This window comes from Amblyomma mixtum, chromosome 1 (genome assembly GCF_055824585.1).
Source record: "Amblyomma mixtum isolate Tamu chromosome 1, ASM5582458v1, whole genome shotgun sequence".
In the NCBI taxonomy this organism is placed as follows: Eukaryota; Metazoa; Arthropoda; class Arachnida; order Ixodida; family Ixodidae; genus Amblyomma; species Amblyomma mixtum.
Genome location: NC_143012.1, coordinates 303,239,612 through 303,370,260, shown reverse-complemented (window position 1 = coordinate 303,370,260; position 130,649 = coordinate 303,239,612). Strand labels below are relative to the sequence as shown.

The 130,649-nt window shown below is 46.4% G+C and overlaps 2 protein-coding genes across 4 annotated transcripts in view; one reads left to right on the top strand and one right to left on the bottom strand.

Annotated features, from left to right (window-relative positions):
* Nucleotides 1-28,209: 28,209 nt before the first annotated feature.
* On the bottom strand, nt 28,210-86,110 carry LOC149372238 (uncharacterized). Of its 2 annotated transcripts, XM_089566656.1 has the most exons (10): nt 85,460-86,110; nt 71,209-71,332; nt 61,017-61,099; nt 60,238-60,336; nt 58,789-58,893; nt 52,602-52,697; nt 51,568-51,770; nt 39,609-40,568; nt 35,394-35,749; nt 28,210-28,766 (listed from the first exon to the last, which is right to left on the bottom strand). In XM_089566656.1, the coding sequence occupies exons 1-10, from the start codon at nt 85,547-85,549 to the stop codon at nt 28,744-28,746; spliced, it is 2,139 nt and encodes a 712-aa protein (XP_089422782.1). In that variant the 5' UTR covers nt 85,550-86,110; the 3' UTR covers nt 28,210-28,743. The 2 variants fall into 2 exon arrangements, with proteins under 2 accessions (XP_089422782.1, XP_089422783.1); XM_089566657.1 differs by lacking the exon at nt 35,394-35,749 and having other exon boundaries at nt 85,460-86,108.
* Nucleotides 86,111-108,974: 22,864 nt separating this feature from the next.
* The window catches only part of LOC149372236 (uncharacterized), a 223,121-nt gene continuing 201,446 nt past the window's right edge, over nt 108,975-130,649 (top strand). For both annotated transcript variants that reach the window (XM_089586010.1, XM_089586007.1), the window contains exon 1: nt 108,975-109,265. In XM_089586010.1, coding sequence (XP_089442136.1) covers nt 109,191-109,265 — 75 coding nt within the window. In that variant the 5' untranslated portion in view covers nt 108,975-109,190. The remainder of the gene's footprint in view (nt 109,266-130,649) is intronic.

The following is a 130,649-nucleotide window of genomic DNA, read 5'->3' as shown; positions in this document are numbered from 1 at the left end:
AGTCAGCACACCTCCCCAGAATTTGCAGGGCTTTCTTGCTCGCGATCGTTCACATGCATTAAATGTCCTAAACTCCCTGCAATAGCTTTGTATCTCCCTGGGCATTTGTTGGTGGAAGACAGGCAGCCCAAACTACACAAGTCTCATCTGTTTGAACATAGGAATTCCGTTTTTAAGTTGCAGGCAACAGGGCAAATGCGAACGACAGAAACATGCCTTGGAGGTAACGCGCGCGACGGTTCCCGCAAAGTTTCGTTTTCGGGCGTTTGGTCCTTTGTGTTCGCATCGCAGCAGTAATGAAACGGCACCAATAGCCGCAGCAAGGTTCAAGTGTGCTAGGCATTGGCATGGCTGCAATACGCTGATAGTCCCGCTCGGCCAGTCTGCCACTGTCGTTTTGCGCACACTAAACATAGGCTTGCAAAATCCGACGTAGGTAAAGTACTACTGCAAAGTAACGTTCGCGATGCAGCATGTGGGAAAGCTGCCACAGTTGCGACGTATAACCACGAGTTTGTATTGTCTCATATTTTCCTTTAGCATGCATACTGTATCGATCATGGCTTATGTATCTTGACTCTGACGTCATTGCAAATTTTCAAAATAGCGTTGTGTGCGCTGCTACCTCTAACGCGAAGTCGATGTTCATAACTTCTTTGTCTCGAAATACTGGCGTTCTCACAGAACGAAGTGTACTGTTATCCTTCTGAATAATGCGTGCAAAATATATAAAATAATCAAGTACATTAAAAATCTGGTATATTTAACCAGCTTGATCTCGTTGTATCACCCAGCTCTCATTGCATTTAGGTTTCACTCTAGAAGACAATGCTGACGAATGATGGAAAAGTAGAAATTAGAGCATTATGTGTAAATATGGCCTTTTATCGAATAAGGATCTGTAACAGCGAAAGTTCTCAAAAGCAGCTGGGCGATGTGGGTGGCTTTTCTTCGTGTTCTGCTCTCACTTGCCTCCCATTTGTCTTCATTCTTGGCTGTCGTTCGCAATGACATAATGTCATGCTGTACTTTGAAGCATGAAAGTGCTGTCAAGACTGTGTTTGACCTTGTCAAGCGTAAATTATAATAAAAACAACGATGTGCTCTCAGTGCAGAACTTTAATGCCTTGCGCAAGTTTTTCGGCGATGGGACTCTTTGCCTATCTTATAGCAGCATTGTATCAGGTGAAGTTGGGATAAGAGAAACGAAAACATGCCATCTGACTGTCACCAGCACGACGACATGCATTGTCTTGCATGTTTCACGTGAGCTACTATCCGTATCAACGTTGCAGTATCACCTCCTTTCCTAGACATGTTCTGCTACTGTAGTTTTGCTATCTTTAATACAATAAATGTCTGCTACAAACATTCCTGTTCTCACATACCACGTCGCATTAACTGCCTGGAGGAATTAGGTTTACACGGTGGGATCGATCTGCTATCCGTGTAAGCAATGAAGGAGTAGAGGGGTCAAGTGCTAGTCGACGTGTTCTAGCTCTTTCTGGGCAACTGTGGGAGATTTTGCAGACGAGTTGATGATTCCATTGTAACGATTCCAGCTCGCTTTTTTTTGTTCTTGCAGCTAGTCGTTTATCGAAGTAAAGAATCACTCAATCGGAAGCGAAAAAATTTGCAGGGGCACCTAATTCCAATATGTACTGGCAATGTGCTAACATTAGCAGTTGTTGATGCCTTTACTGAAATTCACGTCAGTTCCCATCTAGTAACGTCATTTCTCTCAAGCCAGTGGTTTAATTTTATGACCGATGAGGCGACGTATTTGGCCCCATAGAGCTATTACTGCTATTGCATTAAAATGAGCCTAAACTATGCTGTGCGAATGAAGGCAGTACTTAACATGATGTAGTGGGGACGTCACAAATATTTTCAAAATGTGCGCCCGTTGATGGCTAAACTGGAGTATGATCCCTTGTCAGAAGCCAGCGAAAACTGGCCTGATAATTTTTTTTCGTTCAGCAAGTGCAGTTCCACTCTATGGGTGGAAGTGTGTTGTCACAAACACAGCGTTGCCAGCAGAAATCTTCTCAGCTAGTGTCAAGAAACAATTACTTTAAACGCGACTTGCATTTGGATTAAACAGCGCCCTACTGTGGACTTTGACGGAAGCGGGTAGTATTGGATGGGAACCTACTATGTAACCTTCATTAAAATGCATGAATTTGGAAAAGCTCTGGTAGTTGCCCTTAAGCTGAAGGGAACGCTAGCCCTTTCTAGATTCTAACCTATAGCTCTGGTGGAGTAAGCATGTTTCCAAGTTGAAAGGAAGTCTGTTTGTCCTAATTCTTATACGGCCATTTGCTTCTCAGTGTCTGCGCAGAAAATTGATTCATAGTAGTGGGAGACACGCACAGAAGCTATATCCTTATAAGCTGTTAAGCACGGTAATCAGTCGAGATTTTTGTTCATTTTAACACATGTAGTGACATATTTTGTTTTCCACTTCTCAGGACACTTACTGATACTGAAGCAAAATCCACTTCCGGTTCAGCATATTTCGATCGGCGCCTGGTTCAGCAAGACTAGCTAGGCTTGGCTCCACCGCTCATGTGCAGCATTTTAACTGTGATCTCGTCGCCCGTGTAATCAAGCTCTCTGTTGGGGACCATCTACAGTGAATGGCACCTGCTCAGTGAGTGTGCGAGCAGGTGAGCAAGAAAAAGATTGCTGCCTTTTCTAAGCTTTGCTTCAATCCATCCTCTCCACTCCCCTCCTCCGCCCCCATGCGACCTGCCATGGGGCGAAGGAGTAAATGCATTTGATTGGGAGCTTATTTATCTGAGCGCATACTCCAGGCAGAAAGAAAAAAAAAAACATTGGGTCCAGTTGGGCATTTCACTTGGAATCAAATGGGCTCAATAAGTCAACCAACTGGATTCAAGAATCCAATTGGCTAGCCCAACTGGTTTCCTTCATGTTGGGCAGTTCAGTTGGTCCTATGCTTCCAGTTGGAGAGCTTCTAAATGGCTCCAACTGGACATTCCAATCGGAGTTTCCAATTGGAAAGCCTAATTTTGATGACTATAGGATCTTCATATTGGTCTCCACAAACACAGAACAGCGAAATAATAAAGTTCTTGGAAAAATATTAGCAGCTTAATCTGCTAAATTGTTCTTATTAGTTCCGCCATCACTGAAGCTGTGATAAAATACAACTTCGCGCAACGGACCAGCGTCTATTGCTTCAGGAGGACGGTCCAATGAATGGGGCATATAAGCTCGAAGAAAAAAATTATTTCAGAGGACATACCCTGCTGAATTATTTGGTGTTGTGCCACCTTTTTGCTTCTGGTGCTCCTATGTGTTATGTGTTATGCATGCTTGCCTGTGGCCCACTTTGAGCCACCGCTTCTGTTGTGAGCAAGCAGTTAATCTTGTTGTAGACTCCTATTGGTTCCAGATACATTACTGGCACCAACTGGACATTTCAGTTGATTTCAGTTGGTTTCAATCGTATACTATTGAAACCAATTGTACACAACTAGAACCAATTGGAATAAGCAATTAGAGCATTCGATTGCAATGCTTCGGGCAGTTGGTTTCAGTTGGAGCTTTCAATTGGTTATAAATACGCCTGGAAATCTCTTAACTGGATCCAATGTTACTTTCTTGCCTGCGATGAGGGATTAACATGATGTACATTGGTACACGTGTCATGAAATCTCTCTCAGTAAAGTGAGAGAAACGTTTTCAGTGAGAGTAAGGAAGGCATATAATCCTCAATCTTCCAACTTCAAGCCCCATTCATAGGGGAAAAAAAATGGCAGAGGTTTAACTTACACCTAATGGTCGAGCTAAGCTATTTTTGCTTCTACTAAGATTTTGCCGTTTATTATCTCTTAACTTGTTGCTTGCGGCTGCTGTGTGTACTCGGATTAAATACTCAGTTTCTAAATTCTAACCATTTAGTTACGCTTGTTTACTCGCACCATTCTTGCAAACACCGTCTTTTGGTCCGTGAAGTAATTGGCTATGGTCTGCAGTTCGACTATGGGCATCTTTGCAGGGATCACTCGCAAGGCTACAATTGGATGTTAACATCCTGTCGAGTACATTCAAATAAACCTGAACATCGATTTTGGTTCGAAGCTAAGAACGTCAAATTTCATGGGTGTGATGGCCAAATTTCTCGGAGTGGTCTGAGTCAAATTTGGAGGTCACCATCGTGTTGGGTACATTCAAATTAGAATTAATATCGATTTTGGTCCAAATCGGAGAAGGGCAAATTTTGGAGGGAGAGCAAATTTAGAAATTACCCAGTCCAAATTTCGAGGTCATCACCGTATTAGGCACGCTCAAATTAGGTTGGATATCGAGTTTGGTCCAAATCCGAGGTCAGATTTTGGGGCTGGGCCAAATTTAGGGATGGGGTGGACCAATATTGTAGAGAGCATCGCAGTCAAAGTATGCTTCGGCATCTGACTTAAGGCTGTTGCTATGAAATCGCGAAGTCCGAAGGTCACTTCAATCTCAAACCTACATACCGACTGAAACTCGGAGTTTCTGCATTGAATAGAGTTATCGCTATAAAACCCCTACGTTGCAGTGCCACGGCCGGACTGGAACGGCTGCGGTGTGCGCTTAAAAAAGCGCGCCGCTTCAGAGCAGCCAGTGCTAATTATATCATCGAAACCTGGCTTTGTCGCACGTCATTAGCACCTATAATTTACTTCGATTAAATGCAAATCTTCCGGTCTGGTCTCGGAATAAACCCGCACTTTAGGTCTGACCGCCATGACGACTCAAATACGGACGAAGGTTTCACAATCTCACCAGAGATATGCGCACTGCGAAATAATGCATGTGCACCGTAGGAAATGGCACGTTTGGCTTTAGTCTCACTGTGACCAGACGACTCAACACGAACCCTTGCGGGTCTTCTCCAGTTACGGAAGATCCAGAACGAATATGTACTATTGAATAGGGCTGAATGATGATGAAGCTGAGAAATTCACATTTTACGGAGGACGCTATTGGTGAGCTGTTCATACGACGCCTCGGTATTAAAGACGGGTATCAAATAAATGTTCGGCGAACTGCGTTGACGACCTCTCCGGGAACCATCCCCCGGTTACGCATTCATACTCTCTTGCCATACCCTCCCCTTTCCTCGGTAGCCACCCTGCGAGTGGATGCCATGGCAATGCACCCACCGGTTACGCAGATACTACCACACCGATGTGATACTCAGAAACGGGGATTAACAGCTATCTTTCTAAAGCAAATGCTTGCGCCGAACAGTTATAACTTGGGATGATTCTAAGCAGATATGTCGATGTCATATACGTTACGTCAATGCTGGATGCCTGCAATTGACGTAACGAAACCAGTTCATGAAGTTTTCTTTAGTGACAACTTTCCTTGCGTTGCTCCTTGTGCATGCGAAATGAAAACTCTGAACAGCAAGCATGCATTTCTGCAGTGGTGTAATCCAGGCGTTGCACAGATTGAACATCTGGTAATGTTTTCCTGCGATGGCGCAGGAAATCAGCCATGAACTATTGCCCCTCAGCCAAATCGTGGAGGTAAGTGAAAGCCTGTTTTCAAAGTACATCTAGGAGGTACATTGAGTACATGCTTTTCTTTTGCTAATTTTCTCGCAGACTCCCGGCAGGGACAAGCACCTCTTTCTAGAGGTAAGCCACAAAACACTAAAGGCAAATGTTCTCAACTGGAAATTATGGCAGACAGAATTCACCTGCAACAGACATTGACGGCACTCTCTATGACACCTGATGTGTTTCTCTGTCTATGCTGGTTTGAATTTTACTTTTGTGAAGAACCTTTACTCTAGGCAGCTGCTTGAGTTTACGGTTAGCCAGTGCACTGTGCACAAATGTTTCTGACGATGACATTGTATGCATCCATGTTTTCAATTCGCTCATTTTAAGCATGAAATGCTTTTAGCTCCCGTTGTCGGCAGTGTGGTGACGTCACGCCGAGACCGGGAGCGATCACTACGTCCTCGCAGTAACCCTTAAACGGGGAGCCAAAGTAGGAAGCAGCAGAAAACCCAGTGTAACTCAATGGGATAAATTCAGACAACTCAGAGAAAGCTCCGACGTAGAGCAGAACATCCAGGATATCGACGAATGGGTGGAAGCCCTCATGCGCCAAGTTAAGGCCGCTACCACGACCCTACAGGAGGAAGACGCACCGACAAACCGCCGACAGCAAACTCTTGCACATGTGGGAAGCTAAACGAGGCATGGAAAAGCGTCTCCGCACACAGAGATGGAACAGAAATTTGAGGCGAAGAATAGCCAGGCATAATAAGGAAATTGAGGAATACGCAATTAAACTTTCTGAGCAAAACTGGTGTAGTAGATGTGATGAAATGGAAGGCAATATGAGCCTTTCCAAGACGTGGGGCCTGCTGCGACATCTCCTGGACCCTGATAACTCAAAAACACAATCGGGCACTAGATTCGCGAAGGCCAGGCACGCGTTCGAGGGGACGGACGCGGAGCTCGTGGCAAAATTAGTAAACACCTACATCGGCGACACAGAATCCCTCCCCCTCCCGCAGTACAAGGGCCCTCCTAACGAGACTCTCGATGCGCCCATAACAGAGGCGGAGGTTAGGGCCGAAATTTTGACTTTAAAGACGCGATCGGCCCCCGGCCCAGACGGGGTTACGAACAAATTATTAAGGAATCTGGACGACATGTCCATAACGGCGCTCACGAAATACATGCAGGAGGTATGGAGTAGCGGCCGTCTCCCTCAGCAATGGAAAATTGCAAACGTGGTGCTAATCCCTAAGCCGGGTAAACTGCCCGGATTAGAAAATCTCAGACCAATTTCCCTAACCTCGTGCGTAGGAAAGCTTACGAAACGCGTCATCCAGGCTAGACTGACACGCTTCATGGAGCAGAACGACCTGTGGCCGCACGAGATGGTCGGGTTCCGGCCGGGCTTGTGTACGCAGGACGTGATGCTTCGCTTGCAACATGACATTATAAATTCGAGATCCAAAGACGCGAAGGTGATTTTAGGTTTAGATCTAACCAAAGCCTTCGACAATGTTAAGCATGCGGCCGTCCTTGCGTGGCTTCAGGAAATAGGTGTCGGCGAAAGGACGTATAATTACATCAAGAATTTCCTGTCGCACAGGACGATGAAACTAAAATTTCAGGACTTAGAATTCCCCAAGGTTTACCTGGGAAGTAAGGGAACGCCACAGGGATCGGTGCTCTCCCCCTTCCTTTTTAACGTGGCAATGAGGGGCCTTCCCGCCGCACTATAGACGGCATAAAATTTAGCTTGTACGCGGATGACATCAACATATGGTTGAACAGTGGTAGTGACGGTAGCATAGAAGAGCGGCTGCAGGCAGCGGCAGACACTGTAGTGTCCTACGCGGCCGAAAGGGGCCTTGTGTGTTCGCCGCAGAAATCAGAACTTTTTGTTTACAATCCGAAAGCGCTCCGGTGCAAGCGCGACTGGAATTTTGAAATTAAGGTAGAGGGCAAAGCTGTACCGAAAGTTAATCACATCAGGATCCTCGGACTTTTTATCCAAGAGGACGGTTACAATGAAGGAATTAACGATCAAGAAGCTCAGCAACTACGCTGCGCAAGTAACAGGGATCTTCAGGAGGGTCGCGCTGAAGGACAGGGGCCTCAAAGAAAGCAGCCTCTTGAAACTGACGCAGGCCTATATTATTAGCCGAATATGCTATGCCACGCCATTCCTCGATATTAGGGTAAACGAGAGAGAGAAGATCGACGCAATTATTCGGCGTTGCGTCAAGGGCGCTGGGCCTACCTATGTCCACCTCTACAGACCGCCTGTTGGAAATGGGGGTGCATAATACTTGGACTGAACTCGCCGAGGCGGTGCGAATCGCCCAGCTCGAAAGACTGAGTACAACAAATACGGGCCGGACCATCTTAGAGTGGGTCGGCCGAAAAGTAGATAGGGGCATATGCGACAAGGTCGCCCTACCGCCACAATGTCGCGAGAATATCTTAGTTCCCCCCCTCCCCCGCAACATGCACCCAGAACATCACCGGGAAAGACGGGAGAAGAGGGCGGAGGCGCTGGTTAAAAGGGCCGGAAATTTTAGGGCAAATGAGGTTGCCTACGTGGACGCAGCGAGTGGCAGGTCGGGGGCGGCGGTCGCCTCAGTAGTCGACGGCCGAGGTGCACCAGTCGCTGCCGCCTCCATTAGGAGTAGAAACATAGATACGGCCGAGGAGGTCGCAATAGCGCTTGCTTGCGCCGGAATCAAGGCTAGTTTGATTCTTAGTGACAGCAAAACAGCAATCTGCAACATCGGAAAGGGCAGGGTCTCGCCAGAAACGGCTCGAATTCTGTCCGCAACCAAAATTGATCGCAAGATCACCTTAATTTGGGTCCCAGCACACACATCCGTCCCCGGTAACGAGGCGGCCCACATGTTAGCCCGAGATCTCTACTTCCGGGTAACTGTAGAGCTGCCCGACCCCCAGGGGATGGACGAACGTTTGCAAACGTACGCGGAAATCGCCGTGCACTACAGGTTAGGCAGGCGTCTAATGCCACCACCAGATCCAAACTTAACCAATACAGAGGCCATCGCCTGGCGACGATTACAGGCCGGAAATTTCGTTAACCCTGTCTGGTTATTTCAAACCACGTTAGACGATAAAAAAGGTGACAAATGTAAGACCTGCGGAGCGAGAGGGACCCTCGATCATATAATTTGGCAATGCCCTGGATCCCCGGGTGCTGAGGACAATATTAAGAGTAGAGAAGCCTGGGAGGCCCTTCTGCGAAGCGAGGTCCCCGCCGACCAGAAACGAGCTGTCCGCCTGGCGGCTGAAGCCGCGAAGAGACAATGTATCTTCGCCAGTCTTTATTCGCGGAGGTCCCGTCCCCCGTCCCCTAGGCCTGCGTGCCAGGGACAGGGAGTAGGGGGCCTCCTACATCGGTGGAAATAAAAGTTGTTATCAATCAATCAATCGAGAGCCATCATACGTAGCTGAAATGAGAGCATCCGGGCACCGTACGAGATTTAACGAGACTCTAAGCCCTCCTACAGGACCGGCATACAAGCGCCGGTAGCTTCGCGCCGAACGTGTGGTGGCGTTCCTCCCTTCCTTTACTGTGCGGTCCGGGTGTCCACCGAGATGACAGAGAATTACTGCTCCATTTCCTTTCCTCAAAATGCCTTGCGTTCAAAGGGCAAGGCATCGCGCCGAACGGATGGTGGCGTTCCGTGGACTGCCTGGCAGCGCTACAACGCGCTGTCGCGTTCCACTCCTAAAGGCGAAGCGTAAGCGTCATTAATTAGCAGTTAATTAGTATTTAGTCATTAATCAGTAATTAGTCACTACTTAGTAATTAGTCATTACTTCGTCATCAATTATGTGTGACGTAATCCAGTGGTGACGTCACCAGTGTCACATAGGCAAAGTGGTGCTGAAAACGCTTTCGCCTGTACGCACTTCAGACAGTTTCGAACGCGCTGCATATAGGCTCCCAAAGCATCGCCGGGTGGCGCTGCTGCGCCTGATGTGCAGCGCCATCTATGGGAGAAAAGTAAAAACTGGGGCGCTGCTCGCTGCTCGCGCTGCTTTCACCACGCTTCTTTGCACGCGCGCTTCCTTGCACGTGCGCGCGCCCGCGCTGTCGCGATGTGTCGCCTGCATGAGCCACAATAAGATCGTTCAGACTGACGCGCAGTACTGCAATGCAAACTTAATTAAAGGGGGGAAACTGATTAGTCGCGTCTACTGTGTGGAGCAGACGGTCGACGATGAGGAGGCCCATTTGACTGTAAAATGCGTTTCTCGAGTGAGTATTAACGTCGTACTGTATGACATGTAACTAGAGGTAAGTCCACGGTATAATTATATGCTCGAAATATGCGAAGTACTATCAGCTGTGAGAAATAAAGCGAGACACTTGTTGATCGTAGTTGTCAATTGTTGCATGCGATGCGCAGGGCGATCCACTTACGTGCGAGTCGAAAGGACATGCGACCAGGCAACAGTTCGTCAACATTCTACTCCACCTTGGGGGAAGCCCCTAAACATTTGACCACCATTGTTCACACTTGCAAGTGCGACCTGCGGGTCGCCTTCTTGCTTGAAACGAAAACTCTCCGGAATAACATTGCTTGCGCGCTTTCGAGAATTTCGTCTGCTTTGACTGCGTCTCCTGCACTCGCGCTCGGTGCGATTCTCAATGCACTACGGTGACCAGGAGGATGTCGTGACGGTATTGATGTGCACCGCAGTCGTATAAGCGTCATGATGACAGCCACAGCGGCGCGCTTTTTAGGGCCGGCCTGCCGACCTGTTTGCCTGCCGCCGCCGTCAGAAAAATACGCTAATATTGTTTGTTCGCGTTCATACCAAACCCTGGAGTAGAGCAACGTCAAAAATGAATCATTTTTGAGGATCGTTGGCCAATACCGAGCTGCTGGTAGAAGCGATAACTGCGATACAAGCATATTTCTTTTCCAAAGCCGCTTTGCTGATGCCCAGCGCTGCTCGCCTGTTGTCACCTGGCTCCGCAGTTAAAGGCATCACGGAAATCGGTCACGTCTTTGTTTTATTATGTGACGGTGAACATAGTAAAACGGTGACGCGAGTAGCACCTTTATTACAGCGCTGGCCAGTTCCGAAGTGCCCTCAGCTACAGCATCGGTGCGAAATGATTAGGCTTAGCGACGACTACGGCAGCGAGGGAGCAGCGCAGCTCGTCGCCCGGCGTGGCCGCGGGCGACGTCGTTGGCGAAAGCTCTACTGTCCGCGGACGGCGTCATTGCCAAAAGCTCCACTCCACTGTCTCGCCGATTAGTTCAGCGGCTTGCGACTCCCAGTCGCAAGGCTGGAAAATCGAGCAGCGAGCGACTTGCCTGCGCGTCGTCTGTCACTTTTTTCGTGCATGGTAGGGACAGACTGACTGGCTCTCCGAAGAGCGCGGCCGCATACTCGCGTGTTCGCGGTAAGAGTGGATCACCGTGTACATACGCTTTGGTTTTTACATTACGGCCTTCGTACTACCTCCTTTTTGCTTCGCCGAGACCGCGTCTGTCAGCGCGAAGATTGCGCCTCGCGCGACTCTCCCGTCGCACGTGCACAAAAAGCTAGCAGGGCGTCTGCTACGGCGCCGCCCCGAGTTTCCGCTGCTCGCCGCTGCGGCGCTGGCGTCGCGCTCCCAAACTTGAGCTTGGGTTCCCTATATACATTCTTGTCAGGCTTGCGTCTCGTCGTGTCCGCGTACGCTTCTGCATCGTCTTGCATTTCAATGCCGCTGGCCCGAGAACTCTCCTCCCGGACCCCGGATGATCATGCCATTGACCTTTAGCTTGACCTCCGCTATGACGTCATACCATCTGCCGCAAAAACCAGGGGCCCAACTTGAGCCGTCGCGAGGCGAGGCCGCGCTTGGTAGCTGCTGCCTAACTCCTGCGCCCGCCGCGCGCGGCGCGCCTAGCAGTGTGACGTCACAGCTGCAAGAGCAGGGCTCCAACTTGTGCCGTCGCGAGGTGAGGCCGCGCGTGGTGGCTGCTGCCTAACTCCTGCGCCCGCCGCGCGCGGCGCGCCTAGAGGTGTGATGTCACAGCTGCAAGAGCAGACGAGGAAGCGCAACGATTCCTTGTGCGCCGTGCCACGATGGCAGCAGTCAAGTGCGGCATCCTGGACCAAGGATCGACCACGGCGCCCAGTGACCCGTAAGGGTCAAGAGCACCAATTTATTAACAATAAAGTTTTTTTCATCCATCCATCCAGGGCTCCAACTTGTGCCGTCGCGAGGCGAGGCCGCGCTTGGTAGCTGCTGTGGATTGCATTGGATTGGATTTGATTGGATTGCATTGGATTGCACTGCATTAGATTGGATTGTATTGTATTGTATTGTATAACCGATTCATCACCACAAGCACCACCACCAGCTACACTACCAGCTGAATCATGGCGTAGCTACGGATATTGCTTTCGCAATTACCGGGCTTAACCAAGCCAAGCCACAGCCATATTTTCTTCCAATAATATGGCCATAACAGGCGCGGCACAAAATTTTGAGAGTAATTCAGTATATTCATGCCTTGAGCTGTTTCAATGGTATGCCTGAGGTAAACAACGTGGCGCAACAAGCTGAATGCAAAGCTATTTGATTCTCGAAATCAAATATTTTCAATGTACCTTGTAATAATTTTACGGGCTTTGCAAAACAACCAGTGTGCTGTAGCCCGTCCTCTAACAGAACTTGAAAGTTCTTCCGCAAAGGTCGTCCTGTATGGAAACCGAAGTAGGCGGCATTTTCATCTGTTGACGTAGTTATTGTGTAACCGCAGTAAATGTAAGGGCGCAGACCATCCTTTCTTATCATTATGCCACGCCTGGCCCGGCCATTTCCTCAGTTCGGAAAGAAAGAAAGAAAGAAAGAAAGAAAGAAAGAAAGAAAGAAAGAAAGAAGGTGCCGCAGAACGAAACAAGGAACATGGTTTAGTGCCTAAGCCTTTAATCTCCCATTGATGAACACCACAAATTAAAAAAAAAGATTGGCAGTGGCTTAGCTGTGGTTAAGCCTGAATATACAAGCGAAAAAGTTCAGTTACGCTTGGTTTTACGTCATGAGTGGGCTAGGCTGCAGCAGCACCGGCGTCCGCTGCTTGCTCTTCATGCAGTTCATCGCTTGCTTTGCTGACCACGGCCCTTGCGGAATCGTCTCGTCTGGCTTGGCTTCTTCGCTTTTGGATGGGCACGTGGATACCACCGTGTGCTTACCCTTAGACTTGCCAGCTGATACCCTGTGTGATGGCTTCGGGTTTCCCGCATTCTTCCAATATCTGCAAGCCAGTCATCTCGCCAACTTCTCGTTAGGTCAACCAATCTCGCTGCACTGCTGGTCTATGACGTCATCTGCCAAGGATATAAAGGCCATGTGCGCGGATCGGCTCTTCAGTGGGCTAGGCTGCAGCAGCACCGGCGTCATGTTAAATCGCTGCTTGCTCTTCATGCAGGTATGTTACTATTCTGACGCTGAGTGCGTCCGGTCTGATGATCGATTCTTGCTGCTGTACCCTTGCCCACGTACTCTTGTGTCCTGCTGCGTGCACGCGTTTTATTGCGCATGTCATCTCCTCCTGAGTGGTGACGTGGAACTCAATCCAGGCCCCCCATCAAAGTCAGCGAACTCCAGTAAAAGCAGTACATCTGGTACCAGACCTTTAACCCGGTCTGTGAGTGGTTCCAGTCTCACTCTCGGGGACGCTGACGATGCGAGTTCTTCCGCTGTAAATCTTGACAGTGAAATCTCTTCGAATCCTTCGGTGTCTGACATGTTTTCTAGAATACTAGCAGGGCAGAATCAGTTGGCCCGTGACATCGCGGACACTAAGCAGTCTTTTGCTTGCCGCTTTGATGCCTTGGAGTCACGTGTGGCTGCATTAGAGTCTTTACCCACGCCCGAAAATTCCAATCTAATTTCTGATTTACACGCTGAAATTAACTCTTTAAATTCCAGAGTAACACAGCTGGGGCAAAAGAATGATGACCTTGAAAACCGCTCTCGAAGAAATAACATTATAATACACGGCGTTTCAGAAGACCCGAGCGAAACCGCTGACACATTGTTGGCTAGCATCTCATCTGTATTTACTGATAAATTGAAGATTAGCTGTCCCAGTATTGAGCGCTTCCACAGGCTAGGTGCAGCTCGCAGAGGTTATACTCGTCCAGTTATCCTAAATCTTTCTAGCTTCAACGACAGAAGTGTGGTTTTTAAAAACGTCTCTAAACTCAAGGGCTCTGCCTTCTTCATTACAGAAGATTTTTCTGCAAGGGTTAGGTCCATTCGGAAAAAAATATGGAACGCATCAGTGTCTTTTCGTGACAACGGTTCTGTCGTGAGGTTAAGTTTCGATCATGCCTTCATTGACAAGGTTCGTTACAGTTGGGATGAAAGTTCTAACTCGTTGGTAAAAGCATACAATGATCCTGCTTGTTCTGCGCCTGTGTCCTTGACTGCCGCATCATCGATTCCGTGACTTAGCTCTGGCCGTCTTAAGCTAGCTGTTCTAAATATTAACGCTCGCAGCATTGTTAAAAAATTTCCAGATTTACTGTCCCTTATTTCTGTTCACTCCCCCCATATTATTGGCATAACGGAGACTTGGCTGCATAGTGGAATTTACGACTCCGAATTCACTCCACCAGGTTTTGTTACCGTGCGCTTAGACAGAAGTTGCAGTACCGGTGGTTGTGTGGCATTGCTTATCAGATCGGATTTACGATTCTCAGTTTTGCCTTCTCCCCCTGATACAGAATCCTTGTGGTGTAAAGTTTATCTAAACAATTATAGTATTCTAATCAGTGCTATTTATCGTCCACCTGGTTCTTCCGTTGATGTCCTTCACGCTGTCGCAAATTTCATGGCCAAGATCAACATTACTTCGAGCAACCTTCCTCATTTTAAATAAAAGTTTCCTCTCTCTCTCTCTCATCAAGATTTATCTGTTTGGGAGACTTCAACACTCCTGGCATCCACTGGCCATCGTTGTCTGCATTTGGTCGTGACATTACAATTTGTAAAGAACTAATAAACATTTCCTTATTGTTTGGACTAACTCAGGTTGTTTCTAGTGCTACTAGGCTGAATTTCATCCTCGACTTAGTTTTTCTAAGCTCTACTTTGGCCCAAAATGACTTCTCTTGTGAAGTAATTGATGGGCTCTCAGACCATAAAGGCGTGTTAGTTTCACTCTCTTGTCCAGTCTCCAAATCACCCTATTTGTTTACTACTTTTCCTGACCTCACTCGTGCTGACGACAATTCCATTATTGAGGTTTTAGGTGATCGTTTCGATACATTCTCTGCTTTCTCAGCAAGCCACGGCGTAAATTTTCTTACTAATTACTTTGAATGTCTTGTCAAGGATTGTGTCCAACGCTTTGTTCCTATTAAAACTAAGAAAAGAAATACTAATGTTCCTTGGATGACTCGAGACATTTTGCATTTATCTCGTAGCGTTCGTAGACTAAGGCGTTCTAGAAGAAGCAATGATCCCATAACCTCAGACAGATTTCACAAGGCAAAAAAAGAACTTAATCTTAAGTTGCGCATTACCAAGGATTTCTTTTTTCGTGTCCACCTGCGCGATCTGTTAAAACTAACCCCCGAAAATTTTGGTCATCCACCTTACCTCGTGATACTGCATCCACTTCGTTCAGATTCGATAATGACGTCATCAGTGAGCCGGCTGTAATATCGGATGCTTTCAACAAATATTTTAACTCGGTGTTCGTTCCGGATAACAACGTCATTCCGCCACTCACTAATATAATTTCTTCTCCAGCAATCAGTGATGTTGTCGTAAACACTGATGGCATCCTAAATCTTGTATTAAACCTCGACGTTAAGAAATGTTGAGGAAAAACACAGCGCACTCTTAAGACACGGACAAAGAAAGGCAAGACGATACAGCGCTGACTTCAACTGATTATTTTATTGTGGAGCAACATATATATATACGTTGGAAAAGTGGGCGGGAAGACATGAGTAACATCTGCTGTGTTTGCACGCGACCGAAAGATAACAAACTGCAATTGAAAATAACATGAGGGCAAGAGTGACCCTTGGAGGGAACAAAAAAAGAAAACTAGACAAGATAAAGAGACAAGTGGAGGGGCGATTAAACGGATCACGCTTAAAAGGATGACGCTTAGAAGGATGACGCTTAGAAGGATGACGCAAGCAGGCAGTACAAGAGACAAAAAACACTAGGAGATGATAAGGGAACAAAATGCACTAAAAGGCCAAAAAGACCATTAAAAAATTTTTAAAACCGATAAAAGAACCAAAAGGGACGTTAAAAGCAGAAGACAGATAACAACCTTGTCCAAAAGGTAAAAGAGGCTAAAAGACGAATTTCGGAATCCTACAGATTAAAATTGCTCTATGCCTGGCTCAAATAATCTAACTCACGTTTCGTTAGCGCTATCGAGGGTGTGCTAACACAATCTTCACCTAGCTTTAGAATGTGGGCGGCTTCTATAATTTCGCGTGTGGATTGATGCGCGTTTCTCGCGATGACCGAGCAGTCATGAAGGAAAGGCTCGCAGGAACCGGAGGGACACTTTAAACAGTGAACACCCAAGTTTTTCTTGACGGTGTTAGAGACAGTATTTGAGTGCTCCATAAGACGCTCATTGAGGCAACGTCCGGTTTGCCCCACGTAGGCCTTGCCGCAGCTCAAGGCTATCTTGTAAACTACACCAACCTCGCAAGGAACGAAGGGTGCACGGTGCCTAACAAGGCAGGCTGGCTCTCTCACAGCCGGGGCATTCACTCTGCGACAGAGCTTGGATAGCTTGTCGGGCGCCGAGAACACTACTCGGACACCTGACCTAAGAAATGTACCGGCCCAGATGGAATACGCAATGCGTTCCTGGTTCGTTACTCTATGTGGTCTTCGAAATATCTGACCATCATATTCAACAAATCCTTAGCATCTGCTACCGTTCCTTCTTCTTGGAAATTAGCCAAAGTGCTCCCTCTTTTCAAATCTGGTGATAGACAGTGCTTGTCGAAGTACAGACCGATTTCATTGACATCACAGTCATGCAAAATTTTGGAACACGTCATTCATAAACACATCATGCTTTTTCTTGAATCCAATAATTTGCTGTCTAACTTTCAGCATGGGTTTAGGCGCGGTTTTAGTACGGTAACACAATTAACAGAATTCGCTCATGATATATTACATAACCTCGATGTTGGTAACCAAGTTGATGCCATTTTTATAGACTTCTCGAAAGCATTCGATACTGTTCTACATTCCAAGCTTCTTGCTAAACTAAATGCTATACTAAACAATCCTCACTTGGTTGATTGGATTTCTAGCTTTCTCTCATCTCGTTCCCAGTTCGTATCCTATGATTCTTCTCATTCTGCTGCTGCTGATGTAACGTCAGGAGTGCCTCAAGGCTCCGTCCTTGGACCACTACTCTTTTTAATATATATAAATGACTTGCCCCATAACATTTCTTCTAACATTCGTCTTCACGCTGATGACTGCGTTTTATACGAAGTAATTAATGGCCCTAATGATCATCGTCACCTCCAAGAGTCATTTGCTATGTTTTGTAGTTGGTGTAGTACCTGGCAAATGAGAATTAATTTCGACAAAACCGTCCTCATGTCTTTTTGTAACAAATCTTCCGTTTCCCATTTTAGTTACTCTTTCAATGGCCGTGTGGTGGATAGGGTCTCTCAGTACAAATATCTTGGTGTCATATTCACGCATAACATGTCTTGGTCTAATCACATTGATTACGTATGTAATAAAGCACTAAAAAAAACTAGGTTATCTACGACGCACGCTACCCAATTCACCAAAAGACACAAAGCTACTGTTGTATAAATCTCTAATCAGCCCTGTTCTTGATTACGCAGCTGTAGTGTGGAACCCGTACAAGCAATTCGAAATTAACAGGTTAGAAGCAGTCCAGAAGAAAGCTGTGCGTTTTATGTCATCGTTATGATCGCGATTTCTCACCCTCTTCTATACTTCTGTCATTGAATTTGACCACGCTGTCTGCCCGTCGCCACATTGAATCATTAAAATTCTTACATTGTGTCGTCAATTCCTCAGTAAGGCTCTCAGCTAACCACTACATTAACTTTGCACCATCATCATCTACAAGAAGTCATCACGAGCTTAATTTGATACCGTATTTTGCGCATGCTAATTTGTTCAAATTCAGTTTTTTTCCCCGTTCAATAGAAGCCTGGAATTCTTTACCTGGGTCCATTCGTTCTTGTCCATTTCAAAACTTTGTAACTGCCGTTGAAGACGCATAATAGCTGTGTATTCTTACCCTGTTGTTAACAGTTCCTTTCTTTTTTGATATTTCATTTGTGATTTTAACTTTTTGTATTTCTCACTTTGTACATTTTGCTGCATTTTGTTTCCTTGCATTTTGTGTTTTTCCCACTCCTGCCATAGCGCATATAAATTGCGCTGCAGTATGTATAAATAAATAAATAAATAAATAAATAAATGGCTGTCTCAGTTCGCGCACAATGCACTGGGAGCACCACGATAACGGTGGAGGCGTTCGGCCGTCCACACACTGCCTGTACGGAGGCGGAGGACGAGATGCGCCTGTAGTGAATTCGGTGCTGTCTTAGAAGGTTGCTTTAGAGACATGTACTGCGGTGTCCATTCCTTTCGGGTGTACACCAAGATATGAGAGACAGGCATTTCCTTTCCTTAAAACCAATTTTCATTTCATTTCATTTTCCTTAAGGCCCTTGCGGTGCGGTTCGGGTATCCACCGAGATATAGACACAGGCGTCGTTTCCTTTCCTTAAAACCAATTTTCTTTTCATATTCCTTCCCGCGCGGTTCTGGTGCCCACCGAGATATGAGTTTTTCCTGGCGCACTGTTTGTCTTTTATTTATCTTTTATTTCTGATGCTTTATTTCTTTCATTTCTTTTTTATTTTCGTTTCTGTGCTTCTTTTTATTCTTTTTTTTGCCTGCGCTGGATGGAGAACTGTGTTTACATGCATACCACCCCATGAAGTGGCCTAGCTGGTCTTACTTCTTTCCGACTCCTGGTAAACGCTTCCAAGAGTACCTAACTGGACTTTTGGTTCGCTTAATGTTTTTCACTTACTTATACTGCCGAACAGAGCTCAATTTGACTTCCCCATGTTAGCTCATAGTTGGCACCTCCTTGCAGAAGTGATTTTGAGGGACACCTATCATTCTGTGATCTTTGTTATCTACTTCAGAGCAACTTGGTTTTCAAAGCATCCAAGTGCTTGCAATTGTAATGTCAACCAAAGTAATAAAGTTACCTCCTGAATAGCCCCTACAATTTCCTGGCTGGTTGCTTATTTTGTGTGTATGTGCATTGGATTCAGTAAACAATGCGCCTGAGAAGCATGTTTGCTTTTCACACTTAGCATATGAATTTGCGGCTCCTGACTACAGCCGTTCACCCTTCGTAATGTAGGCTCGTTTTTCAGATCAGCATTGAGCGCTGTTTTAAGCAGTCCTTTCAGAAAAATGAACTTGAACAATTCTTAGTCTTTAGAGGATTATGAAGCAGCACGAAAGCGAATCTTAAAATGCCTCAAATAATACTCCTATTTGTGAATAAAAATGGAACGTCTGAAAAAGTTCTTGAAAATTTCTACATAAGAAGTTTTCAAGTCATTTACTAGCGTAGCGTTAGCACAGCTAGGAGGGCTTGAAGTCGTTCATGCCTAAAAAACGGCGCAAGTGAAACTTCTATACACCAAGGTTTTTTTTTTTTTCCTGAGACGTGTTTCCGACCTCATTAGCTCTTTGTGTCGTGGGATGTTGGCAAGCATAACGGCCAGCCGGAGATCCCAGATGTGCGACCTGGTGGTGGTGAAAAACATTTATGGGCAATTAAATTTTTACAGAAAGGTGATTGGGGTAGGACCCTATTGGCCCTTTCCCCTCACAGTACTAGGTGGAGCCCCTATTCCGGGGCCCCATTGGCAAGCAACGCCGCCCGCGTCCGTTGAACCAAGGCCTTTTGGCTCTTTAGATCTTGACAGCCGAGCAGGGCCGCCTCCCAGTCCTCTCTGGTGGGGTTGGGGTTGGGGGGGATAGATGGGTTAGATTGACACGCCCAAACCATGTGGAAGGTGTCAGACACCTCCCCACAGAACTGGCACGTGCCATCAAATGATGTATTGAAATGTTTAAGCACCGCCGGGCACAGTACAGTGTTAGTGAGAATTTTGATGAGGAGGCGCTCGGCAGCGCGATCCAGACCCTTACAAGGGGCCGGGTAGCGCCGGTGCTCCTCCTTGTAGTAATCGGTGATTTGTTTGAATGTAATGGCCAGATTGTCTGATTGGGAGTACCCTTCCAAGGACAGGGAGATAGCCCGGTGAGAGAGTGCGCGGGCGGCCTGATCGGCCTGTTCGTTTCCCTGGAGTCCCTGGTGACCGGGGGCCCAAATCAGGTTGCGTGGAGTTGGATCTTCAGATCGACAGCTATATTCCAGTATGCGCCAGGCAAGCGGGGGAGCCCAGCCCAACTCGTAGTTCCGACAGGCCCCTCGCGAGTCGGTGATGATGTGTTTTGACTTGGGATTCGTGAGAGCCAGAGCAATGGCAATCTCCTCCGCGTGTGTTGCGCTGTAGGCTTTGAAAGTGAGCCCGTTAACTGTGTTTGTGTTGTTTACGACTGCGGCCGTGTACCACCCCCCGTGGTGTGGGCCGGCAACGTCTACGTAATACACATGTTCTTGGTTACCATAGTATCGCGCCAACGCTTCCGCGCGCGCCTGGCGACGACCGCTATGGTCTTCTCTGGACATGTTGCGGGGAAGGGGTCGGACCCGGAGGGCGCGTCTCCAGGGTTCTGGCACTCTCTCCCTTTCCTCAATGTGGCAGTCGTGTTTGATGTGTAGCCGGTCCAAGAGGCGGCGACCGGACGTGGTCTGTGCAAGACGCGTGTATTGGTTGACTAAGTGGGCTTCTCGAAGCTCCCGGAATGTGTTCACCACGCCCAAGGCCAGAAGTCTCTGGTTGGACGTGGTGACCGGGAGATCGAGAGCCCGCTTGATGACTTTCCGCAGGATGACCTCCAATTGGTCATCATCGTGTTTGCGCAGGTGCAAGTAGGGAGTTGAGTAGAGTATTCTACTCGTTACGAAAGCATGGGCAAGCCGCAGTGCATCCTTGCTTCGTAATCCGCCCCGCTTGTTGGAGACCCGGCGGACCATTCGGCCCACCTGGTCTCCCACCGTGCGAAGTTTGGCTAGGGTGGTGTCGACTCTGCGTTGGTGGTGTATGAAGAGGCCAAGGACGCGGATCTCCTTGGCCTCCCGGATCGGTCCCGAGGGGAGACTGATGCGAAGCGGTGTTGTGTCCCGAGGGGAGGGACGTAAGTGCACAAATTCTGATTTAGCTGAGGCGCACTGGAGTCCGCAGTAGGCCGCGTAGTCGTTGACTAGGGTCGCCGCTGCTTGCAGGCAGGACTCCATGTGGCCCAGGTTACCTTGCGTGGCCCAGATTGTAATGTCATCCGCATAAAGAGCGTGATGTATCCCGGGCAGAGAAGACAATTTGGAGGGAAGATGAAGCATTGCCAAATTGAAGAGGAGGGGAGACAGGACCGCGCCTTGAGGTGTTCCCCTCGAGCCGATGGTGTATGGCCCGTGTTCCGCATCTTGTATGCGTATGTAGGCTTGACGGTCTGTAAGAAATTGTTTTATGTAGTTGAATGTTTTGTGGCCACAGTTGGTGTTACTGAGGTGGTCCAGGATTACTTCGTGTTTCACATTGTCGAATGCGCCTTTAAGATCCAAGGCCAGGACCACCTTGTCGTTGTGGGGACATTCGACAGGATCTAAGATGTCGTGGTGAAGTTGCAGAAGTATATCCTGTGCTGACTTGTGAGGGCGAAAACCGAACATGGTGTCCGCGAAAGTGTGCTGTGTTTCGAGAAAATCGGAGAGTCTGTCGCGCACCATCGTCTCCATCAGCTTGCCGACACAAGACGTGAGGGAGATGGGGCGAAGGTTCTCCACATCAATAGGTTTTCCGGTCTTCGGAATAAAGGTCACGAGAGCCGATTTCCAATCGAGAGGGAGAGGAGTCTCTCCGTCCCAAATGCTATTGATGTATTTGAGGAGCGCGGCGTAGGCTGCGTCGGGAAGGTTGGCCAAGAGCTTGACCGTAACCTTGTCGCGCCCGGGTGCAGTGCCCCGCTTAATTTTGCTTAAGGCTGCCCGGAGGTCGTGGAGTTGGAAAGGCTTGTCCAGCTCCGTGTTCTCTTCCCCTGCATACGAGAACGCCGCCTGCCGGGGGTCCTTAGTGGTGCACAGGTATCGATCCCTGAGCGTGTGCGCTAGCTGTTTTGTCGTTCCTGTAAAGTTGTGCAAGGCCCTATGTAATTGGCGTTGGGTTTCCGTGCGTGTTTGTGTTGGATCGTTGAGAGCGCGGAACAGGCGCCACGTGTTGTTTCCAGACATCTGGCGAGCAGCCGCGTTGCACCGGTCCACCCAGTTAGTGTCGGCTAGCTGAGTAGCATATTCCGCTGCCTGTTGTGTGAGTTCGAGGATGCGTCTGTTATGTTTCTGTTTCTTCCATCGCTTCGTGAGGCTGCGACGGGCCTCCCAAAGGTGGAGAAGGTGGTTGTCCACGTCTGTTTGTGTTTCTGTGAGCTGTATCTGCTTATCGTGTTGTGTGAGTGTAGACGTGAGCGATCTGGACCAGGCGTCGTATCCCGACTGGAGGGGGTCTACGATAGGTAGAGAGGTGCGGAAAGTCGTCCAGTCAGGGATACGAGCTTGTTTTAGTGGGCGTTTCAGGGGACGCATGTAAATGGTTGTGTTGATTATACAGTGATCACTACCTAGAGTGTCCTCTGTATTCAGCCAGTCGGCATGGCGTATGTTGCGTGTAAATGTGAGGTCCGGGCAAGTATCTCGTTGAATGGAATTGCCGACACGTGTTGGGTATGCAGGGTCAGTGTGCAGGGTGAGTCCAAGTGTGGAAAGAAGTTCCGCAAGCTTCCTCCCACGCCTGTCCTCCCGGGGGTATCCCCATAGCCTGCTCGGGGCGTTGAAATCGCCGACGATTAGGAGGGGATCCGTACCCGCCACCTGCATAGCTTGAGTGAAAATTTCATTGAACTTGACGTTCTTAAGTTTCGGTGGGCAGTAAATATTTAGAATGTGTACAGGTGGATCAGACCGCTTTAGGGGCAGCACTGAAACCATCGTGTATGGGAAAGACGGTGTTGTGGGAAGTGTGACCTCATGCGCAGTGTATCGCTTGTGAACAAGTATACATGTCTGCGGGTTGTGTTGAAATGTAGTGTAGTTTGTGAGTTTGGTACCGGCGCCGGGTTCCTGAAGGGCAACCACGGCGACGAGGAACTCAAGGTTCTCAAGAAAGAGGCGGAGATGAGTCCGCTTCTTGTGGTTCTTGAGACCCCGGCAGTTCCACTGCGTTAGTGTAAGCGGCTGAGTTGTTCTTGCTCGCGACTTAGGGTTGGGGGCCATGGTCGGAGGCGGAGGGTGGGGTCACGTTGTTAAGACTCCCCAGTCCGCTAGTGCCCGGCGCAGACGTGCAGGAGTCTTCCGAAAAGTCAAAGTCATCGGGAATAGCTCTATTGAATTTTGAGGGGCGGTTAGCGTCCCTGATGGGTCCTACGCGTTTCAGGACGCGCGGATTGTCTTTTATCCATTTTTGGATAATGTGCGTTACGGCTTGTGTCACCTGTGCGATGACACTCTCCACCTGACGCGCGATGGTATCATGGATAATTTTGGGGAGGTCAACCAATTGTGTTTCAATTGCGGTCACCCGGGTCTCCATGGCCGCGGCGCGACTCTCCACAGGAGGAGGGATCTCCCTGTCTGTTATGTTTTCTGCCTCGTCGCTCGACGCGGGCGGAGTATGGAATTGGGATTTGAGCGAGTTAAGCTCGCTGGCTAGTTTTTCGTTTTGAGCTCGCAAGAGGGCGAGCTCGCGCTTGAGTTCCTGCGTCTCGGCGGTGCTGGTGGGGGAGGAGGGAGGAGGGGAAGGAGAGGAGGCGACCCTCGCCCAGCTGCCTACCTTGGGTTGGTTGCAGGCGGCGCCGCCAGATGAAGCGCTGAGAGCTGGGAACTCCGCTGCTCCGGGTGGTGGCGTTACCGTTGCTGTCTTGGCAGGGGGAGGCATCACGCCACGCCGTGGCGTCTTCTGGTTGTTTTGCTGCCGCCCTCCCCGTGTAGCGCCGGCATTGGCTCCCTTGGATGGCGTCCTGGGCCCTGGTTGCGGCAACTTAATGAATTTGGCGGTGCATTCGCGGGAGCTGGTGAGGTGCGGGCCCCCGCAGATTAAGCACATAGGATTGCAGACGTGGGGGGCCATCCCCTCAGTACCAAGCCCCACGTTTTGGCCACAAATGCCGCATCTTTCCTTGACCGGGGTGGGGCAGTTGTCCACCCGGTGCCCCAGTGTGCCGCAACGGTAGCACGCTGGCACTGTTTTTTTGTACTCCTTGACGGGAGTCAGTTCTGCGTTATAGTGGACGTAACGCGGAACGGTGCGTCCCTCAAAAGTCAGCACAGCTACGTTTGATTGTCCCAGCTTGCGCACATGAACTAGTTCACCACCGCGCCACTGCACATTATGTTTTAGTGACTCACTGGTTTCTAAGTTGTGAACAGATATCACACCGCGACACACATCACCGGTGAGCTTGAGGTGGCCGTGAAATGCGAGTGATCCTCTGCTGGTGTTGAGTTGAAGGTCCGTGAGCAGCTTTTTAACCACCTCTGGGTTCTGCGTGCCACAGACGATGATGTTCTGTTCCCAATTTGGTGAAATGGTGATGGTGTTCATGTGCTGCCTACCGATGAGTTGCGAGATGGCAGCGCCGAGCTCACCTTGCTGGAAGGCCGTCTTGAGGGAGACCGTACTGCGTGGCCGCAGCACGACCACGTAGTCGTCAGGGTTCATCCTGACCGTTGGCTTGGGAGTCCACTTCGAGACTGGTGGAGAAGTCTTCAGTGGTGGTGTAGAAGACGGAGCGCGAGCGTCTCCCGTTGTTGAATTGTTGAGAGGAGTCTTGGGCATTGCCGCTCCTCGTGCGTTCTGCCGGCGGCGGCGCCGGCTCTCAACGACTTGGAAAAGGGCAGCTTGCTGCGCCGAAATGGTGGATTGGCCGTCCTCTGGCTGGCTTGCAGGGACAGATGACCACGACAGAGTCGTGGGGTCGTATCCGCGTTGTTCAGGCAGAGCCATGTTGAGAGGTTGGCCGGCAGGCGTCTCCGCAGCCAGCGGCGGAGGAGCCGGAGCCGTTAGGCTTGGCTCGACCGCTACGTGGTGATGCGGAGGGTTGCTCGAAATGGCCAAAAATTCGGCGTACCTGGGTGTGATCGGGTTCTCCAGGATCCTGCTGACTTCACGGTTGCAGTCGCACAGGTTTGATAGGCGTTACATCAGGTTGCCGTGGTTCCAGCCGAGAAATCGACGGAGCCGGTGCACCACGCGTCCGATCGCTCCGCGCTCAACCGTGTCGCCTCCGCGAAAGTTGGGCGATATCGGAAGGAAGCTGCGACCTACATGATTGCCGAAACAATCATACCGGCAGATATAAGCACAGTCGCTTCCCGTAGGTGTGCCGGCCGCTGCGTTTCCTGTTGCTGGTTGGCATGTGAACATTCATAAGTTTACTTTATTTGGTCAAGCAAATATGCGGACTCAGGCAATGAACGAGCTGTAGGAATGGGGTGCGACTCTTTGATTTCGTGGTCAAAATTTCCGGAGCCCTTCACTACGGCGTCCCCCATACCGTGAGTCGCTTTGGGACGGTAAACACCCCTAAAACGATAAACCAACCAACTTTTGGATTTCTAGACGCAATGTTGGCTGTTTACATGCTCGTTGACCAAGAACTTGGTGACTGCTTTTTAGTGCTTGCGTCAAAATCATTAATTAGGGCTTAGAAACCTTTTATTGTAGCGAAGCTCTAAAGTCGGTCCATGATATCATGTTCTTTCTTTTCCTTAGTCTCGTTCGGATTATCTTGAGTGATCTGAGCGGACATCGCTAAGCGAAGTAACATCCAAAATAACTCCTAAAAGAAAAACTGGCAGTCATTAACTGCGAGGAATGTCTCTGGAGCGCTCATTAGTGTCGGCTTCGTTAGCTGATTCGTTTAACAAAGCCATGATCACAAGTCATAAAGATATAAATATTGCGAAAAAATTTCTAAATAGAAGCCGTTTTCAGAAGAAAAAAACGTGACAGCCGTGTAGCAATCTTGTTTGGAGCAGGACTGCCCGGTCAGCAAAAGCAGTAATTAATTTCATTTCGCGCGCTGATTACCTTGAAAATAGCGAGATTTCTGAAATAAGGTGGTGTCGCGCGGCTAAGTGCACCTTCGCCGACAGGACTGCGGCGTTCCCCGGAGAACAGCTAAAGAGCCGCTGGGGTGACTCCCGTCGTCTGCTGTGCAAAACGCTGACGCTGATATCGAAGTACATGGTCTCTTCTGAAAGTAGTAGGACTCAATTTTTTAAACAAAATTTATTCAAGAGAATAGTACAAACCATTACGATTTTTCAAGGTAGCACCCTTCCGCACCTACACGCTGCTGCCAATGAATTTTACAGTTTTCGTACGCCTCCAGGAATACCTGCACCGGAATGCTGTTTAGCTCCCTCGTCACGGCCTGTTGAACCACCTCTACCGATCCGTGATGTTCCCCCTTGAGCGTCGATGTTATTGTCGGGAATAGAAAAAAGTCTGGCGGGGCCAAGTCGAGGCTGTAGGGGGGCTGAGACAGCGTTGCCGCCTTGTGCTGGGCAAAAAATCAGGGTCCTCATTCACTTGATGAAGAAGATCCTACCGGTTGGCCTTTTCCTCTTCCGACAACACTCCCGGCACCAACTTCGCGCACGCTTTCCTCATGGATAAGTTTTCTGTCACAATCTCAAAAACTTGGGTTTGAGGAATGCTCAAGTCATCATAAATCATTCTGATACTCATTCTACGATCACTGTTAAGTAAATGTTTCACTCGCTACACATTTTCGTTGGTCTTGCTGGTCGAAGGGCGTCTGGAGCGGTCGTCTTTCTCCACTCTTTTCTTACCTTCTCGGAACAGCTTGCGCCACTCAAAAAACACCTGATCTACCAATGGAAGCGTCACCGTAGGCCTGTTTAACCATGTTGTGAGTCTCTTTGCCCGTTTTACCAAGATTTACTCAAAATTTGATCGCGTATCGCTGATCCAGTAAATGCTCGATGATTCTGCGTGACGAGACGTTTGGACAGGGGTTCACAGTACAAGCGACCTCCTCTCTTCAACGGACGAGAGCCGACTGCCGATTTTCCCCAGCATTCCCAATATCCCCCTTCAACGATCCTGTGCGCGCAGACCGCCTCTCGTCCGCCCGTTCGCCCAGGAAAAAACCAGTCCTACTACTTTCAGAACAGACCCTGTATGCTTTCGACTTTGATGGCGAGGCAGATCGTCGTTTTCATTTAATGCGACAACATTAAGCCTTATCGGGGAAAAAAATGTGTCGTAGGTCATGAAATTTTTCCGTTGGTTGGAGGGAAGTAACGTCGCCAGAGCGGATAATTCCCATTGGCTGGAGGAAAGTGACGTCACCATACCGGAAGTGGCGTCACTTTTGGTGACTGCATCAACAGCTGATATTGCTATTGCATTGCCAACACATAAGGTTATTGGGTGCCCCTGTTAATTTTTTTATTACTTCTGTCCGATCTATATGGTGGGCGGCCGCAGAAGACGGTTGAATAGCAAGGCGGCCCCAGTTGCGAAACAGCTTTGTCTTTAACCAATATATAAGTTCTAAATAAGGAACGTTGATATAGCGCGGAAAGATGCTAAATCCCATTTTACTATGCGAGTCCCTGCAGGAATCTGCTATCCTGTTCGTGGCAGCTCATGCTGGTATGCCAGAAAATTGTTACCAAAGAATGAGGCGCGATGAACCATGAACAAGAGATGATTTAATGGCCGCTGGCCTAGCGCGAGCGCTCCGTCCAGCGGCACTGCCAGCTTCGTCGTCTTCGTCACACTACCCGGGGCCACCGAGCGATCGTCCCGATCGATGGACGCGCAAAATGGTGATGGGCTTCAGAGGATGGTGGGACAGAAAGGAGAAAGTGGTGAGGTGCTGGCCACCACGATGAAGGAGAGGGCTGAATGATTCCTAGTCCGCGAAGCTTCCGGGCCGCAAGACACCAGGAGCCGACGGCCGAGGCCCCAGGACGCGCCGAACGGCATGGGCAGGGGAACGGTGTAGTCACGTGTGGGCAGCGTCTCGGGTCGGTGGGGTCTTCAGGCCGGGTCCGTGCGTCAGGTTCAGTTCGTCGTGTCGAGTGGTCTGTGCGGAGGACGGGGTGGGGGAGACACGGCTAGATTGGTTCGTGTCTGTGCGGCTGGGGAAGAACCGGGCGACGCAGGCCAAGAACTCACGGCCGACGACCACGGCTGACGCTTGCGCCGGAGCTCCAGGAACAGGATGGGGATGAACTCCGCACCTCACACCAAATGTTTGGTGTAAATATTTGGTTTAAGGTGCTGGGTACCTTCTTCATCCCGGTCCCGGAGCTTAGGAGCCTGCTGCCCACCGAGGTCTTCTGTAGAGTGCTCGCGGCTTCGTCACAATATATGTGGGCTATTGCGATCGTTCTTTTTATTTCAGAGAATAAAATGGAACATATTCTCTTTCTCTTTTTCGAACACCTTTTATTTGAGCAAAATTATATCTTATACATCAGATTACACCTTCGCTCTTGGATAGCTTTATCGACCACGGTTCATGAACTTCTAGTAGCACACCGGGTACAAGGCAGTGTTTCTTTCCTGCCTTAGTGCTTGCTCTCGAAGCTTTCCATACCATATCCGCATTGCATCTGCGTGACACCTCCGCGCCGCACAGGGTACTGTTTTCATGCATGCATGCCCGTGAGAATTCATGCGTAGAGCTGCATTAGCGCTCATGGAATTAGCGCTCCAATTTACGCCACTTAATTAACGGTTAGAGAGCATTCTTTGAATCCCTTAAAATTCCGTAGGCCCATTACTATCGCACCTCGATGACGCTCGCTGGAGTCTTTTCGGCTGAGGGTCATAGTCGCCTCGATGTCTTCCATTGGATGAAGTGGCCAAGAATTAGAAGTGCTGAGAAAAAGACAGGCGACCGTTATGCTGATGTTGGCAGGAAAGCCTCGTAGCGTCTTCGTCTAGGTGTATCTCAGTACCGGCCTTTCGGGACGCCTGCAACAGAACCAAAATGAAAATGCCTTTAGGATAGAGGGCACTGCGCACAGTTTATATACCCTGTCTCGAAAAAAAATAAATGCAGTATTGTTGAGGGTAGAAAGAGCATCAGCAAACTAGTTATTTCTAAGCGTAACTGCATTCGAATCTAACTCTCATGCTTTTCAGAAGTAAGGTCCAGACTTCTTCAAGACTAGAAGTTACGAAACTCCAAAACAAAACCATGCCTTCGCCAGGGCCGAATTTCGTAGGTCAGCAGATCCTGGCGCCGCCTGTGAGATCAGCAGGCAAATGTATTGGCCGCACCCTGATACTCGTCTTTCTTCACGTTTATGTTCAGTAACTCTGAACAATTAATCTGAATGCCGTAGGTAGCGCGGCAGTCAGCTAACCTCTGAGTCTTGGAACAATCTGAGTGCTGGATTTCTATACACATGGACCCTGCGTGGAGTTTAGAAACTTGTATGATGTGATCACAGAGTTCTGCCGAAAGCCCCAAACTTTGTCACGTCAGTGCAGTTCGTATTGGCCAGCCCCTTTACCGCTAAGAAAGGGTTGCACACTCTAAACAGGAGCAAAAAGAGAGTAATCACTCCTATGGCGCACTGCCTTTTATAAAATGAAGCGCGCTAGAAAGCAGCTTACTCCCTCCATATAACTCCCATATAAGCGTATTTGTGTTTAGAGTGTAGTCTCAATGGCTGATTATCGGCCGGCTAACGCTCCGATTAGGCACCACTTCCAGATGATAGAAATGCCTTGAAAATGACGCAGGAATAGGAACCAGCGACGCTACAGAGCACACTGTGAAACGAAACCGTTTTCTCAAGTTCTTCGAGGTACCAATACGCTTTGTGAGAGGTGTCGTAATTTGGCACTGCTCTGTGTTCGCACTTGCCTCTCAGCATGCTTCGCAGCTTCCAGAGCATGTGGTTGGCGTCATAATATACAGAGTGCAACATTTCTGTAAACCGGGTTCGGGCAGAGCCGCTGGTCTTATTATGGCTGTAAAATTCAGCTATCTGCCGACGACTCATTGCTCTTTTTTTACGATGTACAGATGTAATCTTCCCGATTATTGGTAGGAGGGTGGCAAGCTTGTTTCAACATCAAGAGCCACGCAAACGATTGAAGAATATAATAACTTTAACAGAGCCGTCGACCAAACTAGAAAAGTAGAAAGTTAAGCAAATATGTGCGAAATAGCAAATACATCCGCATTATTTAACCGGTGGTTAGGATGGTGCGAGTATATGGGAAGCCAACATGAGCGAAAAAGAAGCGTCGAAGCGGCTGTTTCCCGGCATAACCTGATGAAACAGAACTTCGATTTTCATACACACAGCCACGGGTAAAGGAAGAATGGTGAACCAGCAACAATTACTTTGGGTACCGAAGCACAGAGCCGTGTAACTTTTTCTACTTTTCTTGCGCCCTTTTCTTTTTTCCTGGTTCACTCATACATCCTACTTTTCTGTTCGCTCATAAATTGCTGTTCACAGCGTGTGAGTAAAAACATTCGAAAAAAAATGTTACCATTTGGTAGAAGAGCGTGAAGCCATGTACGATTCATAGCCTAAATTAAATGAATAATTTTGTGCGGCGGGCGCATCAGCCCTTAGAAACGAGCGTATATAACCATTACCACCAATTCGGGACAGCACGCAGTCGATGCCCCTAAGTGACATCACGGATGTTAACGCGATATCTTTTAATGCTCAGAGTCTCGTGCCTCCTGGCAGCCAAGGAAACACGGAGAGCTTGTCCCTAATCCCCGAAAATGATGAGGGATAAGGAGCAAAAGCGAAGATCAGCAACAAAAATAGCGATACACACTGTACAAAGCAAGCGACGGCGGGTAATTCCCATGGTAAATAATTCCATTTCGATAGAAGGCATACAAAATAAACACTCAAAGAAGATCAATTCGAGCATAATATCGGTTTCCTGGAGAACTGTATCTTTCCGACAGAACCTCAAGATTACGGGACAAGCTCAGTATTAGCTTGTTCTGCCCAGAAGCACCCGTTCCGACTATTCCTTGCGTGCCTTTCAATCCATATCCATCTTGTATGGCAGCTGTCACATTAGGCTTGGCTTTTTTTTTTTTTATCACCTTTTTCAATGTAGCCAACAGCTGCAGTTCCTTTTTACGAGAGCATTCACAAACACCCAGAAAGGGTGCATTAGCACTGCTCAGCCGATTATCGAATGCTTTCTGTTAATGGAGATGGTTGAATGGTTAATCTTTCAAGGAAACAAAACAACGCTAAGTATATGGGCGTTAATGCTTTTTATTTTGGTGCTTGGGGCTTCATGCAGTTGAGGTCTACATATATACATATATAGGCCCCTTCGTTTTTAGGTAAAAACCAATTTTACCCGATTCATGCACCCCGAGAAGATTTCTTAAAGTTCGGGTTAAACCCAATTTCTACCCGAAAATAGCCTCCTAAGAAACTTAGCTACCATGTGCACGAAGCTGAAGACACCGCAGGAAAATTAGCCGACATCTTGTGCGGACATCATAGGAGTGTTTTCAGTACTCTGATCATTTTAAACATGGCAGTGCTTATCTGAGGCCAAGTTCGAAAAGTACATTTCAAAAGCGAGAAGCAAAAGCACAGGCTCTGACAAGACGCCTTCACTGTATCAGGCGTTACCCACACTAACGGCATCTTACTGCACGGCTCTTCTGCGTCTAAAACGATCGAATTTACGTTGAATAGCCGCAGTGTGCAAACAAAAGCAGGTCGATGATTGTCGGATGCAGAAGTGCTGCGCAGCAGTTGATTGTGTACGCGGCAAAATATTTAAAATAAATTAGAACAAAAAATATATGATTTAATGGGAGATTTGCAGTGCACCCTGCCATTTCTGTATTGTTTACAAAAAATGAGCAAAAAACGGAGCATTTTATTCCCACACAAAAAGTGCGTTTACAGCAAATTGTCTTCTGCTAGAAAATATCACCTGATAAAACCGGAATTGTGGAATTTTTCTGCGGAATAACCCGATTTGTACCCAAATTTTGGCTAAAAAAATTACCCTGTTTTTTTCTCCCGAATTCTGAAAAAAAATAAAACCCGGAAATGAAGGGCCCTACATATATTGTCACGTTGTAGTGACGGCAATCCAGCTGTCAGGAAGACACCAACAAGACTTGGAAACGAAGCTCTTTATTTGGGCTGACTTGCGCCCGCAAAAGAACTGAATCACTCGGCGGCGGCGTAAGCAACAAACGTGCTAGTCAGTCGTCGAACTACGAATACCCGCTGCTCGCGGCATCGTTCAATTTAAAGCCGGCAAGGAAACTTCGAGATAACAGGTCGAGATCATCTAGAGTAATCTGGAAACACGTAGATGCAGCTGTTCATGGCTGTGATCAATCGAGATTAGTCCGGTCGCTTCTCGCGTCACGAACAAAAATGATAACACCTTTTTTCTGCGGCCTTGCGCGAACGAACGGACGCTACAATGATACGTGGCAATATATTCCCCGCTTCGGTGGCAGCAGCTCGATACCAACATAGTAAAGATCGATCATTTGCCGATACTCCTTGTGAAATAAGGAGAACCGCAGGTGTCCTGACTTGATCCCCAAGATCTCCGCTACGGTTTCCGATTTTTCACGTCCACTGCATCCTCCATCCAGTTCTTTCTTTTTTTTTTGAACGTTAGCGAGCTCGCACAAATAGCTGTGATATCGACAGTTAGCGGGCGCAAAGATATTAAATTATATTAAAATGCAGGAAGGAAGACAAGCGCCGAAAAATAACGAACAGGAGTTGTTTGCCGGCACCTGGTCTCTACGCAATTGTGGCAGTGATTGAAGAGCCCAAATGTCATTTTAGTTTTCTATCCACGCCGTTTTATTTCGGTACATTTTCTGCCATTTTGGCGTATCGAATATATGTGGAGGTAAGCCAGCAGCAAGTGAAGAAAAGGAACAACACTGTATGTGGGATTAAAAGGTTATAAGGCAAGGCAGTTAAAGAGAAGAGGAGGGCTGGAGCGAGAGAGTACGAAGATCCAGAAGACGAGGATTACAGCGAAGAGCATGGGCAGAGATAAGTTTAGACTAACGCCCCGCCTGAGCTATAGGGGGGAGGGGGTGGTACACTGAACAACGGCTTAGGCTAAGGTTTATTCTTCTCCGTCACGGAAGCCGTCGAGTCCAGACATCCATAACAACGGAATTGATTTTGCTAAGTTTGGCGGGAAGCGCAAACGGTGTTGGAGGCGGGGGTGGAGAAAGAATTTAAGCTAGGAAAGAGGATGAAGAAGAAGAAAGGGGCGTGTGAAGGTTAAGAGATCGTTTGGCGAAGATGACGACGCCCACGTTGCCGAATTTTCTACAATCCTATACCCCTACTCACTTCTCCTATATTCTCATCAGCTTTTTCTGTGAGCCACCCGCTAAGGTTAGGCAATACAGCGCCACACTTCTCTGACCATCATATCATCCTAACCGATGTTCGAGACGCGCTTCGTGCCTTCCTTGACCCCGCGGTTCCTTTCCACATCCTCCAACTCCTCAGTCCACTCATCTCTATGTCCCCACACTACACGATTGACTTCCAAGTTCCGGTAGAGCTCCAGGCAACAAGTTGCTGCCAACCCTTTCGTGCCGCAGTCCTTCCAGGACACTGCCGTATTAACAACGGCTTGTTAGGCAAAAGCTAGCCATCGCAAGACCCTTAAAATCTCCCACATAATTCCATTGTTCTTACATGCCATTCAAAACCCTGCCCCACGCCTGTCTTAGATACCTCCCACATTACCCAATCGCGTGTCCATCTCACCGAGCCATGTCTGCCCAGGATTTCGCCCATGTCATCAATAGCAGCTTTCCTCTCTCCCACTCGTTTCACAATCCCGATTTCTATCAGTGCGAGATCACTATTTCGTTGGGTAAACCCCGAGAAAGATCTTGCGATGTTTGTTGGTTTGTGCCATGTGAAAGAAGCGAATAAGAATAAACCAAATAAAATCCTTGTCTTCATAGTCGTCGTTATCGTTCATGCAGTTCTGCCTTCGCACGTTTACAGAATTTAGGCAAAAATTCTGTAATTTTTGGAGCGGTTCCTTCTCCCAGAGAGGTCCGAAGACGCAGTGGGTTGGTGGGCGTTCACGGAACATATCGACCAGGTTGTGCCGGGTGTCTACACCCCTTCCTCTTTTGTTTCCCCCTTCTGGCCATGGATCTGGGCCCTTTTTTATTTTTCGTAAATATATTTAGTGTTCTCTCTTTAATCAAAAAGGTGTTTTAATGAACAGAAAACTTTAAATGAACACGGTGGAGCAAATCATTGCCTCGAACACCGCGGCTTCCGAATGCGCTTTAGATAAGCTGTATTGAAGCATAGGTACTAAGTGTATGCGTCATGCTAAATCCCTTTGTTGATGAAAAAATTGAAACGTGAGAGGCGCGTGCTGAGAGTGCTAAAGGAACAGAAATATCTGCACTTCATAGAAGGAATAGTAAACGCTTCTTCAATGGTATCAGGTCAAGCGCCAGACTCACCAAAATCTTAGGACGTTATGGTAGCACTCAGAGCAATGCAAAAGAAATACATTCTTCGCACTCAAGAAAAAAAAAATACTCGTACGTGGGCGCATAACCTGAAAAGGCTATAAAGGGTCAAGTGCAGGCCTGCCACTCATGTTTTAGGAGTGCATGCAAATGAGTGCATGCAAATGAAATGTCCCTTTTCATATTGCTTTAGCTTTTACATGGCTAGCATGTACTATCACTCTGTGCTTGGCCCGTGCGCTGACTGCTCCAAGCATAGCTAAGGTAATACCAAAGGCTTCATAAAATTACATACCAAACTCGTGTACGAAGGCATAGAAACTGCTTTTTGAATCCGGCCTCAAAAGTTTCAGCCTTGCTAGAGGTCCCATGACACGGCAAGACAGCGCTGACGGACGGGACGGAAGAAGATGAGACAAACATATGCGCTGCATGTGTTTGTCTGCATGTGTTTGTCCAGCGCATGTGTTTGTCTCATCTTCTTCCGTCCCGTCCGTCAGCGCTGTTTTGCCGTACCATTCAACATGAACCAACCAGCCCGACTCAGCCCACTCCTTGAGTCCCATGACAGGCTTCACGCGAGCCATGTCTTGAGCTGCGAACCATTTATAGTGGCAATTCTTGATATTCTCGTGGCACAGGGCATAGGCTACCGCTATGTGGTGCAGAGTACAATGTTACTACTGTTGTCCTGGCAGAAGGAAACATAAAAGATTAAATGCAGTTTCTTCCACGTGGGCCTGTAAGAAGAGGAGGAAAAGGAGGGAGAAGGAAGAATTTACTGAGGTAAACAACAACAACAACAACAGACGGAAGAGAAGGTGGCGTCCAACCAACACACAAGTACGCTAGTGCTCTGACAGGAGCTCCCGTTCTAGTGCACATACACAACTCACACTTGCCTAGAATAATTCTCGGATATATGTCGGTGTCTCATACTGCATTTTTCTTTATAGATGCAGCTCACGGAGGCCCTACGGACGCCAGTCATTTAGAGCTCCTTTAGGACAACCCCCTCCCCCTTTTCCTTCTTTGTTTTTCTTTTCTTTGCAGCTGGCATCAGAAGGAGCGCGTAATGAGAGGCTGACCTCGACTCCGCAAACTGGCTGGTCCGACCGCGGGGACCCCGCCAACGGGCGCTGGTCCGGTGCGCAGGGCACCCCCTGTGCTGGACTCGTAACGGGGCTTGATCTTCTGCACGAAACTCTCCTCGCGCTTGAGGCCGCTCCCGCCGCCAGGGAGGGCGACCTCCTCCTCGTCGCCCATGAGAATCATGCTGCGGGGCCGCGAGTGTGGGGACGGCACGTTGTACCCTTGAGGGCCCGGCCCGTAGTCGAACTCGCGGCTGTAGTAGGCCGAGGAGGGCCGCTTCTTGCCGCTCCGCGCGTCCTCGTCGGCACGCAGGTAGCGGGACGCGTCCAGAGGCTGCGTCGGGGACGAGGACCTGCGGCCGTCGTCGACGGTGGTCATGATTGACGCCCGCTGCTGCTTTCCGCCGCATTGCAACATTATGGGCCTCTTCACAAAGAGGTCGAAGAGCGCCGCCATATTCAATACTGGGCTGTGGGAGACACCCGCCAACAGTTGCTCGCAGGACAGGGAAGGGTTGAGGTATGAAGCGGCCGCATGCTGTCCCCACAGCCTTAAAGTCAGCTGCTGCACCGAAGGTCGTCAAAAGGTTTACGCCCGCAGTGGTGGCTGAGTGGATAAGTATGGTGTTTGGCTACTGAGCCCAAGGTAGCGGGGTCGAATCCCAGCAGCATCGGCCGAATTTCGATGGGACACCAGTGTACTGTGCGCTGTCAACGCACGTAAAAAAATCCCAGCTGGTCGATATTTCGGATCCCTTCACTGTGGCCTGCCTCTTAGCCCAACTTGCAGCTTCGGGCCGTTAAACCTCACAGGCATGCATACGCAATGCAATATTAAGGCGAGTCTTTTTTGCGATATTTCTCGTATTTCGAATGAACTTTTGCATTCTCTTTTTTTTCAGACTTCGCTGTGTGCGTTAATAAATGTCAGTTACTTGGCGTTTGTGTCTTAGCAGAAAGGAGTCAAACGGGAGTAAAGTTGTCCTCTAGCGCACTCACTTTTATAAAAGGGAGTTCTCTTTTTACTCCCATATAGTCGTATTCGTGTTTAGAGTGTATCTACACCCTGTATCCGTACTGTTTTCTCGACGTGAGCCGCAGAAAGGTTGGCTACTGTTTTGTCTTTCGCGAACATGTGCTTACTTTTGAATAAAGAAAAAAAAGGAAAGAAAATATGGTCCCTTAGATGGCAGTTTTTTTTTGTTTCATTTATTTCGATATTTCACAGCACTTTCCCAGCAACCACTGCGAGGGAAAGGGAGCAGCCCGGCTTTTAGCTTCAGGCAGCTTCATTTTCTCATATTTTTTTTTACTCCTCCAAGTGAATGCGTCAACTTTGGAAGATTTTCGGATTCTCTTACACAAACAAAACACTTCCTGATATCTAATGCCGCCGTCAACAACCTTTTTCTCTTGAGTCACGAAGCAAATTACGAAGCGGCCGGACGTGCAAGTTTACGTCATTACTAGAGATGCATCCAGGCAATGGTACCGTGTTTTCAGGGCTTTAAGTGGCATATGGTGTGAAGAATGTCACATCACTCATAAACTGTCTTGGCTATTCTTCTTAAAGAACATTTTATGTTATAAGTCGCATGTTTCCATCAGTCGCACCCAGTACGACAAAACAGCATTTAGAAATTCACATATACATTGTCACCGACAAACGCAGCAGATAAGCGTGAAGCACAGCCGTTTTTTTAGGACGAGGCTCGCCGAACCGCCAAGCTCATTCAAGACAAAGAAGACGCTCGGCTACGCGCTGGGAGACAAGGTTCGGCTACCAGGTGGCGCCGGCAGAGTGTCAGCAGTATGGCAATATTTCCGGCCTTTTCTATGACGGCATCAACATAACTAACGCTTTTTTATTATTTTCCTTTTACCTAACCTTAAACAACGATGTATCGCAGGTTGCATCTTGCAGCCTGACTTCTACGCATCGTTAACCAGTATAATATAAAGGCAGGGAACACTGACGTAGCGTCTTCCACGCGGTCACCTTTATACTCCTCTGGATTTTTCACAAAAGCTCCGACCGCCAATGCATGGATGTTCAATACTGGATTGTGGGAAGACACGCTGGTAGAGATAACGCGAGCTAAAGTGCGAACTCCTGCATCACGTTGTCACATCTGGAATTAAGCCACGTGTCCAGAGAGTCGCCAATATGCTTTCGAAAAAAAAAAAGATTGTCCTGTAAAAAAAACAAAGGGGACACAGCGAAGTCGTTCTCCGCAATTTCCGCTTTTAGTTAAAAATAAAATCGACATGTAATCCACATCCTTGTGCAGGTTTCACAGGGAGAGGCTATATATGGAGCTCTGCTGCTGAAGCTAAGGCTGTGGGTACGACCTCGTCAATGGAAGCTACATATTAATAGAGGCTAATTGCGAAAAACCCACGTATTGCTCTTGCGATGCACGTTAAAAAAGCATGAGCGACCGCATGTAATCCTGAGCTTGACAAATACGTGTGTTTCACAGCGCCCACATTATTTCTTCGAAATGTGAATATACATAATTCAGAAGCCATGACAAAAAAAAAAAAACCTTAACGAAAAAGCCCCGAACTGTACACCGTAAAATGCGGTATACCTGCAAACGCGTGCTCGTGGCAGGAGGGACGTAACTCGATATAAGGCCAATCAAATGAAATTGCAGTAAAGGCTGCTGCCGCGACCAGCAAATTGCTTCGCGGAAAGACGTTACGTGAATGGCCTGCATTTTCTAGCTATATCGTTACGCTCGGTATCTTTGCTGTTCCCGACTGAAGGTATAAATTGAGGAATGTTGTTGTCTGTGAACAGTACTCCGGTAACCGAGAACGATTCGAGGTGCCCGGATACAGTACACTGACCGCGAGCGCAGGATTGGCGTTATGAGAGCAAAATTGGTGTGAATAGTGTGATGCGCATGCATGAGTTCGTGCACGTGGGTGTGTTTGTCAGTGTTAGAATAGTAGGGCTAATGATGGCGGAACACTGCTTTGGTTTTGGATATGTATTCCCCCTATAGATAGCAGACTTGATACACGTTGAAAGCATAGACCTTAGCAGTTTGCATCATTGAAGAACTTGTACATACAGGAAGCTTGCGTGATCAGCAAATCTGCACCACACTTTGCTTGCCCGGTGTTCGGAACAAAGCTAAATAACGCAAACTGTACCGCTCCTCACAGAAAAAGAGTAGAAGTGGCGACGTTTCGTGAAGACGAAAATTCGAAACGGTTGCTGTGTGGGCAACACTTTTTCGTCGGCTAGTTGGCACAGGACAAAGAAACAAACAAAAAAGATTTGCTCGCAAGAGCCGAGGACAGAGCAGAGAACAGAACCAAATAGACAGGGGCGCCGGAAGGAGTAGGCGCTTGTGGGCAGGCTTGCCTGATCAGCAGCGTGGGTTTTTTGTTCGCTAATTCGCCATTTTTACGACAAATGGCGTAGTGTTCTCAAGCGCGTAGCTTTCGTAAGGACACAGATAGGACTCAAAATTCGATCATCCATTTTTTTTTCTGAGAGGCCACTCTCCGCCTGATCAAAATAACACCTCAAAGAAGTTAGATTTCATCAGCAATAACGAATATTAATATGTATGTTAAACATAGAAGGAAAGCTATGCGGCAGCTGTAGAACGTCTGCGCACAGCTGCCGATTACTGCTGAACGCACCTCGGACGAAAGCAGATTTCTTTACGGTAGGGATCTCACTGCGAGCATTTGTGCTTATCGTAATGAAAAAAAAAAAGAAACGATGTACGCAGGGTTGTACCGATGGACGTAAGCCCTGCTCCTGCTGCGGGAGATCTGTCGCTGAGCCATTACGATTATCAAGGCGTTGATTAGCGCCTAGCCTGCTTCTATTTCGGGCAACAAATCTGCTCCGGTCAGTGCACTGCCTCTGTGAGCCGCACTCAGGCGAAGCGCGCCGCCGGCAGACATCGTAATCCTTCTGGAGAAAATGGTCATCAGTGCGCGCTCAGCCCTTTTGTTTTCTCATCCCAGATACGTTGTAAGAAAACACTTCGTCCGGAGAGAGATGAGAATAAGATATCTTTTTTTCTAGTCCCGACATAATTCCATTGCTGTCGTCCTGTCCCCGTTTTACGACGATCGATCGCCTTTATCTCAAACTAATCTTATGGGGCGTACAATGGCAATTTTAAAGAGAGAGCTAAGAAAAATTATTAAGAAAGTAAGTACGAAAGAGATTGCACTAACCGTTCACGGCCGTAGTCCGCAACCGGGCGTCTGGAGTCTCCTCTGTTCGGCTCGTAATCCTCGTACGAGGACCTGGCACTCTCCGCCGACGTCCTTTGCTGAGGACGCACGTCCCTGGTCGTATCGGCTCTTCGATCGTAATCGTCCTCGAGATCCCGTCTGGGCCGACGAGAGTCATTCGCTTGCAGCTGCTGTTGCTGCTGCTGCGGATGTCCTCCATGTGCGTCGTAATTGTCCCACCGACCACGTTCCGGAGGCACCGGTCTGTCGGCCCTGTACCGAACCTCGTCGTAGGCGTACTCTGGGGAACTACGACGGTCCGGTTGCTGCGCGGCCCCGACGCCACCGCCTCGCCTGGGCTCTTCAGCGTCACCCTGACGCCTGCCTCGTAGCTCGCCGTACACTCCTTTCCGAAGCGCATCTTCTTCCGGGTAGTACTCCTGCTGTCGCCTGTCGCCTCCGTACTGTCCACGGTGGGGGCTCTTAGACCTGCCGTCGTAACTTTTGCCGGGTTCTGATCTAGCTTTGTAGATGTCCTCAGAGGAAGCATATGGTTTGTAGTCCCTCCTGAGACCAGCTCCATGCTCCTGGTACCGGGACTCCCTCTGTCTGTAGTCTCCTCCGTCATCGAGTGCAGGCGTCTTAGGTCGGCCGGGAACGTTCTCGGAAGAGTACTCCTTGCGGGAGTACTCCTTCATGGGGTACTCTTGAGGCGGCCTACCGTCGCGGGAAACGCTCTCACCACGACGATCGTAGGCATGCAGGAACTCCTTGCCTGTGTCCGGGACTCGCGACTCTCTCCAGCCGTCCTCCCTGCGCTGGTCATCCTTAGTCCGCGGTTGCTGCTGCTGCTGTTGCACTCTCTGAGGCTCGCGACCGTCAGCTCTCGGTGCCGCAGATCGCGCGCGCTGTTCTTCCTCCCTCGGATACCTGGGCTCCCTCGCGTCTTGTCTCGGGGGCCTGTTCAAAGAAAGGGCATTGCGTAATAGCTGGTTAAGCAAACAGCGAAGAATCCGTATTACAGAGATTTCAATAGCCGAGTAATTGATGTTGAATAAAATATATTTACTCCCTCGGGCTAGCGAGCATCCAAACAAAAAGCTGTTATATAATTAAATGTTTCTCCGCGACTAAGGTATGGTATACGTCAACACAGCAGCCGAAAATAAGACAGCGGCAGATGGCTGGTGCTAATTGTGTTGTAGCTTTGACGTCACTACCTGGGGTTGTTCCTGATGTCTTTCTTGGTGTGGAAAGGTTTGTTACAGAGAGGAGGAAGGAACAGTGGCCGATGCCACAAAGCCACGGAAGCTGTGTGGAGGGATGCAATCGGAGAGAGGAACAGTGAATGCAAACAAGAAGGCGAAAGCAATTGCAACAAAGGACAAATGACAGCATCGCAAGGCAGCCGGAAAGAAAAAGAGAAAGATGGAGAGAAAAGAGGGTGACAAATAAGGCTCAAAACAGTCTGAAAGCTCTTAAAGCTTCTTTTTACGTGTCGAGGCGCATTAAAGCCTCTGGCAATGAGGCCGAAGCGCGCTGTCAAGTTAGATTGGGCAAGAAGAATCTTCGGTAAACAAAGTGTTCCTCACTTATCAAGCAAATAAAAATAAAGATAAGCACAGCTGCGTACTCAAGCTCCAATGCGCGACAAAAGGAATAAGGTGGCGTTAATTAAAACTTAACGCTCTCAAAACAACCTCTTAATGGCTCTTTCAGATGTACGGAATGAGGAGCCTCTGGAACTGTTAGCGTCAGCGCTGGAAGCAGGGCTTGAATCTTTCTAGTTAACGCAAAATAAAGAAAGATAACTTTTTTTAGCAACTGTTCACACACCCTCCTTATGCATTTGTATCAAATGAAGTACAATACATAACTTAAGAGAACGGGTGTAAGGTAGATATTTTATGTGTTAGCACTGCGGCCTGTTTTGGAGTTGATATATGTCAGGGTCGCTGCTTGTTCCACCCTGGTTTGCTCTTAAGTTGAATCAGTGCAAAGCAAGCGTCTTTTGTCCTGCCCATTTCAAACGAAAGCGCTAGGTTGAACAGTTGCAACAACGACCATGCGTCCTGTATAAAAATTGCCGCTTTTATTAAAAGCAAAGAAAAGAATGTTCCACGTGCTGGTCTCGTTTATCCCGCAGGAAAAATAGTATCGCATTTCACGCGCGCTATCCAATTTGTGTAGTCCTATCTGGTTTCCGATGTTTCGCATTAGTAATTGAAGAGTGCAACGTAGTGCAATTTTGTAACGCTCTCTCTTTCAACACACACGCACGCACGCACGCGCACACGCACACGCACACACACACACACACACACACACACACACACACACACACACACACACACACACACACACACACACACACACACACACACACACACACACACACACACACACACACACGCACGCACACACACACACACACACACACACACACACACACACACGCACACACACACACACGCGCGCGCCTTTTGACATCGCGTCTAGCTCTCTGACCATTACGGATGTATCGTGCGCGCGTGTGTGCGCCGTTCTGTGCCATTTTTAAATTTGGGATCCTTTATCTGACGACACACATAGGCCCCAATAAAATACTGTATACAGCTAAAGATCATACCAAAGCAAACATATTCTGTCCTGCGACAGCCACCTTGAACGAAAAACCATTTCTCTCGATAAAAGTCATGTAACTGCAATGTTTCCGAGGAGTAGTACGTGTGAGCAGCTTCCTACGCGGCATTTTTTCTTGTGCCGGACACACGGATCTGAGAGTTCTCATCGGGAGTTATCTGACAACCACCTGTCTCTAGATTCCTCTAAGAAAATAAAAAATAAACAAAAAAAACACGAGAAAAGCAGCACAGGAAAGTGTAAATGGCCCACGAACGCCCGCAAGGGGCGTCTCCTTCGAGCAAACAGCGGCAGTGTATCCCTCCCTTCGAGGCTGTGCACGCGGGAGCAGCCGCGATTACCCGAGTGTCCCGGCGTCTCGCGAGTCGGCAATGACGTTTACTGTCGCGGATTCTCGCTTGTGCGAAGAGCTTCCTGCTCGGCCTGCCCGCTCTCCTCCGGGGGAGCAGATCGCGCTCGGCCAGCGCGATTGTCCTCGGCGCCGCCGACGGCCCGAGGAACTCCCGGAATCCTCCCCACGGGACACATTCCTCGGGTGTGGGCGTCGTCGCTTATCGCTCGCGGCCACAGGTCGGACGGCGCGCACGCGACGACGACGCGAGATAACCTGGGCTCCCGGAGCCCACGACTCACCTCTGCCGAGAGAGCTGCGGCACAGCGCGATAGACAGCGAAGAAATGCACAAAGACTAACGGCGAGGCTTTTTTGACACCGCACCGTTGGCCCCATTACGCACCCGCGTTCCCATTTGGACCTCACAGCTTTCGCCACTTGACGTGAGACGAGTGAAATCGCCTACACGCAAATACCTAACACAGGCTAACAACGATGTTTTTTATGCGAAGCATATTACTAGAGCTATACACTACAGCCCGTCGAGCGCGGCGGTGGAGCTACCATTGACCTTTAGCGTGACCACGTGACACCACGTGACAACATGACGTCACAGCAGAGGAGAGATGGGCTGCCGGCTCGCGCGGTCGGCCGCGGCGGTGGAGGCTCCACATCAGAGGCGCGGCGGGTGACCACGTGACAACATGACGTCACAGCAGAGGAGAGAGGGGCTGCCGGCTCGCGCGGTCGGCTGCGGCGGTGGAGGCTCCACATCAGAGGCGCTGCAGCTGACCACGTGACGCTACAGCAGCGGTATAAAGCTGAGCTTGCCTCGCTAAGCCTCAGCCATTTTTTACCGATGATATACCCTGATGAGGTCACATAATGTTTCCTTTTCCTCGGCTATTCAGTATAAGTGTTGAGTATGCTTGTTTCCACATTTCAACCTTTCTTTATTCCCTTTTTCCTCTCTTTTTATCCCTCTCTGCTTCTTCTTTTATCCACCCTCACCTGGAGTCGCATGCTAGGCTAACAACCAGGCAGACCTCTGCTGTATTAATTAAAATCTCTCTTTCTATAACACCAATGAGTTTATTCTCGTGAACAAGGCAGATGGATGCAGTTTACGGACGTTATCTTCGGGGTGTCTGTTTATTTTCGGTGATTAGGTGAACTCTACAAGTTTGACATACAGTGTATAGACAATATGTATTTAGGACAGAAATAAATCTTAAACCTGCGTACTTCGCAATTTTTTTCGGTTGTGTTGGCTCACAGTGTTTGATTGTTGAACTCTTTAGGACTTAGCATATGATAGTTATTTATTATCAGCCTACAGTTACATGCTGCACTTTGTTCACTAACACTTGTAGTGCAGCATGAGGGAAACGCGAACAACGTCGCCAGTGTTGAGCAAGGTGTCAGATAACATCATCGTCAGCAAGAATGAGTGGATGAGAATTATCCCCTCATTGTTCCAGTTCTCCGCCTTATCAGACATTTCTTATAACTCGCAAAGACATGACCCTAATGGGTCTCGGGCGCGACCTTTAGTCATTGCATCTACGCAACCCAGCATTTTTGGGGGGGCCAAGCTAATCAATCAGGCGCTGTTATCTAGAGGCGTGCGCACTTGTCAGTCCTCAGAATGGGGTCTAAAGTGGATCTTTATCATGCGTGTGCTTTACGACCTAGCAGCGTTCTCGGTCTCCAAGTGCGAAGACGTCTGTGCGGAAGGCCGTCAGGCCAGAAATCATCAGGTTTCAGCCTCGTCCTAATCGGCCACACGTGTCAAGCGCAGTGAAATGTCAGCTATTCTTTTTTTTTCATGTATGACATAGGCGCATGCCGGAACGAGAACAACATTCGGGGATGTTGGCCAGAGCTGAATTTTGAAAAGGAGATCGGCGAACCAAACCAGCCGCGAACCATTCACTCCAAACATGAATACGCCTATTGGATTAAAGAGGGAGTAAACTGTGCTCTAAGGCAACCCCTTTCATAAAAGAGTATGCACTAAAGGAAAACTTAGTCCCTTTTTACACCTTTGAGTTTAGAGTGTTGGGCAACAACAAGCATTCTGTCGCAAGCTCGGGGGTTAATGAAAGGTGCCGGTTAATCTAAATTGCTCTCGAAGCCCACACACATGATTCACGCAGTTTGTACGGCGTCGTTTTACAATACAAAGACAGTCGCTCTAGGCTTCCCTCTAGGATTCTGAATTATAGGCTGACATTCAAATGGCGTTGTTGATGTGAGTTGTCAATTCAAGAAGGAATCTGTGCCAACTGCCTCGGTTCTCTAACGAGAGAAGAGTACACATATGCGGGTGGCACGAAAGTGAACGTGGACTTTTCATGGCGGCATGAAGATGCTTTTGTCGGACAATCCCCGCACCGACTTGAGTACGCTAATAGCAGAGGAATTTCCCCGAGTAAAAAAGAAATGGGCCTCGCCAAGGCCACTAAACTAGACTAGCTCCTCTACTAAAAGAAGCTTTCGTGGTTCCTCGATGAATAATTTGATTAATATTTATAATTACGCCTCTGACTGCAATACTCCCCTCGGCGGTGGCTGAGGGGCTTTGGGGTTCAGCCGCTAACACCAAGGTCGCGGAATCTGATCCCTGCTGCGGCGGCTGCATTTCGGTGCAGGCGAAATGTGAAAGACACACCCGTGTGTTGCGCGATGTCAGCGCCGGTTAAAAGAACCCAAGGTGGTCTAAATTATTCCGTCGCCGTCCTCTACGGCGCCTCTCATACAATACCACCTGACTGGAATATAATTTGGTTTAATCTTGTAGACTCAATCAAGCCATCATTGTGGCGGACTGTTTATGTCGTTTGGCTGTCGAACACGAGTTAGCGAGTTCGACCCTGGCATCAGGAGCCACGCTTTGATGCCAGCGAAATGCAAAACCACACAGATACTTATAGACTGCGGTGAAAATTAACCGGCAGCCGTGAACTACGGAGTGTCTCATAGCCCTAAGTGCTGCTGTAGTACGCAGAAGTTAATTAAGCACTCACTAAAAGCGACCAACTGGGACCTTTCTGCATCGTCGTTTATTTACACGGAGGGGAGCTGAATCTATCTGGCGGAACATCACAACAAAGCGCACAGTCACAAGAGCTGACAGTAATGCGTTGCCTCCCACGAATTAAACGACAGCTTTACAGAGACAGCGACGATGATCAAAAGCAGAAAGTCCAGAAGAAGGCAGAAAAAAAAGTTAAACAAGCAAAATTAACGGTTACATGCTGCAAAAGGGGACTGAAAGGCCGGAGAGGACGGAGAAATGGTGTGTGTGTGCTTGTGTGTTCTGCCTCCTTTCTACCGCTGCGACAAAGTGGTAAGCACTTTTCTCAGCTGTTCAGGAAATATAAGGTATGCACTGACTCGAGGCCGCTCATTTGTAGCTGTCTACTAGACTGATACAGATGTCGCTGTGAGCGCTCAAGCGCTGTTAGATGGCCACGCACGTCGCTATAGGCGCGGCAAATGCGGCAGATCGCGAACAGGCTAGGAGATGACCTGGGGCGTTCGACGCCTTCTTGCCTGACGTCGTTTCATGTCTTCCAACGCACTGCGGTACTCGCACGCGCGCGCGTCTGAGACGCCCATTTCCGCGCACACGCCAAAGCGTAAGGCGAAGATGCTGAGGCGAAAATTGTACCATTCTGCGGGGCCAGGAAGTCGGTCGCGTCTAGAATGCTGAGCACGTCGCGAAGGGTGACAGAAATACAAAAAGAAACAAAGAAAATGGCCCAGGCAAATTGGGCGGAAGTCGTGGGGATGCGTTTTGTTTCGAATACACGCTGAGAGAAAGCTTCGCAAAGCAGTCATACAAAGAAACACCTCGACACTCGAACCCGCCGAGCTTTCTTGCCGCCGCGGGAGTTCTTTTTTATTTATTTGTTTTTGCCCGCCCATTTCCGGCACGCCACGTCAGCGGTCGAGGTCGGCCCTTGCATGGGAGGTGCTTGGGCGCGACGTAAAGTGCCTTCCAGCTGTCGACGCCAGTCAGAGAAGAGCAGCCCGAGATACGGCTGGTCGTAAAGGGGAAAGCAAAAATACTATAGTGTGTTTTCGCTACCGACCACTAAACGGCGCGCATACGCGGAGAGACTGCAACAAACGACGGCATCAGCAGTAGCGCCGAGCCGCATAACATCGCCTGGAGCTCTAGTGAAAGGCGCCGGATTTGTTGCGTCCGGTTCGCTACGACGAGCCCTGATTTACGAGGTGGGGCCGACGTCCACTCGCGCATAGCTCGCGTGCGCGAAAGAAGAGAAGAGAAGGGTGGAAATAAAAAAAAAGAAAAAGGTCGCAGATATGTCTCGTGCAAATACGTCAGCTCTCCTGGAGTTCTCGCGGCACTCACAAGCTCTCCCAAGCTTGCCCGACTGTCGAGATCATGATATTTCCGTGTGAGATCATTTCTGATGTTGTCTCCCGTGAGGCCCTTTATGCTATTATGCTATTCGCGAATGCGGGCTGCGACGAAAGTGCAAATGACGTGCAACTGAGAATATAGGAGGCCGATTACATCTTTCGTGTGCGACGCCGTGCAATAGTCTGAAAATGGGACGCACGACTACGAATACAAGCATGAATAAAATTATAATTATTATTGTTTTTTTTTCCAATATTCCGGCAGAGTAGCTTTGTTTACGCAAGCTTTGTTTACCGAGTGATAATCGGCCCTTTTAAACTTTGTGCACCGCGCCACAGCACTGAAAGCAGTTGGATTCAAGCTCGGATGAATGGAAGCAACTTTATTGGGGCAAAAGAAAGGCCGCCTGGGTGGTTTCTTATTGATCCAGCAGTCCATGGGCGTGAGCTTCACGTAGGGCACGGTCAACTAGCCATTTCAGGCCGCTTCAGATGGCATTTTGTCTTGCTTCCAAAGCTTTCGATTGCCTTCGACCTGCCTGACACTCGCCTTCGTTGGGCGCCAGCTCCATTCCCGGAGGCGGCGGCGGCGCTGCACTACAACTCTCGTCTAGAAAGATGCCTATTTAACGCAAGCTATTGACGGCGCTATCTAATCAGTTTCAAAGCTCGCACTGCAGCGCACAGAGACTGCTTCGCTGCGCGGTGGATACCTTAACCGCGCACTGAGGGAAGTTGGTTTGGTTTATGGGGTTTATAACGTTCCAAAGCGATTCAGGCTATGAGGGACGCCGTAGTGAAGCGCTCCGGAAATTTAGACCACCTGGGGCTCTTTAACGTGCACTGACATCGCACAGTACACGGGCCTTTAGATAGGATAGGATAGGATAACTTTATTTGGCTCTAGCACAAGTGTTTTTTTTTTTTTTATGTGGTCAGATGAGTCCATCCGCAACGGTCGGTTGCCCCTATTCCAGGGCTCCGCTGGATGCTGCCGTCAGCTGAGCTCGCCGTATCAAACCGATCTGGTCATCGCGGCAGTCGCTGGAGAGCAGACCCTCCCATTGCTCCACACTTGGGTTTTGTATAACTGGGACGATGTCGACTTTTTGACATGCCCATGTGATGTGATACAGTGTAGGTTTTTCATGGCACCACGGACAATTGTGTGCGTAAAGTGTGGGGTGAATTTTACTTAGTGTGTTTAGATTTGGATATGACCCCGTTTGAAGTTGTCTCCATGTGACAGCCTCTTCTTTGTTTAAAGATTTGTGCGGTGGTGGGTACCGCATCCTGCTGCCTTTGTAGTTGTTGAGTATGGCCGAGTAGTCCTGAGGTACTGGCAGGGATTCCTCAAGGTCGTTGACGTTGGATGCTCGGTAGTTAGTATATCCTCGAGCTATCCTGTCTGCCTCTTGGTTTCCTGCCACCCCCGTGTGCCCCGGTACCCAGATGATCTTATGTTTGATCGCCTTGTGTGGTTTTGCATGTGTTTGTTGCGTCTTGCAGTCTACAGAGCGGAGTATGCGGAGCGCTCTGTGACCGACTCTGCCGCAAAGATAGTTGCGGCAGGCTGCTTGTGAATCAGTAAGAATTGTCAGTGACCGCCCAGTACGATAGCCCTCCGCTGCCGCTAGAGCGACGGCCGCTTCTTCAGCCTCAGCTATCGTGCAGTCTTGCAGTGAGGCGCTGGTAATCTCGTGTAATTCCGAGTTGACTACAGTTGCCACTGCGTTGTTGGTGCCTTGTCCCCTTGTCATGGCATATGTGGCAGCGTCGACATACACTGTTGTATCCTGGGATGCGTGTGTTTTCTGTAAGCGGTCGGCCCTTGCCTCTCTTCGATCTTTGTGGAGGTTCGGGTCCATGTTTCTTGGTATTGGTGCAACCCTGAGCGTGCTGCGGTACTCATCGGGGATCGTTTCAGTTCTCAATATTTCTCGAATTTGTTCGGTGTAGCCCAGTTTCTTTAAAAGAACTCTGCCTGTGGGGGTCTGCTGGGGGGGCCTTTAGAATTTCGCCTCCATCGAAATTCGACCGCCGCGGCCAGGATCACTTCATCACTTGCCCGTGAGGGAATTGATTAAATTAGTGGGTTTTGAAGAAAGAAAATGGCGGAGTAGCTCTCAAATTCTCGGTGGACGCCTTAACTACGCCGCGAGGGAAGGGAAGAAGGTGGAAGTGAAAGAAAAAAGACAGAAAGAGGGACCGTAGTGGAAGGCTCCGGAATAATTTCGACCCCTTGGGGATCTGGGGATCTGCTTCTGAGCCATGCAGTGCCGCTCCTGCTCCTCTTGCAAACTCAAGGACACTAATCTCACGAAGGCGGGAGGAACTTAAGTCCTTAACTCTCCCAAGCTTAGGACTGTCATATGCGCTTAAGAGCCAGGCAATACGGCTTGGAAGAAAACTCCTTGGCCTGTAAATTTTTGACAAAGATTGTACCTGCCACGCGCTGCCTACGGCGTGCCTGGGCTGGTTAAAGTGGGTAGCCCACTAACCCCACCTGTTGCTCGGGACTGCTGTGACGCAATCCAACGCACGCCTGTACACTGCAGACGTCCCTGCGGGATGGCAAGTCTTCGAGAAAGCCGCGCTCACAGGGCCTACCGTATTTTAGAGCAAGAAGCTTTCATACACTTTATCTAGACAATAAATACAAAATTTATAACTCCGAGACCGGGGATCACTGGAACAAGATTAACTGTGAACGCTTCTTCTGGTTTCCATTTTCTTTATCTCGCCAGCGAAGCGCTTTGTCTGGCTCATATTGTCCACGCATTTGTTTGCGAGTCCCGTTCCTCCTGCGCTGCACCATTTAACTAAGCGAATTATGACGTCACGGCGCGCTGTTTCTTTTCTCGCGTGGGCCTGCATCCCGCCGCGGCGTTAAGCGGAGTACAGCGGCATCCTGCGCATCCGGCCTGCACCGTTCACAGCCGACCTTGTTGGCCCAATTAGCGCTCGCACCGCTGTGTGGCTGCAGTCTTCCGCTCGGCGTCGAGTTTACAGACCCGGGCGGAATGCAGGCGGCCGTGTGGAAGCGTTTTTGCCCCGGGGGCTTGTGTATACGGAGGAAATGCAATAAGGCCCCTGCTTCGGGCGGCGGTTGGGCAAACGGGCCTCGGAAAAACGTGGGGAACTTGGCAGAGTATGAACGAGTTGTAATAACTCCGCACCAGAGCGGAAACTTCGTGAGTCCGCCGCTTTGTAAGCGAACCGGGGAACGTGGAAAACGTCGGTGCTCAAACATGGGTTAAACCGACTGCCAGTTTGGCTTGATTGCACAGGGCCAGAGATTATTCGTTGAACGGAAGTTTTATTCTTTTTTTTATTATTTCCTGAGCATGCGAGCTTCCGTCCGTCGGGAACAGTCAGTCGTAACTGGGCAAGCAAGACGATGAAAAGAATTCATTTATTTTACAAAACTATTACAGGCCTTAATTTTTCTCTGTCTAAACTTTTTTTTATTGAAAATATTTTTTTTCCATAATCGCTATGAGCACTCATTTTCTTAACGGACCTGAAAATACCTTGCTTTACTATGCTATGCAAGATTTTTTTTTTTAAACACAAAGTGGGCTTTTATACTTGTAATGAATCGATTCTTTCAAATAACTACACCGGATACTCAAGTGGATAAACCCTAGCTGCAGTTGCTTGATGGCACAGAATCGCCACAAGAGCTTTCGCAGCTCAATTGCAGTAGATAGTGCCACGAGGCGTTCTTGGAAGTTGGGAATACTTTTTTTCCCTCAGTCTGTTCGTTATATTGCTTTCTATATTCCTCATTTCTCACTTGTAGGGAAATTTCACTTCGCTTAGTGTGGTTATAGATACACTGGCATATATCTACAGACTTTTTGATTCATGCTTCTATATTTCACTTCATTATTTCACTCTGGTTGTATCGTTATACAAATGTTAACCGCGTCTGCCGACCGTTTACAATCGCTTCTTTTGTGTGAACCGGCAGGAGCAGATTGAGCCCAGGATGAGCAAGGTCACCCGATTTCAGTGCGATCGTAGCGTGCGAAGCCCGGTGAAAGCCACAGCGACTCCCAGCGTCGAGCAGAGCAACGGCAGCATGAAAAGGCGGCTTCCAAAATGGCGGCACTTTGCAGCTGTCTCGCAGCACGACAAAGGCATTAAGGGACAGGTTCGTATTTCTTCTTTCCCCTCTCCCTAACTCGTCTCCATGATTCGACTGCACTTCAAGCACGCTGACAAAAGGGTCACGTTAAATCAACATTTCCTCGGCAGTCGCGCTTACTCGACCCGACTCGACAGTTGTCCTGTCTTGCCGCGTTTACATGAATGCGACAGAATGCGTCTGGAGTCTACTTCTGGAGAGAAAGAGCAGGTTTTGAGAAGGAAATGCGTGACTCGTCTACTCTCTTCCTCGACGTTTTTGCACTTTCCTCAAAAAGGGGACTGTAGTCGACTTCTGTCGCATTTATGTAAATGATACTTCTGATCCAATTGCGTTTACACGGGCTCTAGAGTTGAATTTCAACTCGGCAGGCCGACTCAACCCGGCGTTGTCGTGCTGATGCAAACTCCCAGAATGTGAGCGCAACGAACGCACCTTTCTTCGCTGTCCCTCTCGTAGGCGCGGTTAACGTGGCCGTTGGCTGTCCGATTGTTCTGCGTTGGTTCGTCTGGTTGCTTCCGGGGGGGAGTGGCACCAGGGGCCACCGCTGTCACCCTCGGGATGCGCCCCATGCTCTCCGGGATGGCGTCCGGCCGAACGTGGGGCTCTTCCGGTTCCGGTTCCTGGTCGAACACGTTCTGTGCACGCCACGACAATTCCCGTAGTCTCTTTACAAAATGTACCTCTGCCTAATTCAGCGACATCTTGAATGTCTGGCTGTCATATTCTTCCACTGATTTTTTACTCGCTCCGTTGCGTTGACTAAGCATCTAATGCAGAGACTAAAGGAAATACCTAGTGTAAGGTGGGGTTTATTTGGAGAAGCTTCGCAACGGGAGCCGGGCCAGCAGCAGCCCAAGATCAGCTAGTCCAGCTAGGAGCGTGCACCAGGCGATGGCCGCGCGGCTCGCGCTTAGGCCCGTCGTCTTCCTTACACTAGCAACTGGTGGGACTTCATACGCTTTTGTAGGCGACATCAGTCGCCGTCGTGTACTTGTTTCATAGCTTGTTTGTAGCGAGCGACACTAGTCGCTGCCTTGTTGGTTTTGTCTTTGTGAGGGACTATGGTCCCTTTGTATGAATAATGAGTCCAATAAACTTCTCTTCAAAGCTTTTTTAGGACGTGTATTTCTCTATAATCACTTACAAAGTGCTGACCACCACAACAATTTTAGACAGATAATTTCGATGTCGCTGACTTTAAGCAGCAGTCCTATTACAGTGAAGTTGCACATCGGAAAATGGAGGATGTCTCATCTAAGCCAAGTGCTGCTACTGACAGGCATTTACCGAAATAACACCCATTGTTACCAGCTTTGGTCAAGAGACGAACTGCGAAGCACGCTCATATTCATACCGCAGATCTTCATTCGGCAGAGTAACTTTTTAAGGGACCATTTGACTTAGTCCTTACAAAAACCTAAGTTTTCACGCGAGGAGAAGGTCTGCATGCAAGAAAGTCATGTCACCTGGAAAGCCTTGTCCACTGCGGTCTGTATCTCGATGCTTTCCTTCTCGTTGTCGATCTCCTCTTTCCTCTTGTGGGCGACCATCGCGATGGCCAGCTGGAAATGAAAAATGGGTGAGGCAGCTGAGACTGGTGGCCGTCAAGCAAGGCGTCAGTCGTGAAACAGAAGGGTGCAAACGTTTTATTGCGAAAGCAATACTATGCCAGGTCTAACCACTCGTCGCGTGGCCCGTGGACACCCCTGCTCCTCGAGGAGCCGCCACCGCGCCTAACCGATGGTGTGACGTCAGCCTCTCCGTTTCTATGACGACGCGTGACGTCAGCTTGCTCTCTCCATCGCAGCCAGGAGGAGCCGGCCGTGCCGCGCTCCTCGAGGAGTCTCGCCATGGAAGTCACCGACGAAGAGTTTATATCTGAATCTAGTTGCTCTACTGCTTCTGCATTGTATTGCTTTCGCAACCAACCAGGTTTAACCAGAGCTAAACCACACCCATTTTTTTTCTTTATGAGAGGGTTAAGACTGATATTTGCAGCTTGTGCACATACGACATCAAGGTCACACAGCACAGCGCCAGACAGATCACCTCAGAAATAAACTTGCACGGCCTTAAACGCAACTGTCTCAGTGTTCTTTTTCTCAGCCGTTGAAACGCTTTAAATAATATGTACATATGACAATAAAGAATAACCACCCGGATTTATCGAGGAATAGCACCAGAGAGGTGGGCAAAATAACTTGAAAGGATGCAAATGGCAGCAGTTTGCTACAACTGTTCGAGTGCTTTTGAAGATTCAGACCAAATTTTTTTCGTTCCCGGTTTTTTCTGTTACTTCTTGAAAAACGTAAGTGCCTCTTTTTTATTCGTTTGCGCAAGCGTACCTGAGTAAGAAATCAAGCGTGCACAAGCTGAACATTGCCGTTGGCTTTTCAGAGGTGCTATGCTCTATTTTAGATCATGCGGCACTGGATACAGGTGGGCGGCCCTCACGCTGGGATGTCTTGAACAAAGTGACGGCTAGGAAATGAACAATGCAGCTGGTTTTCTATGCGTCCACCATGCATTTCCGCTAGTGGCAGAATTGTGCGTATTCTATGGGTAAAAAAATTATACTGGGAACAGTAACGAATTTTTGGTTGTTTTCACCAGGTATGGTCTCAGACCTGCGTTCTGGAGATCTAAGAAGTTCCCTGAAAGGAACGGGGTGCTCGAAATGGAAGTCATCACTGCAGCCGCTTTATACTCATCCCCGCAGCTTTACGCTTAATGTAACACTTCGCGGCCGCGGCGACGGCACCCCTGGTAACAACGTTACCGTGAACCTCGTTACCGCTGTGCTTTCCGAGCTCATAGCAACTGCCAACTCCCGCGACGGCTTGAAATCACTCCACGAGACGCTGTCTTGGCGTTTTTCTTTTTTCTTTTTTCACAATTTTGCCGTAAGTTATTTCTGCTCTTTTGTCTCGTTCCTCGCTCTTGCTTCTTGAGAACGCGCAGCGCCAGCTCGGTGAGCGTTCGAAACTCAATTTAACTGAAAAAAGGGGTTGATGAAAAGCGCCCCAGACAGCGAAAACTTTGTTTCGCTGAAGCCCGCCAGAGGGCGAATCGATCGACGTTGGCGCTGACAGAGCGTATCTTCCGCGCCAAGGCGCGTGAGTGGATGGTAGGCATTGGCGTGGATAAATTTTTTGCCTTTTTCTCAGTTCCAGTTCGTTCCAGTGGCGTGATCCTGCTTTTCAGCCGTGTGCGTTTTTCACTGAATCAGTGTTCGTCTATGAGGAGAGACGAGGTGAACTATCGAATAATCATGAAACACTTCTCAAGTGGTCCAGAATGCAGGGCTTGATGAGCACAACTAGGTAGGTACCAGCCTATCTAAACTTAGTTGTGCTAAACAGGCGCAACTACATGCACGCGGCCTAGATAAACAAGGACACTTATGTAGTATGCTGTCAAGAATCCATCACAGAGCCCTGATCCCAACGGTAACTACATTCTGGCTTACTGAAGAGTGGAAAAGTTTGTCACTCCACTGCTCCTCCATTGCCGCCAGCAGCGCATTCTTGACTTCATGCCCGTACATTCTTCGAGGTCGTCGCTAGAGTATGCATTACAGGCATTAATTTTTTTTGCTCTATAGTTCACCGGCTGAAGGCCTGTACTTTGGGAGCTGCTATGCTATACAATATTCAGCTTTCCTATGCTTCTAAACTGAACTTCGGAGATATAGACGTCGTGCTTGCGTAACTCGACTTTTAAACACTTGCCATCTGAAAGCGCTCAATTCAGATTTTTTTTTTTTGTGCTCAGTTCAGTTTCAAACTGCAGGGCTTCCGCCTGAATATACAGGGCGTTTCATCAGCGTACGTTTTGAAAAGCTGCTCAATATAGACTTTTCGAGAAAAAAGAACAAAATATCTTCAGGAGAAAGCTGTAAGATTCAGCAGACGTCAGTAATTGTTAGAAAAATACCAATTATCTAGCTAATTGACAAATATTTACAAATGAACTTTTTAATGAACGATTTTGAACGTTATTACCAAACGCGAATTTGTATCCACGGAGGAGGCGATGCCAGATCAGTTTTTCAAACGAAGAAAAAGTCGTGAAACGGATTAATTTCGATATCCTGGAATATGCCGTTGTATCTGTCCGAAAGCAAGCGTCAGGGAAATTGCCAGCGCAAATGTAGCCAGCCTGGCTTCATGTACTTTCGTCATAACGAGCCCTTCTATTCCTATCTAATCTTACGCGCGCGCGCGTAAGAGTAGACAGGGATAGAAGGGCTCGTTATGACGAAAGTACATGAAGCCAACAGTCCCCGAAACCAAGGCGCATAGGGGATGTTTTCTTTTTAATTTGTGATCCCGATGAAAGAGATAACAATAACGTAGTTGTTTTCTCGCTTAAAGGTAACTGATTAGAAAGCAATAAAAATACCGCCGACAGCTGAAATTGGACAGCCGTCGCTAAAGCACCGGAGTATTTTCTTTTTAATTTGTGATGCCGATGAAAGGGATACCGTGATATATATATATATATATATATATATATATATATATATATATATATATATATATATATATATATATATATATATATATATATATATATATATATATATACCGGGTGTCCTAGCTAAATATAACCAAACTTTTAAAAAAGGCGAAGTGTCGTAGTCCAGTGAAACCAACTGAGGGTTGTTCATGGTCGCGTGGCCTAGTCTTGAATATTTTTTCGCTCTTCAAAGTAAATTAATGAGTTACATTTAATTAGCTAACTTTTTAATTATTGACATCAGGAAGAAAGCGCCAATGGAAAAGTGTTAGATCGCCTCGAAAAACCGCTAGTAGTGCTGTTTCCGTCAAGTTACGATTTACGTAGCTTCATTTATTGGCCTTAAGAGAAAGTTGTCACGTGACCAGCTGCTCGCTCACTTCTCTGCCCCAATGGGCACCCAAAGTCTCATCGAAGAGAGGACTTCAGAAAAAACAGATTTTATTCTTTAAGGCGCGTCTTTGGACGTTGAAGTGGCACAGCTGTCATGTGGAAGCTTTTTCTTATTGTGCGAGTTGTGGTTAAAGGCCGGTAAAAAAACTGCTTTACGTAAATATTACTTTGCTGCAAATGTCTCAGTAAGCTGTTTCTGAAAGCGGCCTACAACTTTTCCATTGACACTTTGCTCCTCAAGTCAATAATTAAAAAGTTAGTTAATTAAGCTTAACTAATTATTCAACCTTGAGGAACGAAAAAAATACTGCAGACCAGGTCACGCGACTCTAAACAACCCTCATTTGGTTTCAGACGGCTAGGACACCCCGTGTTTTTTAAAAGCTTGGTTGCATTTAGCTGGGACACCTGGTATATATATCACGCTATCCGTGCACTAAAATCAACTGGTTCTGGTTCTGCATTTCAAGTAAGCAAACAAGCATACTAAAAAAGAAAGACAACAGCTGTTGCGAGCTTCATCCCCCTGAAGCGCGAGTTGCGCAAACGAGACAGACAGTGTACTAAGACGGGTGCGCTCTCGCGTCTCCTCTCCCGGAATCTCTAGCCCCGACTTCCACGCAGAGAGGCGCGCGAGGTTTTCGAGAACTGAAATTCGCCTAACTCCACGCAGCACTCACTGAGCCTGAGAGAGTTAACAGCGTTTTCAGCTGCTACGGGTGACAAAAAAGGAGCTATTAGTTGCATATATTGTGCCCGCTCTCTACTTTGGGTGTTTTTAATGAAGAAAAGCTAATGAGAACTGGTTCCAGGAATGAGTTGACGAAAATTCCTGTTAAAGAAGAGGCACATATTGTTCAACACTGGGTAGAAAAATGCTAGAACAAATGGAACGTGCGCTTCGCTTACCAGATTTAGGCTTGGCTTAACAGAGTCTAACCACATCACTGGCGCGCAAGCGGATTGCACGTGCTAGGGTATCGAGCTGGCAGTGCTGTTTTCTTGTGCTCTCTCTCTCTCTCCCTGATTCCTAATTAGGCCAGCCGCAAAGACAGCCTCAGCAGCGATGCAGAGAATGGACCCCGGGGTCGACTGGTGATGCAGTCACTCGCAGCTCGTCTTCCTCCGCCTTCATCATCCCCACCACCCCACCCTCGTCTACCTCCTCCCTTTCCCCTTACCAATGCCTGAACAAACTCAGCGCGCACCGACCTGACGTCGCCTGCTCGCGCCGGCGGCGATCCCGCGAGACAGGTCGTTACGACTGTCGGTGGCGCGTGAAATGTAATTTATCAAAACCGCCGGCTTAAATGCTGCTCACGTCGACCGACTCGCCAACTGACGGAGCTGCTGCTGTTCTGCGGTCGCGTTTAGCGGGTCCTCGGAGTCTCTAGGCGCGACGTGTCGACCTCGAGAGCAACTAGTTTTGGCAGAGCTCTGCGCCCAACACTCTGCAAAAAAGGTGCAGCTATGTGGACGCTATCGGGCAGGCGTCGCAATTGCTGAGGCAGCGAGTTCACAGAGCTTCCCCGCATGTCTATGGAAGTGTCCATGAATGGACAGAACTTTAGGGAGCGTGTTTTCTCACGGACTGCGGCCTGTTACAAACCATCCTCACTTAAGGACGAAGTTAATAATTTGGTCTGGGTTAGTTGGTCCATTGCTAATGGTTAGAAGCTGACCAATATCCCTCTAGTGGAAAGTATATAATCGTTGTATCTCGCAGTACTCACCTATAGGATAGAAACTTTAAGGGTAACAAAAAGGCGCGACATTAGACTGCGGATGAAACACCGAGCTATTGAAAGGAAAAGGATGGATGTAACGTTAAGGGACAGGGAGAGAGCAGAGTGGGCCGACAACAAATGGAAGTTGATGATATCCTAGCCGAAATCAAAAAGAACAGATGGGCATGGCAGGTCACGTAATGCGAAGGCAAGATAACCGATGGTCCCCTCTGGGGCAACGGAGTGCACTCCAAGAGAGGGCAATAGCGCAACAGGGCAGAGAATCAGATGAGATTTGGAAGCTTGCGGGGCTGGGATGGGCGCAGCTGGCGCGAGACGGAGATAATTGAAGAACAATGGGAAACGCCTTTGTCCTGCAATGGCCGTAGCTAGACTAGACTGATGGAGATGACGATGATTGGTACATTCTTGAATGCACGTATGCTGCGTGAAAGGGGCGTGTGCAAGAATGTTGTTACGAAATGCAGTACAGTGCTCTGGAATTTCTGTCCCGGCCTGCCAAATGAAAGCAAAAATATGAGGCAGCGGCTTCATGTGGCGGGGAGGTTTTCGCGTGGCTTCTGGGCGCTGAATGATTATTGTGGGTGCTTGCACGCGAATGTTAGGCGTTGTTCTGTATTGTGTGCCGTCTTATTCATATCGGCATTTATGCTGTACATACTACAAGCAGGAATCGCTTAGCAAACAAGGAACTACCGTCGCCGCCTTTGTAGTGTGCCTGTACATGAAGTTCCGCGTTGTTGAGCATGGGATGGGCTTGTAACGGCCACATAACTTCAATATCCTTAATTCGTCGCCTTTCTTATCCGCGAAAATCCTGCCGTATTTTCTCTGCAGAGCAGTCAATTCATTACATTGTTTTCGAGTTAGAATAATGTCAAATTCAATAGTGAACAATCAGTTACAGAAGGCATAAATGGAGCTTTATGGGAACATACATGTTCAAGCACGCTGCGTATTGTGCATTGCGTGGTGATGACGGAACGCTCACCTTTACGATCCATCCGATGAAGAAGTACCGTGAGAAATAGAGAAAGATGAGAAAAGAGACCAGCGCTGCGTCGTTGTCCGGCTCAAAGAAATAAGTAAACACCAGCTGGAAAAAAGAAGAAAAAATTACGCGTTCAGTCAGTGCACAGACAACTTACAAAAGTTGCATGTTCGTTATCCGTTCTACCTATCGTGTTAGTGAAAAGGAGAGAAAGAAATTGCTTAGAAGCGAACAAACAAAAAGACGGATGAACCTAAACGGCATGTTTATGTTACAGCATAGCGCCGTTCTGCACAGGGAGCTATAATTTATGCTTCAGTCCACAAACATAAAGACTTCCCACCTCTGCAGGTCATGCGCGTCACTGATCTGTTGCAAAAACAAGGAATGCAAAGAGAGCGGCCGTTGACTAGGCACGTAAACACAACAGCGGTCAATCGGTCATGCACCTCAGTGTTAGTATTCTCTTTTCTTGAGCTCGGTGGGCTTTTTTTGGCAATGTCAGGCTCTATGTTTTCTTCTATATTGTTGCAAGACCACAGGGCACGACTCAATATTACTTTATTTAGATTGAGCAAGCTGATGCTCTTACAGTTTAATCAGACAACACTCCTACCACGTTAATGTCATAACCCTGGAACTATAGAAAGTGGTAGTTATATTTGCATTTTTTCGGCAGCTCCGTGCTGGCGAAGCCCCACGATTTCCATGGCCAAAGGCCTTGAAATAACAAAAGGATGTGTATATAACGAGAAGAAAAAGAAAGAATCATAGCAGGACGTTCCCACTCGCAAAGAACAAAAAGAAGTCAAAACAATAATCCCTCACTCCCCACGCAAACATGGCTCACTGCGTCCCATGACGGGCCTCAGTGGAAGGCACGTGAGCGGACAAAACCGAGCCGTTCGTATCATTGCACTCATCTCGACGCCGTGACCCCGAACTAGTTGCTATAAGGTTTATCCCTCTTCTGCGATCACCAGCGCACATCAGCCTGTCCCATTCCATGGCTTCCCCTGCATTTTTGCGACTTCTTGCATTGGACCTTCGCAATGGCCATTCATAGAACACGATGCCCGGCTCGCATGGTTAGAGGGGAATCTAAGGACATACTTGGCTTGCGACCTGAAACGTCTAGATTGCGACAGGCTTGACCATTGAGTGGTCCGCACTAAGAGGCCCTTGAACACGTGGTACGCTTTGCAGCAATGCCTTTTATTGCGATGACAAAGCGAGTCAAGTTGCCTTGTGCCGTCATGAGAGGTCACTGAGGACGTCCAGCGCAAAGAAGTTCCGAAACAGCGGCTGGAACAAGTGCCGTCTAACCGCCGTTTGCGGACCTCTCCAGCCCAGAGACGCGTCCTCTTGACGACACAGAGCGTCGTTGAGTGCGTGTGGTTTGGCAGGCGCTATCACTAGCACTTCTCTTTGTGGTCAACAGTCACTCACCTCGTTTTTTATGAAGTAGTAGGCTGTCACCGCCACACTCAGCAGAAGGGTTAAAATGGAGGTGAAAACAAAGATGGGGAATGCCGTTGCTTTGTTGCCCTGAAATCCAAGAAGCATAATGTTGCGATTAAGCAACGTTATTAAAAAGTATTAAAAAAAACACTGGGGCATTTAAGTCACCTTAAGAGTGGAATACGACAGCATTTAAATTGTCTATCTAGATTGCTGTCTCGAAACTAAGATGCTGAGAAGCCGGCGGACGGGTTGTGATGACGTCATAAGGTCACGTAACCTCTCTCAACCAATCAGCTAATTTCGACTCAGAAAAAAAGGGGGGGGGGGGTTGGTGTGACAACTCTATTGCTATCGCATCGCATTAAAAATGTTGCTTAGAGGATCAACGACAAGGAAATGTCAGGGAGAGAGAGAGAAAGAATGAAAGAAAAGAAAGAAGAAAGTAAGAAAAGGGAAGGAACGGAATTAATGAAAGAAATGAAAAATAAGAACACACGTATAGCCCCACGAAAACTTGCTTCACTTGTGCATGCACATATACGTGCGGTATGCAGACTATGTATGACGCGCGAGGTATGTGAGAAGTGACGTTAATTTGTTCGTTTGTTCAACGGCTATAAAACTGCGTGTATACGAGTTTTGTCGACAACACTTTTCTTTGTATTTTCTTCGCGCTTATTCTTCATTAAAAAAATAAAGCGAATATTCTGACCTATGTTCGTGTTTTTCGCTTATAACAAACACTCTGTGGCGTGATAACTCACCCTGTTCGACCATAGTAGAGCGACTCCGCTGAATAAATACAGCAGGTGCAGAACCAAAAATGTGCTCACGCAGTAGGTATATTCTGAAAAGAAAAAGCAACAATACTAATAAGAAACAAGTGTATTTGAATCAATTTTATGAAACGCTGAACGCAGTCATGGTAGTTATTGCATTGCTGGCCTGTAACAGACAGCTACAATAGTTTTATAGTTTTACGGGCGCCCAAAGCTTTTACCACAGTTGCAAATCATTTGGGCTACGTATAGCAGGAACATATTTTATATTTCACGGTGTGAGCATACGGTCTGTCTTACCGCCGCAATCCACTCAGCGTGAACGTTCAGTGAATTACCGCGGGAATCGGTGTTCAGTGTGCTTGACTCTAGATGCCTTATTTTCATGATTGCCGCGTTTTTCCGAACACATTTCGAGCACTTTGTTAGTTCCGGGACAAAGACTACGCGTTTAATCATGCGCGCTATGGTACATGCTCAGTCCGTATAGAGCACAACCTTAAAATGAAAAGATCGAGCGTTCGACTTCCAGCTTTACTGTCACTACGCACTGCTTTATGACTTGTGACGAGCTCTTTGTCGCACGAGCGTTTTCGAGACTTCGCGGAAGGTTGGATGAATCTTGGGGTAACTCCGCCTCTGGTAGGCATTTTTCTTGTTGGAAACGGGCCAAGGCACGTATGCGATCATATATAGAGTCGGCAAAGTGATTGTGAACTATTAACAACAAATAAGCAGCACCAGCAGTAATAACATCAACAGGAGCTGCAGCGGTAACAACAGCAGCAGCAATTGCACCAGCACAAGCAAAAAAAGAAACAAAAGCAACAGAAGCAGCAAAAGCAACAACGGTAGCAACAGTAGCAACAGCAGCAAAAGCAATAACGGTGGCAAAAGCAGCAAAAGCAACAACGGTAGCAACAGCAGCAAAAGCAACAACGGTCGCAACAACAGCAAAAGAAACAACGGCAGCAACAACAGCAAATGCAGCAAAAGCAACAACGATATCAACAGCAAGAATAGCAGGAACGGCAGCGATGGCAACAATGGCAGCAACGGCAGCAGCATCTACCTCGGAAGCAACAGTAGCAGCTCTTGCAACGACAATTAGCAGCGACAGCAATATTCGTTAGGCAGCGGACAGTCCAAGAAAAAAATAAAATAAAAATTGCCCTACCAACACTGTCAATGATACAACGGTCTTAAGACACTGCAAAGTAAAAATGAGGTACGAGGCAACTGAATATTTTGCATAGCAGAAGAAAGAGGCAACAGTGAGAACAGCAGCAATGGAAGCAATGGAAGCAACGGCAGACACGGCAACTACGGCAGCAAAGCGTATTTTGTGGCTGCATTTCTTCTGAGGTTGAGCAGTTGCTATCGAAATCATCCGTAAACTCATTGGAGCTGTTTCGAAGCGGTGAGCGTAATGACCACTCCCTCTTTTTTTTCTTCAAAGTAATGAGACCGCCAGGTGCACCAGATGCGCATATTCTCGCTAATGAAGCCGCTCGCCGCATTCTTAAACTAGCCAGTATGAACCTCAGACCGGTACAGACCCTGAAACTGGAGCGGTTTCGTCAACACAGCTCCGACCAATATATATATATATATATATATATATATATATATATATATATATATATATATATATATATATATATATATATATATATATATATATATATATATATATATATATATATATATATATATATATATATATATATATATATATATATATATATATATATATATATATATATATATATATATATATATATATATATATATACACACACCGAGGCTCGATAGTAGGACGACTGTGAATTCTATCTACACTCAAGGGAAAACGATTATACCCCTGAACGAATCGTGCTGCCCATGAGTCATCTCGGGCTTTCATTGCCAAACCTCCCTGCCAAATGAAGCGCGTTTCCGCCGCTAACGGCACAGATTATTCTAAGCGCAAATTTTTAAAAATGGGATTCACGATCACTGCTTTGTCTGCGAATGAGATTCAATGTTGGTGGATGTGCTGAACAGCAAGGATGTAAATTTGTTGCATAAAAAGTGGTTCCCCGTCCTATTTCCCCGAAATTATGCCTTTGAATGCTGCAGGGGCTGAAATAAAAGAATAGCAATAAATAACGCTCTCTATATCTACTCGCAATTGGAATCTTCCTTTGACACCGAACAACGAACAATGATACCTCCCGTACGCCTGCTGATTTTGAAATAAAATTCTGTCTTTTTTTTTTAGAGAAAGTGACGCTAGACGGGAGGTATTGTTCGGAAACAGACAAAAGTTCACCTTCTCGCAAAAGGGGTTTGAATTTATTGTTCCTTGCTGGTCATGTTCGTTTCGGAAAGGCTGAACAGCACAATGACGGTTTAAGCGAGTCGCGCAGTTCTGTGAGAAGTGATTGGAAAGCAGTGCGATAGCATTATTTTCAACGGCACCCATGAATCCTCAGAGTTTGTGCTAATTATACTGCGTCAGTACCTAACGACAGATTCTACAAACAGTTCTATGCAAAGTTTTGATAATCGATGATGTGTTAAACAGTAGAGCGGAGAGAAATGTCTAGATGAAGCTTCAATTACTAGGGTCAAATTTTCGGAGAAAAATGCTTGCGAGAAGAAAAACGACCGAAATCAGCCTGCGTACTAACAATGCGCCAGTCGATGTTCCTTTCGCCCTTCGTTGTCTGGAGGCCTATCGACCTTGATAAAGTTTCAGTGTGAACCACTCTTAGCCAAAGTGTGTACAAATTACGCCCTAAATCTTTCACACAGTTCGTATAAGCCTGTCAATTAAAGTATCTCGCTAAAGAAGAAAAGATTTAAGTCTACCGACCTTGGTTAATGTAACCAGGGAGGATGGTTTGCTTCTCACTCGTACAGTAGAGCCCTTACTGCTTTCCTGAAGATCAAACAGTCTTGAAAGGTGGCGACATGGTTGTGTTTACTTTACAGAGATTTCCCAATCGAAAAACAGGGCAGAAAATTTCTGTCGTCACAACAGATTTTCTGTAACATTTTGTACCAGGATCTTGTAGTAGGAAAATAAATTTTTGTAACAACAGAATTTTGTGTAGTTATTATAGAAAAGGACTACAGGACTACAGAATACAGAAAAGTGCTACAGAAAAAGTACAGTACAATAGAAAAATTCTACAAAACTACAGAAAAATCTGTTGTTGCGAGAGAACTATAAAACATTCTGTCGTGCTTTTCACCGGTTCTGCCGTTTTTTTTTTCGACTGAGGTATAGCTTGAGGGGTAGGATAAAAGTTTAAAAATACGACGGAGACTTAAATCATGCTGTCTGGTTGCTTTTGGCAAAGACGATGCGCGTTTAAGACAGCAGCTACAATGCTATTGTTATAAGGCTGCGACTTGTTTCTCGAAAAAGAAGGTAGTGATGCTGGATGCTGCTATTACTAAACCTGTGCACAAGAACAAAAGGTTAGGCTGGTTGTACTTTTCTGCGATAATATGTCTCAGATTGAATTAACCCGCGCTTTGCAGAAGCTTTAATGAGGTTCTGTGAGTTTTGCCTCGGGACAGCACAAACAAACCGAAATTCAAAAGGAAAATACAGGCTCACTGGACGCCAAACCACTGGGTCATTGTTAATGAGTGAAGCGTTTTGGAACGAACAGGATTTGGTTACCAAATGTCGCGTGCAGAATGCAAAACAGCGAATGAGGGTCTTTCGCATCATGGTGCCTTCAGCGTATGCATGGTTTACGATTCACATTTTCTCTCCGGTCTTTCTTTCGCCTTTGTTCTTTGTCTACTTCATACAGCTTTAGCGCAACGCCCTTAAAATTTAATGGGTCCCGTTTCTTCAGTGCTGACCAAAATAAAGTGTGTGAACCCAAGCCCGATGAGTAAACCGCAATTACAGAATTATCAGTTAGTATCAACATTGCACGCATATGATTAGAAAACGCCCCTGGAACGTACTTGAAAATGAATCTGCAAGCGTTCGCTTGTCAGTGTCCAACAGATGGAAGGTTTTTTTAAAGGCATTACAAAATTTGAGACCTTCGACTACAGTTCGAGCTAAAAAGATACTATGAAGTCTACCGTACAACGCTTTTTGCCTAACGGCAGATTAAAACAAAGACGCCGTTTGAATAATACAATGCACAACACGCATAATGCGACTCGAATACAAGTAAACTGAATGAGAGGTAAACATATTACCCGCATTCTAGATTCGCACTGGACAGGTAAACATGCCTTCCTTGGTGTTGAGGTAGCGCCTGGCTACCAGAGAAACTTAAAAGCTGTAACCAAACTACTGTCCACTGTCGTGCGTGGACAGCGTGTAGACGCCTCTCTGCTAACGTAAGTCTAATGGTCCTAAAACATAAGTGCTTAGACTGTATAAAGACCACGACCTATAAAGACAGACTAACTTTTATAAGCTGTCGCTAGAAGGCCTGTGAACTAAAGCTATCCTTAGACAGCCCGTTAACTGTATTGCCTTGCTACAGCTGAGTTTTTGATACTACCAAAAGTGTTTTGAGGGCAGGATCAGTGTATGCTACGTTAAGAACATCTTCCTTTTTAATTGCACCACACCGAGTTTATAAGCGTTCAAATCACATGTGCGACGGGGCTGAGCACGGGCCCATATCGTCTAGGAACCTGCAGCATTTATTTATTTTAGTTTATTTACATTTATGACAAACACAGGATTTTAGCAGGGTGGGATACAATAAAAATAAGTAAACACAACATAATCGCACAGGTAAGGAACGCAAAAACAAATCAGATTAAGGCAGCTTGAACAATTTTGGAAATCAACACGGACAATACATTTTTATACACTACTATACACTAACAAATGTCGACAGTGATGATATTGAAAATTGGTCATTGGTTAGGAGATTTTACTCAAATGGTGTTCATGGAAAGGAAGAATATTGAAAACACCTATTACGCGTGCTAAATTGAGTTATTGTGCGAATATATCTCTGCCTAATGGCAAATCAGATGAAAAACAAGTGAATCCCTTGAGATCTGTCGGACAGTGACCGTTATTAAGCTGAAAGAGGAATTTCAGTCGTAATGAATGGTTTCTTTGCGCTAACTGTGACAAGTTCGCATTATTTAAAATTTCTCTCACTGAAGTGCGTAGAAATCTGTTATAAATGAAGCGAGCTGCTTTTCTTTGCAGCATTTCTATCTTGTTAAATCTTGTTTTAGTGAAAGGACTCCAAATAACACAGGATTAGTCTAGCATCGGCAGAATTAGTCTTATATGCGAGTAGGCGCACAGAAGGAGCAGAAGGTCTCAAAGCTCTCCTGAACAATTTACAAGCATAGTCAATGTGCTTATCCAAGTGAGGTGATTAGTGATCCAAAATCCGAGATACTCATAATGTGTTACTTCAGAAAGAAATCTGGGATTTGTAGTGCATGGAAACGTCAGCTTATGCATCTTGTGTCTAATAGATTAAACAAAAAAAAACAGTTTTGGTGAGTTAATCGACATTTTCCAAGGTTTGAGGTAAACAATAACTCGCCTCAAAGTATAAATGAGCAACATCTGATCAGTGGTGTTGTCAGTTTCATACACAATCATCTGCATAAAGCTTAACCATAACGGGAATACCATTCAACGCATCATTATTAAAAAAAATAACAAAAGAGGCCCAAGGACCGAGCCCTCGGGAATGCCAAAGTCTGCGGATTGTCGGTCTGAACGGTGATCACCAAAAGTAGCAGACCGTTCCCGGTTCTCAAAGTAGGCTATAAGCCAGCGGATTAGCAGGCAATTTTTTAGTATCTTGCTCAATTTATGAAGTAGTTTTCTTGTGAGCGACCTTTTCAAAACCCTTAAAGTAGTCCCTAGATATGCTTTCTATTCGTTTCCAATCGGTAATTGGTTTGGCAGTCATGTACTGTTAGAATGATTTGGGTACATGTAGAGTACGCTTTTCTTTCGAAAACCATGTTGAATATTTTTTATCGCGACAGGCGGGAGGCAGCGCACGCTTCGCAAGCACAATAACGATTTCTACGTTATTATGCTGTAATCCCGGGAGCAGATCTCAATGTTAACAATGAACGCAAATAGGAGGAGGTGAAGGAAGGAAAATAATCGTTTTTCGTTGGAATAGAAAATGGAATGGTCGCAGCATTGATAAGGAGATCGATTTTTCTCCGTTGATTTATAGCTGGAGGAAGCTTTTCTCCCATAATCTGGAAACTACAGGAGAAGTCGCTGTGCAGGCTGTAGGCAAAGAAAAGAAATTGCTATGAGTCTTTTGTTCACGTTCATTCGTTTCTTCCATTAAAGGCATGCTAAAGACGATTGCATAAATCGTTCATTTTCCCCCAAGAACCTTAGCTCACAGTCTGCAGACCGCGTTCGGCACTTTTTATATGTGCATGTCAAAGGTTGGACCAGCCTTTGTCCTGTGTTCTCTCCTTGTGTGTTCTTTTTTGGCTGGTTTTCCTTCTATGACATGATATACCAACAGGCCCACCATTCTGCTCTGCTCCAGTACTTTTTATATGTGCTCCCTATGTCTTAGCGCCAAGAGCGCCCTCAGTTGTAACGCTTGTGGTTTCCGCTCCCTAAGATAACTGTAACATCGCCAGGGACGTCTTCGTGCTGTCACTGGTAGGCGAGTTTCAGGCGGTGTCCATTATAGCCCCCCCCCCCCCTCCCCCCGTTTTTTTTCTGCTCGACATGGTGGTGTTGGCTTAGCTAATGGCGCGGAAAGCTGGATAAACAGCGTCACCAAAAATGGCATATTCCGGACGTTAATATCACGCGGCTAGTTAACGCGAGCGCATATACAGTTATCAACGGTTCTTAACATTTCAGCGCCTAATTAAGCCGTTAAAGCTCAGCAACACAGCGAAAAGATGCACTGCCACGTGTAGGTTATTATGCAACCTATGGATCTAAATTGATTTTAATGCCTATTTTAAGACCATGTCTCTCAAAGCACAAGCTTTAAGCGTACTCCATAAAACACGGACAAAACAAGCACTGTTGGAATTCTTGGTCGCATCGTGCGGCTTCACAGAGAGCCACGAACACAATCTTGTAGCATCATGGTGCAGTGAGGTTGTACTGAAGCCTAGCAACGGCCTGTTTTTTCATCCTCTCAGCTTTGCCCTTGACATTACTACAGTGACCTCTCGTCTGTTCCTGGTTCGCTTTGCTGCGCCAGTTGTTTGATTGGAAAACGTTTATTGTCAGCACTGAGCCCTAGCGGGCATTATACTAGGTGGCTTCGAGCCCATGGCTCTTGGCGACCTTGTGAGCCCACTCAGTGGCCCGGACTTGCGTCAACGGGTCTGAGCTGGCCAGTATAGCCTCCCACCGCTCTAGAGAAGGGACTGGTAGTAGGTCCGCCGGTGGCGGCGCCTTTTTGCAGCTCCATAAAATGTGGTCATAGCCGGCTATCTCGCCGCATTGTTTGCAAGTAGCGTTGTATTTTGTTGGATACATGTGTGCTAGTCTCGACGGGCTAAAGAAGGCTCGCGTCTGGAGCCGACGCCACGTTACCTCCTGGCTTTTGTCGAGCTTTTTGTCTGGTGGCGGATAGATCCTCCTTTCCAGTTTAAACTGATTGGTGTATTCGTGAAATGATATGAATGCATCTCTCGTGAAATTTGGGGACTCGACCCGGCTCACTGCTCGGCTGACATAACCTCGAGCTATATTGTGAGCCAACTCGTTTCCCCTGTTCCCCGAGTGTGCCGGCACCCATATTAGTTCCACCTCTCTTTGGTCCCAGTCTTTATGTCTTAATATTCGTTCTGCCTCCTGGGAGATCATACCCCGCGCAAAATTGTTGATAGCCACCTTGGAGTCGCTAATTATGGTGACTGCTTTGGTGCTGGCCATTGCCATGGCGATAGCCGCCTCCTCCGCTGTCCCTGAGTTTTTTGTTTTGACCGAACCGGCCGTTAATGTTTCACCCGAGTCGTTCACGGCCACGACCACAAAGGAGTCGCCTCCTTCGTATTCCGCCGCGTCTACATAGGTTGTGTGTTCCGAGCCTTCGAGCTTGGCTTCAAGGGCCTTTGCTCTGGCTCTCCTCCTGCCTTCGTGAAAAGCAGGGTGCATGTTTTTTGGAAGTGGTTTAATAGTGAGTAATTTTCTAACTTTGGTCTGTAATTTTGCCCGCGCGTTTCTTTCCGGAATTTTATCATGTAATCCTAGGTTGCTCAGGATCTTTCTCCCCGGGGGTGAGGTCGCAAGCCTCCTTAGTTGCGCAAATATATGTGCCTCGCATAGTTCCGTGGTGGTGTTGTAGATCCCCAGTTTAAGAAGTCTTTCCGTAGGAGTGCAGTGGGGCAGCCCCAATGCTGCTTTATATGCCTGCCTTATGATCCCATCTATTTTGTTCTGTTCCGCCAGCCCTAGCTTGAGGTAGGGAACGGCGTAAACTATTCTGCTTATCACGAAAGCCTGAACCATTCGGCAGAGATCTTTCTCTTTGACTCCCCGTCTTTTGTTAGCTATTCGCCTTATGAGCCTGGTTGTCATGTTAATTGTGGACTTAAGCCTGTTTATTGTCTCTGTGTTCTTTCTATTGTCCTGTATTATAAGTCCTAGGACCCTGATTTTGTCAACTCTGGCTACCGCAGTCTCATTTACCAGTACGTGAATGTCTCCTGCGTTGGTATCGCGTTTGATAGCCCCCCGGATCACCAGAAGTTCGGATTTGCTTGGCGAGCATTTTAGTCCTGCCCATTCCGCGTATTCCTGGACAATATCGATCGCGTGTTGGAGATTTTGTTCTATTTCCCCATCGTTTCCTGTATGCGTCCATATTGTTATGTCATCCGCATATAGCGTATGGTTTATACCTTCGACAGTCTTCAATAGCGGCGGTAGGTTCTTCAACGCCAGGTTGAATAAGAAAGGGGAGAGCACTGAGCCCTGCGGAGTTCCCTTGTCTTAATAGTTCCCAGCTTAATAGTTTCTGACTGGATGTCTCCTAGATTTATTTCTGCGGTTCTGCCGGTTAGAAAGTCCCTTACGTAATCGTAGGTCCGCTTTCCAGGGGCAATCTCCGCCAGATTAGTTAGTATGACCTCGTGTTTGACGTTATCGAAGGCTTTATGTAGGTCTAGGCCCAGTATAGTTTTGGCGCCCCCTTTGTTGGGCTGGTCTATGATGTCTGCTTTGAGCTGGAGCATGACGTCCTGCGTGGACAACTTGCTCCTGAAGCCTAGCATCGTTTCAGGAAATACCTCCCTTTCCTCTGCGTATTCCTGGAGTCTGTTTAATATGACATGTTCCATCAGCTTCCCCAGGCAGGACGTTAGCGATATCGGCCTGAGGTTGCCCACTTCAAGTTTCTTCCCGGGTTTTGGAATAAAGATTACTTTGCCATGTTTCCATTGTGAAGGTAGACTACCTCGTTTCCATATCTCATTTAGGTAATCTGTGACTGCCGTGACCGAGACTAGATCTAGGTTCCTTAGCATTTTGTTGGTTACCCCATCTGCCCCCGCTGCCGACGTGGTTCTTAGTTGACTCATTGCTCTCCATACCTCCGCTATCGAGATGTCCTCATCTAGCTGTGTGTTCTCTGCTCCTTGGTAAGCTGGAGATGAACCCCCTTTGTCTGTGTTAAGGTACCTGCTCTTCAGTTCCTTCAGTGCTCTTCAGTGCCAGTAACTTTTCACTTTGTCAAGACTTGTTCAGAAGTGTTTCTAGAAGATAGAGTGAGATAGCCACTCTGGAATTACTACAGACGGCGTATATTTCAGCGCGTTCGTAAACGTAGAGAGGCAACCACAAGGCCCTCGATTTGTATGTTTATTTTCTTCGTTCTTTCTTCAGCCTTCTACTATTGGTACAGGCCACCAGTGACGTCATGTCTGTTAACCAGAAGCCAGTGTGATTTTTCTATTCCGACATAAAAGGGGGCGCTGAAAATGGAGGCGCTGAAAAATAACTCAGAAAAATAATCGTTAGAAAACATGAACCCGGTTCTCTTCGATCATGGAGCTTGCAGAAAATTGCGTTGCCGTCTGGCGATGGAACAAGGCGACGCCACAAAACTTATGCAGCCTTTCTAGTTATACATGCTATAACCTAAATGAAGACTGTAGCTGCCGAAGGTTTTTTACATCGCTCATGAACAAGTGACAGGTTCTTCAGAGGGCCGGTTTCGCATACCTTCGCGCAGAGTGATTTCAAGAAAACCAGGAGACAGGGTAGCGTTTTCCGGTTTGTTAAATGACTCCGGTGTAAAAGATGTCAGAAGCGTCCACCCACAGGCCCAGACTTCAAGGCACTCGGCCTGGAAAAAAAAAAGGGAACAGAACCGCATGAGAACGCTCCGTTAGAAGAAAAGAGAGAAGGAAAAAGGAGATATGAAAAGAGAGGAAAGGATTTTACTGACATCGTGAGAACTGGCTGCTTTAAATCCTTACGAGCATACTGAGGGTTACGAGCATACTGATGGCTTAAATCCTTACGTAAAAAAAAGGAATCTCAAATTGAATTCTTAGGTAGTGGCCGAATTTCGGCTCAAAGGTAGTTCTATCGTCCTGCTTTTTGGCAGTGAACTTGGAATTGAAAGAACAATCGTGCACTTTGTCTGGGCACGTTGTAGGTGATAAAAGACAAAACAAAAAAGAAACCAAAACAAAAGAACAGGCTCTATAAGCAGAAAAAAATGGCGCGAAAGTAATTTACTTCATTTATTTTTCTACGATACCGGCTTACTATGTTTTGTTCAAAGCCGGCACCAGGTTAAATCGGCTATTTTTGGTAGATTGGAGGGAAAGGTCGCATTCAAGAAAAGAGAAAATTAGCCCCCTCCAGTTTGTATAAAATCATGCATCTATATTCATTTCAATTTCATTCTTAATTTACTTTAACTAACCCTACCTAAACGCTATAAATAGACGCTCGCTCGACTCGTTTTTGTTTTACGGAACTGTTTTTTCTTGTTCTGCAAATAATGGTTAATACAACATTATTCTGTCCTGTCGATATTCCCTTGCGAACCTTGTTAGTTCCGCCGGAAATATGTACCGTTATAAACTTAAACGAAGTCCTGTCAGGGAGCTATCAATAGAAATAGTAAAATAAAGTTCACGGCATGGGGCTGTCTTTTATAAAAATGCGGTACGCGTTGCGCGAACCACGAATGACAGGTCTTGCGTGCCTCAGAGCGGAAGCCCTTTTGCGGCGGCTAAAACTTTCCCTCTGCTGTACAAGCGAGACCCATACAAAAGGCGGGCCGGCTTCAAATAAAGAAAATGTCTGCGCGAGACGCATCAGACGCCTGCCAATGAAATGTGCAGCGAGCGAGGGGGGTTCGGTAAAGGCGTTTCGCAATCGAAGCGCAGACAGAGCACGCGTCAGATTTCAACCTTGAACGATGTGAAAAGCGAAAATTACAGCGGGGTGGCGGAGTTTGCCTCAATATTTCAGACGCTATAATCAGAGTAAACTTAGATTTAAAGGTCCCTTGACAGCCGGCGACGAAATGAAATACGCCCCTCCCCCCGTTCCTTTTATTTTCCTTGTTCGGAATCTCAGAAATGCCCTAAATTTGTAACGTCATTGTATATTTCTCAGTTCATCTTGGTTCTCGCTGATCTCTTGCATTTTTTTTTTTATTTCACATGCATCTCTTTCATAGTGCTTGGCACTTTTCGTATGAATGCTGGTTGTATTTACTGTGATGACAAAGATAATTTTTTCACTGTCCTTCTTTCCCGGTTCCTTGGAAAAGTAATCCCCCCTTCCGCTCTTCCCTGGAGAGTAAGAAAAATTATACCCAGATTTTAACTAAGAGGTGAAATACATTAGATAAAGATACCAAGTTTTTCACGAGTGCTGTAATTACCAAAAGCATTACTTCGCTTATACAAGGTGATTCAGGCAAGATTTAAGTAATTTTCAAAGTAGGCTTTTTAGGTTAAAAATATGGCTCTTGCGGCATGGTATTACCAGTGCTGGAGGACACCAGAAAACCGATTAATCATTTTAAGTGGTAAACTGGTTAACTACTCTCTAATAATTAACTTTTTAACTATTAGATTTAAGCGCCTATTTGCATTTCGAGATTTGAAGCCAGTCGTTAGTAATAGCCATATCAGTTTTTAAAATTCGAAAACACGATTATCCTCGGCGCTGTTCGTTGACAAAATTTGGCTAAATTATGCCAAAATAAATGCGCTTTCGAAAAGCATGCAGGCAAAGCAACCTTTCCAGTGCATGTAGCAGTCAAAAAAGCCAAAATTTGTGGAGGCGCCTAACTAAAATACTTAAAAAGTTAATGATTAAAGAATTAGTTAACCAGCCTACTACTTAAAAAGATTCGCCAGATTTTTGATGTTCACTAAAACTGGTAGTAATATGCTGAAAAGGCCATATTTTAACCTCAAAAACCTATTTTCCGGAATTACTTAAAGTCTTCCCTGAAACACCTGGTATATTACAATGAAGATGTATGACGCTTGCATGACCTTTCACAGCTACAAAAAACTGCGAGCAGCGTATCTTCAAGCCGAAACTATATACCTAAAGCACGAAGTTGCTGGAAATCGCTGCGGCGTTCCGCGCTCATTGTGTTCAGCCATTGCGTGCTGTGCACCATTGTGTTTCGTGCCTTTGCCTTTCCCACTACGAAATCCGAGTCCTTTCCTGGTTCAACACAGCGCCGCGTTCTACTTTAGCATCGCTAACCCCTTAGATCATGCGTTACCGCTGATGGTTTCAGGGCTGTGTGATCCCATTTTTACCTACAAAAACGTTTGTTGTCTTTATCTTGCGTTGTTTCGTGGTCCTCGACCTTTAAAGTACACAAAGTACACGGAAGACCACAATGGCAGCCCATCGTGCTAACGCAAACGAACACGCCATGCGAGAGAGCTGCATGTGTAGCATACATTCTGATATGAAAGAAGGCACCAGTCACTGAGCCGCAGGAAAGCACAAGGAAGTGTTTTGTAATGTGAAAGCGTTATATGTCCCATTAGCACCAAAGCCGCGGTCCGTCGGTGTCTATGGCATAAAATTCTTCGGTGACGTCACCGTGCTCTTGCATGACGTCAGTCAGCAGTATACCATAAGATAGTGACGTCTAGAGGTTGATTACCTCGCTTTTGCAGAGTTAGTTGTTATTTCTCAATAGTGGGAGGACTACACCTTGAACGCTGCTTAGAGAGGTGTCAGCCTGCCTTCCGGATCGAGACAATGAGTTGGCACCTGAGAGAGTATCTTATCAAGAGAACTCTTTCGTACCAAAATAATTTTGGTTTAATACGGGCTGTTTCGGACTTCTACCTATCTTCTTTTCTACATCGATTCATATTAAGGGAAGCGACCATTTTAGGTGGTAAGGATGATATAGCTATGAAGCAGATGTTATGTAAACCTTTCAGGAGCTTGGTCAGTAGAGGTGCAGAGGTCTCTGCTTGCAAGGTGAGGAAAGTGATCCCCCCCCCCCCCCCCCCAAAAAAAAAAATGCAAATCAACATAGCGTGAACGTTACAATTCAGGTGAAGTATGTATTAAACATATTGCGCTGGAAAAAGCTACAAAAATCTGAGCTAAATAGAGTTCAAAAAGCGATCACATAGTGCCCACTTCTTGATTTCTTTGAAAGTGCAAGTCCGCCGCCGCGGTGGCTCAGTGTTTATGGTGCTCGTCTGGTGGCCCGAAAGACGCGGGTTCGTGGAAGGTGCGGAGTACTGAACCAAGGACCTCATATTGCGAGTCCAGCACGCAACTCATAAGCCCCAAAACCGATTTTTTTTAAACGTGGCATTTATTACACTGAAATGGCCGCGTTACTTCTTGGAGAATAAAGGTGAACTCAGTGTATGCGTTTCCTAACGAATATTTTCTAATCAGTAGGTGGGTAATAAGAAAATTATATAATCTCTAATGAAACTCGCAAAACAGCTATCAATGCGATGGTGCTTTCGGATTAAAAGCACGTAAGCAGTCTCAAGTTTCCTCTTAATTGATTTTGTTTCTAATGGTGGTGTTGATTAAAATGTTTGATTAGCAGCGTAACCTGTTCGCAGATAAAAATGATAAAGCAGAAAGTACAACAAAAGAAACCCACATGTCACCGGTGTGATCCGAACCCACGATTCAATGCATTCATGTAGGGTGCATTCGTGTTATTTAAATGTAGCAGGGTGACGCACCTGAACGCAACTCGATTATACAGGGTGTTAGTGGAAGTTTTGGTGCAAGTGCCTGAGCCGAAATCTACCTGACATGTTTTACCAGAGCGTTTGTTTTTTTCCGTGCATGCGTCTGAGCAGGCAATAATAATAATAAAAAAAGATTTAGGGCCTTATTTTTAGAGTATCTCATTTGGAGCCATGAGACTTCAAGGCTGAATTTTCAGGTCGAACAGCAATGTCTGTTTTTTTTTTTTTTGCGTGTCGTTAACTGACGACCAATGGTGGATCGTTTTAGCGCTCAAGAGAATGGAGAGAATGGGTGCGGCCTGACTAGCGCCGGTCTTATCAGGATTTCGTGCCTCGAATATCAACGATGAGGATAATGGTTACCAAGAGACCGAGTGAGTGTCGCGCAAGACCTTGTTGAACAGGGTGGATACAAAGGAAAATGTGTCAGGCGGTCGAGATAGCTAAAACCTGGACACGAGGAACAGTCTATAGAAGCAGGGACACACTTTCGATGACGCAGGTGAGTAAACAGGGAGTGGGCGTTTGGACTGATATGGACCTATGGGTTGCGACACAGGTCACTAGGACGCAAGGCAAGCCGTTCTCTATATGAGACAGTAATTGCGCCAGTATGCCGTAGTTCCCGTCAAAATGGCAGGTGTACAAATAGAAGGCGGTTCTGTCTTTACTGTATGCCCACATGTGTAGGTTAGTGTAATCACAGATCGATAACAATTGCCATATGTATACGCTGAATCGCTCTTGGGATGGCGAATAACGTGCACGTCAAGCTTTTCGCAGTTTGTAGCAGCCTGCAGGATATGCTTCAACATTTCTTTTTTGTTTGGTTTGGTTTGGTTTATTGGGGTGTAACGTCCCAAAGCAACTTAGGCTATGAGAGATGCCGTAGTGAAGGTCTCCGGAAATTTCGACCACCTGGGGTTCTTTAACGCGCACTGACATCGCACAGTACACGGGCCTCTAGAATTTCGCCTCCATCGAAATTCGGCCGCCGCGGCCGGGATCGAACCCGCGTGTTTCGGGCCACCAGTCGAGCGCCGTAACCACTCAGCCCCCGCGGCGGGGCATTTTTTTGTTTTTTGTTTTGACCTGTTAAGGTGGTAATATATCCAGTCAAAAATTTCTCTGTCGCCACAGTAGATTTTCTGTAATGTTTTTGCCCGTGAACTTGTAGTAAGAACAGAAATTTTTGCAGTAACAACAAATATTTGTCTACCTAGCGGAGAAAAAAACTGTAGTACTACAGACAATTGCTACAAAAGAACAGAAATGTCTGTCGTTACGACAAAGAGACAAAACATTTTATAGTATTCTTGACATTTTTCTGTGGTTTTTTTTATAGACTGAGTGGGGAGAGAGAAAGAGAAGAAAAAGCTAGAGCAGTAGTTTAACCCTCCCGCGCACGGTCCTATGATTTTCTCTTTTTCTTCACTACCAGAAAAAAAAAAAAAAACACTCTTCTGTTCTTTCTCTTCAGAAAAAAAAACCCACGATTCAAGCGAGCTAAAAATGATTTCTTGTCTAAACGCCAGCCTTCCTCCAAAATGTTTCGCAAGAACGGAAGTTATTTCGGTAAGCTCCTAGAAGGCAGGAGCACAGCAGCAACTCGCTAAAAATGCCACAAATTCGCTATCACGCTCAGCGAAGCGAGAAAATCGAGCCTTCCCGCGCACCCCAGTTCTACTTCCCTAAAACCGCGCAGTTTCGCAAAAGGGGCTGAAAGAAGTTTCAAGCAGCCGTGAGGCGACGAATCCGGGGTGAAATTCGCACCAGAAATCTCTTTTTTAATTAGGTGGTTCTTGCGAACTGGCCCGTCAGGAGAGCCAGCAATATGCGGCAGCCAACGCATTTCTTTATTTCTTTCGTACGCAGTCAGCTCTTCATTAGTTGACATCAGCACCAGTTACCGCAGCGCTGCACATTTTAAGGTAGAAAAAGCGAGACTTTCACTGCCGGTAGGTGCTATTTCCAGATGGCCCTCGAGGCTGCCTCTTTAATACACCACACTTCGTAGAACTTACAGTCGCTCCGAATCAACTTCTTATTTCTCTTTTTACTCCAAAGCGCGCATTAATGCTCTCTCACATTGCAGAAACTTGTAACTTGCTTACATGATACTATGAACTGGCTGCAATGTCATTTCTCTGGCCCGAAACACTTCGCCAACTTCATAAGGACGAGAAATGAGTTATTTTTTTTTTTCCTGGAATAAGAAAACAGGATAAAAGAGGGGAAAGCGCGCGACAAGTTTGCTGGGAAAATGCGATTAACAAGAAACACTGTTACAGCTTTGCGATAAAACGAGAACATTAAACGCAAGGCCATGCGTGAAGTGATTCGATTAAATTATCCGGAATATAGGAGGCAGGGATGACAGTCGAGCGAGAGCTCCAATTATTTCTTTTGACAGTGGGCATGCATGGAAACTTGCTGGCTCTGGAGAATGCCCCGAAGGAATGGAGCCAGCGCGATGGCTTTTGACTGCTCCCGTTTGGGTAATGAATGGACACTGAGCATAATGAAGCGTGAGGGCAGTTAAGGAAACTCTCGATGTGAACCCAAACCCTGTCCTTTACAACACTGCCCAGGTTTCCCCTTGCACCCTTATGCTTACCAAGCACACGTATGGCAATATTTGAATAACGCCTAGGCTGGCACAGAAAAGATTTTGGGCCGTCCCCGTCCATGCCTTCACTTCAGGCGCACTGAGTGGCGAAAATGGCGGCGCTAAAATTTATTGCCATGAAACCTCATTTCAAAGCGATTACCTTAACGATTTTCTTTTGAGAACTACGTGTAATATTTCCTGTAAACAAACACTGTCTCTTGCCTGTTTAGCTTGAGCCACTTCGAGAGGTATTACGCCAGGCAGATTTAACTTACCATTTACCAGCGGTTCCTTGGAGGAAGGGTCAATGCAACCTGTGATCGCAACTAAAATTATTTTTAGTGTTTACGAATGAGCTCTCGAAATACGGCGACAAACAAAGTGTACGCCGCAGTGAGAATGCGTGTAATTCCTGAATAATCATGCGAAAATTCACTTGTGAACGGGGACCCTGTAGATGCGGAGTCAATTTACTTATTTTTAAAGAACACAAATGTATGCGAGAACCTGTCGAGCACTTTGGCACTTGACAATACATGAAATATTGTTTTAAGAGGGCACGAGAGCAAATGTGAGGTCAGTTGCAAGACACGAATAAGCGAGACAGCAACAGAATGGTAAGTACCCGTTGTAGGTGCCTCTTCAGGTGAGGTAATTATTCATTAGCGTCGATTGTTCGTGGAACTAAAAGAAAATGAAACGAATCAGTATGTGGTGGATGTTCTAACCGATATTTCGAGGTGTATGCGGCTCATGCACAACGAATATTTGTAATACTGACACTCATGGAAGCATACCTAACCTTATAAAGCCCGTAAGCGCAACTTTTTAGCTTATCTTCACTTACCCCATTCTGTCAAGTGCAGATGGTAATCTTTCTTGATCTTTATAGCTTGCTAATACAGCTTGCTTTCGGAATCGGAATATGAGACCTTTATTAAGGTAAACCTGCCGCAGACGGAGAAATTCTAACGGCAGGCGTTTGTACGCAACCATTTATATAAAAAAATTTCGCGCCTAGTCAGCTGTTTAACGCTACCGATGTTCTGCCGCGCGACAACATCCTTCTGTTTTGATTCTTCCAGTTTCTCCGTGTCCTTTCTTCATACGGGTCTTACATTTGTACATTTGTACGTTTGCACATTTGTGGAATTTTCACAGTGGCGTTGCAAGGAGAGAATTCCCAAATTATTCACAAGCGATAATAAATTTTTCGAGCTCTTGCTTTTTGCCCTGTTCGTTGAACGATAAAAAGAAAAAGACAACGGCAGGAAACAAGACGGGGCGTCTATATGTACTCGCTCCGCTTTCTTTATCTTTCTTCCTTTCCTATCTCACTCTTTCGTCTTTTTTCTCCCAGTGCAGTTCCTCCTTCTCCCTCGCCCTTCACAGGGACATAAACGCCCTGTCAACTGCGTCCTAACATAGAGCCGTGTGCAATGGACAAACGTTCGTCCAACTTGCTGGGCATCAGTCGAGGCATACGGCTAATATTCGCCGTATGGAGGGCTCTATTTTCGGTGTTGCGTCTTGAGTGTGTTACCTTATTTTTCGGACAACCTATAATTCTCCAGAATACCTCTAAACACGAACTCATAACCCTTAACAGCTTAAACCTTTAATTTTTTCTTGGGAGTGCTTTTGTTTTTCTTTGATGTCGACTAAACGTCTTTCCGCCGCCGTAGTCGTGTGCGTGTAACTCGCTTGTGCAACGATGCTGTTAATCTTCGGCTCCGTTCCGAGGATCTTCTCTTCTCCCGAAGCAATGTTCATAACCGCGTACGCAGAAAGATTCCATAAAGCAGTTTTCGCGATCATAGAAGATAAAAGAAAAAACGAAGCAAGCTATAGCCGTTAGTACCAGCCAGTCATCTCTGTAGAAAGGCCTCTCCCACGTAGCCTTTGTGCGTTTAGTAGCCGAATACGACAGGCAAAATATAGCAACATTTATCAGGAGATAGCTTTTCCGTGCTTTCCAATTAATCGCATGGAAACCAGAATTGTAGCTTGGTGGCTGATTGTAGGCTACATGAATGGTTTCATTAGAACGAGGACAAAGTTTGATTAACCTCACTGCGCTTAATAACGAATTTCCTGCATTAAGAAATGTCAGCTGATATATGCGACCGCTGCTGTCATGAGCTGGCCTTCAAAAGGGGTTACAGACGCTTGAGATCAGCCATAAACTGAGTTCTATGTTGCTTATACTTGCATAGGGCCTCGCTCATTGCCGTCGAAAAAAAATAACATATGAGACATTTGTCAATGCACGGCACACATGGCTGCGTGCTTGTAGCCGTAGTGTATATGTTGCTTGTCGGCAAAACCGGAAGATTCAGCATCATCGCCGTAAGCTCCCACCGCTGCGAGAGCAAGACTACGACTCTCACGGGCGTAGCTAGGGAGTGTACCTGAGAACATTTATGACGCGAAAGCTGACGAATATTGGCGCATATCACCCGTTGAGAGCTCCAGGCACTCAAAAGCCTTTCAAGCTCATACATCCAACCTCTCCAAACATACAATAACACTTATTCTGGCCGCTCAGGCTTCGGAGTCCGCTAAGATAAGCCCATGCCAAGTTGGGTCTTTCAAGATTTTCGCGTACGAGCCTCTCCTGCCTTTGTCGCCGGTGGAAGCAACGAATGCTAAACAATGAAGAAAAAAATTATAGGGACGCTTTGGTCATTTTAAGCTTGGAATGTGATAACATTATTTTTCACATTTATCGCAGCTACTGTTGCAACTTCTGTGTGCCTTTGTGTCAGTTGCTTTGCGATTGTCGCTCGATATGTCGTCGTGTTCGGATTGCTAGCTGCAGTAGCAGGTATCCGATGTGCAGTGACGGTACCGATATTTGCATATATCACACTTCTTCTTGGTTTTTAATTTTGATTCTCTTTCTAGGTTGATGTCTAGAAACTAGGTTGCTCACAATCCAGTGGACAGGTTGTGATGACGGCACAAGATCACGTAACCTCTCTTGACCAATCAAGATGACGGGCAGGTTGTGATGACGTCATAAGGTCAAGTGACCTCTCTTGACCAATCAGCGGATCTCGTCTCCGACATCGGCGGGCTTTTGGCATGAAGACAACTCTAATGCTTTCGCATTGATGTCCAAGAGCGGTAATTGCCGCCGTTCGTACTTCAGTAGACACAGGAGAAACAGTACAAGTGGGAGAAAAATGCTTGTGAAAACAGCTAGAAAGACATAATCTGAGTAAAGACAGAAAATAAGCACGGTGGTTTGCGATGGTTTGGTTAGAATAAATAGCGGTGATACGTGCTTACACATAACGCTTCCCGAGAAGAAAATTTAGCCCAGCGGATATGTATGTCCGAACAGTAAGTGGATTGAAAATAAAGTCAGCATTATTTACCTTGAGTTATCGCTGACAAGCTACTTGTGTATTATAGGGCATGTTGTCTATAGTCGATATACCCGTCCACTTGAAATCGCACAGACACTGCAAAATCAATTCTGCAGCTTTAATTCGCTTCATGCTTTGTCTTGTGTGCTCCAGTTCGCGAGATGACCAGATTGGACGATCGCAGATGAATTAAAGTTAATACCGTGAGAAGAACAATGACTTTGCAAAAATTGGAGACTTTGGAAAAGCTGCTTCCTTACGAAAGGTTGCTGAAATGTTCAGGTCGACTCCTTACGAAGTTCGGTCGAATATATAGCTCGTAACCGCCACTTACCTGCTGTTAATCAAAGCCACCTGTTTTTCATTTAGTCACTTCTGCGTGGTGGTGGAAAACATGGTCTCAAAAGACGCAGTCGCTCCCCTGATTTTAAGGCGGAAGCCTTTAATGCCTCATCGTTGTAAGCAGGTGTTGTCGACAGAAATGTCACGCTTTTCAATTGGTCGAAATGGTCGTGACGTCACAGTGGGCGAATTTCAAATGGGGCCAATTGTACTTTGGTTGGTAACCATGCAACAGAAAGGGATGTATAGTGATGCTCCAAGTAAGTGGGACTGAGTTTAGTTAATTAATCAGTTAGCCTGATTAACCTTTCTAGTCAGACCAGATAAATAAATAACAACGAGTAGAAAATTCGTCGAGTTGGGGAATCGAACCCCGGTCTCCGGAGTGCGAGACGATCACGCTACCACTCCGCCATGCCAGCTCTATGGTTTGGAATGAACAAAGGCGCGTCTAGTGAATACGGTGTTTTCGTTCACTCCCATCTTCCTCTCTTCCCGTTACGGCGAGGTTCAGGTGTCCACCGAGGTATGCGAGACAGATACATTTCCATTCCTCAAAAACCAAATTACCGACGAGCAAGGCGTAGAGCCGAACGGGTGGTGGCGTTCTGTGGACTCCGTGGCAGCGTTGCAAGACGCTGTCGCGTTCCCCTCTCAGAGGCGAAGCTTAACATCTTAACCACACACCAGTGACACAAGCAGCAAAACCGTGCCTGAGGCTTTCGCCTCACCGCACTTTGGGTCAACAAAGTGCCCCCCCCCCCCCCCCCCCCCCCTGAGTTTTTTGAGCTAGTGTCCCGCTATCATAGTCCTTTCCGTTTTGACCTGTCGTATTCTTGTGTCCGTGAAATTCAAAGGCGCACTTCAGACTGGATACTTCTGTGTGCTCAATAAACAGTTTGCAAAATAATTAGAATTCCAATATGGCGACTGGTCCTTTTGCTAAGGGGAACAACCCGCAATGTTGACTTAGTGGCACGGCGTTCGGCCGCTGACTTAATATCAGTGCCGAATATCAGCCGCTGTGATAGAATTTATATGGAGATAAAATGCGAAAACGCCCAGGTGCTGTGTGATGTGAGTGTAGTTTAAATAAACTCAGGTGGCCGAAACTAACTTGGAGCTCTCCGTGATGGCGTCTCTTATAACCCATATGTCATCCTGGGGACGTTAAACCTCCCGTAACGTCATACTACACTAAAGGTGACCGTTAGAATTTATTCAAGCGAAGCATTTTCGCAATGAAAAAAATAGATAACTCATCGGGCGACAAAAACGTTTCGAGGACAGCAGTGAAAAGGAAGGAAAACACGAGTCTGAAACAAAGAGAACATCTATCGAAAGAAAGGTCATTAAATCGCTAACCCACGTGCGTGGAGGGCTAAGGATTTTCTAGACTTATGCATCAGTGATGTGAGCCTGAATAATTTCACACCTCACTGTTTCCTTTCACACTCTGTTGCCTTCGTGTTCTTTCTACAGCATAACCATTTTTCAGCACTCCCGTCTTCGATGGTCCGTGTCTGCCCAAGCACACGAGTGATTTTCAGCCCAGCATTGTCTCACCTCGAAGCAGGGATACAAATATATAGAAATATAAGCGCGAAGAGCCTTGTAGGGGATCTTCGCAATCATCTCCGTGAATATGTCCAAGGCAGGAGAGCGATAAAGGACACATCGCTACATTGTGCCTCAGACTTACATCGCGAGACAAAGGAAAGCTCTCGAGGCCAGTCGTCCGACGGATACACCCCCTTACATGTGCCAAATGCTTTTATCTGCATTGGTTTTTGCGCATTTAGTCCTCCCAATGATTCTTTTTGCTGTGCTCTAAGAAATAGAGTAGAAAAGGCAGAATAACTTTGCTCAACCTGTCCCCGTGGAAGAATGGTGGTGCCATTTGAGACCAGTTGCTCAACCTGGTCCGCGGAACAATATAAGTGCCATTTGACACTACAGTTTTCAGCTGTACTCAGCGGACTTTTTTGTGAAGCGGGATCAAATGAAAAAAAAAAAAAATTCAAGCCGCTCTACATTTTTCGCGGCTCATGTTGCCTAGTTTGTCGACAGATTGATTAGGGTTTGTGCAACAGCATAAGAGTATTACGGTGTGTGCGAAGAGTTGTGCATAAATTCAAAAAGTATCAACGCTTCAGCTGAAACCAATTTTGTGCCCCTATAGGTACATAAAAGGCAGTAGGTAAAGAGAGAGTATGTAAAATTGTGCTCACCACGCACTTCCAGCCAGCGCTTTCATGCAGTCTGACAATTTTTCGTTAATCAATCTGTGATCACGGCATACCATCCAGCAAGACATCGAACTACGGAGAGGAAATGCTGCGGAGCTTACAGTTAGTTCAGCAAGACATAAAAAAGAAAACGTGCTCAAAATTACAAGGATAATTACAAGGAAAGAGGAGGACTGAGTTCTGAGGGTAGCAGTATATTCATGTAGAGCCTTGCAATACATGACAGGTGGTTGTCGTTAATCTTAATAGGGCACTCGAACCCACGAAGGAAATCTCGCGGGCTTTACTCATGTACCACCAAATTTCCACTCATTACAAAATCAACCGCTTTCACCTCCTACCGCCTCACTGTGCACTAGATTCAAAGTATAGTGTTGTCGGGAGGCAACTGCACACAAACTGCTACATCTCACATAATCTCGTTCATTGCTGCCAGGACACCTTTACCCTCCCCCTCTGCTCAACAAGTGGGGCGGCCAAGGCCACCCTCACACTCTACCCGTGAGAATATCCCCAATCTATGGCATTTACCCCATACCCAACCCATCACCCTCTTCACAGGAAGCCGCTCTTGGAGTTGCTCAACCAGCTGCCAAAACATGGATAATGGACAGTGCTCTGCGTGAAGCCCAAGACTGTGGACTCTAGAACAAGTAGGAGCCTACGCTTGAGAACCTATTTTTCGTGTGAAAATAAAATGCTAAGCCCCCCCTCCCCTCCCCTTTTAGTAGCACGAACGGAAATACAAGGGGTGTCCCGTTGCTGGGCTGCGAATGGACAACAGGCAACAGTATTGCGAACTAAAAAAATATAGTACTGTTAGGTTCCTTATTCTTTAGGTAAAAATGCTTGTATATAAAGCATTCGCCTTAATGGCCTGTCTCTGTAACTTCATAACGCATAGCAAAAAGGAATGAGTTTTCGCCTTTTTCGAATCCAGCATTTATAAAGCGTGCAAAACGGTATAAAAAGGTCACTCTATGAACTTATATCCATTGTTATGTAGGCACGGACGTCTAAAGACAGGTGGGTGTACCATCACGCCGCGATATTCATTTCAGAACAATGCGAATGGCATGTTTACCTCAGTGAATGTTCTAACGACGCCAGTATACAGCAATTCCGGGCAAAGTGGTTTAGGGCGTGCAATAGCTTTGCGATAACGCAAAGCTACTGGCAATGTCATGAGTGACCCGAACGAGCTAATTATGTGCTTGCCGTCATGAGGGCTGAATGAAACGAAACTTTTTTCTCCGCATCGGTAAAAAGAGAACAAAACAATAAAAAAACGCATCACTGTTAGAAAAGATCAAGGGAAACAAGTAACGACGTTAGCACAAAGATAAGTGAATAAATTGCGAAAGAAAGTGAAAGCCTGGAAAGGGATGATCGTAGTTATTTTAAAGTTTCATGCTGAATATAAGCATAACGGCCGCGAGCTTTAAATGCATGAACAGCTGTTGGAAGTAAATTCCGCCGTCCTTTTTTCAGACCAGATTTTCTTCATACCTGAGCGCTCACTACATTTTAGAAACATGTTTTTGTTTTTCATAGACAAACAAAATGTGATCGACAACATGCCATTCCGTAATAATTCGTACACAATCCATCGACATTAACTTCTCTGAATGCAGTACCGATCGGAAGAAACACGAGTCAGGTACTTACAATTGCCAGGATACCAGCAATGCAAGCAGCTGTCTTGTATGGAGTGCTATTCTTGCGCTTCTCCTCTTCAATTCGTGCCAGATTATCCATTTTCGGGCAGCTGCGCTCTAAGGTCAACGTCGAACAGTTCTATGACGTCACGCAGGTTTCTCCACTTGACGAGGATGATCTATGGTGCCCCCTACTCTTCTTCCAACCCACTGCAGATGCCTTCACAAAAGCCTGCTCCTTACTAGAGACGGTGTTCTCGGAGGCTATTCAACCACGAAAGCCGAAGAAAGGCAGCTTGCTGAACAGCGTCCTGTTTCACGCCGCTCCTCACTGGAGGCTTAACGACTACAGGCCAGCAGAGGAGAGGTGGGCTCGAATGGGGCAATTTCGGAACTTTAGAAAGAGTTCTCGCTGTGCCAAGTTGTTACTGGTGTCTGTGACGTCACGTCCGCATCTCGTTGTTCTCAGTGCTGACGCTGCATGTTTGTCGGGCCCACCTGTTTTGGGAGGAGATGCACTCACAAGCGAAGTCACACCTTACGCTGTTGCAGGGCCATTGAAGCGTCCACCTCTGCGCAGCTGTGGTGCGTCGAGTTTGCTGAGCGGCCGGGCAGCGAGATAAGGCAGGCAGCCGAAGCAAGTAACCGCCCCACGGCGCTACGCATTCGCCGCTCTTCGTAGGTGTCCGCATGCTCGCGCGCACGTCCGTTATCGAGCGCCCGGTGATAAGATAAGCGGCTCCCATAGAAAATGCTTGAGTGCCTGGCGCTTTTGTGGACGCTACCCTGCAGGACGTTGCGTGCATGCTTGGAGGAGGAGGTGGAGAAGGAGGAAGGTCGTGGCATGTTTGACGGCCCCGGATTGAAAGCGCACCTATTATCTGAGGCGGTGTCAATATAGAGCGGTGGATTATCGTGTCTCTGCTGGGAAGAAGTTCGAGGTCGACAATGCCTCAGGAGTAGGGACACGGTTGCCAAGAATGCTTCTGACGTATATGAAGTATGTTACATGGAATGCAGTAGTGGCGCAAAGTTCCGCCTTGTTTACAGGGAGTTTACAGGGCGCCACAGGTAACTTGAGTTGGTGTGCTGGGCGGATATACGGAATGAAAGAAGAGAGAGAGACGAGAAAAAAAGCAAAGGAGGAAAGGTGTATGAAAGAAAGAGAGAAAAAGCAGGTATTCTTTTTAGTATATATTTATTTGGAAGGATTTACATGACATCAAGCATCGTATACTACTCCAAATTATAGCAAAAAAATATGATGCGGTGAAAAATATCTATACGCGAAAGTTTATGCTCTTTGCTTATATTGTTGCCTCGAAGTACCGGTACACCGGCTGGGTGTACCGGTGTTACAATTTCAAGCTTAACACTCCAGGTCGAACCTTACGAAACATTCTTTGTTAGCGCCTGTTCCATACAAAAATTATCTAGATCTGTTATCTGGAACCTTCTATTTATAAACTGTGAGTACTGCCCAATAATGGATGCAGATTTTTTGCACGTCCTTCCAGATTTACATCTTCAAATATAAAATTTATTGTAGTACACGTCATCGATCAGCAGCGTATGATTCTACTAGGTAGTGCGAACTTGGTCATTACGTTTCGATTGCATGATGCGCTTGCAGATTGGGGCGCTCTTCAAGGAGCTTGCCTGGTTGACGCTTACGGAGACCAACGCAAGCGCATGCGATATGAAATATCGGAGTGCACATTCTTCCCTATCTAAACGCCGCTATATCCGCTTCACCTGACATTTTCCTTGTTTAAGCAGTATGCCGATAAGCATTGGTCCGGCATTTCTGTCGCTTAGCCCATTCAGTTCGTAACGCTCTATGTTAGATATGTATTTTTCTTTGAGATAATGTTCCTTTCTTGATTTAAGACAATTTAATATCGGTTGCCTCTTTTGAGATTTATATTATGTATCAACATGAAATGCATCGACCTATTGCCCGACGTACACCAACGGCTAACATGTTTAACATATACCGATAAGTTAAAAGACACTTCAAGCAACGCTCGGCATTAGCAGACGAGAATTGGTATGAACATAAAGAGCTTACAGTGCCTAGAGTCTTGAAAGAAAACATATATAAAAAGGTTGTAAAATTTGCTTCTCACAGCAGTTAGGGTCGGGAAAAAAGTCAAAGGCGATAAGGTTACGTTGGCTAACTAAGATACGCAACAGCCTTAGTTCTAAAATAATACTGCAAAGCACGTCAAATGAGATATATCAAGCACGTCTGCTTTAAGCGCTCCAACAAGTGAAGCAGCCAAAATTTTCGCATCCGTATTTTTATTGCGAAACTGAAGAAACGACGTATTATAGGTTTTGAAAATTTTGTTTTCGCTACCTTTATCGGCACGTTTGGCCTTGGTATCAAAACTCGGCTTTCGTCAGCCATGAGACCTTGGTTGTTGTTTTTCAGTGCAGCAAACTGCATCCAAATAAATTACATGGCTATTGAGTGGAAATCTATATTATTGGGTTTTTAAACAAAAAAAGTGACTGCGCTAAAGCTTCCTATCAACGGCGAACGGTCAGCACGACACGTAGGATTGAAATTGCGCTTCGAATGAAAGCTAGACTGCTTTATGTGCAATGTCCAAAGCTAACAAACCGCGTGAATTTATTTATTACACTTTCGGCTTGGGAGATTCCCGTCTTGTCGTATTCATTTGTATACAAATTACGCTTCTTTCTAAGAAAGTGAACTAAGCGCATGAATTTAAAATGGTCCTAACAGAAAACTGTGCTTCTTCGGTTAGATTCGTTAATTTGTTACGTAGTGTTTCGTGACATTTTTTATTGCATTGCTATGCACAAAATTATCTTTATTGTGCCAATGGTTCTTCGTCATTCATATGCTTTTTGCAAACACTACAAGAGCAAAAAGAAAGATATTCAGCCCTATATTACCGGCAGAATTCATACGCTTCTGGAATTTAAATGTCTAGCTTCGTCATTATGTTGACAACGGAATTAACATTAGTTTTTCTGCGGTATCATAGCAAGGTTGCTTGCAGAAAACCGAGATAATTTAATGTTCTGGAGATATGACCATTGACATATTTCTTTGTATTGGAGCACGTGGTGCTTTAATTGTTCGTTTTAAAACAGGCTGAATATTTCAGCAGGCTTCACAGCATTAGCAGATGTAGGTTTATTTCGCAACGCAACCACTAATATTTGTAAAAATGTGCCATGATGTTTCCTTAGAACAAATTGCCAACTATGCTCATTAGTCCGCTAGTGCCTGCTTTATTATGAGCCTTAACAACAACTGTTAGTTTTGTCGAATCTACATTTTTTTTACAGCTCTTACTTTAAAAGAAAATTGAAAAAAAAGACCTTTTCTGCTCCCCAGAAAGAATGTTCTCAGGTATTTAATTAGGTTTTTATAGAACCAGTGAACAATATGACAATCTACAATGTTTTAAATGATTTTTCAAAAGTTAATTCTTATTCTTAATTGATTTAATGTAACTGATATTCTTCTAATTTAATTACTAAATTGACATCGATTTCTGCACTACTTGTACTTCATTTATCACGGCAGATGCATGTACAAATGAAAACCCGAGCGTGCCTGGTGAGCCATCGTATGCACACAAAACACGTCAACGGCACGTTTACATTGATAACAGTAAATGAGTAATCACCCGGCTGCGTGGTCCGTGACTGCGATACGAACGGTGACTCAAGCTCGAACGTTGTGATGGGAGAACAAAAGCGAGCAGGAACTAGCGAGCAGTAAAGTGCTCCTCCCATCGCGTACTTACCCTACCCACAAGCGTTGCGCACATATTAAGGCTAAAGCCTTATTAGGCTCATGACTCGCCAGCATGTCCGTCAAACCTAGTTAAACAGCACGGCACTCCTCATATGATAGTATAGCTTCGTCCTTTATATATATACTCCAGTGTGAGTGGCACCGTTTGGTTGTACCATTGGTACATAGATTGTGGACCACCTAATTGGCATAGAATGTTCGGTGGGGGTATCAAACGATTCAGTGCGTTACGTAGCATAAGATTACTAGTCGATTCAAAACACAGAGTATCATAGGGATTCGCACCGACAACCTTTGGTTCCCCAAACCGTGACATCTTGAAGCTTCAAACATCCATTACGACCAAACTGATTGACGTAGGACATTCGAAGTGGTGTCAAACGATTTGCCTTCTTGCGCTGTATACATTGTCAACGAAGGTGTAGTATGTTGAAACTCTAAATTGGTTATAATGAACACACCGGAAATAACGAAGGTGTACAATGTCGTAACTAAAAATCGATAATAACGAGCATAACACCCAAAAAATACACACAATGAAGAATTAGAATCATCCAGAGAGCTCAGCAGGAGGCAAAGAGGCTTTCGCCTTGCTGCATGTAAGGTGACTTAAGTGCTACCCCTGAATTTTTGTTCATATACCTGTCAAAAGCATTTCATATCACTTGCTTAATGGATGTTTTGCCTTTTGTTACTGAAACTGCTTGGAGCAGGAACTACTAAGAGTAGGGAGGAAAGGGAGGGGTCCGGATAACATGGGAGATGAGATATTTCGTTTTACGACGTGCGGAGACATATTACGCATTTATTAAATATGCGATCGACAGGTATGCAAGAAGCCAAATGGCTACTGATATCACCATTCACGGCCGTTGAAAACCGGCTCTTATAGTTCAATATGGAGCATTGCAATATTGCTATATAATGCAATATTGCTTTGGGCATAACATCATCGTTTTGCTATCTTATAGCGCGTAACAAAGGATAGCTGAGGCAGGGAAAGCTACCATATCCAAGGTAATTCAGTTATTTCAGCGTAATACTACCATAAATCATTAATTTAGAATCGATTTCTCAGTAATTACTGTTCCTAGTTGCCGCCAAATTGACTTCAATTTTCGGCAAAGGAGGAACTCAGCCACGTGTCCATCTCTAGCGCTCATTTATGGCTTAGAATTATATACATACTCGCAAAAGTTGCTGTAAAATGCCTCAGTATAAATTTGTATTATTCCGAATCAACGCTGCGTGATTTGTTTCACGAAGCGTGTTGGCAATGCCGCTGGTGCTGCTCACACGAATGAACAATGAAACCCGCAGATAACAAATGAAGATCAAGCTAATTATAGTCTATATCGAACCGCTGGGTCTCTATGAATGATGTCCATGGAATATGCGATTCTGTTATTGATATCGACAATAGATAACGAACTCGGAGCACAGGCAGGGATCCCTAACATGCGACCCTGTGTTTTCCTTATCTCCGGAGTGGGGGTTTTTTGTATTCAGGAGTGAAAGAAAGCAATATTGTTGGCAAGGCCCACCTCCGCTTCAGTATGAAAAAAAAAAAGCTGCTGGAGTTTTAGCATGCCAACCACGGAATATTATGCGAACGAAGTTTTTTGCAGGTGGACGTAAACGCCACGTACCTGAAAGTGCGTTTCTTTTCCTTTCGTGACTTGCGCGCAGATGGAAGTTGATGAAGACGAGGACACGAAATGCCCAGCGCGAGAGGTGTTGCAGTTTAATACGAGGCGTGATGGGCTGTGGTGATAGAGTAGTGCTCTCGAGAATGCAGTGACCAGCGAAGCTGATCTGTTCGCGCCGTCGCGGGCTGGAAATTCAGTCGTGGAAATATTTGTTTTATTTCTCCAGTTCACCCTCATTCAAAATCTCCTTTAATTTTCGCCATTTCCCGCATCACGTGGCCAACTTCACAGGCTTCACCACACACCCGCATTTTCCAAGATATGAAGCCAGTAGTGCTTTCGCACTACTGGCCATCTTGGCTTCGCCCAACCTAGGGATTTCTTTAATCCTTCTTTAGACGAAAAGCATTTCACCATGTACCGTCTTTGTCAAATGTAACCAGCCAGGCAACAGGGTTAGTTTGCCAGCCGTGCAGTGGAGCTAGCACAGCACCCCTAGAAACCAGGACGTCTCGAGAGGTGAGGGAAAGAGTTCTCATTACCTTACACAGAACTGCAGCTTAGCAAGTGCTCCACTACACTGCTAAAAACAAACCCGCGGTTACTTGGTTACTTTTCGCAAAAACGGTAGTACATGCCCCAACGCAGCGCTCGACGTATTCCGTGGTAGTGGCAGAGCAATATTTGACTAGCTTGCTGAAGAGAAAATTTACAGATCTTGGGAATGAATTTTTCTTTTTATTCCTCCTTGTAATGCATACGATTTCAGCAGCGCGAACACGGTTAGGAAAAAACAGACAGAAAGGGGGACAGGACAGAGCGCTGAACTATCCATTTTTTTGTTAGTTTGATAGTTTTTGATAGTTGATAGTTCAGCGCTCTGTCCTGTCCCCCTTTCTGTCTGTTTTTTCCTAACTGTGTTCGCGCTGCTGAAATCGTAGGGATTCCCACCAACTAGCCCGCCAGATTGTGTTATTCAACTTGTAATGCGTCACTAAAGGCGTCTTTATTCACAGACGCATGATTTTGATCGCCGTGTACGAAAGACAGTTAATAAACAAGCTTGCTACTCTCAAGTTGGACTATTATGTCAGGTTATTGGTCGTATTTAGCAAATATTCGAGTGTTTTTAAGTTTTATTGCCAACGGTTGCCCGCGTGCACAAGAAACAAACAAACAAACAAACAAACAAACAAACAAACAAACAAACAAACAAACAAACAAACAAACAAACAAACAAACAAACAAACAAACAAACAAACAAAACAAACAAACTTCGATTTAAAACTTACGGTGAAAGTCTTTGTATACCAATAACAGCTTGTATTTTGGTTTTCTTGCGAGCCTCTAGAGATACAGGTTGAGCTCATTTTGCTTAAAGCTATGTTAAGTACTGTGCTGGCAGCGTTTGTCGCCACTGTTTTCAGAAAGCCCATGGTTCAGGCGACTGAACCGGAATGCGTAAAAATTAAGGTCCTTAAGAACGATGCTATCTCCCGGATTACCGACGACCAATCATACTGAACTACTCGACAAAATAAAAGGAAACATATGCACTGTTTTATATTTGGGAAAAGAACTTCTGCGCAGGTCCTTTACGCTTGCCTTGAAATTTCTGAATTGAAACAAGCGTGGATACACGAATCTGCGGAAATCACGAATTTTTCATTTTGTAGACTCATATGACCGTTACCTACTGCACGGTCTCTCTATAAAGACACGCATATCTGCATAAAGGCTGAAATAAACCCCAATGAAAAGTACACTACTCTTTCATTTTTTTTTAGCAAAGAGAAATTAACACTTTAATATCACAGTCCTGTAAGCATAGCAAGTGAATTCGTTGTCCTGAGTTGTCCGCTTTGCCTTTTTAGAGTGAAAGTTACCCTTAAAACATCAGTTCTTAGTATGGGGTGAGCAATTTTGGCTCACGAAGGAGCTATTCTCGTTTCACTGGCTTCATTCGCCATGCATAATTACCACAGATTCTCCTCCCTATTGTCCCCTGCTTATCTTTCAAGCTTTGTTATCAATCAGTGGCAGAAATAAATGATGAGCATGTAAATGCCGAGAATTTTCGATCAGGTACAGGAAGTTAAAGTCAGGCCATGCATATTTCTTAATTCTGCCTTTGTTTATACCAAACGAAATCAGAGCCCAGCTTTATATATTCAGAGCCACTCCGGGTCCCCGGGAAAGAGATCTCGGCTAGTATGTGCTAATGAACGATGAAGCAAGCTCTAAAAGAAAACTCATCGGCGCGAGGAACTCTTCGGCCGAGCCAACATTCTGGATTTCGCATTCCCAATTCTTTCCCAATTTGGCTTAGGTTCTACGCCAGCGTCCCATGCCTGAATTTGCAGTGGCGTATGGCTCGACATTACCGCGTAGTTTGCGAGCTTTAGTGTCCGAACGGAACATGAGTTCTGTGATTTCGGCTGCGGAATGTCTTAATTGCGAAGTGGTTCTACAGAACTCGATTTCGCAGACAGCATGCACCTTCCAACGCGACTGCTGGGAGTGAGCGCCATATGTGCATTCCAGGGGGGCTGAGCGAGCCAACCCAGGTTTCGGTCGGCACTAGGTTCAGGGTCGCCGTGTCGTAAGGTTATTGCTAAGGAAATGATGAAGGGGTCCTATATCTCACTTCCCACGCGCCCAGTGATGAAGAACTTGTTCTGAATCGCTCACAACTTCTTGTCCTAAGCAGAGGTGGTCTTCGAAAAAAGGGTTGCTCATCTGCTTTAATTGTAATAATAACATTTTTATTTCCTCTTTTCAGTACAAATGCGGGCCTGCCAAAGCCTCAGAAGGCTGGAGTGGCAGTGCCCGGCCGCAGACAGCATATAAGTCGTGCACCGAGCAGACAAGTTGTAAAAAAAATAAAAAAAGAAGAAAAGATGGGAGAGAAAAAAATGAAAGAGAGCAAAAAAAGAAGAGGGCATGAGAATAATAAAAAAAAAGAGATTCCGAAAGAGCAAACGCAAAAATACACACAAAAGGAGAGAAATCAAAAACATGTGAAAACATAGCATCAAACAGAATACTGGAACTAGCAACGTAATTTCGTAGGAAAAAAATTCCACTATTTTTTTGGAATTAGCAGAAAATGTTTCTTTGGGCAACCGGTTCAGAACAGAGGGAACATAATGCTTTCGAAGACGCTCGCCATAACGGGTTCGCACTCTAGGCACGAGAAAACGATCGCGACTTCGCAGATCTTTAAAAGGAACATATGGTGTACATAAATCCTCAGTTCAGATGTGTTTAAAAACTACTGCTTCAAAATATAGATGAGCAAAGTCAGGCATATGTAAAAGTTCAAAAACGCTTTTATCTTTATCTCGTGACTTACCATGTAATACTGATTTAAGGGAGGATTTCAGTATGCTGTTAACCTTGTTTCGCCAGAAGGAAGAGCAGAAATAAAAGCAGCAAATACCATAGCGTAACATGGTTGATTGATTCATTAATTAATTCATTCATTCATTTTTTTTCAGACAAGTTATAGGTCCGATGTGACGGGACAAAACGCAAGTGACTTTCGCATGATTGGGCCCCGCTATCCACACATTGCTTAGCAAGATGACAAAATAGTATAGTTTGCAATGCAACCTATACAATCTATAAAAAGTAAACAATGATGCATGAAGTAGGCAAGCATAAAATACTATCGTATACTTATATACACTTATACATCCTTACAAGAAAATAAAACCAGGAAAAAGAGCCAGTGACACACCAAGAAGCAAGCGAAAAGGCAATACATATTTCTGCATAACAAAATGCGGAAAGTGTTGGGAGGGACATGAAGAAAGGACATAAGTTTATTTCGTCTTTATGTTATGACAGACACGAGGTTGCTCTAGAAGTTTCGTAATGCATGGGTGTTTAATTGTTAGGAAGTCAGGCATTAAGTAGGCAAGTTTCTGAGCCCCATAGTTATGGTGGTAGTTATGCCTCAGATCGTGCGATTTTTGCAGTGTAGATATGAAAAAAAAAAGAAAAACCCTCAACGCGGGTAATTTCGTTATAGATATGGAAATCAGTCTTTTCAAATGACTATTTTAAAATAACAGCGCAAACAAATGAAACACGAAGCAAAGATCGGACAGCAGAAGCACTGCAGAGAAATAAATTCGTTGAAGGCACTGCGATATCTCTTATGGGCTGAAAGGTGAAAGCCGTTTGCGACTGATTGCACTGATTTGAATTTGCCGCGCTTGAATTCATTTCACGACAGAGGAGGAGAGCGTGGCGAGAGGAAGCGTTGACGTCACGCTGCGCATGCGCAGTGCGTCGGCAGTTGCTGCTTGGCGGCGGATCACACTGCTTTGACGTCCTTTCGTCTGATGTGACGTCATTATCCACTTTTTTTCGTTTTTGAGCCATTTTTACCCAAATTATAGGTCTTTCGGTGATCTTAAGTGCTAACTACGCTTAATTACACGTTTTTCAATCTAATTTGACCCAATGGCGGGCCTTGTGCGACCCAGGTTGTTGTTCCCGAGCGACCAATCATTAATATAACTGCCACCTGACACGATGAGCAGGTTGTGATCACGCCGCAAGGTCCCATGACCTAAGCTACCTCTTAAGCTGCTCTCTTGGGACCACCTGCCAGAGCCATGCCCGTATTTTTTCGCTCACAATGCTGACACCGACAACGCCGACACCGGATTTTGTGATGAACAAGGCATTTAACGCTATCGCGTGTAAAGGCTTCAGGTTGTTAGAAATGAACTGAATCAATACAGACAGTTGAGCTGGTTGGTTAGTGGCAATTAGCAACACAAACAGACGAAAGACTAAGCAAAGAACGGAAATCACACTCTGTCAGCCTGCGCTGTTATCTTTAACGGTGCAGTACCATCTGGCTCAACGTTCTGTATTACTCTATTACTGATTTCAGCAAAAGCAAAAAAAAAGCAGCCACTGTTTGCCGATGAACTACCAACACTCGAAAGAAAACTTGATAAGGGTTATACTTTGCACCGCCACTGTAAGATACGAGTGCATTTCTAGTTAACTTGAAAAGATAGCCCAATCTATCAAGCAAGCGGTACACGTAAGCCTAGCAGCATCTGTCCTGTCAACTACCTTCGTCTTTTATCTTCGCCTTGTCCTCTTAAGAAATGTCCTACAAACTAGCTCAAACTCCTGTTCTGCGTAGTACTGACATTCATCGTGTGTGGTGTCTTTCAAGGCGTTTTGTGTTTGTTAATCGATGCGTAATTCGCTTACAGCGGCAGGCTGAAAGCTGTTGCACGAGTATCCATTGCGGCCAGTTTGTGAGCCGATGGAAGCGCCACCTGTGACCTAGGTGACAAATTTCGGTGGCGCTTGTCAGCTTTTTCTTCTGTCCCAGAGTCCTTATTTTGAGAAACACAAAGGAGTTCTTGTGAATGCCGCACGTGTCGTGACAGTCATCCGACATGCAAGTTCTCGGCTAATCAAATAGCCGGATTTTGTTCGCACGAGTTCCTGAGAAGTTTCCCAACCGACATGATTAGTTACTGTGATCCAATGCGCACCTCGTAATGTTTGAATAGCGAAAGCGGCAACATGTGCAAGCCGCAGCAGGAGTCATATTTCAGGAGTTACGAATGGCCCTGCCCTCGAGGCCACCAAATTATGGCAGGCTGTATACTGCTTGGTGACTCGAAAGTGAAAAGAGAAGCTAAGAGCTTACACGAAAATCCTGATCTCATTTCTATTTCATTAAGGGGCTGGTTTATAATGCATTTAGGCCTCTCTGTATGTGCAAGCAGCTCTTTTGTAAATGGAGCTTCAACGTCAATGCATTATATTCTGTCAGCGAAGGCAGATGGTAGAAATGTAAAATTTTTGCAACAGAATTTTTCCGTTCTTTCGCAACAGTCTCATAAACAGCACTGACTCGACCGCCCTAACCGGATCTTTCGGATTAGTGCTTTCGGGAGTCTTGAACGGCTAGAACCAGAAATAAGAAGTCAAAGCAGTGAAATGAAAATGCTTTATGGTGTTTAGTAGGCACGCGACACAAATTCTGCCTAACCTATGAATACAACACAATTGCGGAAACACGTCGCAAATAGAGTCAAGACAGAATTGCTGTCGAGTTCGTAGATGCAGAATGGAACGCCGCATTTCAGACAAGATAGCATTTGAAATCTAACAGGTAACTCATTGCTATACGTGTTCGCACTGCAATACTATATTTAATTTAGAGAGTTTGGTGGCCGATGGAGCAGTGATACTTGCCGTTTATTTTTGTTTGTCTATGGAATAGGACGAGGCTGCAAGCCTTTTCCTTTAGCTTTGGAAACTGGCGTAACTGCTTCTGCTATCTGTCACATCAAAGCCAGCGCTACGCAATGCTTTTGATTTCCTTTTTTTACGTATTAAGCATGTCGGTAGGGTGAGCAAAGCCGGGAATACAAAAAATGTTTGCAATGAGTCCAGATTGAAAACTCGCCTGAAGATAACAGCTACTATTGAGGGAAACAGGCAACGCGTGGCGTAGTATACGGAGCACGTCAGATTACTGAAATTATTTAAAATGATCCTGCAAAAATGTTTTTCTTTTCGTTTCTCCCTGTGCGCATCGTATGTTGCACCGATAATTGATGTCGTCGGCGCTGAGGCATCCGATTACGGGAGGAGCTGCACGTGACGAGATGTGCATTACAAGACCCCCCACCCCCAAGAAAAAAAAAGGAAAAGGCGCTGCTGGAGGCCCTGCATGTATATAAGTACCCGGTCAGGGAATGAACCCTCGATCTTTACCCGTTAGCGCTCTGAGTGATAGCGGCATTCATTGCCGCCCCGCCTGCATGCCGTTTTTTAAGTCTTGTATCATGAACCACATTCATCCGTAGCATGAGCTCTATTTTTGCCCTGATGCCTTTTTGGAGGTATACCGAAAACTGGTCTCTATAGCACGCAGCGTCGTTTGATAATGGCATCGACTTTAAGAGCAGTGGCGGCGTGTTAGGCGAGCGGGAGAGTATGCACTGGTTGTTATCAGATTATATGTGCAGCATTTTGTTAGCTGCGCAGACGGCGGTGGTTTTTTCGAGGAAGTCGAGAAACACAGCGGAAAATTTGCTGTCGTAACAAAAAATTTTCAGCGATGCCTTTGCCGACGAATTTGTAGCAACAAAATAAATATTTGTAATAACTACAAAACTTTGTATAGTTACTATAGAAATGCACGACAGGACTACAGACTACGCATACACTTTTTTGTAGTCTGTAGTCCTTTGGTACTGCGGTACTGGCTCAATATTGGATATGCATTGGATATGTATTGTTGATTAATCCCTCTAAAACGAAATTCATAGTGTTCAAAAGTAGCCAGAAAATTATTTCGTGTCCTCCTACGTTAAACCTTTGTTCTTGTAATATTCCGGCTTCTGATAACACCAAACTCCTCGGCCTTATTCTTGATTCAACTCTTAAATTTTCCGTCCATATCGCTCATCAAAAAAAAAAAGATCTATGTTTGGCATCAGAGCTCTAATTAAGGCGCGTCCATATTTTCAATGCAACCTACTCCTATCTTTGTATTATGCCTTCATACATAGTCACATCACTTATGGGATTACTGCATGGGGAAATACTTATCATTGCCATTTATCGTCTCTGCAACACTTACAAAATCAGACCATCCGCATTATTACCCGTAGCCCTTTCTCATCTAATGCTCGTTCTTTATTACAGGAGCACAGTATTTTACCAGTCCACCATCTTTTCCAGTATCACCTTGCAATCATGTTCTTTAGATTACTACATGGCACCCTACATTTTCAGTTTGTAGACCCCAATCAGCTCATCAATCACAACCCTACCAGATTTGCAGCAAGAAACAATTTTCTACTCCCCAAAGTCCATACCAATTATGGTAAATCGACGTCGTCTTTTCAAGCCATTTCAATTTGGAACACATTGCCACCCAATCTAAAAACATCAATTTCCTTGCCTGAATTCAAAAACAAACTTAAAGTATTTTTATTGGAATGCTGATGCGTTATTCTCTTTTTGCTGATGTGTTATATTACCTGCGTTATTGTGATTTATGACCTTGTTTTTGTGAAGTATTGATTTTATATTTTCTATATTTTGTATTTATCCTCTAACTATGCTGTAACCATTTCTTGTACTAATGATTTATCGAGGGTCCCGGTGCAGTCTTTGACCTTGGGACCCTCGTCTGTACATTTATGTTGTTTTGTATATTTTTTGGGACCAATAAAGCCTACCTTTCTTCAACAACAAAGGCCGGTCGTGCAATGGACCAGAGTGAAACCATCCATTTACAATTTGGGTCAATTAGCTGTGCTGCATGGGGTACTACAGAAAAAAAAAACTACTGTTATTGAAAAAAAAAAAACATGAACTACAAAGCAACGGAAAAATCAGTCGTCACGAATTAACGATGAAACATTTTCTCGTATTTTTGACAAGGTGCTGTCGTTTTTGTCGACTGGAATCGTGCCTTTTGTCGCGCTACATAAGCCACACGCTGCGAATGATCCTTCGGCAAACCCGCATATATGCTTGCGCCACCTTGTCGTACACGTCACATTTACGTAAATTCGCGAAAAACCAAGCTGGTCTGACGTCCAGAGGCAAAAAAAAAAAAAAGAAAACGAAACACTATCCTGACCTAGGCTAGCACCGATGGTCTGCCCCTAGTTTCGTTTTTACGTGAGTAAACGTCTCGGCTATTGTGATGACAGTGACCCTAGAGACTCTTGACATAAAATCAGCTGCAGGCGGGGCTGCATTTGCAGGTTGCGTCAGCTGCGGGGCGTTTGTAGTTAACGCGCTAGTAAGGAAACACCGTGTGCATACTGGAACAGAGTAAGTTTCTTCGGGCAGCATGCGCGTCGTGTGCCATGACGGTAAACTCGGGATATTTTCATTACTAAGATAATAATAATATATCCGGACTCAGGGGAAAGCTCATTTGGTTCATCAACGACGTGAAAACAGTGGCTGTTACCACATTGTTAGCATATGCAATCACGACCGACACTCAACACGCTCAAGCCTCAAGTGTAGAAAAGTTGCCAGCAGCAGCAAGAAAGAGCTAACAGGGCACTACCACGAAATGCAAGCCCTCTATGACCAGAGAAGAGATTATGATTAAGGGCAAAGGGCAGTAGCTGCAAGTAATTGCTCTCTGAGAGAAGGGTTGCGTAGGGTAAAATACAGATCCTCGAGAGAGGCAAAATACCGAGCACAAGCAATAAAGTGGGGACGCGGGGCTTGCTTGTACACGACAGCGCAATACATGAGAACTGAGGGGACGGTACACATTGCACTATGCACTATGTATAGCCGGGTATTTTGTGCACTCAGGCAGAACAGGTATGAACGGTACACTTATATCACAATCACTGGCAGATCTCCTGCCATGCTGTCTTTCTATATCGGTGGACTACGAACTGCCCTTGCGGTCATTCCGATACTACGCTCGAGGAATGTGGTGCAACATGCGCAGCCAGGCACTGCGCAGCTTACAAAGACGCTGATAACTGTTGCAGCGAGATTGAGAGACAATAAATAAGGGTAACACGGGGAAGTTAACCAGGCGGTCGTGCGGCTGATGCCCTAGATGCGGAAAAATGCGGCGCGAGACAGGTGCATCCCGAAGCTGCTATGAGCGTTAGCAGCAAGCTGATAAGAGACAATCCGTTTTGACCTTAGACGTCCTGTTTGACTAGCTGCAATGTGGCCGCAGGCATTCATTTGAAAAGGCAGGCTTTCTCTGCTGGCACACCAAAAAGCTGGCAAGCCGACACCTAGGGCGCAGTAAAATTTCGGGACCTCCGCACCGTGGAAATATGTCACGTTTCAAAGCAGACGTGAAAAAGGGTAGTATTGTTACTAGTATATTATCAGCACGCCGAAACAAGTCAGCAGATTGGCCGCATGACAGGATAGACTGATGTTTCTGTGAACTTAACCTAACAGAACCCTACTAAACCACGTACTCGTCACTATTCCGAACAGTGTGGTGTTGCCCAGCGAAACCTAGCGTGCCGAGCCAGCAGCCGGTTTCGTTCAGTAAACTCGATACCTGACAACCCCATATGTTTGTCTGCTGCGCGGAGGCGGTTGGTGCGTCGCCGCACAACTAACCCGAGCATATGTGGGCCAGAACCCTCCACTTAATTTAGGGCGCGAGCGGTATGTAACTGTACATACCCTTTTCCCCTTGGCTGTTCTGTTCCCTATTCTTCATCCCTCTCCTCGTGAAGAATTGAAATCTGAGTATAAGAAAGGAAAACCACCGTAGCTGTCTCACTCTCGGTGAGCGTCCCAACTGCGCACTGAGGGAAGCGATGGAAGAGAGAGTGAAGTAACCAAGACAGAAAGTGGCGGTGTGTTGAATGGTTCTAGACTCGCCGCGGTGGTTCAGTGCTCAGAGTGCTCGGCTACTGAGCCAGACGACCCTAGTTCAGTACCAGCCGCGGCTGCCGCGTTGCGATAGAAGCGAAATGCAAAAGGCGCACGTGTGCTATGAGATGTCAGTGGATGTTAAAGATTCCCAGGCGGTCGAAAGTATTCTGGAGCCCTCCATAACGGAACCCCTTTCCCCTTTCGTCAGGGTGCGGTTAAGGTTTCCGTCCACCGAGAACCGAGAACAGTTACTGTGCCATTTCTTTCTTCAAAAACCACTAAAGCGAGATTCAGCCATAGCCGCTCAACAATTACTCTTCCTCCTCATTCCATGGTAGCCACTCTCCAGAGGCTTTCATCAGTTGCAACCCTCGGGTTGCGCACTCCGTCCACGATAACTCTTCGTCCACGATAACAACCCTCATGGTGGTTCCTATGAGAACTACCCAGAGGTTACGCCGACTACTACTACTACACCACCGACGCGAAGCATGGGAACAGGCTTAATAGCTCTCGCTGTAGAAATGAAAACGCATACAACGCACGGTTGGGGGTGTTCAGTATTGGTACGAACACACATGTGCTCGAGGCCGTGGTGTTGCAACTCACCACACGCCCGCTCACTGCAGATACCTCCGTATTTTTTATTAGTAGAGCATGCCTGCTAGCATAAAATATTATTTGCACATAGAAATACGCACCGGACTCTCGATGGAAGTCCAGTGACATCCGGTGGTGCGACCCAGAGATCCAGTCTCCTACATCCAGCGGCCGACCTAGGGGTAGTCCGCACCGGAGCAGGTGTTTCTGCCGGATGGCGCTCAAAGAGGGGCAGGTCCAAAGCAAGTGCCTAATGTCCGCCTCGTAGACAGGAGCGGGATAGAAGGGACAGGTTTCTCCGAAAGGGGAATGATACGGGGCCTGCCACAGCCAGGTTACATCTGCGGGAGGGCGAATAGGAGGCGTAACCTTCGAAGCAAGCCTTCTTCCCAGCGCACAAGGCTGCCAGGGAGGTCAATACCGCACCGTGGGAGACAGGTTGTCACCGATTGATGGGGGCGTGGAGGGGTTGAATCGTGACTTGCTCCATCCACCGAGGCCTGTGAGGGGTGTGCATTTCGACGGATCCATCGTACACGTACTGTGAGGGAGAATTTTTCGAGTATGTTCTGAATTTCCTATGCCAATAAATCAGAGTTCAGAAAACGCCGCAGACTACGGATGGCGCCTGAGGAGTCTGTGAGGATGTCAGGGTGGTTTCCAGATGACAAAAGGGGACAGAGGATGCTTAGTGCGTGCCGAATGACCGACAGCTCCGCCTGCATCGACAGCCTGTGCTTCTGCGGTTCTGAGATTTTCTGCAACACTTCGGCGCCACCTCTGCTGTTCTTGGAGCTAAAACGGCACATGTGGTGCATCAGCGGAAATGATGTCTGAGTGCGCACGCAAGGGAAAGAAGAAAAGTCAAACCAATGAATGCAGCGTCATGAGGTAATTTAGAAACTTACTAAAAAGTAAAGAAAACCTAGACCCTCTTGGCAGCGCGCAGCGTGTTTACTGCCCGCCGTGCTCATGAGAAGCCGTATACATCGAGAAGGCGGAGAGGTTGTTGTCCTGTAGTGCGGATAAAGAGCGACTTCAATGGACGTTGGCTTGTAATGGCTGACCATGATTACTCTGGACGTTTTTCTTCCTCCATGCAAGAGACCCCGTCTCACTGTCGACCTCATTCCAATAGGGGACAGAACAATGCATTGAAAGACTTGATAGACGACGAGCGGCGAATATGTTCAAGTGCCGTCTTTGAAATAGCGGCCTATCTTCCAGGTTGTACTGGAGTCCAAACAAGATGAATGACCGTCTCAGTGCTATGGTATCGGAGCTGTAATGAAGATCTCCATGTAGAAGAGTCTGATAGAGTTTCATACAATTAACTAAAGGAATAGCTAGCGGCCCTGCACTTATCTTCCATGGACGCCCGAGGCATACTGGGAAGATTGACAGCCGGTGGCTTGTTAACTGTACTACGGATTGGATTTTCTGTTTGTTCTGTTTAGTGCCCAGTGATGTTTTGAGCGCTTTGCGGTGGTGTAGTTATCCAGCTACGCACGCAGTTAATTTCGGATCAGAAGCTTCTGAAGATGCCCGAAGTGAGCTGAGCCAATCTCTGGTGCCTGCTATGCCTGAAGTGAGTTTTCCCCATCGCTGGAAGCCATTTACGCAGCAAGCTGGCTTTGTTCAGCTGAATCCTGTGCTACCTGTTCATGAAAGGCGAAAGAAGGGAATAAAATTTCTTCGTGAATTGAGAACTCAACAGTCTGCTACTGTGACCATTCTACACAGTTCTCATAGCCGTATCAGAGACACTTATCTTTTAAAAGCGCAAAGTATTTCCACAAGCGCAACTTAAGTTAACCGTTCTCGCCTAGGATTGCGTTTGCTTCATTTCGAAGACTGGCGGTGCCGCGAATATTGCAAGCAGGAATGTCTTCCACTTCATGAATTAATTCACGCAAATACCCGCATGTCGCACTTGTCAGAATGAATACGGCCGTCACTTAAGGGTAGGGCAGGTTTCCGCTTCCTAATTAATGCTTTTCTTGTCAAAATCTGGAAGCGCAGCGCCAGGACAAGCTAAGAGCTGGCACTTAACACATGTAAATTGTAGTTTCCTGTATAAAAGCGAAGGTTCAGACAAGTTTCTCATGGCGCGAATCAGCCTATGCGCGAACATGGAGCGCGAATCCGCAATGGCAGACGACATAAAGGAAAGGTTTCTGTTTTTTACAATGCGAAGCTTAACAAACTTTTCCACAAGCTTCTGCAGTGCACTATTTTAAGCGTTAACATTTTTTGAAAACTTTGTTTGCTCTGGTAGGTATGTTTGTTAAACGCAAAAAAATGATTTCCGACTGTCAGCTATATTTGGCGGCATGAAGATAAAGCCCTCTCTCACCATAGGCAAATTCGGTGCTTGTTCAAACCTATCTGCTTTTTGCTCATTTTTGTTGCAATGTACAGTAAGCACATTTTATTACAGGGCATACTGATCGTAAAACAATGCTTCCTTACAATATGAGTTTTGCGAAAATTTGTATTTCTGCAGTCGTAGTTATGTTTTAGGGCTAATACTAGCCAAGCCAAGTAGGATACCGCTGTCTTCCCGGCATTCCCATGGGGGATGAAGTGCCCTTTAAGAAAGTCACATAGACGGTGGCGCCACCTTTCCCTCTAGGTAGTATTCAAAAACTCTATGAGGAGCCTCGCTCGCGGTTCGCCCCCGCTGCCCCGCTCGCACTACGCATGCGCGTAAAATCAAGCGAAACAGATGCACATTGTCTTCTTCAAATTTAAGCAGCGCTAACTTTTAAGACGAATACACAGTGGACATGGCAGCGCCCGTCCTGCCATGTCTTCTGTGTATTCGTCTTAAAAGTTAGCGCTGCTTAAATTTGAAGAAGAGAAAATGCATCAACAACTAGCCCCGCAACGTGTTTTACTAAGCAGGTGCATATCCCTCGATGGTGCTGTACGTATCACTGGGTGCGTTCTCTCAAGTTTCTATCCACGTCTTCTAGCTCTGTGCATGAAGATAACGATCTAAACAGAAGTTAGCGCGAAAAGAAAAAAAAAATGGAGCGTACAGAAGATACAGCATAGCACTCATGTTCTCTCTTGTGCACATCCCCTTCTTTGCGCTAATTTCTGTATGACTTGAAAAAACAACTGGCCGATCTTCACGCTCTGAGTAACAATGTCAGTGATTTCCACGCAGAAAGAATAACTTCTCAGGAAAGCTATTTCATCTGACCCTCACTCTATTATATAAACTGTTCCCTGTCACAGCCCAGTTTGAGTTCGGTTGGAGAGCAGAGGGATCCAGCTTTACCTTTAGTTAAATTTGGTGTCTCCTAGCGAGTAAGCCCACCGTATAAAATACCAGATACCAGAGTCGGCTGTGTGGCAGCTTCAAGGAAGCCGTACAAAGGGTCTTGTGTAATGGGTCCTAGAGCCTTACTCCTGCATTGTCCACATGTGTGTACACACGAGAAGAGTCTAGCTGTCCTATCTACCCTTTTAATGGAACAAAATTAAGCCGAGCGTGGACCCCAAAGCGGGTCAGTAACACTAGCGCAGATGGCTGCCCGCCTCCGCTGAGCTTAATTAGAGCTAGCAGCCCTGCCCGTCGGCGTCTTGCGTTAAGAGGTGACCGAGTGGTAGTGCCATCAGTAAGAGGGCGCGTTAATCTGTTTATAGCGAAGAGAAAATGCCATTGACCTTATTTGCTGCTAAGAGTGCATTTAAGGTCCCACTTGTTCTGTATTCTCACGTGATCAGATGCATAATGAAATGTCCCAGCGATACGCCGCGTTGTGCGTGTTGGTATGTCAGGATCAATTTTACGACAAGTAATGAGTTACAGATTTTACATAGTATTACGGTGAGTGACTGAAAACTGCTGTGTGCCATTTCAACCTCTCTCTGTGCGCTTTTTTTTTTACATAGACCTCATTACTTTGCATGCAGTTATGCCACCGGTCCAGAAGTATGCAAATAAAACTCCGCTAGAGCTCTGTTCACGCTTTGAGGAAACAGTGATGCACCGTTGCCTGGATCACCTCCGGGGTTTGGCGTTGTCCTCGCATCAAGACATTGCAAGCAGATCGGCTACCTCGCAATGCACATTGGAGCCTGTGGAACAAGTTGCCACATCGTGGTGCCTTTACGTTTTTGCCAGGATCAAGGAAAATCAACCTCGATAACCTCTAACATACCGGAAAAACGTTCCTTGGCAAGTGGTGACACCTTCTTTGCTTTCTTTCTTGACGATCAGTTTGAGTAACATGGCGTTTTATACTTTGCTTTCTTTTTAGCCCTAAAAATAATGCAACCAACTTTCATCTCCCTCCGATCGCAACACAGAGCAATAAATCGTGTACTTTGTTTCAATACCCGTGCAGAATTATTGCTGCGATGGCTTCTTTCGGAGCTTAAAGGGAAGCTGAAACAGTTTTTTGAGAATACGAGGTTATTCAGGAATTCGTATCTATCAAGCTTCTAGGTAAAGCATGCAAAGTATTTTTCCACTAGCATTTCAAATGGTGACATAATCGTCGATTAAAACTGCGACAATGTTTAGGCTTCTCCTCACTGCGCTGGAGGAGTGCGAGGAAACTCGGTAGTGACGTCAAATTTGCCGAAATTTCAGATGTCCGCTGCTTACGCCTGCATGCTGCTGTGCGTCGTCAGATGGCGCCAAACACTGCATCGTGAGCTTCACCTTCGATGGCGTCGATTTTATTCTATGGAATAACCGTTTCTTCGCTGGAAACGTAGTGCCGTCACACTTGACGTCATTATCGGGGCCTCTGCCCGTCGCTGTGCACTTCAGAGAAGCTGAACGCCGACGACGACTTTATTCGGCGATTACGCCACCATTTCAAACGCTAGAGCAAAACGATTTCGCAGGCATTACCTGCACATTTTGCACATTCGGAAACCTTAAACTCATGGAATTCTAAAACCGCTTCGGTTGCCTTTTAATTTATGCTCCCCTGCCAGCCAGCGCGAAAATCAATTGGCTCACTTTTTTTTAAAGGCCAAAGCTGTTAATTTTGTGAATGCACGCTACGGAAACAAGACATCATGGACTGCCAATTTGCCACTTCATGTATCTTGCTGAGGACATATGCTACTTTTCGTACAAGAGATGGGGTCAGTTGCACTTACCCGCTTAATATCGCGCTGTTGCGGACTTCGAAAAAAAAATATGGTTATCATTACCTTCATTGCGACGCTCGGAACAAAGAAAGAAAGGCACGACACGCGCCTTAGTTATCTTACGGCGAGAGCTGTCAGTGGTCCAGCCTTAGGAATTTATTGCGTCGATGCCCGATGAAACGACTTCATTAATCATGACACGATGTCAGCTTGCGTGAGTTGATGGGACATAGTGCATCATTTGGGCCGCATTAGTCATCACGTTGCGGTCTCCTTACCCTTTGAGCGTTCACCCTCGCGCCCATACCATCTAGAAGGTGTCGGTCGCACCGCCGTCTTCTCCTTCACATAGCTTTATTTTCTCACCAACGCGTGAAGATTGTTGTGTTAGTATACAGTTTGACTGGACCAGGGACTAGTCACAGTCCTGCTGAGGAGCATGGCCGTAATAAAAAAAAAGCGTAGAAAGTAAAGAACGGCACTGATGACAGACACAGAAGCGTGCGCAAGTATTAGCACGAAAGCAACGAGTCATTGAGCTTAAGGGGAGACATCTCGCGACCACAAAGCCACAGAATGCGCAGTGAGCAATAGATTCCTCACATAGGTACGCACACACCTGAGTGTCATTTCGGTTGATTTCAGAGTTGTGGCACCGCACATGTATAATCGACTGTCGATTCAGAAGCGCCCCTGTTTCTGAGCTGCTTTACGTTTTATAAGGCGTAGCATTCGCGCTACTTCTTTAGCACCTGCTCACCTCAGGGTCATTTCGCATCAAGAATTGCTCGGCGGTGGCCAAAACTGTCGCTGCCATACGCGTTACACGATAGCATAAAAATCTGATATCATTTATTAGACTGCAAGGCACTTTGATAGCACGTTGCTGGAGTTTCGTGAACGCGAAGGATTCTTTTCCTTCTCTGCCACGTACGCCTCCTGCTTTCAGGTCTGGTAGCAGTGCAATAAATTCAGGGTGTTACCAAAAATCTCAACAAGACCAGAGTCTAACGCGAATTGCTAAAGACAGGACACAGGTTCAGATGAGGCAAAATAGCATGTAAAAGAAGCCAATGATTTGCTCTTTGAGCCGTAAGCCATCGCTCGCTGAGAAGTGTCTGTGTGCACTTAGCCGTGGTTCCACAGAAACTGAAAGCTGATTGCGTTTCTAAGACCTCCAATCGCGCTTTCAGCGAACGAGCCTGAGTACGATATTGACGGCCCCCGAATTTTATCTATTCTTGCAACATAACAAGATCTGCTCCACCTTTTCATGTCCATCGAAAGCGCACGGAGACAGCCAAGGGCCTGCGAAGAGTGTAAAGTGGTTCCTTCGAGGACCCGTAGTAACGCACCGTTGAGTACCGCGCGGATACCTATTTTTTCTGTAATGCAATTTCGGTCTCTTCTCGAAGACGTCCCACTTCAGGACAACATCGTTCTGCTTTCGCCGAAGAAAAACAAACTAAGGGAAAAATGAAGGATCGGAGCTGACTGAAAAGAACTTTGTGATAACTTTCTCTGTTACAGTATGTGGGTTATTGAAACTATATGCAAAAGGAAGCAAAAAGGCAAGAACCAGAACAAGACGGTGGGAAGGTAAGCAGAGAAATGATCGAAATAAAGAGGAATGAAACGGGAAAATAAAAGTAAAAAGTGAGAAAGATGAGAGACAGGGGAGCGGTTGAGAGAGCCGGGGAATTTTGCTGCCTTCGCTCCCTATACCGGGGGCGGCTTTCCCCGTTTCGCTTCGTGGCGCCACCAGTGGGCAGGACCGCACTGCGCGTGCGCAGACGAGGGCGAGGAGGAAGGGGAAGGAAAGCAGAGGGATGATTCCTCTCTCCTCCCGTTTCTCCCTATTTTGTTTCCGTCGCTTTGGCGGGCCGGAGAGGGGGAGAGAGGGGGGGGGCGCTCACGTGCACTCAGAGTTTGAGCTCAGTGGAGTTGACTCTCACCCGCCGGACAGTCGCTGCCACGAGCTCGCTGCCTCGTTCGATTGCCGCGCTTCTGTCAACGAACGCTTTGTGCACGACGCAGGCCGAACATGCCGCGCGCCTGTCGCCGGTGGTTGTGCGAAGCCTGGGGCCCCGAAGGGTGACTGTGATTGGAAAAGTAGTTGATCCGTTTGCTCTGACTGTGCTTCGGGGCTTCCAGGTCCGTTAGACGCACGTTGGACGATGGCTATTCTCAAATCATGTTGCTGCTGGAAGACGCTGCGCAGCGGGAGCGTGGCGTGTGGCATCTACACTTTGGTAAGTGGCACCTGTTGCATCGTAATCTTGTGCAAAAGCTCATGATCCCGAGAACTGACGCACGTGCTTTCCAAAAAAAAATTCAGCATGACGTCAGGAAATTTCGGTCGGTTGCACCGCTCCCTGAAGGTGGGATTTTGGATCTCCACTCCTATTCTGAGAATAATTACTTGAACTTTTTCGAAATTGACGAAGTCATTAGTGAGTTTATTTTCTGTCTATTTGTACGTTAAGGCAGCCGGAATAGTTAACCGAGATTATAAAACTGAGAAATGTACTTCCTTGTACGACAGAAGTGATGTAAAAGAGAGTGAAAAACCTTACTGTTTCGAGACCCCGTGGTCTGGCATTCTTTTTGCTAACAGCCGTGGCGGGTCATCTCTGATGCGGAAATCCTGAGTGACGACTCTTGGAGTATCCTTTAGACATTAGGCGGGATAGTTAGCAGAATCTTTAATACTCGGTGTTGTCTGTTTCTTTTCTCCGGTGGCTAAATATTGATGACCATTTATTTCATGTACCACGGCTATATTCGTACTCTGACGGCTCTGATGACTCTACTGGTCGACTCTGGTTGATTTGAACCGCGTCGGGTTCTTTAATATTGCTCCAACATGTCACTGTAAAAATGTCAAAATGACATTAGCTTAGCTCTTCCTTCAGTCAAGTGTGCACACTGGCTTTAAGCGAGAGAAAGCGGTATTTTTCGTTAGCGTTAATACTAATCCCATGTGATGTTTTACTATTCAAAGCGGCAATTTTTTTTTATATGTGTGTTGAGTGCTGCGAAAAGTGCTGATGTTTTAGTTAGAAGTATGCGGTTGCTCAGAATGAAAGCGGAAGCCTGGATAACAAGCTGATTTCTTGCTCGCTTAGAGTTAAACGTAGCTCCCGAGACGACACGTCGCCCTGGGCTGTGGACGTCGCCCTCTAAGGACACCGCAGATGCAAGTAAGCAAAGAAAGGTGCTGGCTTCAAATGAAACGTGTCCTATTGGCATTCTTTCCCTCTGAAAGGAATAATCTAATCTACCGAGGGCCTTGAAGTAGTTACAACTGTGGGTGTTAAGATACGCAGAATTCTGCTCTCCGTGGAACGCGCAGACCTAGCCCACTGCGCAGGTAGAGGGCAAGAAGTTACATGTCTTTGCACTGTTCAAACTTGTACATCACACTTCAATTGACCCCCACCCTGTTTCCATCAAGAAATTTTACGCGATACCCTGGTTCGAATTGTGAAAGTTTTTGCGGGTTCTTAAAGCGAGCGCGGAGCCAAATGCTGAAGAACAAAAATCGACATTTCTTGCGACAGTCGCCAACGATACTGCCAGTTACAGAGCGTACGCCTCAACTGCGGACGCACTTAATAGATATGGACAACAAAAGAGGCAAGAAGGCCGTTTCGTGGGATTAAATGTCGCCGCCAGACCGGTCATTAAGAAAGCAGCGGCTGCGCAACATCGTTGCCAGGCACGGCAGATCTCGATTTCATGAATTCGTGCTACTTTCTTCGCTACGGCGGGACACGCAACATACTCATCTTCTTCAGCATTGATTAGTGGCGACGACCGCAGCAGAGTGCCAAATGCACGTTTTGAGAGGTACGAGCTGCGGCCCAAAAGTTTTTCAGAGAGTAAACACCTGGTTTTAATGCAGTTTGATCGCAGCTTCCAGCCTTCATGTCCTGCTCATGGTACAGGCCTTCCCGGATAACTTAATATTTGTAATTGAGAGGACGCGATTGCTTCGTATACCGTTGCCGACATAAAACACCCACACACAGCTATTACGCAAATGAATTATAAGGAACAGAAGGCTAGAGGTGCCAGCCACATTGTTTTCTTTTCTCTGAAATGAGAAAGGGCAGAGCGGCCACATCTATATGCTAGTGCTCTCTTAATGAATAATGATTTCTCTTATCTAATCTTATCTATCTTATCAATCTATATTAAGGGCAGCAAAGGGGCATTTATACCCTCGGCCCTACATCGGGGCAAGGGAAAATAAGTGTGAGTGAATCTAAGAAAAATCAAGCAAGACAAAAAGAAGTCAGGAACGTGAGACATGAAAATTAGGCTACATCTGACTAGGACGGCGATGGGCTATGTCAGCTCAAGAGGACCGGCAGAGATATGAGTCACCCAGTGGATATATCATGGTGGCCAATGAGGTCAATGACTCAATCGAATTTCGATCATTTCGAACGCGATATGTTATGTCAATTATGCCTACGAGGTGACACGAAAAGAGAAATATGTTTCGCGACGAGACCTGCACACCGAACTTGCACATCTGACATCTAACAAGGACACCTAATGGGGGTACGATACATAGTAACTATGACATCTCATTTATTTTCCACTAGTTCCGACAGCATTCCAAGAGAAGGCAAGCGTAGCAGGGGGTGGCAGAAAGTTATGTAGGCGAATGATATTAAGAAGTTTGCGGGGATAAGGTGGCGCAGGACAGGCTTAATTAAAGATATACCGGAGAGTGGAAGTAGCCGGCAGTGGAAGTAGCCGGGCTTGTGATGATTATGATGATAGCACACAAGGGTGACTGCACAAAATCTACTTTAGCAAGAACTGAGCGCAACGTAACCCGCTTTACCAATACCCGACGAAAGTTAATATCCGCAGCACTGGACTCCGACCTGAACAACACTGAACAGGAGAGCATCTGACATTCTTTCGTGGACAACTGCCTGGCTTCCCCTTCGAGAGTGGCCCTTACGTAACCTTTCTGTTCTGGTAAACAGCTTGCTTTTCAAGGCTCGTCTAGTAATTCACACTTTCTTTCATCACTGGCTCTATACACAAGCCCGTGCGCATCCCCGCGTCTGAGAGTATTCTGAGTATAACGCTGTTTGCGTCTTCCTCAAGTGCTTGGTCATTTTCGACTGTCAGTGTGTGCGTGAAGAGCACTTAAGCTCGCTTTGCATGCGTCTGCGTGTAAATATGACCTGATAGCTCCAGAACGAACGTTTAGCACCCATGACAATAAAATAAAAGCAGGCTCTCCAGACGAAAATAATGTTTTCATATCCTCAGCTCACAAACAGCAAGTAGCAAAGGCACAAAATTCAAGATGATGGATCTGACTGCACTGAGAATGTTTACACAAACAGACAGTCTTGGTGCGTTTAGGATGAGAACATTGGAAGAGAGTGGGACGCCCGTGGCAAAGAGAACTGGCTGATATGGTTTATGGGGGTTTAACGTCCCAAAGCGGCTCAGGCTACCAGGGACGCTGTAGTGAAGGGCTCTGGAAATTTCGACCACCTGGGGTTCTTTAGCGTGCTATCAAATTGCACAGTAAGCGGGTTCTAGCATTCCACCTCCATCGAAAGTCGACCGCCGCAGCCAGGATCGAACCCGCGCCTTTCGGGTCAGCAGGGAAAACTGGCGGCTGCAATAAAATGATTGAAGAGTTTGATGAACTTAATTACTTTTCTTCTTAGCTCTCGCACCACCCTCTTCTAATGAAAGTCAGAAAAGACAATGTGGCGCCAATAATGTGATCACAGCCTGGCTGGAGAAGCAGTCTCATCATTCTGCGCCTGAAGGTCGAGACAGGTGGAGTGTGCGGTTGAATAAAAAACAGCGACGAAGTTGAAGAATCAAACAGATCGGAAAAGTCTCATTTTATTCATCTGCAGTTTAACCGATGCGACAGGTATGAAATAACGCTTAGAACTTCGCGAAAGCGCCAACAAAAGTTCCGGAACTCAAGTTCACGTTTTTCTCTATTGAAATCTGCGAAAAGTACATGTACAGAATTGTTGAGAAACGTACGAAATGTTTGAAGGGTTCTCTAACTTTTTTGCACTCAGGGGAGATGCATTTTCTTGTGTCATCGTATTTGAAGTCATACCCAGAGAAGGACATCACTTTCTAGCTATCAGCCCTACGTCACAGATTCGGAAGAGGATAAACCAGGAAAACAAATTTTCGCAAAATAAGTTACCAGAGACCATTTTTCATAACGTTTCTTCCCTCTCAATCCTTTTGTGATGTCTCCATTGGTGAGCTTCGAGTCGATGTCAAGGCCGCCGATAAGCAACATGGGGTAGTGAGGCAAAATGCGACATAAATTTGGAAATCATCGTTCTCACTTGATTATTCACACATATCATCAAACAAATAGAGCCGAATTATTCGCTACCATTCTGGTATCACGTTTGCCAAATATGAAACGACAAGCCAGAGGAACAGTAAAATTCATGGAAATTTGAAACTTCAAAACGTCGAATTTTGACCCACCGCGCAAGGGCAAAATAAGACGGCCTTCCAAAGTTAAGATTAAACGCATCTTTGCAATGAATGCGCACGAAGTTGGTGGCATGGAAGACAATCTTTGAGACCGTAACTGATTGACAGACACTGTACCATGGCCGAATCCAGCACTGTTTTCTTGCAAGGTTCACTATAAGCTATATGCAGTTCTACAGCTATGGGTTATGTGGGTAGCCTGGCTACGTGATATTTTAAAGCGACAACACTAGATGTCCCGTTCTCGAGATAAGATGGCGTCCGTCCGTCCGTGTCAAGAAAAAACAGGTGGTACACCTGCCACGAAAGGCCTTTGGAAACCTGCCACTTGGGTTGTGGACAATCTGCCCGCGAGGGCAGGTAGAAATAAAATTAATTCAAATAAATTTAACGCAATTGCCGCCTGCCCACCGTGGCTCTGCGCGTCAGCTCACTGCTCGAGAGATACACAGCACCCCCAGTAATTATCTTTGCCAAAGTGAGCCTTGCGGGAGCTCGGGAAGAGCAATCTGGGTCTCACAAGATCCATCGACTGCTGTGTTGAAAACACGTACAGCCTTTGCCATAAGTAACCAGGCTGCATGGTTTGCTTCTCATTCGTATAGTAGAGTCCTCACGGCTTCCCTTAAGATCAAAGAGTTCTTCGAAGGTGAGGACAGGGGTTATCTTTAATATACAGAGATATAGAGCTCGATGGCTGACATAATAGCTTCAATATACGACTCAGAAGCAAACCATCTAACCTGGTTACATTTGGCAAAGGCTGCACCTGTCAGGGAAGTGGTACATGGCTTAACGCTGCACCACTGCGGTAGCAGTAGAATGACGATACTTCGCGAAAAGAAATACTTGCGCTAGGCGTACCTTTATCGAAGTTTTTTTTTGTTTTTAATTTCCTGCCTTCGTTGTGGTGTCATAGAATTGTTCCTCTGCCCAACCCAGCCTTGTTGAATGGATCTGCGATGTAGTTCGATTCGTAACGCGTGAACACGAGGTTTTGAATGTGATTGTAGGCCAAATTGAACAGATCTTCCTCCACTGTTAGGATGTGCAGTACAAGTAGCTGTTTCTGCCCTCAGGACGAAGTGCGAGTTGAAGTTCGCAAAACATTTTATTCACTTCCTACCTTTCGTATTCTCCTGCTTTCTTTCTTGTTCGTTGGAGGGCGCCTTTGGGAATACGAAAACGTTTCATGGAGTCAGCAATGCTTGCATCTCTCCAGAGCTTGCTTCATGTCTCTTGCACGCTAGTCGGCGTTCAGTGTTTTTCTTTCGTAGGCTCAGGCTATCCTAGAGGGCGTGAAGCAAACCTCAGAGCAAGCAATCTATTAAGTTTATTTTAGTCTCTTTAGAACACCAGAATATCGCGATCGGTCCCATGTGCAGTGTGCTGCTAAAATAATGACCTATTAAGAATCCGAAGCGCCGTAATTCTTAAACTTTGTGTTAGATAAAGCAAATAACCAGGTGTGATATTTAAACAATCCCGTTAATTTAGGACGCCAGATTGAGTGGGCTGCAGAGTTGTGAAAAATTTGGTGTGCTGAATTTTGCGCCTTTTGTGGACCGATCTCTCGTTCACTAAGCCTAACTTCGCAACTTCAACCCTTTAGCGTTAAGCCTTCCATACTGCAGAAAATAGGACACTGTCGGCGATGTTCTGAGGTCATGTGACCTTGTGGAATCATCGCAATCTACCCACCGTGGTAGGTGTTAACCTGCCTACCGGATTGTAAGCAAGCTGCCTACTGTAGCAGGTGACAGTTAATTTAATGATTGGTCGCGAGAGGTAGTTGGGGGATACCAACCATGGGTCTCACAAGCCCCACCAGTGACTGAGTTTGAAATAGCCACCTGATGGGCATTGGCGCATCGGTAAACCACTGCAACACTGCTGCAGGAGTGGTATGAGGACTCCCGGGGATCTATGAATATAAAGAAGAGATTTACCGATTTCCTATATGTGGACATGTGGGCAGAAACTATTCGAAGTGATAGGCAAAGAATACCTCATGCCGCTGAAGGGATCCATTAAGGCTATCACGTCATAGGCGGAGCTTAAGTTCCCCTTCAAGCTGCTTTCCTCTGGTTACAACAAGCCAAACTGGTCACCATTAAGCTCAGTTGTAGAGGACGTGGTGTGGGTGCTGTCAACTAAATATCAAGTTAATATGTTGCGCATTTAAGAGTTAGAGGGCGCTAAGTAACGAAATGACACGTTATGCCCCATGTCGCATTTTCCCCCACTGTCCTCCACTTCCCATCTATCAGCTTTCATGCCACAAATGTAATCTATCGGTGAAAGAAGGAAGGAAGAATCAACAGGCAGAAGAATTGATTCAGAGTATGGTTCCAGGCTTTAATGGCTTATATGATTACCACAAATACTGACGCAGTCATGCGGTGATATTTTTTGCGGAGATATTTATCGCGCGGGAAGAGTCTTCTTCATTTTCTTGCGCCTATTTTTTAAACCTCTGTCGTTAATACATTAGCGTAGAAGAGGCGTATATGCAAGCAATTCAAATCAAGCAACACCGGATACAGCGGCCACTTTATTCACTGAGCGAATAGGTACAGGGACCGTCAAAAGTTCCCAGGCCACATGGTCCGCTTTTCATCGGTATATCCTGGCACTTAAGATTCCGATAGAGCTATCGAGGTTCTCAGATGGTAGAACGATCCTTCTTCTATTCTCTACAGATATTTTGAGCTTCGAGGGTATCTCAACAGCCCGACTATGCTGCTCAAAAGCAAACCCTGTGGCCTTGGAACTTTTGACGGACCCTGCACAAACAAAGAAGTTCAAACAAAAAATAGAATCTCATCAGGCTGTAACAAGAAAACAAAACTATGTATTCTAAAAAAAAAATCCAATTCCGCATGTTTGCAACTATGCAAAATTGATGTTTGGGCTCCAACTCCTTGGTTTCCCAAAATATCTCTGCTTTAAAGCCCGGCGTCCCCGCAACTGTTTGCCAAACTCGATCTACGAATGAAAATCTTTGCCCGGTTCGAGTGGCGTCGGTTTCAGAGTCGAGATTTGTTGTCGGAGAGTCGCGGCTCAGTCGTCTCTATTACCTCTTACACAAATTCTAGCGCCAGCGCATGGGATTCTAGCGCCGCCCGCAGGCTCGCCTCAGAGCGCATACATGTTTCATGAAACAGCGCTCGCGGCTTCTCATGCGCCTTGTCTGACGCTCCTCGCTGCAATCTCTGAGCTGTCAGCCAATGTGGAAATATGATGTCCGTCGCTGAGAAATGTAGCACCCGTTGCTACACACGCCGTTTCGAAAGACTGCATTCTTCCTCTCCATTTGGCTAGAAACCCCCCCCCCCCCCCCCCCCCCAAGCCTGCCAGTTTACTTCCCATGTACTTTACAAAAGGTTTCGTGCAACACACAATGCGCAGCATAGAGTATAAGGTTCTAGCCCAGCGCGCATACACCATGCTTGAATGTTATGAAATCTGGCAGCCCAGAAACGCATAGCATGCAGCTTGGAAGTGAACTGCAAGCGAGCGGTTTCACTTGAAATCAAATTCACAACTTAAATCAGGTTTTCGCAAAGTTGAGCGTTGAGCAATCGTGACAGACGGCTCAAAAGCGAAGCTCTGCGCTTTCGATCAATCTCCTCGTTGCTCGTGCACAAAATGCTCTGTAGACAGAAGGTCGTATATGCGCCATCGCATGTACTATTTTTCCGCTTGCATTACGAAGTCAGCTCAAAAAGAACGGAGGAGGAATAACAAAAATCGAGAAAAATCCAGCTTTAAATAGCAAGTACTTAACAGGAATCTCATTGCTCGCTTTGAATGATCTCCATTGATGCTGATGGAGTGAACCAAATCTAGTCGTTGGTAGGATTCAACTATTTTGAGGTGAAATGTGGCAGCTTGTTGGAACTGTGAGCAAAGCAGAGGCAATACTTTTAGAGTACACTTCATAACAGTCTACGATTGACTGGAGCGAGAGTTGTGGTCTTTCTCGATATTTAGGAGAAGCGCCCTAACCAGACAGGAAAACACCTGAGTAAGGGAGGCTCTGAATCTGGCACAAGATTTACACAGCCGATCGCAATATTTTCCACGTTATCTTCGTTCACTGTACGTCAGAGTGTGTACGCTGTTCGCTCACTGTAGCAATAACCCAGGAGGGTACGATGAATGGCGTGTGATCCGATAAGCCCTCTGTTGCCATGGAGATCGTGGGCAGGCAGAGAGCTGTACATTAACGAACTGAAATTACGTCCAAGGACGCAGTAGCCCGGGCCACGATTTTGAAGTAGGTTCATGCAGTATTTGCACGTAATATTCATTCCTGGTTGAATGACGCCTGGAGCATGTCTTGAAGGCTGTAGTGATTGGTTCGCACGTCGGACAGTTATCAGCTCTCCTATGCTGAAGCAATCAGCCCTACGTACAAGTAGAAATAGGTTTTCGAATCTCGTGCCACAGCCTTAGAAGTAGCGGTGTGAAAAGCTGAGGATGTTACGGTTAAGCAAGCTACGGTTTAGCGCCTGTAAAAAGATGTAGTAGTGGAGCCGAGATGTATTCCTAATATTCAATTCATATCTTAATAGTATAGGTGGTTTAAACAGCTAGTATCATACTCCAGAAACCTTGTAGTTTCAATGGTCGAACGGCTCCGCATAGCAACATGTCTGACTGCCTTATGGCTGCATTTGCGAAGGGCTTATAGCGGAAAGCTGGTGTACTTAAGCTTATGGTTTTAACAAAAGCTCTACTGCATGTTGTGTTGTCGAAATAACAGTGATGCATGAGTCTTCCGCGATTGGTTTGTGGCTATAACGATCTCCTCGAAGCTACGATCGTAAGACAATAGGCCCGACTTAGGTTGTGGCAGCAGCCGAGTTGCTTTTGGAAGAAAATGCAAAAAAAAAAAACATGTACTTATATTTCAATGTATGCTAAATGTCTCTAGGCGGATGAAATTAATCAGGAGCCCTCCATAAAGACAGCGAATATCATACGAGGGAAGCCTAGATAGTAATTCTGAATTTTATTTCTCGATCCCTGTTTATTCAAAATTTACGAAATTCGCAAGTGTTACTTCATATCCCAGGACGTGAGCTGTCTTTCGTTGTTACCTCTGCCCGCTCCTACGTCGCTCCTCCAGCGCGAAGCGCAGCCAAATACGTCTTCCTTGTGCCAGATTCTCTTCTGGCGTAAACATGCTCTCGTAGAACGAACGACGCTTTCGTCCTTCTGAAGTCTTAACCAGCGGAACCCAATCTCCGGTGGACTAGTGCGATGCGAACGTGACAGTGCCAAGTTAGAACTCTAGGGAGAGGGGGGAAATACAGGAGAGACGAATTTGGCGATTCTCGCTTTTGTTTTCTGGCTAGCACTGCAGCGCGCGTAGTTTTGATGAAGGAAAATATTATCACTGATTGGGTTCTCCCCTGTCTAAGGCTTTCACTCTCTGAACCCAACGACCAGCTGTGCTTTTGTTGATCGTAGACATGCCGTACAAACATTTGTGAATGCAGCGCATAACTTATTACTATTCTGTTCCATCCTGTTCTGTGCGTTCCCACTTGTCCACATTCTTTCGCACTGTGTTTTATGTAAATCAGCAATACACCGAGTAGCCCAGACAGAACTTCTTATTATTCTTCCGCTAAGAATTAAGTCACAGCTCGTTATTTCCCAGCTCGTTATTTATAACGCGCGTAAGACAAAGACGCCATTTTTTGTGTACTCGTACGGTGGCGGCGTCTGTGCGGTGGTGGCGAAAATGCTCACACATGTACAGGAGGCATTATGTAGTCAGTGTGGAGATTTTATTATATCGTTTTCTGAGAAGGCGAAAAAAAAATTAGAGGTATTAAGTTTTTGGTACCACTCGTAGCCCGCAGTGCAATTCTCGTTCGCAAGAACGTATTGGTTTAAAACAGTGAAGCATTCTTGGTGGTCGTGTTCGGCGAGCGTGAGTGCTCTCAAAGGGACGCTGGGGACACTTACATTCGATTTTTGTCCTTAATAAAATTCAATTCTGGGGCTCGCTTTAGGTATGTCCATATTGCTCAGGCAGCGAAACACTCGCTTATTGCTGAGAAAATCGAATTTTCCTCCATTCGATCCAAACTCATGACGCCTGCACCGAAAAAGTATCCGTGATCACCGTTTTGATCTGCATGGCGACGTAGCCTAGCCTCACGGATCAGCGCGGAAATAAATTCCAACACACTGCAGTTTACTTGCGAAATCGGCCGGTGATGGCACCCCTTATATTCCATTTTTCGTCCTTGCCTAGCTTGTAAAAGCTGCGCTTTCAATGAAAGTAGTGTCTTTGTAGAATGTGCAACCCTAAAAAGATACCCCAAATAACGCCTACGAAAATACAGGTTCAATTGGAAACGTTTATTTTCATCAATTTGAAAGCCGCGAAACAAGAGTGTGGAGACTAGGAAGAATACGCGCTGTCTAGCACGCTGATATCTACTGTGGCCAATACTGTGTTGGGTACAAACTGCGATTGGTACCAACTGTGACTGGCACCAACTACGGCTGTAATCAGTTGTCCCTGGTACCACCTCGGGACTCCATGTGAACGACTTCCAGGCGCCTGATGTTCAAAAGGCCGCTCTTTCAGTGGATAGTGTGGCTTGGTCCTTTCTCGAGCGCAGAAAAGAATCTACTGCTAATAAAAACCGCGCCTGCCGCTGTTTCTTTTAACACATTATAAATTTTCAGCTGAAATATTTCGCATGTCTCCAGTATTTATAGAATCGATTAATAGTTCTTGGTCATGAATTGTTTAGGGCCAAGTAATTAATACTCCTGATCTCAGCAGACGAGTTTCAGCATTACTGGTTTGTTTTAAGCCTGTAACATGCATCGTTGTTTTTCCGCCCTTACCACATTCTAAAGCATGCGAAAAAAAAAAAAGAAGCGCACCGGACAGACTGAGCTTTATTTTATGCCGTTAAAATAGTAATTCTAATCACGTTACAGAGTGTGCCCGTCTGTCGCTTCTCACGCAGGCCATAACACAAAAGAATCTCCGATGGCTTCCTGTTGATTACGAAACGAAATATCGCCTTCTCCCGACAGGCCGCTGTGTCGAAACGTGTACGCCATTTCACTCAGTCGGATTAGCGGTCAATGTCGCTTTGGAGGTGGTTTGGCACTTTTCCATGCGAGGAACTGTGCGCTGGAGTTCTGACGGCTGAATTCTGACTAGTACCACTGCGCGCCCTACTGAGCACACGAAGCGTGTAAGGGACGCTTATTTAACTCTTCGAAAGAGATATGGGCCATTTTACCCGTTAAAAGCAGATCTTACTTCGTTGACACGCGACTACGGACAAGCCTTCAAAAGGAATTGGCCTCATTTATAGCGATTCATTAAATCGCTATAAATCGTATCATTATAATAAAGTTTAAATGCAGAGCTCTGGTGTACCGTTTGTTGTGCATTCACTTTCCTGTATTTCTCCTCCTTGCTCACATTTTGATTGGCATACACACTTTTATGGGCAGTATTGATGGACATACCGAAAACGCTGCGTACATTTACACAGATCCACGCCGATGGATAGCGTGCTTTTAAGAGTCAGCTTGGCGTTGCAGGGAAGTCGGCGGTGCAGGTTTGGAGGGCTAGAGGTGCTCTATCTTTCTTAAAAAAAAAAAAAAACACCCAGGAACACAACGCTTAAAAGAACAACACGACAAGTTATCCCTGTCCACGTCAATTTCAGGGTTGGGAAATGAGACTCACAGTTTCTTTTCGTAATTTCTTCCTTCGTCATTTTGTCTTGTCTTGCGCCTATACTTAGGCATGGAGAGAGATTTTCGTTTTCTGGAGGTACCTCTGCAGTCGCCGGGAAATGCGACGACTACCAGGAAAGCAAACAGCGGCAATCGTTTCAAAGGCTCCTGACCTTAGCTTGGTTGCGACCAGAAGAAGTGCACTTTAGCCCCTGCGAATAATAATTGTGTTTCGAAGGCACGAACTCTTCCGATGAATTCTGTAGGATGGCGCAGAGCTTTTTTCTGATTCATCAGAGGGGAACAATCTGGCAGGATGCACGAAAATATTGAGAGTAAAAAATTCAATGCGATAATGGCAGAAAAGCATACATGATTGCTCATTGTCTCTACGTGCAGTGCAGTTCTCCTCCTTTCATTATTGCCGCTGTACCAGCTACCTCTGTCGTTGCTACAGCTTTCATCAATTACCCAGTGATCTCACCGCTAGTTTCACCGGGTCATCACTGCGGCGGGAAGTGCAAGTTAATGTAGTGCTTAACGGGCTCCGAATGGCGGCCGTTCACAGTTGATACAGTGGTTGCCAAAGGTGCTATTAAATTAACGACCGGCACCCTCTTACTACCTGCTATTATGAAAGCTCTGCGGGCGGAATAGGAAACACGCTTCATGGGTGAGCTTCATCTGTTATTTATTCCCGGTGAGGAGCATCCTCCCGAAGCCTGGCTGCAGTACGAGCACCAAGGGGCAAAGCTCCTGCCCACAAAACCCTCCTGGAAACGCCACGGTGCGGCTAAGCCTGGTACTTGCCTTATGGAGAGCATAGCAGTGAGACATCTGGGATTATGGTCGCAATGTCAATCGAAGAAACATGTCACTAGCATTCATGAAAGCGGTGGAATAAGCCGGATACAGAAGGATGCTTATGTATCGTTCGCGGGTAAGCGACTTAACATAAGGCGGCTTGGGACTCGTGGTACTCCTGTGTCGAAGCTAAATGGAACAACCTGCCAGCACCAGAAGCGTGTCGAAGAATACATGCGAGATAACTGTTTGCAACTGTGTGAAATTATGACCATCCAAACGTGGATCATGTCACTTCTTAAATTAATTATTGCCGTATTTGCTCATATTATAGTTATTATTCGCATTTTTTTTTTTACGTAAGCCTTGTATGTAAGCCTTCCCTACTGAAAGGAGGTGACCAACTATGCAAGCTTTCAATTTCCTTCATAGTGGGAGTGAAACTGAAAAAAAAAATCTTATAAGAGAGCGTTGATGTTATTCTAAAGCGACGTTCCCATTGATTGATGCCACTGGGCTGAAGTTTCGCCAGTTGTCATGCTTTGTCAGCGCTAGAGAGCCAGCCATTGCAGGGAAGCTTTTGTGCATCAAGACTATTGTTAGTGCGGTTCCTAATTACCGAAGACAGTGCGAAAAACATTTCTTAAGAATTTTACAATACTAGGTTTATTCTTTGCCTGAATCTACCAAAAACCATTCAATGCACCCTATAGTCTCTATATAATTTTTTTTTACACACTGACTGGATCTTTAGAATACGCTTCTATAAGTTAGCTCTGCACAGGAAATCAAATCACACAGCGACTTGTAAGATGTGGGCCTTCTTAAATTGCTCGCACGAACTTTGAATTGAGCCACTCCGGAAGTAATGCATGTCTCAACTGCGCCTGCAAGAGCAAACCAACTTAAGTTTTACTCACATAAATAATCACCAGCATTCCTAAGCTTCACGTAGGCCGAGTACACAGATGGCGAAAGCCGAGATCTGGCGTCAGCAGTTCCCTACTGTAACGGGCTAAAGGGAATGCTCGTCCGAACGCGATGGAAACTCCCAAAAGTTAACTTTTTCTCCAAACGTCGGCGTCTTTCGCAACGACAAAACAAAACAGAAACAAGCTGCGGAAACAATGCAAGACCACCGCCAACGCGAACGAAAGTACTCGAATCTGCGACCACTAGGCTTCGTACGGTTTAAATATTTACGGCGTCCGGCCTGCTCAAGAAATGTTTGATGCCCTGTCTAGTTGCGCAGAAAGAGCAAAATGGGAACAAAGGAAGGTAAAAACGAATCATAGAGAAGGAAGAAAAAGAAAGAAGAAAGTAAAGAGAGCCTCCAGCTAGCCCTTGCAAAAATGATCTATAGACGTTCTGCAGACTTCAAATAGACTCAATGGCATTCCTATAAATACTTTTATTCCTTTGTACATAGCCTAATGATTGTTTATAGGCAAAAAATTACTAATAGTGTGTGGCCCTAAATATATAGAATGTGTTTAGACTGTTTATAGGATTTTTATCGAGGTTTATGGAGAGTCTATAGACTGTTTAAAGAAATTTTTCTAGGCACACTATTGCCAGGAAAGCAGAAACGGAGGTAAGAAAAAAACGAAAGAGCCAAGGGGAGATGGAAGTACAAATAAAAAATAACGGGATAGAGATTGAAACACATGAAATGTGATCTAAAAATATAAAGGAAAGGAAATGAAGAAATTAATAAAAAGAAATAGCGGACGGAAGGAACATAATAGAGAAAACTGGAAAGAACGGAAAATGAAAAGGGGAAATCGCACTAAGGGACGAAGAAAGAAAGAAGAAAAAAGGAAGATGAGAAAGAAGTAGCGAAATACAGTAATATATCACGGTATAATTCTTTCGTGCGGCAGACAAGCTGTTTCGCAAGCGGAGTAGTGTCATGTTTCCCACTGACGCAACTGACGTAGCAGCTTCATAATGTATTTGTCTGCGGTCCCTGCGTAACTTTTTAAAGAGTTGAAGAAAGGCGTTATGAATTATGTTATATCGGGTTAAACGTCCCAGAGTGACTCAGGCTATGAGGAAGGCCGTAATGGAAGGCACCGGATAATTTCAACCACCTGGGGCTCTTTAACCTGCACCTACATCGCACAGTACACGGGCCTCTAGCATTTCGTCTCCATCGAAATGCGACCGCCGCGGCCGAGATCAAATATATTCAAGAACTGAATGCCGTGAACTGCTGCGTCGTGAGGTGGAAACGAGCGGAAAAACGCAAGGGGAACGTTATAAGTCTCCAGTTAGGGAGCTGTTTAAGTTAAAGGTAAGAATCGTTGTACGACGCGTACAAGATTAATAAGCCGCGCAGCAGTGTACGTAATGCGACTAACTCGTTCGCAAAAATTAACGACCATTTCGCACTCTTACCTCATGCTCGTGAACAGCGCATTTAGAGGGCCTTTCGATAACGGCAACGGCGAACGTCCGTCCATTCAGGTTCTGGAAAGGCTTATTCTTTGCAAAGCCCCTTGCGTGGCCTGGATTCCGTTACGACGCAGGAATCGATAGCCCATTAGGAACGCCAGAATATGCCATCGATTCTAATTTCGCCGCCCTTGTTATTCACGCCCGACACGACCCAGAGGCACCAACCGGCTGTGGCGCAGCTGCGAGACTGCTCCATCTTTGGCGCGGTTGTGGAAAGTGCTTGAAAGCGCGCGAGCTGGCGTGTAGGCAGCAGTGAGCACATTTTTTATTCGTTCCTCTCTCGAGAGGTCTCGCTCGAGACTTTAATTGTTGCTTCTCGGAACGATAAATATTTCTTACGAGCCTCATTCGTTTCCACGCTTCCTTTTGCCGTATGGGCCTTTCGCTTGTCACAGGAAGCTGAATATTTTTTCTCCTTCAGCAAGACGCAATTTTCCTTTAAAACGCTTATGTTTAGGTTAAAGGTTCTGAATCATAGTTTAACGCGCTTATTCTTTTGTCGTGAAAACTGCGAAGACGTGACGCACATGCTCTAAACGAAGAATGAATAAACGCAGAACAAAAACGCAACGCTTTTGGCGACTACGCAGCTCCGACGCGTTATTTCCATTGAACATACTAGATAAATTGCCTTTACTTCCTTGAGCATAGTAGTTACGACGAAAAACATAATTAAAAGACGGTTATACTGGTGTAGCTACTGAAAGAAAAACCACGGTTCAGGTTTCGAAACAGTCCTAACCTTCAGAGTAAAGCTTAGTTTCCAAGAGCTCACCATGAATAAATTCTGAAAGGCTTCTGACGAAAGCTCCGTTAGCTAACAGACTTTCGGGCGCTCTCTTTTTTTATTTTCTTAAAGTAGAGCCGCGAGGCTTTCTTTCAAGATTTTTTGCATAGCTCTTGGTTCTAGCTGAAAGAGGGCTTCACCCAAATACTTTTCTCCGCAGACAACGGTCGGGTCCGCATGACACGCTAAACTGTTAGGCTGGAACGCTAGCGCGGCGGCTGCAGCATCTAAGCTTTTCCGGAATTGTATATATTTTTCGAAATTATTTCACCTCAGCGACGACCAACACAATCATCATCACCATCATAGCAGTCACCATCCGTATTGACTTGAGTGGGGGTCAGAAAGCTCACCGAATGCTTTTCAGTGGCCAATGTTCTGTGATGACACTCCTCCTCTTGGACAGGCCCAGCTTTCGTAGATACTAAACTGGACACCAACAACCAGCGCCATCTGTTCGCTTTCAATAGCGAACACCAAGCAATTCTATTAGAATATTTTAAACTTGCAGTTCTGCGAAAACTAGAAAGTCCCGGGAGATTATGCTCCAACATGATGATTATCATAGCAGCTCCACATGGTAACAGCCATGCAAACTAAAATCGTTTGTCCAGATTTCCTGGGCTTGAGCGCGAATCGCCGTACCTCCTAAATGAATCTTGAGCAGTTTATGGTTTAGCAGAGCGGCGCCGCATGAGCGGAGGGTGGGGGGGTGATGCTGTATGCAAAAGATTGTTTTGCGAAATTCGTAGGAGTCTCCCCGTTTTCATCTAAACTGCCTTCATGACACAGAACCGGACTTCATATGCCGACGGTGCCAACTGGAGACTTATGGGTGCTGATTGGAGGGATGAGTCTTAACTGCTGAGACACAAGAACTTTGTCACGATTTGTGAACCATTATCCATTAATTAACTCAACCCATAATTAGTAACTCCTTCTACGGCAGAACGATTGGCGGCAGTTACACTCAAGGGTGGCTCCGCTAGTCCCGCCAATCCCGCCAGTAGTGAACAACCCCCTCAACAGCCCCAAAAACCCGTACTACACTTTACCAACACCTCCTGATGTACCTTCGCTACGATTCACACGCTTTAACGTCCTTTTTTTGACGTAAACAGGCCGACGGTAATTTCTTCCATGCATCACATTCCCTGCCCGACATCAAGTAGTCCTTTCAATTTCGGTTGGGGTGTTAGTTACGAGTTTCTTCTCTAATTAATTCATGCCGAATGTATAATACATTTCTCTCTCTACTTCTTACCGCATACCTAACGGTGCATGCATAAGGACGCATGCTCAACAGTGTCACTTTCTTTCGCTAGCACGCTAGAAGCGGACCCACGGGAGCGGGCGGTGTTCATGCATGTGATCAGTGTCATTGTCTCCCTTTATAGCTTGCCACCGAGAGCCTAAAAAAGCCCTGCATGCACCATTGAAGACAACCTGATTTATCGGCAGAGCAGCACACGCCATCCCGAAATGTCGAATTCATGCCTCGCTAAGCAAAATAGACAGGAACACGCGGGGTAAAAAATCGAAAGCAATATTCTATATGCAAAGCGCCGAGCTCTCGAATAGAAAATAAGCAACTGGGCGTGCATATACTCTCGAAAAGAATAAAGGACGAGAGAGATAACCGCTCGCGGTTGTCCGCGGCCAGGACAATATGCATTATTCAGCAGTGCGCGCTTCTCTCGACCGCCTCCACGGTGCGCTGGCATGAATCGAAAAATACGAACACCGGTCCTGCTCCCGGCTTCGCGAGGATACGAACCACCGCGTGGAGAATTAATGGTGCTCAGATTCTCGCGGCATATCTTTGAGCAGGGAGAGCTATAGTACAGCTAGAGCTTGCGTCGCTCAGTAGAACGCTGCCTGCGCTCACTTCTGAAGAAGTTCTTCTTCAAATGTGAAGAAGAGCAACAACGAAGGGCAGAACCGCTATCATTTTTTGAGAACTCGAAAGCACATCATGCCCTACCCAACACTCGGTATCACTACGGGAACTGTTTTTCTGTCTTAACCTTAGTGACGACAACCACAAATGTACACCTGACCAGCCCACCTTTCACTGCGTTTTGCTTTCAACTATGGGCAGTCCATTTGTTTGTTTGGTTTATTGGTTTACGGGGGTTCAATGTCCCAAAGCAACTCAGGCTATGAGGGACGCCGCAGTAAAGGGCTCCGGAAATTTCGACCACCTCGGGGTTCTTTGCGCAGACCTGAAAGATATAAATGTATATTCCAATCCTCTTTGTTTCGCTGCGATTAACGATCCCCTAAAACTGTAAAGATTCTGTGTATTTGTAGGCACGCAGCGCCAAGTGTGTTACTTCGTGTCTTCCTTCACTCAGCGCGCTTTTTGGTAGTTTAGTGCAAGTAGCCAACGGGATTACATGCGTGCAGCCTCGTTACTGACGCCATGCGCTCATCGTTCATGCGCTGTCACGTTTTTGTCAACGGAGTGTCTAGCGTTCCGTCCAGACGGAACATTTGCTGCAGCTGCAGTTCCGTCCAGACGGAATATTTACAACAGCTAGAGTTCCATCCATACAATAGACAGTTTAAGTTTCACGTACGTAGAAGCTTCACGTACGTAGAGCGCTTACGGGTCACCAGTGCGCATGCGCAGAACGTGAAGTGTCTGCGTGGGTCGCACGTACGTACGTGAGATTCGGATATTTGCGTTGCGGTCTTCATGCTGCTTGCGTACGTGGCGTTGGCAAGATGGCGGCCCCCTGCCCGCCCGCTTCGCAACGATAACAGCTTCATCGCTAATCCCTCGACGTGGTATCGTGCTGTAAACTGCTGTATTTGTTTTCAGTTCGTCCATTCTTGCTCTCGCATGAAGTTTTAGGGGAGAACTAGCTTTTGTTTTCCACATAGAAATCCGTTTCAGCAGCTTCTAAGCCTGGCGGAGAAGCGTTTGTGGTCGTCATAGCAACGAGTGCTCCGACGGTCTCGCGAGACCACGCGAAGCTCAAAACCTCGCGGGATATCGCGAGACCCTCGGCAGAGTCAGCGGGAAAAGCAAAACGGTGCACGTTTTGACTCCATACGCACACGTTGTCAACATGAGGGGGACAACAGCGCGCCTTCGCTTCTCGAAAAGCAATGATTTAAATATGCCGCGGGACGTAAAAGAATGCAATCCCTTCGAAGATAACATGCAACATACAGTTCGGTGGAATGAAATCGCTCAACGTTTATCAGAAGAAAGGGGGAAGGTATTTACCGCCCGCACTGTGGCTTGGCCTGGCTCCGCTCCAAGCAGCTCGACTAAACCACGGCCACCTGGATCGAGCGCGCGTGATCGAGGCGGCCGTGACTAAACAAAATTAGTTTTCTTTATCTGTACTAGATGGCGCGGCGCAACATGCTAGCGCATTTTTTAGGTTCTATGGCAGATCTACAGAGTTTGCGTCCCGTACGTGTAGCTAAAACTGTACGAAGCGACACGAGCGTACGCTACGTAGACTGCTCACGTTTACGTGCGTGAAGGTTCTACGTACGCTAAACTAAAACTGACTGTCCATACTATACAAAATGGGTGATTTCTACCCACATAAAGCATTTCTTTGCCTCTGGAATAACCAGTTGACAAAGCTGTATCCAGATGTTCTCTCTACGCATGTATACGACACCAAAATATCTGTCCGCGTACTGCGTTTAGTTACATCCTCGAAGGTATAACTTCCGTGCACGCATGCAGGATCGGGAAAATGACACTGTTTAGAAGCAGTGTGCACAAACTCTTCGCGAAGTGATGTGAAGCCCTGTCGCTGTTTGTGCTGCAAGATGACGTAGCGCGAAAAAGGCTATGACGTACACAAACGGTCAGCAAGCATTAATGCAAACGCACCAACAAACCCAAGCCAAAACTCGGTATATTGCCATTTCTCACTGACTGCTTGGAAAACAAAATGATGAAGCAGAATATCCTGCCACACATTAGGCGGAACAGGGTTGCCACTTTTTTAAATGGACATGCAAAAGTCTTCAAGTAAACTGGTTTCCCAATCCCTAACGCCGGCTTTAATTCCGTACGGACATAACTCTTGTGGCAGATAATGCTGGACGGAACTGTATGGTGTCCGATACAGTTCCGTCTGGACGGAACCCCATCGCTACATGCAGTTCCGTCTAGACGGAACTCTAGCGCAAATTGTAGTTCCGTCTGGACGCAACTGTAGCCACAGCCTTTTGTCAACACCTTTGAATTTTGTGCCATTAGAGAGCGCAGAACAGATCTGATTGGAGGTCACTGGGGAGATGCCTTAAGAACCCATAATCGGGTCCGGTGGTAATCACAATGATCATGGAAGTTAAAGTTCTCATGTTTTAATCTGCGGTAACGAAGTCGTACTTCCATTTCTGTGTGCTGGAATATGTACCGTAAAATCTAGTCCGTTTCTGGAACGTAGAAGCCAAAAACTGAAAAAAAAAAGTAAATTCCACATCCAAAAAATTGACAACCTTTGTAAACACCAACTGTTCTGTTTTGTGAAAAGGCGCTCTAAAGAAAAAAATGTCTCTTGTCACGGTGTGCAGCAAAGCAAATGGCCATATATCGTTAACGTACGCTTAAAAAAGTCTGGGCACCAACCGCAGGAGCAGACTGTTTTTCCCACCCCTTAATTAAAGTCCTCCGGAGCTAGCTTTTACGGATCAAGAAGTTAAAATGAGAGATAAAGCCTCAGCAGACAAGCGCACATAGCTTGGATCTCCAGGACAAAAATAAAAAAATTGCTACCTCAACATTATCATTAACATTCGGTTTCAAAGGCGGCAGTGAACAGAGTAAATCCTGGAGCAAGCTATTTAAATCCTCCTCCGCTCACTCGCAGCACCCGGGCGTTCCGCTCGAATAATCGCACGTGTCCGACTTCTGGCTTTCTTCCTTAATTGACGCCGTCCGGCTTATACTTAAGTACTCCGTGCGTCGGCGACGCCTTCTTGGAACTCCCAGAAACACACGTAGAACACCGTGACTTCGCAGGACCCTTCAGTCGCTCGGGCGAGAAGTACGAGGTACGGAAAGTGAGCATTCGCTGTAAAATAAAACGCACGTTTTTACGCAATCTCGGGCGAAGCATGCAGTCAGCCAGAAAGATCGCTCGCTCGCGCTGTTTTGCTCGCGACCTCCGCAGTCTCTGCGGCCCCTATCGTCGAAATCTTCAATTGAAGTTAAGAAAACAAAGCGGCCTCGAAAGCGCAGCGCACTAAAAAAGTTAAAGCAAAAGAAAAGAATGAGTGCTGGAGGACACAGAAGTGAAGGCGTCCAGAAGTCGTGCGTTTTTACATGGATACGCTGCAGCCACCCGCT

Coding starts and splice junctions, on each gene's coding strand:
- LOC149372238 (XM_089566656.1), bottom strand. CDS start 85,549: ATGGATAATCTGGCACGAATTGAAGAGGAGAAGCGCAAGAATAGCACT. Junction 60,337..61,016: donor CTCTACTATGGTCGAACAGG/GTGAGTTATCAC, acceptor CTTGGATTTCAG/GGCAACAAAGCAACGGCATT. Junction 40,569..51,567: donor GAGAGGGACAGCGAAGAAAG/GTGCGTTCGTTG, acceptor TTCTTTGAACAG/GCCCCCGAGACAAGACGCGA.